The sequence below is a fragment of the Xiphophorus hellerii genome, chromosome 3 (assembly GCF_003331165.1).
Source record: "Xiphophorus hellerii strain 12219 chromosome 3, Xiphophorus_hellerii-4.1, whole genome shotgun sequence".
In the NCBI taxonomy this organism is placed as follows: domain Eukaryota; kingdom Metazoa; phylum Chordata; class Actinopteri; order Cyprinodontiformes; family Poeciliidae; genus Xiphophorus; species Xiphophorus hellerii.
The window spans coordinates 184,520-306,604 of record NC_045674.1 but is presented as its reverse complement, the minus strand read 5'-3'; the positions used below and the strand labels follow the sequence as shown (position 1 = coordinate 306,604).

Here is a 122,085-nt window from a genome sequence, read left to right as displayed (position 1 = left end):
GGTTCTGTGATCACACTCCAATATTTTAGCAGTTTCAACAGTGCTGCATCTCTCTGAAAAACCTTTTAGTTTTGGACTTGTCAGAGTCACTTCAATCTTTATTTTGGCCCATTTTGCCTGAGGAAAAGAAGCTGCCTAATAATTGACGCTCCGCCCCCATGCTGACGTAGAGCAATCCTCCCCCAATCATTCCAGGACATTTGTCAGCAACAGCGTTGCAAATACACGCCCCTGGTCCAGAGGAACTGACCTCCGACAACATTGACAGTATCTATCACAGAAAACACGCTTTTGAGGAAAATAATAGATAATCACGGTCCAAGTTGTCAGTGGGGATAATGCAATCCCAACAGCCGTTACCCAGAACGTGTAGAGGGAAGAAAGTAATTTATTACCTTTCCAAAACCAAAAAGGAGTCTGGAATGACTCAATCATGGATCAGCTGAGAGAAACTGATGGACGGGAACTACCTTGTTATTCAGCAGGAAGGTAACCGGTAGTAAACATCCAGTTTTTTATCCTAACCACACTGGTGGTCAAATCAAGCCCTGCAGCAATTCATTAGCCAAATAACTAAACACAATAAAGAAAACTTACTTAGGAATCCCCTTTGTCATGAATGCTGTTTTAACATAATATATTAGTATTACTAACTGATATATTATCTGGAAGTAATCTGGCTAACGACTCCATGCTAACGGCTGACGGCTAAGCGTCAAATAAACACAAGTCGGTTAAATTAAAATAATGCTAACCATCTAATCATTTCCAGATCAATAAGTGAAGGTAGTTATTCTGGATTTTATGTGTGTAGATTCCAACGGTAGCTCTATGGCAGCATGAAACTCAAACTGCAGTAACTGCTGTACGGACATTTAAACACCGTTTCATGCTACTGTTTATTTCCAAGCCTTTTCCTGAAGACAGATTTTCACAAGCCGGTTTGATTTTAGTCATTATTCACCACTTTATACCTGCAAAATGTTCACACTCACACCAACCAGACTTGGTCCCTCATCGTTTTTCCTCTTGGCCTTTGTCGTTTATTTCTCGTTATTTCCCGCTAATAACCTCACAGACCTGACCTGGGACTAGTTACAGAATTTTATTGCCTGCCGTCTTTGCCTCAGTGTTGGTTTCTAAGGAAAACATGTCTAAAAAAATGTCCTTGGTAACACCTGGAGGTCCGTTACGTCTGCCATGATAACAGTTTGTTTGTCGGAGGACAGCTCTACTTCTGCGAGGGGGCGGAGCCTTTATGAACATGTTGATACCAGGAGTTGGTCTCTTTAAGCTCCGCCTCCTCATTATACAAATACACATCAGATAAGTTTATATTCAATCAGTATTCAAGTTTATACGGCTAGGAGTTGGAATATATATGTAATAGAGGTGTGCTGATCGATCTCCACCGATCATAATCGGCCGATTTCCATTAAAAAGTGTTTGATCGGTGATCGGCCTCATGGATGATCGGTATCGGCAGCAATAAACCTGATCGGAGCGTCACTAATATATTGATAATTAGGAAGCCTACCTCCATTTTGAAGTTTTTCACAACTCGGCCAGGGTCAGAACCGGTACTGAGCGTCCTCACATGTAGGTTCTACTCAGGTCGGGTTGGGTCCGTGTTGCAGGGTAGATTCTGGTGAAGCGGCTCGCCATGATGTTGGTTCTGTTGCTGCCGGTTCTGCAGGAGAACTCGGCTTCAAAGGCAGATTCTGATGGAGCCGGCCCGGCCCGGCCCAGTGTACCTGAGGAGCACGACGACGGTTTCCCTGAATGAGCGGTGAGATCCAGAACCGACCCAGAACCGACCCAGAACCAGCTGTGCTCTGACGCTGCGTGTCCCTCAGCTTCTCTCAGCTACTGATGACCCGGCTGACCCGACCCGGCAGGCCCGGTTTCAGGAGCCGCAGGAGGAGAGCGGCGCTGGTTCAGGTGAGCCGAAGCTCCGCCCCTCAGACCTTTCAGTTGGACCGGATCCGGTCCGGTTCTGATCCTGGGGTCTCTGTCTCCGTGGTAACAGTGTGTCTGATTGGTCCTGTGTGCATCAGGCTCCGCCCACCTGCCAGAGGAGGCGGCTGCGTGTGAGGGGCAGCGTGTGGACCCGACTGGGGGGTCCGCTGCTGACCCGCGGGCCGACCCAACGGCGCTGGTTCTGGAGGCGCCCCGGGTTCTGGAGCTTCAGGAGGAAGTACACCTGGAGTGGCAGGTGCAGCGCCCCCTACAGGAGTGAGTAGCAGCTGAGCTGCAATCAAAGCTTCTCATGTGACGTCACTGACGGCCATCTTGGTAGGCACTGTAACCAACCGTCATGGCAGTTGCTATGGAGTTACTATGACAACAATAAACGAGCTCTCTCCTCATTCCCAACTTATGAACTAAAGGAGCTCCTTACAGATATCACTGAACTACAGTTTCTGATAAATATCAGCAATATTTACTGCTGAACTAGCACCATTAGCTTAGCTTAAAAGGCTCAACAGCCTGATAAAGTAGGCTGGTTCTGTTCTGATTCTGTTCTGGTTCATGTCTCAGGAAGGTGGAGTGTCTTCAGTCAGAAGCTTCTTCAGAGTCACTGTAACACAGACTGCTACAGGAGATCCTGCCACCAGCCTAACCTAACCCTTTGGGATTAATAAAGTATTTTTGAACTGAGCTGAATTGAATTAGCTGCTAGCTAAGTAGACGTGTAGCCGCTGTGTCGCTACGTGTGGCCGCTGTGTCTCTCCGTGTGGCCGCTGTGTCTCTCCGTGTGGCCGCTGTGTCGCTCCGTGTGGCCGCTGTGTCGCTACGTGTGGCTGCTGTGTCGCTCCGTGTGGCCGCTGTGTCGCTATGTGTGGCCGCTGTGTCGCTACGTGTGGCCGCGGTGTCGCTACGTGTGACCGCGGTGTCGCTACGTGTGACCGCTGTGTCGCTACGTGTGGCCGCTGTGTCGCAACGTGTGGCCGCTGTGTCGCTCCGTGTGGCCGCTGTGTCGCTACGTGTGGCCGCGGTGTCGCTACGTGTACCGTGGTGTCGCTACGTGTGGCCGCTGTGTCGCTACGTGTGGCCGCTGTGTCGCTACGTGTGGCCGCTGTGTCGCTACGTGTGGCCGCTGTGTCGCTACGTGTGGCCGCTGTGTCGCTACGTGTACCGTGGTGTCGCTACGTGTGGCCGCTGTGTCGCTACGTGTGGCCGCTGTGTCGCTACGTGTGGCCGCTGTGTCGCTACGTGTGGCCGCTGTGTCGCTACGTGTACCGTGGTGTCGCTACGTGTAGCCGCGATGTCGCTACGTGTACCGTACCGTGGTGTCGCTACGTGTAGCCGCGATGTCGCTACGTGTACAGTGGTGTCGCTACGTGTACAGTGGTGTCGCTACATGTGGCCGCTGTGTCGCTACATGTGGCCGCGGTGTCGCTACGTGTAGCCTCGGTGATGGTTCTAGTCAGCAGAACCTCGTTATTCAGTTTGTCCGTTTAACACTAGGACTACCAGGATTTTGAGAAATTTCTATCTCTACCAAGAGGGGCCAGATTGGGTATCTTCCTAGAGCTACCGAGAGAGGGCCAAACTGGGTTATTAGCATCCAAATGTGGCCAAACTGACGACTCTGAATGGTCTAATTAGCATCCCTGTAGATGAGCAGGGGGGAGGAGAGCCAAACTCACTACATCAACTTTCACGCTGATTGTCCTTGGAACAGGATAGTAATGGCCTTATTTACATAACAAAGGCGCCTCTTCACACCCTCTCTTGGAGGGCCAAACTGGCCCCTCTCTGGTACCTGGACGAAGATTCCCATTTTGGGAATCTTTGGTAGTTCTATTGTTAAACGTTGCTGGTCTGCAGCCGTGGGTTCAGGTGGAGGCCCTCTTCCTGCTCTCCAGGTGGTGAGCGATGGCCGGCAGTCAGAGCAGGCCGTTTCCTCTCTGCCTGATACGGTCGATTCCCACGGCAGCCATTTTGGCAGCAACAATATATTCTGTTTTTGTTCCTCTTGAATCCTTGGACCATCTGTGCTTTGCTCTGCAGTTCAGTGGCACAGATCACTTCCAGTTCAGACTCTTTATAGGAAGGAAAGCACCGTCAGAGGTCAGAGGTCAGATACAAGCCAGGCTGGCGGGTCGGGGCCTCAGACCAGCAGGGGGTCTCTTGGACCCAACCGGTCTTCTTCTCTGCTGCTTCTCCACAGGACGGGGGATCCCGCTGAGTCGGCTGGGACAGCGCCGCCTGGTGGAGACATCGGACCTCCAGAACCAGACTGAAGGTCGGTCCAACTGAACTGTTCAGATCTGAACTGAACTGTGATCCGTTCGGTCCATCATCTGCAGAACCTTGATGCATCTGACCACTCATCATCTCTGTTCTGTGATAGGAGGGCGGGGTCGCACGTTACGGAGGGGCGGGGCCACGGCCTCAAAGGGGCGGGACTTTGTCCCAAAGCAGCAGCTGGATGCTGAGCTGGATGAGTACATGTCTCTGTCCAGAAGCAGGCTGGACCGGCAGCTGGACGACTACATGTCCATGTCCCGCAGACGCCTGGACCAGGAGATGGACGAGTACATGCTGATGGCGGGCCAGTGTCTGGAGGACTGAGGGGCGGGGCCTGGTTTTATTTTCTATAAGCAGCAGAGATCTGGCTGCTGATTGGTTCCTGAGCTTCAGGTCTGTCTCTGGAGGCTTTTGTTTGTTCTCTGATTGGTTGCTGTATTTTTGTCTACTTCACTGACCTCTCTCTGCGTTGGAGATCTGAGTTCCTGAAGCTGCACTTTTGTTCTCAAAGTTTGAAAATAAATGTGAATAAATGATGTTTCCTTTAGTGAAGATGCTGGTTCCTCTGAGTGGGCGGGGCTAGTGCTCTGCTCCGCCTCCTGACTGTTGTGATTGGTTCATGAGTGTAGCTCAGTCTGCATCAGAAACTGTTAATGACTGGTGTTTTTGATATGTTATAGAAATGCAGCTCACATCAACATGTTATAATAAACATAAAACATCTCAGGCCAGATGACCCCGACCATCACATTCTCCTGACTGATCACAGCCGGTCGTCGTAATTCTGGGTCTGGCTGCAGTTCCTGCAGTTGCCCAGAAGGTGGAGGTGTTGGTGTTTTCTACAGGCCCCGCCCATCGGGCTGTCACGTGAGCGGACCAGGGTTGAAGGTTTGAAACCCAGCAGTTTCTCTGACGCTTCAGGCCTCAAACTTAGTTTAAACAAATGTGAATTGCTTCCCATATCGTCTCGTAGCAAATCCCATATTTACAACATTCCTGTTAAAACACAAGTTTCATATCTTGGTGTAATTATCACAAAGATGCCAAAGAAAGATGCAAGCTTAACTTTGACCCTACAATTAATAAAACCAAAAAGAAATTAAACCACTGGCTTCAAAGAGATTTATCTTTACGAGGAAGAATCCTGTTATCTAAAGCTGAAGGAATATCCAGGTTAACTTATGCTGCACTAGCATTAAATGTCGATACTGCTACCTGTAAAACTTGATGAAAAGCTCTACAATTTAATCTGGAGAATTTAAACCCATCCAAGACTCTGAGCTCCTGAACCCTGTAGACTCCGGTGGTCTAAACTTTTTAGATTTCTCATCTTTAAATCACACATTTAAAATCAATTGGATCAGAAATTTTTTATTGAACCCTGACTCTTTGTGGAATTTTATCCCTAATTATATTTTCTCCAAACTTGGTGGTCTTTCATTTTTACTGAAGTCTAACTGTAACATAGAAAAACTTCCCCTAGAATTAGACAATTCCTCCTTGCTTGGTCTCTAATTTATAAACATTATTTCTCATCTGGAATAACCAGAATATTCTTTACCAAAATCAATCTGTTTTTCCGTAACTGGTTTAATAAGAATATTATTTTTGTAAAACAATGAATGTGCTGCTGTTCTGGAAGAAGTTCTGCTCTTTAAGGGCCGTCATCATTCAGAGCTGCAGACATAAATAAGTTGTGTTTCTGAACCTGCTGTGGGTTTAGTTTGTTTCTCCACTAGAAACAGGAATATAGGATCCTCATTCAGAAGGACAGTGCTACCACACCTTCTGTGACCCACTGGAGACCGAAACGGTTTGGACTTTATCATCCAAATACTTCATTGCGAACCAGCCTGGTGATGTTAACCGGTGCTGCAGAACAGAACCTGCACCAGGATTCGGACCGCTCTGCTGTTTCTGTCATTTGACGGCAGTCGACTTAATCTGGAGATGCTCCTTCACTGTCTCTTTCTGGAAAAACTTTATTTATTATATTCAGTCTCATATCCTCAATAGTTTTTCACTTTTATACACAAATGTACATTTTGGTTTCTACAATGTCTGTCCTGTAATAACAAATTTTATGTAATTAATCTACTGTTAATTCTAAATTTCATATTCATAAATACACATTTTCTGCCAAGAAGCCTCTATTGAACCTGTTTTTATCTATGAACTATTCAGACCTCTTCAGTCCTGAAACGATCCGAGTTTCAGTTTTCAGTCCTTGTAACTTCCGGCAGTTTTTCGTTTTCCTCTATTCTATACATTGTATTGACATTTTTGATGCAATAAAAAAGAAATAAATAAACGGCAGGTTCACTCGTCGCCATGGAGACGGCCCGCAGGACCCAGTGGAACCAGTCCGAGGCCCGACTGGAGAGGTCAGCTGTGAGGAAGACTCCTCTTCCTCCGGCAGGTTTTCCAGGAACAAGTCTAAACATGGGGGAGTGGACCGGGTCAGAACCAACCCGCTGACCTCTGCTGCTCGCTGAGGTCAGTCTGTTCACATTCTGGTTCTGTTGGACCAAACAGACTCAGCTGGCCCGGTTCTGAAGAATGACCGGGTGGTTCAGTTTGGAGCCGGCTTCAGGTCCGAACCTGACCAGAACCAAACAGAACCCAGGTTCTGATTAAGCTTATTCTTCAATCGGACCTCAGGTTAGTTTGTGTGAAAATAAAGAACATGGACCGGCCCGGTTCAGCTCTGGTTCTGGAAGCTGATGTGTGTTCCTTTCACTTTGTGCTGGAATCCACAGACGGAGCAGCGGCTTCTGATTGGCTGCTGAGTCACGTGGTGCCGCCAGCAGCTCCTTATATGGACATGAGGGCTGCAGGGAGCAACGAGTTCAGACAGAGACTTTCTGAGAAACACTGAACACGCTGTCCTCACACACACACTGAGACACACACACACACTGAGACACACACACACACTGACACACACACTGAGACACACACACACTGAGACACACACACACTGAGACACACACACACTGAGACACACACTGACACACACACTGAGACACACACACTGAGACACACACACTGAGACACACACTGAGACACACACACTGAGACACACACTGAGACACACACACACTGAGACACACACACTGAGACACACACACACTGAGACACACACTGACACACACACACTGAGACACACACTGACACACACACTGACACACACACACTGAGACACACACTGACACACACACTGAGACACACACTGACACACACACTGAGACACATTGTTCTCTGCAGTTCGACGCACCTCCCCTCTCTCTCTCTCTCTCTCTCTCTCTCTCAGAACATCCCTCCGGTTCCGGTTCGGTACATCAGCTCATGTGTGCAGAACCAGGATCCGGTCCTGATCCACTTCACTAAGAGCTGGTTGGTTCTGATGGGGGATCAGGGTGTGTGTTTGGGCCGGAACCAAGGATGCTGTGTAGGTCATACCGGTTCTGATGAGGTTCGGTTTGTGTGTGAATGGTTCCGGCAGCGCCAGACTAAAGTTATGTAATGTTGGTTCGAATGGACCGGTCCATTTCGGGAGGGGGGGTCGGTGGGGGGCTGTCTCGATTCGGAGTGAGTGTTCTGGTTTGGACCAGTGGACCTGCTGAAGTGTCTGAAGCGGTTCTGTCGCCCCACCCGTACTCAGCGTGACGTCACGCCTCCGTTCCCCCCTCCCCTCGGCAGCAAATGGTTCGGTCCAGACGCGTCACCCATTGTTTACAAATCAAACGGCTTGTTTGTGTGTACTGAGCGGAGTGGAGCGGCCCGGTTCGGTTCGGTCCGCAGAGAGATGCCGAGTCTGAAGGAGAACCTGCTGGCGCTGCAGCAGGCCGTGGGCCCCGCGGACGTGGACGCGCTGGTCACGCAGATCGGAGAGGCGCTGCAGCTCCACGGGGCGCCGGGGGGGAACCCGCGGACCGGGCCCGGGTCCTGCGGGGCCGCGGCGGGCCCGAACCTCCAGCAGAACCCCCGCGGCTGCTGCCTGAAGATCCGGAACCAGCGCGGGACCCACCGGACCCGCAGCCCGTACCAGCTGCCGAGCCACGCGGAGCCGGACTGGGACCAGATCCGACCGTGGAACCGGAAGCGGGTCCCGGTTCGGGTCCAGGAGGAGGACCCGCACCGGCTGCTGCAGGAACTGATTCTGTCCGGGAACCTGATCAAGGAGGCGGTTCGGAGGCTCCAGTTCTCCCCGGACTGCAGGGAGCTGGGCCGGGCTCCGGACAGCCTGCCCTGCGCCTGATGGGACGAACTGGGAGGACTGGGAGGACTGGAACACTCTGAACCAGACTGGATCCGATGGGCGTTCTGGTTCCGTGTTTTTTAGAACATGTGTCTCATGGAGGGAACGTGTCGGATGGGGGGGGCTCTACGTGCACGCGCCTCGGTCACGTGCACGCAATGTTCTTGAACAATGATTACGTTTTGTGGGGGCGGGGCTTGATCAGACCGGATGTTTACATTGACCTTACCCCCCTACGCCTCTCCAAACTGATGTTGGCGTCACCTGCAGCAGGTGAGGCTGCTAACGTCAGAGACTGATCTTGTTTGTTTATTTCCTGTTTGTGTGTCCAGAAGAATCACGTGACTGCTCCGTAACGGAGCGCCTTCAGATTCCTGACTCATCAGGGCTTTTATTGTCTTAATAATAAACACTTCCTGTTTTCCACCTGTGAGGTTCAGCTTCCTCTCTCTCTCTCTCACACACACACACATTTGCGTGGCTATCTTTGTGGGGACTTTCCATTGACTTCCATTCATTTCTAAACTCTTTCTCTAATCGGAACCAAAACTCAATTCACACCTTAGTCCTAAATCTGACCCTTGACCCACAAACAGTGTTACAAACGCACACACACAGGCTGCAGCGCCCCCTACTGGGCGGACTTTGACTGGTCCGTTTATGAATGAAGCAGCCCAATCAGAACACACCAGAACCTGTGGACTCAAGTCAGAACTCTGAATGAAAGAAGAGCTGGATCCATTTCAGGTCAGAACCCGTGTCACTGCTGGACCGGGCCGGTTCCGCTCAGAACCAGGGCCCCCAGCATTCATGGAGGCGGCTGGTGGGGGTCCAGCAGACGGTTCTGATGATGGCGGCTCCAGTAAACATCAGAACCAAACCACCACAGAGCTTTCCAGAACAGAACCAGCTGATCAAAAAAAACAACAATCAGAATAAAGGTTTGGACCATCTGCTGCCTCCATGTTGGGTGTGACATCATCACAACCAACATGGAGGATAAAAATAGCAGCTCTGAAGCTACTTGTTTACTCTTTAAATTGATTTAAACTGCTGGCTCGTCCAATCACAGCAGCAGAAGCTGCTGGCTCGTCCAATCACAGCAACAGAAGCTGCTGGCTCGTCCAATCACAGCAGCAGAAGCTGCTGGCTCGTCCAATCACAGGAGCAGAAGCTGCTGGCTCGTCCAATCACAGCAACAGAAGCTGCTGGCTCGTCCAATCACAGCAGCAGAAGCTGCTGGCTCGTCCAATCACAGCAACAGAAGCTGCTGGCTCGTCCAATCACAGCAGCAGAAGCTGCTGGCTCGTCCAATCAGGAGCAGAAGCTTTCAGCACCTGTTCGTGACAGCAGGTGAAAACAGTCCTCTGATCAGAACCGACTTGGTTCTGTTGGGCTCGGCGCTGTGGTACTCTGTGTGGTTTTGTTCGGCTCTGGACTCGGGTTGTTCTGTCTCCGGTTCTCCTGCGGTCTAGCAGAACCTGCTCACCTGTCTACCAGGTGAGTCCTGGGGCCCAACAGATGCAGTGACAGCATCAGTCCAGCAGATGGCAGCAGGACTCTCCAGAACTTCCAGAAGGAGCAACAGAACCGGGTCAGAGTTCTGTTCACTCTGGGAGGCTTTTATTGTGAAAGGACAGGTTCATCTCTAATCAGATTCCAAGTTATTTCCAGGTTGGTTCCTGTTTTTTTTTTTTACATCTTTATTAACAATCTTGGAAACATTAACGTTGTACACAAACATAAGAAAATAAATGATAAGAAAAGAAATTTGCCAGTCAGGATTTTATACTGACAAGAAATTTATCTACAGAGAATTGTAAGATATTAAATTTGCGTAATAAATTTACAGTTTTCATGGCTTTTGGATTATTAGAACAATAATGTGATGATTGTATCAAATCAAGTCTTTAATGACGATAGAGAATAAAGGTTGTTTTTCGCTGAACTTGTTTATCTATAAAGAATTTAATAAGAAGTGAAATGAGGTTGATGACAAAAAGAATCAGTTTTCTTGTCAAAAGCAGTAAAGCCAGAATAACCATTTCATAACTGAGAGTTTGGGGGGAAAAGGTTCATGATTTCATCCCAGGGGTTTTGGTGTCACTCCAAAACAAATGATTCATGTGTTCATCCTGAGACAGAAAGAGCAAAATGCACCAATTTAACCCTAACCCACCATTTACTGTTTGGCTGGGCAGCATCTGTGCACAAGTTTATAAGAACATCTTTAACTTTGTTAGTTGGGACCAAACCGTCTCCTGGTGGGACCATCAGGAACCTGGTCCAGCAGCACAGGGAGAAATGATCAGCTGTTGGAAAAGAGAACATATTTTCTTGTTTTAGGATTTAGGATCCAGACAAACTTTAGCAACAGAAGTGTCCATTAAATTGTCTGAGGCGGTTCTGGTTTCTGATTGATGATGCCTTCAGAACCATAACCAGGCCAGAGGGAATGATTGGATCCAGCAGCTTCTGGAAACTTAAGATGAGACAGAAATCCACTGTAAGTGAACAATGACCCTTGGTTATTAAACAGCTGCCTTACATACATTAGATTATTTGTTTTCCAGTAGTCAACGTAGAGACGTTTAATCTTGTATAAAATATCCTTATTATGCCAAATTATACATTTGTGAGGAGAATATTTGTGCTTATAGATCCAAACATGGTTTGGACAGTTTGACTGGGATTTTCTCAGGATTAAAATTACAGAGCAGAAGAAAATCAACTGAGAGAGAATCTAGAATTAGGACTGAAATTAAAACATGAGGCAGAATGACAGGTTTAATCCATCAGACCTTTAGAGTTTTGTTTAAAGTAGAAAAGTCTGGGAAATTTAAATCCCATATCAACTGGGTTCATGATAACAGACTTTTTAATGTAGCAGATTTTGTGCTTCTAAAGATAATTGAATAATAATAATAACTGGTCAAAACTTTTACAGGTGTTGTCTACAAAGAGAGGAGAGGCCAAATAAACCAAACTAGAAGCCCTTCACATCTGTTCAACCCGGTTCTGGTTCTGGTATCAGCAGGAGATTCCAACACATCTGCTTTTATCATTTTTGTTGGTGGTGATTCCGAAGTATACAACATTCTGCTTTATGTTGCTTATAGGATAGAACAGAATCCTTTGTAGCAAAAAGTTCAAATTTATTGACATTTAGAAAGAAACTAGAATCTGAATAATATCAAAGGCTGGAGGAACTTGTTCAGAGTTCCGCAAAAAAGTGTAGTTTCGTCTGCTAGTGTTGTAGTGAGACCGGTCTTGGTCTCCAGACTTTTTGATGGTCTCGGGATTTTATTTCAAGACCACAACTGTGAAAATGTCACTAAATTGCCAGCATAGTATCAATTTATTTGTCAACATCCTTGTTTTTACTGGATGCAAAACATACCGATTAAAATCAAAGCAATAACGCGACTTAATAATGACGTGTTTCTGTTTCCGCCGTCAGCCATCGCCTCCCCTTTAACTCGCGCGCGGCGCTCTGACACATGCGCAGTGGTTTCTTCTGAGGGCAGAAGTCCGTCTAATAGTCATAAATTTACCTACATAAATCATAAGAAAGCTTATAATCACGTATAAATTCGGCTTTCACAGACGGCGGGACTACGACTAACTTTTATCGTCACTTAGAAAAGAAGCTCAAAGAAAGGTAAGCTCTGTGAGGTGATGCTAGCCAAGCTAGCTGTACAGCAGGGAAGGTTCTGAGTCCATCTCGGCAGCAGGCCGCCAGGACGCTGAGACCAGAACTTCCTCTGCTGAGGCTCTTATCAAGATACTCATTGATCTGGTTTTGCTCCAATGCGGTGTTTACGTAGCGCACTGAACGCTGCTCTGTAGAAACTTGTTTTGAAACATAATTTTCACATGTAACATTAAACATATTTGCTTCAAATGAGATTTATAGTAAAGTTTTGAAGACGGTTTTGTCACACAAGTAGCATTTTTCAACAGGCATCAACACAGCCACCTACAATTTAGAAACGTCTGCGGTGCTCATAGGTTTCAACCAGTTAGGTTAGCCACCGCAGTGAAGTTAGTTTCAAGTTGGATATTCGATATTCGAGCTCCGCGGAGTAAGCGGCGTTTAGCTCAAGGTTGATCCGATTTATGAACGCTACTGTCGGCCAGCGGTTCTCCACCGCTCCCGGCCCGAGCTCCGCGGAGTAACCGACGTTTAGCTGAAAGTTGATCCGATTTATGAACGCTACTCTCGGCCAGCGGTTCTCCACCGCTCCCGGCCGCAGCGCCCGAAGGTTCACTTAGGGACTATCAACAAATTACTGAACCTAACATTCCTGTCAAAGAAATATAATGTTTTCTTCAATAGCTTCCAGGTCATGTGACCTATTGACTCAAAATCACTTTGGAATAATTATACTAGTCTCTTTAGATGAGGCACAGTCATTTGTTTTCCATTTTAAATCATTTTCCATTTTTAATTAATTTTTTTCATCAAAATTGAGGGTTTTTCTTCAATAGCTTCCAGGTCATGTGACCTATTGAGTCAAAATCACTTTGAAATAATTCTAATAGTCTCTTTAGATGAGGCACAGACATTTGTTTGCGATCTAAATTAATTATAAATTTTAAAACACCTTCTCATTGAAAAGCAAAATTGTCAGTAAAAGTAAATACTGACATGTGGGAAAAGATTAATTGCGAGACATGTGCTTAAAGTTTGTCTTTATGTTAACATTTAATTTTTGAACATTTTTAATGCCATTTCAGGTAAACTTTGACAACTATGAAGCAGTTCTGTCATTTGTCCTTGTGAACAACAATCACTGGAAGTTGCTGGTTTGTGATTTTTTGTCTATAATCAATATTTTTTCATTTTATGGTTTGGATAGAGCATGACATATTCACATTAGTTTTAATGAAATTTTTCTTTGTTATGCCCCTTTACTTTGTTGATCTGTTTTAGTACATCAATGCAGAAGCCAGAACTGTATTCCTAATAGATCCTGCACAAGTATCATCTGAGCTTGTGGACTCCCAAAAGGCAGCTAAAAGAATACAGTAAATAAAGCTCTAATAAATTTTTAAAATGTATTAAAAATTAATAAATTTGCAAAGTGACCACATAGAGATTGAGTTAAAAATCTGAATGTATGTGACATTCAGATTTCTGAATATATTATTGAAATATATTATCCATAACATTTTTTCAAAATATATTATGTAAAAAATATTTCTATTAATTTAAATGTTTATGTAAATATTAATTTCAATAAACTTAACATTGTTGTTGTTAACAGAAACTGATAAGAGGAAAGCGTGAGTTGTCTTATGAGTGGAATTACAGAATACAATTGCTCTTACACAAATCATTTTGTTTGTTATCCAGAGAATACTTCAAAATGAGAAGGACATGCCATGGAAAAACAGACTGGGTTGGGATCCAATGGAAAGGGGGGACAATGCGCCACCCTATTCAACAAGACGGAAGCAGCTGTGGAGTTATTGTAGTCAAAGTAAATTAATGAGTTCATGTTTTTTGTTATACAAGTGTGGATACTGTGTAATTATTATAGAGAAAAGTTGTCTATCATCAAATACAGTCTCTCTGGTTAGTTAAAATGGGCTTTCGGAATTGTGGAAAGAGTGTGTATTCACTTGGAGGAATACAGACTCCCCCAACAGTAGCCCATAACTGGGGTCAGTGCAACATGCCACACAGTATTTGTAATTACAGTTCTTTCATCATCTTCTAAATGTTGAAACATTTAGATGTTTCACTACAGGTATCTGTACTAACAAACATACCTGTTTTAGTATATGTGGGTACACTATATATGTCCACATGAATGTTTTAAGTCTGATGCATTATAATGCCATAAAAAAGTCTTTAAAAACTTTTTTTTTCTTTAGATGGCAAAAGCACTGATGGAAGCCTTCCCTCTGATGCCAGATGTAGATTTTGACACAACAAAAAAGGCAATGAAAAGTGAAAGAAGAACTCTCGCTCTTCAAATCCTTGATGCATCAGGTATACCATGTGCATTTCGACTTACAATACATAAACATACACACATATATATTGCAGAATCTCCCCAGCTCTTACATTACTGAACCAGTCTTGACTGGTGAATTTAAGGTTTTTTATTTTATTTGATTAAGATCAACCACCATCATCAAAGTCACCACAATAACCTCAATAAATGTGAAAACTAAAACATATACAAACATTGTAATACAAAACATGAACTTAACCAATAAAGATAACAAAACTAAACAGACCTCGCTGCTTTCGCTGGGGAACACTAAGTTTTGATTTCTTTGTGACAAGCACATCTTGACAGTTCAATTAATTCACTGTTTCAATGACTCTTTCAACTTATATAGAGTCTGCCCTCATTAGCTCCTGCAGCCCGTGAGGTCAATAAAAAAAATAATAAATTACAAAATGCAAATTCCATTTCACAAAATATAAACCACCAACAGTGCCAATCCAAACAGACAAAGATATCTAAACGATATGCAACATTGATAATTTAGAAAATTTACTTTAGTTTACAAATGTATTTTATATAATCTCCAAGTATTAATAATTTTAAATTAATTTTCTGAAATAATTAGCTATTTTGTTATATATATATATATATCGATCTATCAATCTATCTTGTTTGAATATGCTGTATATTCTTCTTGATTACAGTATTTGATGACCACTGTTGGTGTGCGATGTGCGCTGCATACAAAGCCCCGGGGTCTGGCCCTGGAATGACAGACTGGGTGAGAAATCAAGAGTTGTCAATGTAAAATTCAGAATTAGACACAGGAAATGACTCTTGGGAGCCATGAAATGTTTTATATAATAAATGACAAGCAATTAAACACCAAACTGTGTGACAGGAGATGAGTAAGTTCAATACTGCTAAACATGTATATTTTCTTGTATTTGTGAACAGATCCAGTGTGACAACTGTGACCGATGGTACCATGCCCTGTGCATAAATATGAAGAGCACAGAATTTCAAAAGAAAAAAACAGGCAGTTGGAAATGTGTATTGTGTAGTTAATCTGAAAACTAGAAACTGTGTTCATTATTGTTCGAAATACGTTTTGAAAATATCTGTGGAAAATGAAAATGTAATATGTTTGTGTGGCATTGATGCTATGTGTGATGTATAAAGTGTACTGGAATCATTTCAAATTGATAAGTAATTTTATGACGTTATCTGAAAGCTATTGAGCAACAATCTTAAACTTTAAGGAAAAGATTCCTAAAAATTATAAAATAAAAACATAAAACATAAATAAATGTCTGTGCCTCATCTAAAGAGACTATTACAATTATTTCAAAGTGATTTTGAGTCAATAGGTCAAATGACCTGGAAGCTATTGAAGAAAACATTATATTATTTAATATTAAAATTATTGAAAATATTGTATATGACTTTAAAATTTTATAGATGCTATTTTGGCTCATGTAAAAGCATGAATTAGCACTGACAATTAGTTAGTTGGTTACAATTCAAGGCATTTATTAACATTTCTTTGACAGGAATGTTTGGTTCGGTAATTTGTTGATAGTCCCTAAGTGAACCTTCGGGCGCTGCGGCCGGGAGCGGTGGAGAACCGCTGGCCGACAGTAGCGTTCATAAATCGGATCAACCTTGAGCTAAACGCCGCTTACTCCGCGGAGCTCGAATATCGAATATCCAACTTGAAACTAACTTCACTGCGGTAATTTAGCCACCAGTTAATCTTAACACCGGTACCGGTCCGTGGACCATTTGGTACCAGCTCGCACAATAAATAATTAAATATTTCCGTTTTATGTAATATCTGAGTCTGGAGGATCTTCTATTTTGAAAATCCTTTAACCGGATTCTCTCGGTTACGTCATGCGCGCAAACATTGAGCCACAAGCGATGAAAACCCGGGGATTATCGTCAATCAATAAAATCCTCTCAGGCCGAACTTGAAAATTAGACGTTATGCTGCTAACACTTAGCTTTCGTCAACAACTCAGAGGCGGAAGTCAGAGCTTCGCGCAACGCAAGTAATGGCCCGGCCGGAACACGGTGCGCTAAATAATAAAACATAATTTAACGAAGCTAAGAGGCAGATACATTTTCCGCGAGGAATTTTAATAATCAAGGAACTCGAATCATTCCTAGTTATGAGCCTGTCATGTCACCGTTGCAGGCTGGGGGGTCAGAGGTCATTTCTTTCTAAAGGCACGGCCTCCCACCAAGTAGGCTTCCCCCCCATTCTTTCTAGCACAGTGGTTCTTAACCTGGGTTCGATCGAACCCCAGGGGTTCGATGAGTCGGTCTCAGGGGTTCGGCGGAGCCTCTGCCGCGGAGGTAAAGACACACCTGTGTAAAGTCATGATGACCCGCCCCGCTTGGCCATCACTGGCTGCAGAGGATCATGTTACATTGCTCGGCCAATCAGGGCTGCGGGGAATTTAGTGCGCGCAGCATCAGCGGCTGTCGTAGTTGTACGTCGCGTGGTTTCTTTCTTAATATTTTAATCCATACTAAATATGTCGAGCAAAAAAGAAAATGAACAGACTTTGCTCTGAAGATGCACCTGCCAAGGTGAAGCCACGCCTCTCTGAAGCCACGCCTCTCTGAACTGGTCTCCCAAAAACAGCAGCAGGAGTCTCACTGATATGCAGGTATGTAATTTGTGCAATACTTTATTCTGGCCCCAAAAAAGTATTTTGTGGATTCAAAATGACAAAAAACAAACTAAATTTAAAATAAAAAAAATTAAGTTATTAAAAAATTTGTCATTCTTTGAAAAAAAATCCAAATTTATTTTTAATTAGTAAAATAGTAAAAATATATCTTGGGGGCTGAAATTCTTTCATGGGGCCGAAATATTTTTGGGGGGCCAGAATAAAGTAACACTGTAACTTGCTGTGAGTTCATGGTTTTGTTCTTTGAGCAAAGTGACGTTCATGCGCGACTCATTTTGTGCACCAGCAAAAAAACATATACTGTACCTATGTCTTGAATTTGGAAAAAAAAAATTGATTTATCACTAAAGAAGGGTTCGGTGAATGCACATATGAAGCTGATGGGTTTGGTACCTCAAAAAAGGTTAAGAACCGCTGTTCTAGCATCAGCTACCAAAGGCCACAGAAATGGTCTTTTCTCGCGGTCGGACTTGCAGAGATCTTCGGTGAAGCGGAGCTTGTTGTGCAGAAATTGTGATTTTTTTTTTTTGTTGCCACTTTCCAGACAGCAACACGCAGCCAGCAGGACAGGAACCGGATGATGATGATCGGTCTAGAAGCGCTGCGCTCCTTCGTCTAGGGACCCAGGCGGTGGGCGACATCTATGAAGGACACCAGCGTTTTCTTTTCGTCGGGAATTGTAGCCTGGCAGATTTTAATATCAACAAGGCGAGTATGTTCATTATCCCTCTCGCTGTGTCCACAAAGCTTCAGGTTGCAGCGCCTGGAATAAGCCTCCATTTCAGCAACTCGGTTCATGAGATCACTGGTACTGAAACGTTCTTTCTGAATAGATCAATATTCTCTTTCAACTCTTTAACTTCAGCCATGCTGGTGGCGATTTTTTTCTCCAGTGTCTCGATCCGGTTCCCCAACTTTAATTCCAGACCATCAGCTTTCTCGTTGATAAGCTTGGAAAGCGTTTCTATGATGTCGCCATTTAGCTTCTCAGATTTTCTCTCTTTTTTTGGAGCAGGCGAGTCCCAAGGGGTGAGCGCTAGAGGAGGGAAAGTTTCATTTTCAAAGTTGCTCCAACGTCAATATACACTGCTCAAAAAAATAAAGGGAACACTCAAATAACACATCCTAGATCTGAATGAAAGAAATATTCTCATTGAATACTTTGTTCTGTACAAAGTTGAATGTGCTGACAACAAAATCACACAAAAATCATCAATGGAAATCAAATTTATTAACCAATGGAGGCCTGGATTTGGAGCCACACACAAAATTAAAGTGAAATAACACTACACGCTGATACAACTTTAATGTAATGTCCTTAAAACAAGTCAAAATGAGGCTCAGTATTGTGTGTGGCCTCCACGTGCCTGTATGACCTCCCTACAACGCCTGGGCATGCTCCTGATGAGGTGGCGGATGGTCTCCTGAGGGATCTCCTCCCAGACCTGGACTAAAGCATCCGCCAACTCCTGGACAGTCTGTGGTGCAACGTGACGTTGGTGGATGGAGCGAGACATGATGTCCCAGATGTGCTCAATCGGATTCAGGTCTGGGGAACGGGCTGGCCAGTCCATAGCTTCAATGCCTTCATCTTGCAGGAACTGCTGACACACTCCAGCCACATGAGGTCTAGCATTGTCCTGCATTAGGAGGAACCCAGGGCCAACCGCACCAGCAGATGGTCTCACAAGGGGTCTGAGGATCTCATCTCGGTACCTAATGGCAGTCAGGCTACCTCTGGTGAGCACATGGAGGGCTGTTCGGCCCTCCAAAGAAATGCCACCCCACACCATTACTGACCCACTGCCAAACCGGTCATGCTGAAGGATGTTGCAGGCAGCAGACCGCTCTCCACGGCGTCTCCAGACTCTGTCACGTCTGTCACATGTGCTCAGTGTGAACCTGCTTTCATCTGTGAAGAGCACAAGGCGCCAGTGGCGAATTTGCCAATCCTGGTGTTCTCTGGCAAATGCCAAGCGTCCTGCACGGTGTTGGGCTGTGAGCACAACCCCCATCTGTGGACGTCGGGCCCTCATACCATCCTCATGGAGTCGGTTTCTAACCGTTTGTGCAGACACATGCACATTTGTGGCCTGCTGGAGGTCATTTTGCAGGGCTCTGGCAGTGCTCCTCCTGTTCCTTCTTGCACAAAGGCGGAGGTAGCGGTCCTGCTGCTGGGTTGTTGCCCTCCTACGGCCTCCTCCACGTCTCCTGGTGTACTGGCCTGTCTCCTGGTAGCGCCTCCAGCCTCTGGACACTACGCTGACAGACACAGCAAACCTTCTTGCCACAGCTCGCATTGATGTGCCATCCTGGATGAGCTGCACTACCTGAGCCACTTGTGTGGGTTGTGGAGTCCGTCTCATGCTACCACGAGTGTGAAAGCACCACCAACATTCAAAGCTGACCAAAACATCAGCCAGACAGCAAAGGTACTGAGAAGTGGTCTGTGGTCCCAACTGCAGAACCACTCCTTTATTGAGTGTGTCTTGCTAATTGCCAATAATTTCCACCTGTTGTCTATTCCATTTGCACAACAGCAGGTGAAATTGATTGTCAATCAGTGTTGCTTCCTAAGTGGACAGTTTGATTTCACAGAAGTTTGATTTACTTGGAGTTATATTGTGTTGTTTAAGTGTTCCCTTTATTTTTTTGAGCAGTGTATATTCAGTATATTCGTGACACTCTTCCATTACAGCATTTATGTTCTCCGAAGCTAGCTCGTTCAGCTAACGGACAGACATTTTCCTTTGTAAGACGTTCAGGTACTCAGTCCAACACCTCCTGGATTACCGAATTCCACAGCAAGCGAAACGAAGACAAAAACGCAGTTTACAACAGTACTATTAGTTGGAGATAACGGCTAGGCACACGAAGCTGATTAGAGGAAGTGAACACGCTGCGCCATCTTCTTCAGACATCCAAACTCATCAGTTGGTTCCTGGTTGGTTTCAGGTTGGTTCCTTCTTGGTTCCTGGTTGGTCCTAGTTTTTTCTTGGTTGGTTTCAGGTTGGTTCCTGATAGGTTCCAGGTTGGTTCCTAGTTCTTTCCTGGTTGGTTCTTAGTTGGTTTCTGGTTCCTGTTTTTTTTTTCCTAGTTGGTTCCTAGTTTTTTCGTGGTTGGTTCCTAGTTTGTTCCAGGTTGGTTTCAAGTTGGTTCCAGGTTGGATCCTAGTTTTTTCCTGGTTGGTTTCAGGTTAATTCCTAGTTTGTTCCAGGTTGGTTCCTGGTTGGTTTCTGGTTGGTTTCAAGTTGGTTCCTAGTTTTTTCCTGGTTGGTTTCAGGTTGGTTCCTGGTTGGTTTCTGGTTCATGTTTTTTTTCCTAGTTGGTTCCTAGTTTTTTCCTGGTTGGTTTCAAGTTGGTTCCAGGTTGGATCCTAGTTTTTTCCTGGTTGGTTCAAGGTTGGTTCCTGATAGGTTCCAGGTTGGTTTCAAGTTGGTTCCTGGTTGGTTTCAAGTTGGTTCCTAGATCTTTCCTGGTTGGTTCTTAGTTGATTTCTGGTTCCTGTTTTTTTTCCTAGTTTTTTCCAGGTTGGTTCCTGGTTGGTTTCAAGTTTTTTCCTACTTTTTTCCTGTTTGGTTTCAGGTTGGGTCCTGGTTGGTTTCTAGTTCCTGTTTTTTTTTTCCTAGTTGGTTCCTAGTTTTTTTCCTGTTTTTTTTTTCCTGGTTGGTTCCTAGTTTGTTCCAGGTTGGTTCCTGATTGGTTCCTGGTTGGTTTCAAGTTTTTTCCTACTTTTTTCCTGTTTGGTTTCAGGTTGGGTCCTGGTTGGTTTCTGGTTCCTGTTTTTTTTCCTAGTTTTTTCCAGGTTGGTTCCTGATTAGTTCCTGGTTGGTTTCAAGTTGGTTCCCGGTTGGTTCCTGATAGGTTCCAGGTTGGTTTCAAGTTGGTTCCAGGTTGGTTTCTGATTGGTTTCAGGTTGGTTCCTAGTTCGTTCCGGGTTGGTTCTTAGTTGGTTTCTGGTTCCTGTTTTTTTTTCCTAGTTGGTTCCTAGTTTTTTCCAGGTTGGTTCCTGGTTGGTTTCAAGTTTTTTCCTACTTTTTTCCTGTTTGGTTTCAGGTTGGGTCCTGGTTGGTTTCTGGTTCCTGTTTTTTTTTCCTAGTTGGTTCCTAGTTTTTTTCCTGTTTTTTTTTTCCTGGTTGGTTCCTAGTTTGTTCCAGGTTGGTTCCTGATTGGTTCCTGGTTGGTTTCAAGTTTTTTCCTACTTTTTTCCTGTTTGGTTTCAGGTTGGGTCCTGGTTGGTTTCTGGTTCCTGTTTTTTTTTTCCTAGTTGGTTCCTAGTTTTTTTCCTGTTTTTTTTTTTCCTGGTTGGTTCCTAGTTTGTTCCAGGTTGGTTCCTGATTGGTTCCTGGTTGGCTTCAAGTTGGTTCCAGGTTGGATCCTAGATTTTTCCTGTTTGGTTTCAGGTTGGTTCCTAGTTGGTTCCAGGTTGGTTCCTGATTGGTTCCTGGTTGGTTTCAAGTTTTTTCCTACTTTTTTCCTGTTTGGTTTCAGGTTGGGTCCTGGTTGGTTTCTGGTTCCTGTTTTTTTTTTCCTAGTTGGTTCCTAGTTTTTTTCCTGTTTTTTTTTTTCCTGGTTGGTTCCTAGTTTGTTCCAGGTTGGTTCCTGATTGGTTCCTGGTTGGCTTCAAGTTGGTTCCAGGTTGGATCCTAGATTTTTCCTGGTTGGTTTCAGGTTGGTTCCTAGTTGGTTCCTGGTTGGTTCCTAGTTTTTTCCTGGTATGTTTTCCTGGTTGGTTCCTGGTTGGTATCAGGTTGGTTCATGGTTTTTTCCTAGTTGGTTCCTAGTTTGTTCCAGCTTGGTTTCAAGTTGGTTCCAGGTTGGTTCATAGTTGGTTCCTAGTTTTTTCCTGGTTGGTTTCAGGTTGGTTCCCGGTTGGTTTCAGGTTGGTTCCTGATAGGTTCCAGGTTGGTTTCAAGTTGGTTCCAGGTTGGTTTCTGATTGGTTTCAGGTTGGTTCCTAGTTCGTTCCGGGTTGGTTCTTAGTTGGTTTCTGGTTCCTGTTTTTTTTTCCTAGTTGGGTCCTAGTTTTTTCCAGGTTGGATCCTAGTTTGTTCCAGGTTGGTTCCTGATTGGTTCCTGGTTGGCTTCAAGTTGGTTCCAGGTTGGATCCTAGATTTTTCCTGTTTGGTTTCAGGTTGGGTCCTGGTTGGTTTCTGGTTCCTGTTTTTTTTTTCCTAGTTGGTTCCTAGTTTTTTTCCTGTTTTTTTTTCCTGGTTGGTTCCTAGTTTGTTCCAGGTTGGTTCCTGATTGGTTCCTGGTTGGTTTCAAGTTTTTTCCTACTTTTTTCCTGTTTGGTTTCAGGTTGGGTCCTGGTTGGTTTCTGGTTCCTGTTTTTTTTTCCTAGTTGGTTCCTAGTTTTTTTCCTGTTTTTTTTTTCCTGGTTGGTTCCTAGTTTGTTCCAGGTTGGTTCCTGATTGGTTCCTGGTTGGCTTCAAGTTGGTTCCAGGTTGGATCCTAGATTTTTCCTGTTTGGTTTCAGGTTGGGTCCTGGTTGGTTTCTGGTTCCTGTTTTTTTTTTCCTAGTTGGTTCCTAGTTTTTTTCCTGTTTTTTTTTCCTGGTTGGTTCCTAGTTTGTTCCAGGTTGGTTCCTGATTGGTTCCTGGTTGGTTTCAAGTTTTTTCCTACTTTTTTCCTGTTTGGTTTCAGGTTGGGTCCTGGTTGGTTTCTGGTTCCTGTTTTTTTTTTTCCTAGTTGGTTCCTAGTTTTTTTCCTGTTTTTTTTTTTCCTGGTTGGTTCCTAGTTTGTTCCAGGTTGGTTCCTGATTGGTTCCTGGTTGGCTTCAAGTTGGTTCCAGGTTGGATCCTAGATTTTTCCTGGTTGGTTTCAGGTTGGTTCCTAGTTGGTTCCTGGTTGGTTCCTAGTTTTTTCCTGGTATGTTTTCCTGGTTGGTTCCTGGTTGGTATCAGGTTGGTTCATGGTTTTTTCCTAGTTGGTTCCTAGTTTGTTCCAGCTTGGTTTCAAGTTGGTTCCAGGTTGGTTCATAGTTGGTTCCTAGTTTTTTCCTGGTTGGTTTCAGGTTGGTTCCCGGTTGGTTTCAGGTTGGTTCCTGATAGGTTCCAGGTTGGTTTCAAGTTGGTTCCAGGTTGGTTTCTGATTGGTTTCAGGTTGGTTCCTAGTTCGTTCCGGGTTGGTTCTTAGTTGGTTTCTGGTTCCTGTTTTTTTTTCCTAGTTGGTTCCTAGTTTTTTCCAGGTTGGTTCCTGGTTGGTTTCAAGTTTTTTCCTACTTTTTTCCTGTTTGGTTTCAGGTTGGGTCCTGGTTGGTTTCTAGTTCCTGTTTTTTTTTTCCTAGTTGGTTCCTAGTTTTTTTCCTGTTTTTTTTTCCTGGTTGGTTCCTAGTTTGTTCCAGGTTGGTTCCTGATTGGTTCCTGGTTGGTTTCAAGTTTTTTCCTACTGTTTTCTTGTTTGGTTTCAGGTTGGGTCCTGGTTGGTTTCTGGTTCCTGTTTTTTTTTCCTAGTTGGTTCCTAGTTTTTTTCCTGTTTTTTTTTTCCTGGTTGGTTCCTAGTTTGTTCCAGGTTGGTTCCTGATTGGTTCCTGGTTGGTTTCAAGTTTTTTCCTACTTTTTTCCTGTTTGGTTTCAGGTTGGGTCCTGGTTGGTTTCTGGTTCCTGTTTTTTTTTTCCTAGTTGGTTCCTAGTTTTTTTCCTGTTTTTTTTTTCCTGGTTGGTTCCTAGTTTGTTCCAGGTTGGTTCCTGATTGGTTCCTGGTTGGTTTCAAGTTTTTTCCTACTTTTTTCCTGTTTGGTTTCAGGTTGGGTCCTGGTTGGTTTCTGGTTCCTGTTTTTTTTTTCCTAGTTGGTTCCTAGTTTTTTTCCTGTTTTTTTTTTCCTGGTTGGTTCCTAGTTTGTTCCAGGTTGGTTCCTGATTGGTTCCTGGTTGGCTTCAAGTTGGTTCCAGGTTGGATCCTAGATTTTTCCTGGTTGGTTTCAGGTTGGTTCCTAGTTGGTTCCTGGTTGGTTCCTAGTTTTTTCCTGGTATGTTTTCCTGGTTGGTTCCTGGTTGGTATCAGGTTGGTTCATGGTTTTTTCCTAGTTGGTTCCTAGTTTGTTCCAGCTTGGTTTCAAGTTGGTTCCAGGTTGGTTCATAGTTGGTTCCTAGTTTTTTCCTGGTTGGTTTCAGGTTGGTTCCTGATTGGTTTCAGGTTGATTCCTAGTTTTTTCCTGGTTGGATTCAGGTTGGTTCCTAGTTGGTTCCTGGTTGGTTCCTAGTTTTTTCCTGGTATGTTTTCCTGGTTGGTTCCTGGTTGGTATCAGGTTGGTTTCTGATTAGTTTCAGGTTGGTTCCTAGTTGGTTCCTGGTTGGTTCCTAGTTTTTTCCTGGTATGTTTTCCTGGTTGGTTCCTGGTTGGTATCAGGTTGGTTCATGGTTTTTTTCCTAGTTGGTTCCTAGTTTGTTCCAGCTTGGTTTCAAGTTGGTTCCAGGTTGGTTCATAGTTGGTTCCTATTTTTTTCCTGGTTGGTTTCAGGTTGGTTTCAAGTTGGTTCAAGGTTGGTTCCTGATAGGTTCCAGGTTGGTTTCAAGTTGGTTCCAGGTTGGTTCCTGGTTGGTTCCAGGTTGGTTCTTAGTTGGTTTCTGGTTCCTGTTTTTTTTCCTAGTTTTTTCCTGGTTGGTTCCTAGTTTGTTCCAGGTTGGTTCCTGATTGGTTCCTGGTTGGTTTCAAGTTGGTTCTAGGTTGGATCCTATTTTTTTCCTGGTTGGTTTCAGGTTGGTTCCCGGTTGGTTTCAGGTTGGTTCCTGATAGGTTCCAGGTTGGTTTCAAGTTGGTTCCAGGTTGGTTCCTAGTTTTTTCCTGGTTGGTACCAGGTTGGTTCCTAGTTCGTTCCTGGTTGGTTCTTAGTTGGTTTCTGGTTCCTGGTTTTTTTTCCTAGTTGGTTCCTAGTTTTTTCCAGGTTGGTTCCTAGTTTGTTCCAGGTTGGTTCCTGATTGGTTCCTGGTTGGTTTCAAGTTGGTTCCAGGTTGGATCCTAGATTTTTCCTGGTTGGTTTCAGGTTGGTTCCTAGTTGGTTCCTGGTTGGTTCCTAGTTTTTTCCTGGTATGTTTTCCTGGTTGGCTCCTGGTTGTGTGTGTTTAGTTATATTTGTGTTCTCCTTATTATTCCTCTCCCAATCAGGTGCATCAGGGCGAAGAGACGCCGGAAGTCGGACCGGTGGAGCTCCTGAGTTTTGGCCGGAGAGACAGAACCTGGGTTGCTGGGGAAACTTGACCCAACGCTGGAGGGATTGAGATCACTTCTCTGTAAGGACGTCAAATCGGGCCGAGGTCCGGTGCCGTTACCTGGACAGACTGGGCGAAGTTCATTCCAGGCCTGGAGAAGGAGACCGCCCGGGATTATAAACCCGGTGAGACGTTTCCTTATTTTTCTTTATTTTTTGGACACAGATGGATGAATCATTTGGGCCCCATCGTTATTTTTGTGTGTGCATGGATAAACAATTTTTGAGCGCATAACTGCGGACTTTTCGTTGAACATTTATTATTATTGAAAGATCATTTTGTTTTATTTCAGAAACCGTTTCAGATTTGGTTTGGTGTTTATAATGAAGGACTGCAGGAGAAACTATTCAAAATGTCTTCTGGAGCAGCTGATTTATTAAACATGGCGTCTCCTCCCATCCACACTCTTAAGCTGACATGTCCGATTGTTTTTGTTTATTCATTTCATTCAAATTGGCCTTTCTAGTATTGATTAGTACAGGCTGTTAATATACTCATTTCTGAATAGTTATAAAATAATTCGACTCTTAAGCGTTTGCAATCTTCCATTTAGACGGGGAACTCTTACAACAGCTGACCCGTTCTACGTGTTCTGACCCGGTTCTTTCTGCTGCCGCTGCGCCCAGCATTAGCGCCAGCTGCTACATGTATAGCATTCAGATGCTATTTTAGGCTAGCATAGCTTCGCTGAGGCTAACTGCTTTTAGCATCCTGCTAGCATCTTTTCCAGCAGCAGATTGTTTAGAAATATAAATGAACAGAGAGCAGCAGCTTCATCACTGCTGCTAGCAGATGTAGCTGTGCGTCAGCTTTACGGTCGTACCAGAAACACATGAATATAAAGGTTCTGTATGTCAAAGAAAAAACCAGATTGATTTGGTTCCACGGTTTATTGGGTCAAAATGGTTCTGGTTCTCTTTACAATCAGGAGAAACACAATTTTATTTTTTTATTCTTTAATGCTTTGTTTGTTTCTGTAAGAATCTTTTATTATTTCTGCATCACACCGCTGCGTGGACTCCGGTGCCACCCAGTCAGGTTCTGTTCCTTGACCGAACCGAATACCACCGGATTGGACAGAACCGACGCCCGCAGTGTTCAGAGACCCGGTCCTACTGAGCAGAACCGCCTGCTGACCCGGTTCTCCAGCAGGTCCAGTTCCCTTCAGCAGGACTTGGATTTTTCCTTCCTGATTGGCTGGAAACTCTTTCTGGTTCTGAACCGGTTCTGTTTCAGAACCGCCCTTAACCCGGCCTGATTCTACTTCTCCTCCCGCCTCATCCGATCCACAGCGCCAGAGGGAACAGAACTGGGATCTGGACCCACTCTCCCGCTGACAACCTGTTTATCTCCAGCTTCTGTTTCTGCCAGCCGGACCAGAACCGCCTGTGGGAAACCGGGCCGGTCCAGAATCCCGGCGTCTCCTCCATAAATATCCTGCCATCGGGTCTGGAGCCGCCGGGTCGGCTGGAAGAACCGGGACGGAACCAGAAGGATGATGACTGCAGCGGGTGTCACCTCCTGTTTGACTAAATGAACTCTTAGTGGAACCAGGGCAACAAGGCTCGCTTATTTACCCCCCAGCAGCTTATTTGCACCACAGCTCGTCGCCCCCGCTGCTGCGTGTGCTTGCCCGCTCTCGGCGATGCAGTCGCAGCATTTCCAGGACGCTGCGGGCGTAGGCGTCCCTCAGGTTGGCTCCGCCCCCGGCGGGCTCGGCCCCGCCCCCCGGCGAGCCGTGGGTCAGCCTCCTGAGCGCGTCGGTGTGACGCAGCGCAGCCTCCCGTACCTTCAGGGTGAAGTAGCAGGCGGAGAAACGGTCGTTGATGATGGCGATGGGCAGCGCCAGGATCAGGATGCCGGACAGGATGCAGAGGAAGGCCAGCGTCTTCCCCGCCGCCGAGTCGGGCCGCACGTCGCCGTAGCCCACCGTGGTCATGGAGGTGGTAGCCCACCACCAGGCGGCCGGCACGCTGGTGAAGGTGGAGGCCGGGAGGTCGTGCTCCAGGGCGAACACCAGCGCGGCGAAGATGGAGATTCCCACACCGAGAAAGAGGAGCAGCAGGCCAACTTCCTCGTAACACTGAGCGATGGTCATTCCCAGAGACCGCAGGCCTGCAGGGGGAGAAGAACCGGTTCATTCAGGAACTGTTCAGAGAAAAGAACCTGTTCATTCTGGGACTGTTCAGAGAAAAGACCCTGTTCATTCAGGGACTCTTCATAGAAAAGAACCGGTTCATTCAGCGACTGTTCAGAGAAAAGAACCTGTTCATTCAGGGACTGTTCAGAGAAAAGACCCTGTTCATTCAGGGACTCTTCATAGAAAAGAACCGGTTCATTCAGCGACTGTTCAGAGAAAAGAACCTGTTCATTCAGGGACTGTTCAGAGAAAAGAACCGGTTCATTCAGCGACTGTTCAGAGAAAAGAACCGGTTCATTCAGGGACTGTTCAGAGAAAAGAACCGGTTCATTCAGGGACTGTTCAGAGAAAAGAACCTGTTCATTCAGGGACTGTTCATAGAAAAGAACCGGTTTATTCAGGGACTGTTCAGAGAAAAGAACCTGTTCATTCAGGGACTGTTCAGAGAAAAGAACCGGTTCATTCAGGGACTGTTCAGAGAAAAGAACCGGTTCATTCAGGGACTGTTCAGAGAAAAGAACCGGTTCATTCAGCGACTGTTCAGAGAAAAGAACCTGTTCATTCAGGGACTGTTCATAGAAAAGAACCGGTTTATTCAGGGACTGTTCAGAGAAAAGAACCTGTTCATTCAGGGACTGTTCAGAGTAAAGAACCGGTTCATTCAGGGACTGTTCAGAGAAAAGAACTGAGCGATAGTCTTTCTCAGAGACCACGGCTTGGAGAGAGAGAGGATAAAGAACTGGTTCAGAGTAAAGAACTGGTTCAGCCCTGAACCTGTTCCTGTTCAGAGTAGATAAAGACTCTGTTGCTCTGATCTTCCTCCAGGAGATTCATCTTGTTTCTTGCGTAAGCATGTTGTTGACGTCACTGTAGTTACCGCTGCTGGTTCTGGTTATTCTGGGTTCCTGCTCTAGTTTCCTCTGCTTCCTGCATTATTCATGAGCGATCGGAGCAGCTTCTTTAGCTCATGGGGTCTCTGCTGATATCAGACGTTGAATCCGTGTTTTCTCTGCCAGCTGCTTTCTCTCTTCACATCAAGAGTGTGAAATGTGGGGATCGGGGGAATCTCTGATTGGTCCTCACACCTCGCTGCATTACGCTGCTCTTTGTTGGCTGCAGATTAATTTTCCTTGAGGAAAAACAGGAAACAGCCAGTTTGTTCAGGAATATTTAGGACACAACAAGCAACCAGGCTGAGGGAAAGCTGCATGGAACTCATGCTTAGTAATGATGTAGCCGCTGCGGGCAACATGTTGACCTGATGGTTGCTCTTTGTGAATCTTGTGTTTGGATGAACAGACACAGAGCGCTGCCAGAACCAGCTCGAGTCTGAACGCACACACCACACATTATTCTTTGTTCATAAAAACGCATGCGCTTGCACCAGACTGACGGCGCGCCCAGCGCAAACCGTGACGATAACTGCCATTATAGTCACGCTTTTAGGTTGGCATTGAGCGATCAAGCAGTCAGGCTGTGATACTTGGTGCAGTATTCTCCAAAAAGACGCCTTCACAGAGGGACCGTTTAAACGTCGGTACAGGGGAACCTGCTCTGCACAACCTCCTTCCAACTAGGAAGGTATTATGTTTAGTTTATATTTCTCTGGTGTGACGATCCCCTCCTATCCAGTAGGTGTCTCTAGTCCATTATTTGTTTTCTTTGTTCTTTTCAGGAAGCAGGTAGATGGTCTGTTAATTGAACGCACCGGGTGGCTGATAAATACTGACGTCCTGTCAGTCACTGGGTCTGCTTGGTTGGCCTCCGGATCAGACCGGGACAAGCAGCATTGGTCCACGCCTCTCTCGGAATGGCTGAGCAGTTCTCCCAGCGCATATTTTGGATAAAATAAATTATTGTGTCTATGAATCCACTCGTCTGTCTCCCATTTTTGTCATCACCTATGAGTGGGGCGTGACACTGGGGAAACGCTGACAGAGTCCATGTTCTTCATCGCAAAGTCCCGACCGCAGCGCCACAGAACAACAGATCATGTCAGAGTGAAAAGGTGAAGCAGGAGACCTTAAAACTCGAGCCAGTAACACTGGGATGGGCTAACGTCCCAGTAAACCTTGTAGAAGGAAACCCAGAACATCTGACCCAAATCAGTTCTATGAAGTTTTAATGGTAGAGAGAAACAGCAGCACAGCAGGTGTACTTTCTACTGAAGCGTGTACCTGTGGAGTGTCGACCCAGCTTCAGCATGCGCAGGGTCCTGAGGAGGCGCAGCACCTGGACCACCCGGCCCACGTTCTCCAGCTCGGTGGAGCCGCCATGGAGGCTCTCCACTGCCAGCGTCACATAGAAGGGCAGGATGGCCAGCAGGTCGATCACGTTGGGGATGCTTCGACTGAACCGGCACTTGTCCCGGACGCAGGTGAACCGCAGCGCCAGCTCACCTGTGAACCACAGGACGCACACGTACTCCACGGCGTCAAGCAGCTGTGGCCCGCCGGCGCCAAGCCAACTCACGCCGAAGTCCTGGTCTAGGTCCAGAGAGATCAGCACCATGTTGACGACTGACAGCACCACAAAGAAGATGGAGAGGGAGCCGAAGGTTCGGGCGGTGCGAGACGATTCCGGTCTCTCCAGAATGTCCCAGAGACGCCGACGCAGGCCTGGACAGAGCACACCTACAAAGTCCTCCTCTTCTTCGTCGGTCTCAAACTCCTGACGGACATCCAGGGACTCTTTCTGTTCCTTGCGGCGGTGGTAGCGTTCCCGGCAGCAGGAGTCGATGCGGAGTTCGTCTATGCCCCAGTACTCAATCTCCTGGAGGAAGGAGATCTCACACAGCTCCTCCATGACATGAAGGTGACCCGTCTGGTAGAAGTTCATCACATACCTGAGGAGGACCAAGCAAAGAGATGAATGAAACAAAGTCTAAAGTTTCTGGAAACACGAGAAAGGTTGAGGGACCTGAAACCAGATCAGCCCTGACTAGATGGTTCCTCATCTCTACAGGGTGAAGACACCAGAGGTCTCGTGTATAAAACACTGCGCAGTTTTCACACTAAAACTTGGCGTAGGACAAATTGAAAAAGTGCGGCGCACAAAAAGCTCCAGATGTATGAAGCCGAGCTGCGATCAGACCTGCTCACCTTTAGAAATCCTGATTTGGGGGAAACGGAGCAGCTGCTGCTCCGCCTGTCGCCTCCATAAATACATATTAATGTAAATTGGTATAAATACCAGGAAATCTGCCGCCACGTTAAGCTGTAACCATGGCAACGGTTCTGGCTGGTAGCAGTACAAGTATTTATAATAATAATAGTAATATATTTTATTTAAAAGGTGCTTTCAGGGCACATTGGGCCCCAGTACCAGTACCGGTTTCAGTGTATTTAGGTGAGTTTTGACACGTTGTAGTTTGTTATTGTCAAACAGAAATCGTTTGATTGGCTGCTGCACATTTTCACGGCAGGTCAAAAGCTTTCAAAGCAGGTTAATTTTTATACATGTCGACGTGAGCGTAAAATATGGCGCCGCACATTTTTTGTGCGTACGCCGCTTTAGACATGAGGACCCCGGTTATCTATGCAGCGGATTCTCAGGTTGATCTGACGTTAGAACTACAGGAATAAAAGTCTAAGGCAGTGGTCCCCAACCACTGGGCCGCGGACCGGTACCGGGCCGTGGACCAATTGGTACCGGGCCGCGCAAGAAATAATGAACTACTTCCGGATGTTTTATTTTGAAAATCCTAAACCGGATTTTACTGGTTACGTCTTGCGCGTCAAAATTGAGACAACAACTTGCAGCAGAATGAGTAACAAAACAACATCGGAGTACTGCGCCCCCCCGAACAACGGCGTCGGACTCGATACTTACCCCCCACACCCCATCACCCCCCACCCCGTAGCAAAATTGCGAAGGGCTGACCGGTCCGCGCGACTAAAAAGGTTGGGAACCGCTGGTCTAAGGGAACCTTTAAACCTTGAAAGGGCGTCTAAGCATCCCTTAGACCAGGGTGGGCGGTCCTGTTCCTGGAGAGCCGCTGTCCTGCAACTCTTAGACGTCTCCCTGGTCCATCACACTTCAGTCAAACAGCTGAATCACCTCCTCAGTGCAGTCGGGTTCTCCAGAGTAACGACCTCATTATTTGACTCAGGTGTGTTGAAATAGAGACGTATCTAAGAGTTGCAGGACGCCAGCCCACCCTGACTTGGACTAAAGGTCTAAGGCAGGGGTCTGAAACTCCAGTCCTCGAGCCCCGCTGTCCTGCAACTTTTAGATGTGCCTCTGCTGCACCACACCTGAATAGAATAATTAGGTCATTAGCAAGGCTGGGAGAACTGATCTACACAAGGAGGAGGTAATTAAGCCATTTCATTCCAGTGTTTTGTACCTGTGGCTCATCTAAAAACTGTAGGTCTGCGGCCCTCGAGGACTGGAGTTTGAGACCCCTGGTCTAAGGAATGCTGTATGATGGTGCTTGTTTTGAATGTGGAGGAAGACCTACTGGAAGGGTTGGGAGCTTCTGTCGAAGAAGAACTCATTCTGGAGGAAGTCTGCGTCATCGCAGAGCTCCAGCGCAGAGTCTTGACCGCAGCAGACCAGCTTCCCCAGCCGGGTGTCCGGGTGGGACGCCAGCAGCTCCTGGGACAGGACGTAGCGACTCCCCCCGACGTTGACGACCACGGCGTTCAGCGAGTCCCTAGCGCACGGCGCCGGCGTCTCACTGAAGAAGACGCTGGAGTTCAAAGACATCAGGGAGGCGGTGTCAGCAAAGACCTCCAGGCCCGCCATGGAGGACGAGACGGCAGCTGGAGAACAAGAGACAGGAGACATCTGGGTCAGGCAGCAACACCGGGAGCGCTCTGAATAAGGTCACTGATGTCTGGGGAACATCTGGATCTGACAGGAACAGATGCTGGGGGGCGAGAGAGAGCGCGACCGCTGGGGTTTCTGATTTCAACAACATGGGCAGCTGCCCAGGGCGGCAGGAGGAGGGAGCGCCCTCACTGAGTCCATGTTGTTTCTTTGATGCTCTGTCAGTCAGGAGTTGCCCCCCCTTGTGTTGAGGAGGAGCAGGTCACATAACTGGACTTTGATTGGCTTAGGACTCACTGCAGACATGCCCTGAAGTCCTGCCCCTGGCCTTTCTGCAACCAATGAGGGGACAGAGTCAGGATGATGTCATTCTGTTGCTGTTCCGCCTCTCAGCCACTAGGGGAGGCTGTTCATGCTAACAGCGACTTCCTCATTTCAAGGGTTGGATCCTCAGCTCTGTGGAGAGAGGTTCTGGATCCGGGTTCGGCCCGGTCCGGTTTGGTAAGGTTCAGTTTGGTCCAGTCCGGACTTCTGGCTTCTGGCCACTACTGCTGAGAGGTCAGCTGCCCATCCCATCTGAACCACCAGAACCTCCAGGAGGATGAAGATGAGGATGGTTCAGTCTGAGGTCTTCCTCTGTCAGAACCAGAACTAGAACCAGCAGACTCTGACCTGGTTTCCGTGGAGTCGCTGCTGGATCGTCTGCTGAAAACTTTCCTCACTTGGAGACGAAGAACGCTGCAGCAGCCGGAGCTTCTGACGGTTCTGACGGGTCAGCGGGTCCGGCAGCTTCTGCTTTCCGCTCAGGTTGGCGCTGCAGTTTGAAGTGGAGGAGGAAGACGAGGAGGAGGAGGGAGAGGATGATGAAGAGGAGGAGGAGCGTCCTCCTCTTCCTCCTGGTCTTATTTCTGTTCCTTCGTTTTATTTTTAGATCCTTCTCTTCCTGAGCTGCTCATGATTTCCTCTGGGTCCACATTCTGCCTCTGAACCGGGTCGGCTCTGACCCAAACCGAGTTCCAGAAGAAGAATCCTGGAGAACCCGTCCCGGTTCACCTGGACCGAATCCATCATTCATCCCAACGTTTCTGATCCATCACTGGCTGAAGGATCAGAACCGTTTTAACCAAACTGAACTGAGACAGAACGCCAATCAGAACCACCGGTCCAAACCTGAACAGCAGGAAGTCCTGGAGTCACAACCAAGATTTTACTGAATAAAGTTAGAACTGAACCAGAACCGGAACCGGACAGCCTAATCGCCCGTCATACTGGAGCTGCTGTTATCTCCTGTTGCTAGGAAACAAACTGGTTTCCAGTCCAGCTCGATGGCGGCGCTGCTCCACATTCTGAGCTCTGGCTCTGCCTCCGCAGCGCCACCTTGTGTCAGGCTGAAGCGGTGAATGGATGAACGCAGCTTTTATTTCATTTATGCTTTCATTGGTTCAGCCATGATGTTCCTCTGGTTCTGACGGACTGGGTCAGAACCACAAGGTCTGCTGGTCACAGCGGTTAAGCACAGCCCAGATAAGGAGGCCTCGGTCCTCGGTGCAGCCGTCGCAGGTTCGATTCCCGGCCTGGTGACCTTTGCCGCATGTCTTCCCTCTCTCTCATTACTTTCCTGGCAAAAAACGTTCAAATAAAGACCAAAGAAACCAAACAAAACAAAATCTGTTAGATAATAATTGGCTCTGATTATCTAACAGATAATAGATGGTGCCATCTGGCGGAGAAACATGGAAATACAACCACACTATTATTTAGCCTTTATTTTAATTGTAAAAAAGTCAGACGTCACTTATACAAACGTTTCAAATTATTAATATATTAGAAGTTTGTAAAATAAATCAACACAAAAGGGAAATTAAAGCAGCAATTTATAGAATAGATCCAATAAATCAATTTCTCTGAGATCTATCAGATGTATTGATCTGATCTGAGTTCAGCCAGAAAACCGTTTGTTTGGGAGGAAATTACAAAAATATGGAAGCCCATTTGAGTTTTGCTTTTAAGATATTGGAGTAAGCCTCCTGACTGATTTCTATCTCAAAAGTATGACTTTAAAACTGGAAATTATGACTTCTTGTGGGGCATTAATTTTTTCTCTTCCATGGCGGAAATGGCTTCCAGGGAGTTTTGTGCGTGAAATCTACCCACTGTAGCTCTATCGATTAGTAGTTTTTTTCCCTAAATATATATCCTGAATGTATCTTCAGATGTGTTGGTCACAGTTTATTCTCCAAGGCAGAAATCTGGAAACAAAACAAACATTTCTGATCCAGTTTTCTAAAGAAAATATGGAGAAGATTAAAGTGAACATCACTGCTTTATAAGGAGAAATATTGTTGGGAATCTTGAAATTAACTCATTTGATTTGATAAATGAAACCGATAAATATTTAACAAAGCTTACTAATCATCAATAATGTAGGAGATGTTCCTCAACTAAACATGCAGGTATAATAAAATGAGAACTCCCTCTGTATTTACATCCCGCGGCTGAGCAGCAGGGGGCGGTGTTGTGACAATAACTGGAACACATGGGAACGTCATTACGTCTCAACCAATGAGCATAGCTACCATGACCGTGGTCCCGCCCAGAAGGCATCCCGCCTTGATGACTAACTGACAGCTGAGTGGCGCTCTGGTTCGGTTCGAATCTCCGGGACCAGGTAAACTTTTCTCTGCTGTGTTTGGACAGGGGGGGAGGCGCGGCGTTACGGCTGGTTCTGGTTCTTCCTGTGGTCAGAATTGGTACCGGTATGTTACTGAAGCTAACAGCGGAGCTAACAGCTAGCTGCTTCCTGCTGGTTGGAGTTAGGCTGGTTAAACTGTTTAAACTGGGGTTTAGGGTGATAACTAGCGGGTCGGAAATACAGGGACTCAGATGGACCAGTACCGTCAGAGTTTATCACTCACGCTAACTGCGGAGTTAACTGACAGCTAACTATTAGCTAACAGGCGACTAGCAGGTTTAAGTTTCCGCGCGCCAACTCGCGTGCACGTGATGCAAATAAAGAAGATCCGTCACAGTCTCTGCACGCGCCTGATCCCAGTGCACGCGCTTGACAGTATCCAGCGCTGACTGACATTAACAGCTTGTGTCAGAGGCGCCAGACTCCATTCAGATTTCGGCGGATTTAACCGAATAAACGCAGCAGTTCGGTTAAACTGGGTCATTTAGCACTAGTTATTACTAGAAATGAGTCTGCATAGGTTCGGCCACGGTTCGGAATCAGAACCCAGCAGTCTGGAACAGAACCACAAGGAAAAGCTATTAGGCACGGTCCACTTCAGGTCAGAACAATACAAGGTTCTGGTTTCACTTGGCAGAGATAGAAATCAGCTAGTCTGTTTCGATGGTAACTGTTGCTGGGAATACTTTGATTAGGCTATTGATAACAGTTTAATAAAAATACATAATTACATTTTAACTTTAACTACATCAGAAACTTTATTCATTTGGCATGAGAACTCCTTAAAAATGTTTTTTGTTCAGTTTTTCCCTCTTCTGATTGGATGTCCTGTAGTTTATGAATATTGACTCTTTCATATCAACGCCTGAGCTCTCATGTGTTAAACGTGTGTATACACAAAAACTGTGCGGCGCCATATTTTACGCACAAGTCGGCATGTATAAAAATGAAAGTTTGCGTAAATATACGCAAACATTTGACCTGCAGTGAAAATGTGCAGCAGCCACGCAAACTTTTTCTGTGGACAATAATAAACTAGAAAGAGTCAAAACTCACTAAATCCACTGAAATCTGATTCCGTTATTTAGACCAGGAAGCATCAAACCCCATGATTTTATGATTTTAATATTTTAGTGTTTAAACGATGAAACTGAACCACATTTATTCTCAGACAATAGAGGATGTGAAAACCTCAATGTAAATAATCATGTTGCTCAGTTTGTGTCTCATAAAGATGAAACTCATCGTCTGAATGCATCTATTTATTCTCACTAGAGAGAAACCAGGGCTGATCAAACAGTTTGATTATTGAAGGTGATCAGGTGTGGAGACAATCCCAGGTATATCAGTAGCTGCATCAAGGTGAGCCGCTACCTGAGGAGCTTTGGCTCTGATGGAGAACATGGAGCCATTGATCAGTTTTCTGCAGTCTTTACACATACAGTACAAACTGTAGCTCACAAAACTAAACAAAACATGTTATTGTTGTCTTACCTTTACTTATAAATGAAGTCCATGCGCTGCTCATTCTGCACAAAAATATCAGTTCATACAAAGCCAAGTCTGGTGAAAAATAAATATGCCAAGTTTGTTAAATCTTAGCACACTGGAAGCCAGACTAATCATCAGTAAGTGTTTTACTTTGGAACAACTAGTTTTGTACACCGTGTATTTTAATAGTAATTAAATTGTAGAAAATTATAATTTAAATTGTACTATAATGTACATTTTTGGAACAACTAAAGTTACACTTAGTATACTTTAACTATATGTAGGCCTGTCACGATAGCAAATTTTGCTGAACGATTAATTGTCTCAAAAAATTATTGCGATAAACGATAATATTGTTTGAAGACCTTTTAACACTGATTTAATGGAAATGACGTAATAATGCAGGTGATTTCCTGCCAAAGATAGATACACTTTATTTTCAAAAGAATATTTAACACTGGAGCTGATAAACAAAACAAACAAAAACAAAAATAAAATGGATTCTCAGTCTCCATTAACAAAAAACTCACTTGGAAAAAAAAACTAAACAACATAAAGCCAAAGTGGAAATAAATACTGCATTCAACCAAAAGATTATGAAGTCTGTATATTATGTTGCCCTTCAGTAATAATTAGATGTAAATAGAGAAGATGGGCACATCGACTACCTGATGCAATAGTTCACACTACATGATTTTTTGCTCCTATTTTTCCCCTTACAACAATCTTAGACCGTTGGTCTTTCTAAGATTGTGTGGTGTGTTACGGTAGATCGTCGTTGCCGCTCTGATCCAAATCAGGGTTTTTCCCCGACTGGGATCTTAACTCCACCTGTTGAATGTGACAGGCAGCCAATCAGAAAGCGAGGATTCTCCTCCGCGCTTTCTGAGGGGAAATTACGGAGGGGAATCCCAAACAGCTGACACGGCGCAACCCGAAGTCCAGCGGACATTGGAGATGATATGTAGAAACAACATTAATGTTTATTCAACATGCAAAGAATATAGAAATGACAAGGGGAGGAGTTGGAGCGAAATTGCTACTGCAGTTGATAAACCCGGTAACTTTTCAGCTGTTCTTCGTTAACGTGACGTAAATAGTTTATAATGATTTTCATTCAGTCAGGACTTTACGCTGACACTAGCCACATGCATTGCAGGTAGATTGTAGTAAAGCATTGATTAATGCCTGGGTTTAAAATTAGTTCACTGAACTTGTAGCCATTATTTTGTGCCCATTGTTGGACACCACACGGCCGGACCGAACCCGATCGAACCGTCATACCTAGGATTTCTGTCGGCTCATGTTTGGTCTGTCAGGTTTTGAAAATGGGCCGATAATCGGCCGACAGCTCTAAGATCCTGTAGTCTGCGCTGGGCTTTACACTGAGGAAATGAGGAAGGGAGGGTCAGTGGAGAGAACCGGAGTTGAGCCTTTTTTCATTTGGTGTCATCAACAGGCCGGAAGAGACGATAATGCCGATAATTAAAATGACGTCGATAGTTTTAATTTATCGTACAATTAATTGATTTATCGTTTATCGGGACAGGCCTAACTATATGGCTTTTTATGTAATATAAACATGCTCTTAGTTTATCTTAAGTGTACTATTTTTGTGATTGAATTACTTTTAAAATATATTTAGTGTATTTTCATAATATTGGGATTACATATTTTATATATTAGTAGTGTGATGACAGTATGCTACAATTACACTTTTGTATTATAATTGCTAATGAAGTAACTTTGTAGTTACTGAATGTAGGGCTGTTGTAAACAAATATTTTAGTAATCGAATAATCTATCGATTATTCTTATGTTTAATCGAGTAATCGGATTAAAAAATATATAAAATAAAATATTGGTAAATCTGGCATAACAGCAGTGTTACTATCAGATATCAATATCAGTAAAATTTTTCATATTTGAGCTTCCCTAACAGTTACTTTTCTGTCATTTAGAAAACTAACCTGCAACAATAACAGCTCACTTTCTAAGTTAACCTGAAGAAAAGTTATACAAAAACCTGAAATTATATTCAATTTAATAATAAAGAGGCTCACAGATACGCTTATAAAAAATGTCTATACTCCAGCTTTTAGTTTGTCTTCATCTTCAGTCAGTTTAATAGATGAACTGTCACCTTGCCCCATACCTGTCGAGCTTTGGGTTTGAGAAAACGGGAGTTGGGGACTTGGGGCGGTGGTGGTGGGGGGCAGGCGAGCGAACGAACGTAAGAGGGGAGGAAATAGACCAGGGGACGAATGTAAGAACTGGGGGAGCAATACACGATATTTCTGGCACCTTAGTTCGTCACACTCACAAACTCGTCTACCAGCCAGGAACCGCCACGACGCTCCGCCAGCCGTTTGTTCAGACCGGGATGATATGAAATTTATTGTGCGGTTCGTCCGTAAAGCTACACTTAAACTGTAACCATCAGCTACTCAGCCGCCCGCCGTGTTCAGTCTATCAGCTCACCTGTATTAATACCTGCAGCTCTTCCTGCCGTTCGCTCTGAACCAGCAGCTCCCGGAGGAGAAAGGCTGCCGTACTCCAGGCATGGCGCCAGTCATTTTAAAGATGCTTATTGGTCCCCTGAAAACAACGAAACCCCGGACGTTATCATGGATCAATAAAATCCCCACGAGCCGAACTTGAAAATTGGACGTTATGATGATAACACTTTGTTTTCGTCAACAACTCAGAGGCGGAAGTGAGAGCTCTGTGCAACGCAAGTAATGGGTGCGCTAAATAATAAAACATAAATTGACAAAGCTTCGAAGTAGATACATTTTCCTCGAGGAATTTTAATAATCGAGATACTCCATTATTAATTAAGTACAGCTAGCAAAACATTAGCAGCCTTCGTCCCGTCGGCTCTTTTCATGACCCACATTTCATTTCCATCGGTTCTTGTCCAGTTGTCTCTAACTCGGACTAGGACTTCACCAGCTGGAATTTATCGAAACTACTAACTATTATCAAAGACTTTTAATTCAATATTATGCGAGTAAAAATGCCGAATTTGAACAGCGTCTCTTATCTTCTCTGGCTTTATGGCTTTTCTTCTTTTTATGGCGCTTTTAAAAAAATACTGAAAGTGTGCAATACCGCCACCATCTGGTCTGGAGTGTGAACTGGAGCTAATGCCGTTCGTACATCTGAAAATGGATTGGGTGAAAACAGGTTCCGTGTTTTTGTTAAAAAACTGAAAACAACAGATCATATTTGGAGAGATGTAAAACTGAAGATACTTGCTACATTTATTGTTAAAAGGGTCCACAATTAGTTGAACATGTTAGCCTTAATATGTTGCAATTTTCCTATTACCTAAAAAATTGCTGTTTGTATTATGCCAAAACTTATAATTACTTAAAAAATGTACATCTTTTGTTATATCACCCATGGAGGTCGCCATTTTTTCACCAATGGGTTGATGACGTCATCAGGTCCGTTCTGTACCGGAGTCCAAAGAGGAAACACAGCAAGGCTAACTTTACCTGAGTTCTTGTTTATTATATTGCCTATTCATAAATGAAACATTCATTGTTTCATTTTGAACCTGAAGGCAGCAGCAGTTCCTACGGCCAACTCTTCCTCTTCCTCTGTTTGCTCTTCCTCATCATCACCTCTTGTTATTTCTAGTTCTGATTGGTTTCAATTCGCTCCAGTTCAAATTAAAAAGGCTTAATAAGGTTTCTCATCACTGTTTTGGCTGGAGGAGCCAGGCAGTTGGACCGTTACACGTCATTTACCCAAAATGCATTGCAGCGTGAACAAGATGGCAACATTCCCGTGACAATATTATTATATTATATTAAAATTTATAAAAACTAAATAACCTACAGTGTTATTACTGTATTGTTTTTACATCTAAGATAAATATTTCCCAAATAAGGTCTATTTTTATAACTAATCGTGGTTCCTTTCAGGGCAAGTATTGTTTTTGTTGTAGAAGCTCTGTCACTAAACAGGCAATGTTTGATGTTTTGAGGCATGAGAGATGTAATTTAAAATATACAGAAATTTCAGTATATTTAATAGTTTTCTTTTAAAGTTAGCTTTAAGTGAATTTTTAAAAATTTTATTTTAAAATATACACAAGATCTTTAAAAGTATATTGTTTCATTACTTGAACAAATACATATTTTGTTCACTTAAAGTATGCTTTTATTTAATATATTTCTTTAAAGTGTATTGAGGTAGAATTATATTTAAGTGTGTTTAAACTTTAAAGTCATAATGTCTGCTTCAATTGAAAATCCACTTTAGAAAACTGTTTAAGTGTAGAAATGTAGTCTTCTGACGTCGGAAGAGAGGAGAAAACATTAAATATATCGCTGCACTTTACTGTATGGCTAGCTCCATGACTAGATCCTGTTTCTGTCTCTTATGCAGTTGTGGAGTCACAATGTCTGGGTCATGAGCGCCCCCTGCCATGAGGCCAGAGAACTGCCTGCCTCACCCCGAATCTGTTCTCTGGTTTCTGATCACTGCTCAGAACACGAAACACGTTACACACAGAGTTGGTGACAACAAACACTGAACATTATGTATATAAGCTAAATTATGGAAAATCAGTTCATACATTAAATGTTTTTAACCATTTTATTGGCGACATACAGACAGGAGGAACAGGCTCCCATAGAATAGCAGCCAGTGCAGTTAGTGAGAGGTTGATCAATCCCAGGTGAGGCTCAACTCGCTGCTGCTTCACCTGCTGCGTTTTTGAGCATTTGAATGGGAAATTGCAAAAATTCAGCAAAAAATAATCAGAATTGGTTAAGCCAAATGAAAAATAAATACTTTATAGTACAAACCACAGGGTGAAAATAGCAATATACATGATTTTATTACATAGAATTTTTCCATGATGCCTCCCCTGACTGCACGTCACTGGTGCGCAGGTATGAGCAGGTACGTACGGCTTTATACATCAGATTTTCTAAATTTGTATGCCAAGGTGTAGTGTGAAAACTGCACACTTGGTTATACCTGAGGCCTCTGGAGTTTTCATGATGATTTTTTCAGGGTCAGAGAAAAGGCTTTTATTGAAACATGGTGGAATTAATCTCTGGCGCCCCCTGTGATGCAGGAGGTCATTAGACATAAAAACTTTTTCAATCTGAAGGCAGAAGCTTAAATTTTTCAGGTGTTGATAAATGTGTGGATTACAGATGAGAAAAAATGTGTAATATTTCTGCTCCTGTGAGATTGGAGAGCTGAGTCTGCCCTCTGCTGATTGGCCGTCCAGACATCTGCCCTCTGCTGATTGGCCGTCCAGACGTCAGACAAGAGCGAAGCGATGGACGGCTCTGCTGTCTCTGAGGAGGACGATCTGCAGAGAGACGAGGCGGCTCCTCCCAGAAGCTCCTCCAAGATCTCAGGTATCCGGATTCTCCGTCGGCCCGCCGGGTCTCTGTGGCCAGAACCAGAACTCTAAAGGTTCTGAAAGTTCTAATTCTGCTGCAGATGGTGGAGAAATCGTTGAAGGGAAGCGGACCAAAAAGACTGTGGACCGGCTGGATTTTCAGGCTCCGAAGGCTAGGGAGAAGCTGAAAGTGGCAGACGGTAAGACCCGAACAGGACCTGTCCTGGATCGGTTCTGGACCAGTACTGTTCAGGTCTGACAGGTGACCGGTTCTGATGTGTTCAGGTGGTGGAGACAAGCTGGGAGACATTCCTCGGACCAACTACGAGATCACCAGGAGGAAGGCGGAGGAGCTGAAGCTGCTGCACGCCATCCTGTTCGACCGACCCGGGAAGGTAAAGAGCCAGGAAGAGGGACTAGGACCCGGTGAAACCCGGTGAGATCTGATCCAGACGAGTTCAGCAGAACCAGAACTCTTCAGTGGTTCTACTGGGTCTGAGGAAACTCTTTGACCTGGTTCTGCTCAGCTACTCTGGGTTGAAATAATGATCGCAATAATGATCACAGTTAGTGTGCCAGTTAGCGTCCCAGCTAGAGTCACAGTTAGCGTCCCAGCTAGAGTCACAGTTAGCGTCCCAGCTAGCGTCTCTGTTGGCGTCCCAGCTAGCGTCACTGTTGGCGTCCCAGCTAGCATCACTGTTGGCGTCCCAGCTAGCGTCTCTGTTGGCGTCCCTTTTAGCATCCCTGTTGGCGTCCCAGCTAGCGTCACTGTTGGCGTCTCAGCTAGCGTCTCTGTTGGCGTCCCTTTTAGCGTCACTGTTTGCGTCCCAGCTAGCGTCACTGTTGGCGTCCCAGCTAGCGTCACTGTTAGCGTCCCTTTTAGCGTCTCTGTTAGCGTCCCAGCTAACAGGCCAGAAGGTCTCCAGCTTGTGCCTGAGCAACAGAACCGGGTCAGCAGCTGATAGTTCCTGATCTGGTTCCGCTGAACAGAAACATCTCCATGGCCTCCTTTCTCCACCAGCTGAACCGGGTCCTGGTTCACAAAGCATTCCATCTTTCAGTTTGTAAACTGCTCCATTCTACCAGAACCCTGTCAGTAACAGTTCTGTGTCTTCTCAGTCGGCCTCGGTCAAGAAGAACCTGCGGCTGTTCAACGGCTTCCCGTTCGCCGCAGACAGCCAGGAGTTCACCAGGAAGAGAGACAAGATGCTCAGGTGGGTTCCTCAGCTGGTTCTGGATCCCTGGAGCGGTTCTGATGGAGGTTCTGATGGACCCGTCTCCCCCAGGAACTCGAACCTGACCAACACCAAGCTGAAGCTGGTTTGCTCCATTCTGGACCTGGAGAAGAAAGGAACCCACCAGGATCTGATCGATCGGATCCTCATCTTCCTGATCGCCCCAAAGAACAGCGGAAAGGTGATCAGAAGCCCCGCCCCTCTCTACTGAGGCTCCGCCCCCCTGCTAACGGCTGCTGTCGTTCCTCCGCAGCGCGCACCAGTGAAGAAGAAGCGAAGGACCAAGAAGAAGCTGGTCGGCGGCGACTCGCTGGCCAAGAAGAAGAAGAGCATATCCAGAGCCAGCGGCACCAAGAAGTCCAAACCCGGCAGCAAATCCAAAGCCATCGTCATGGACTCCAGCAGCGACGAAGACGACGACGAGAAGGTGGAGGCGGAGGCCGGAGGTTCTGATGGAGAGGAGAAACGGTCAGAACAGGAGGAGGAGGAAGAGCAGACTGACCAGTCAGAGTCTGATGAGGTGAGATCATCTTGGTTCTGACCCAAACCTGCTGCAGAACCCTGAACAGGTTCTGGTTGTTTCAGTCCTCCAAGCCCAAGTTCAGCAGAGGGAAGAAGCAGCAGCAGATACCATCGAAGAAGAGACCCAGGAGCCAGAGCTCTGACGGAACCAGCGAGGCAGAGGAGAAGGTACCAGCCCCCGGTCTGAATCTGGAACCGGAACCGGGTTCTAACGGAGAGCTCTGCTGTCTGTTTCAGCCAAAGAAGAAGAAAGTAGCCGGCGCCAAAACCAAGAAGGCCGACAGCAGCAGCAGCAGCAAGAACACCAACCCAGGTGAGCTGCAGGTCCAGAACCTGAACCGTGTCCGACCCGGGTCTGGTTCTGACCCCTGGGTATGTTGACCTCTGACCCCCACGGTCCAGCCGAGGACAGCTCCGACGAAGACGAGCCGCTCATCAGGATGGTGAAGAAGGCTCCGACAGACGAACAGCTGAGGAAGACGGTGGAGAGTCTGCTGAAGGAGGCCGACCTGGAGGAGATGACCATGAAGCAGATCTGCCTGAAGGTCGGAGCGCTGACCCCGCATGACCTCTGACCCCGCCGGGCCCCGCATGACCTCTGCTTTCTGCTGCAGGTGTTTGACACGTATCCAGAACACGACCTGAGCGGCAGGAAGGACTTCATCAAGCAGACGGTCAAGACCGTAAGTCTGACCTTCGCATCATCATCCAACTGACGTGAAAGCATTAAATCACAATACGTTTTCAGCCGTATTGCCTAGCCCTCACCAGAACTGGACTGGGTCCAGAACCGGACTGGGACCTGTCTGAGTCCTCCAGCAGGGGGCGCCGTATCCTGACAGGAAGTGAGCGTCATGCTGTCCTCTTTGTCTCCTCACAGCTCATCACATGAAGATGCCCAGGTGTCCATGGCAACAGGCTCCACCCTTGTTTTCTGTTATTATGGGATGTGGTCAACAGGTTTTTACGTTGGTTCTGTTTGTAATGAAGTCGATCCGTTGCAGAGGCGCGGCGCCCCCTGCAGGATGGCTCCACATCAACATGTTCAATAAATTTGTACATTTTTCAACAAAGTCGGTTTGGACTCTGATTCAACATGCTCCCTGCAGGACCGGTTCTGGTTCTGGTCCAGGACAACAGCTGACCTGCATGCAGAACAGAACCACCACTGATCTAAATCCTCCTTCAATCAGAAGCAGCTTCTCCTCACTGACCTGGTTCTACTGGTTCTGTTGGGAACCAGGTTCTCTGACTCAGTTCCAGTCTCTTGGATTGTGGAAACACCAGAAAAGGTACTGAGATGAAAATTGGGTCGTGGAAAGTCCAGCTTCCTGTGACCCGGTTAGACTCTGAGTGGTGGTTCTGATGGTTCTGATGGACCGGATGACTCGGCTATGGAGGTCCAAACAGGACCGGATCGATGCAGTCCAACGCAAAAATTTATTTGATCTATTTTAATATTTTCTTCATGTTTTTATTCTTTTTTTCACAATTTATTCTAAACTTCCTGAAACAGGTGGAACCGCAGCAGGAACCTTTCGGACCTGCTGGGTCAGAACCCGTCTGAAACGCATCCAGTATTTGGAGAATAACTGCCACGCAGGTTTTGGTCTGGTTCTGTAGCTGGTTCTACATGGAGACACAGATGGGTTCTAAAAGCCTGAACAGAACCGGTCCATCCCAGCTCTCTGCTGCCCCCAGTGGCCACCTGTCCCCAAGTCATTTCTATCGGGAGGCGGCAGAGAGCTCTACCGTCATGAAACACTGGGTCATCAGAACCAGCAGAGTCTCCGTTCTGATGGAGAGCAGGAAGATCATCTGCTGCTGGAACGAGAAACCGGGTCATGAGACGGAACCGGGCCAGGGAAGTGTGGATTCCTGATCAGGCTCTGCAGAAAGGTCCCGATTCGGTCTGTTTTCCTCCTTCGGGTGATGTTTCTCCTAAAGTTCTGGATCTGACCAGAACCAGTACCAGAACGATCCTCCATCGGCAGGAAACAACCATCCTGCGCCCCCTTCGTCACCGCTGCGTCCTCATTGGCTGCCGCTCTCCCCCAGCAGCCAATAGGTGGTCATGGTTCCCTTCCCCTTGACGTCGACGGACCCTCGGCGCTCCAGCTGGAAGCAGTTGAACTCCATCAGGACGTCGCGGGTCGCTGCAGACACGTGAATCTTCAGCGCTGCAGATACAAACACAGATGGCTGTAAACACCTGCTACCGGTTTCGGTCCACCCTGGAGGACCTTCTGTTGGGCCAGCAGGAGACGGTACCACCCCAGTCCAATCTCAGGTGTGTCGAAGACATGGCTCACCTTCCCCAGTGGACTCCATCCGTGAAGATGTGTTGACGGTGTCCCCGAACAGGCAGTACCGTGGCATCTTCAGACCCACCACTCCGGCACATACCGGACCTGCAGACAGAGGCAGATCAGAGCCGGTTTGGCCCGTGAACAGAAGCATCTTCTGGTCTCTAAAGGAATCTCCAGTGGTCCGCCCAGGATCAGGTTCACCGTCCCCAACACCGGTCCAAATCCTCACCGCTGTGAATCCCGATCCTCAGCTCCAGCTGCCGCTCCGGCCGGTGGCGGATCCTGAAGGTTCGGACGGCAGCCAGCAGGGCGAGCGCCATGCGGGCGATCTCCCTGCCGTGCCGCTTCCCGTTTCTCACCGGCAGGCCGGAGACCACCATGTAGGCGTCACCGATGGTCTCCACCTGGGGGCGCCGCAGGACAACAGCACTGTTAGTGGGACAGGAAGTCTGCTGCTTCAGTTTTTTTTTTTATTGTGGCAGAAAATTATTTGACATGATTAAATCTGACAGAATGACTTCCTTCCTCTTCAACCTGATCAAAAGGTGAATCTATCAGATCCACCGATTCTGATCCCAGCTACCTTCAGCCTGTTCTGACCCAAACACCAACCGTTTTCACCTTATAAACATCAAAGTTGTCAATGATGGCATCAAAGCAGGTGTACAGGTCATTGAGGAGAGTCACGACCTGCAGAAACACAGACCTCAGGGTTTAGATTCAGACTAAACATGGAAGAAACATGAGAGGCATAGTTCAGCCGCAGACAGGGGGAGCTGTTTACAGCTGTAAGGCTTCCCTCTGCTTCCTGTGTTCAAGCTAAGCTAGCAACTTCCCTCTGCTTCCTGTGTTTAAGCTAAGCTAACAGCTTCCCTCTGCTTCCTGTGTTCAAGCTAAGCTAACAACTTCCCTCTGTTTCCTGTGTTTAAACTAATAGTTTTCTTTTTCTAACAATGTTTATGTTTGGCTAGGCTAAATGTTTCCTCTTCTTCCATCATTTTTCCTTAGCTAATGTAAGCTAGGCTAACAGTTCCCCAGAGTTTGCAGCCTTTGCTCTCAGGTAGCATAAGGTCCAGGTGCTGTGGACCTCCATGGGGGAGCTTTCTGCAGACAGGGCGGTGAAACCAACGATGTCACTGAAGTAGATTGTGACTGAGTCGAAGGCTTCAGCTTGAACCGTCTCTCCGCGCTTCAGTTGCTCTGCCACCGAGCTGCAGACAACAACAACCGGGTCTGTACTGACTGTGGTAGTAGTACAGTGCTGACTGTAGTAGTACTATAGTACTCACTGTGGCAGTATCTGGTAGAGCAGGGCCTCGGCCTTGCGTTTCTCCTCATGGTAGGCCTGGGTGCGCTCCTCCACCAGCTCCTCCAGGTTGTTGGCGTATTGCTCCATGCGGGACAGCAGGTTGTCCAGGATGTTGTTCCTGGACTCTCTGGAAACAGAAAAATGTAGGTGTTTACCAAAAGTTTACCTGTAACTCTGCTCTGTCCGACCACTTTAATAAACTGTTGTTTAATTTAACAGGAAATTTCTCGATAGTAGATGTTTATAAGTTGACTTTGAAAGAATGTGATCATTTTTTAATTTCCTTAGAACCACCAGCAGAGGGCAGCAGTTTATTTCTACTGTTATTGATGTAAACAGGGTTCCAGTGAGAAGGTATCAGAAGGTTCTGATCCAGAGCAGCTCGGCTCTCTGACGTCAGAGCTCACTGCTGGCAAACAAGGAGACTCCACCCCTCTGACCCGGCCCGTGCCTTTGCCCTTACGTGCCGTGCTTGCGCAGCAGCAGGCGGATGTGGTTGAAGTCTGGTCTCTCAGTCGACTCCTCGGCCCAGCAGCGCTGCATCAGCTGGCCCACCTCGGGTTTGGACTCGTTGGGACTTGGACTCTCTCGGTGGTCCTCCGTGTCCACGGTGGGCCGCAGGCAGGGCCACTCGCCCAAAATCACCCGGTCCACGATCTCTGCTGGGACACCGGGGTGCTCAGGAGATGCCTGGATCCGGAATGAAGTGGGACACTGTGGACCCGCTGTGGTTTACCTTTGGGACTCAGCAGCGCCCCCTCAAGGTAGAAGGCTCCTCGGCGCAGCGCCACCTCCTGCAGGATGATCCCAAAGCTGTACACGTCTCCTTTCTGCGTCCCCTGAGGAGGCGGAGATTCCATCCGCAGCAGCTCTGGAGCCACCCACAGCTTCTCTGCACAAAACCCAGAGAAAGGTCGGCTCGGTTTGCCCCATGCCCTTTCTATAGCCATTGGTAGCAATGGAGAAGACAGAGGACTCACGGGCGTAGTAGGCGTGAGCGTCGCTGCCGCAGTCCAGGTCAGATCGGAAGCTGGTCAGGCCATAATCGGTGATCTTGAGGACAAAGCGCTTGTCCACCACGCAGTTAGACGATTTGAGTTTACCGTGAGAGACGATGACGCTGTTGTGAAGGAAAACCATTCCCTGAGGACAAAGACGGGGACTGAGTGTCTGTCCCACCTGGAGACCGGGCGGTGCACTGGAAGAGGCTCACCTTCACAATGTCGTTGATGAGCGAATACTTGAACATCCAGTCCAGGGTGATGCTGTCGTTCTCCAGGATGTCCTGAGGACATGTGGGGACAAGTGAGGACATGTGGGGACAGGGGGACGGCCAAGTGCGCATACCTGCAGGCTGCCTCGGGGACAGTACTCGGTGACGATGCAGATGTTCGGCGGGTCGATGCACGCCCCGATGAACCGGGTCAGGTGTTCATTCTGGACGTCTCTCATCTGAACAGAAACACATCTGGGTCAGTTCGGTTCTGGAGGTCCAACAGAACCAGAACTGCCATTAGGGAACATCTTCAGATGATCTGGACAGACTCACGTGTTTGAGTTCAAACAGAACCTTCCTGTTCAGCTCAATCCGCTTCCTGTTGGAGTATTTGATGGCCACGATGTTCCCCTGCAAGGGAGAACAGACGAGAACACTGAGGGAACGCCAAAGGAGCGCTGAGGGAACAGTGAGGATGATGAAGGCCACCTTCCTCTCACCTGGCCAGACTCACCTTGCAGTAGCCAGTCTTGGCGAACACCTGCAGGTTTCCGTCTCCGGTCATCAAGGATCCGTAGTTGGAGCCTCTCTGCGGAGCAAAGAGCTTCTCGTTAGGAGGAAGTGGAACGACGGGGAACTTCCTGTTCTGCTGACCGGCGGCGGTTCCGGAGCTCACCAGCGACAGGGTGACCCGGCTGCCGCTCCGCAGAACCTTCTCCATGCTGCTCATGTGCAAATCTTCCCACGAGATTCGCCATAGCTGAGCCACCAGCTCCCGCTCCAGCCTCAGCCTCCTGCAGAACCAGAACCGGGCCAGAACCACAGAGGGTTCTGGAGTTAACCCTGGTTGAAACCAGTTTGAATCAGCTAACCCAGGTAGAGCCGGGGTTCTGCCGGGTCGGATCAGTTCAGTGAGAACCAAACCTGAACCAGACCGAAATAGAACCAAACATGGAACCGATCCAAATCAAGAACCAATCCTGACCCGACTGGACTCAAACTGAGTCATGTATGATTCAAAACCTGGAAAGCAGTTAAACCTGGACCAGAACCAGAGTCCAACTGGTCCAGAACCGTACAGGTCCAAATAAATCTGTGACCCGTCATCAACCAGAACCTGGACAATGTCCTTAAACCCACCATCAGAACCAGTTTGAAACTAGTTTAAGCGGAGCTAGTTTTGAACGATGAAACAATCCGGTTCCGGTTCTGGTTCTGGTCCTGATCAGTGAAGGTGACCTCTGACCTGTAGATGAAGATGGCGACGGTGGTCGTCATGGTGATGAGGAAGCAGACCAGGATGGACGCCATCTGGTGGACGGTGATGGTTCCTGCGGGATGAAACACATTCCCAGTTCAGGTTCTGATCCAGACCTTCCCAAACGGACCAGAACCAGGTCCCAGGTCAGAACTCAGGTCTGCAGAACCTCTGGTTCTGTCAGAGCCGGACGTTGGACCGGTGGTATCCAGGTCAGTGAGTTCTGTTCTGGTTCTGTTCTGGTTGCGTTTGGCCCCAGTTTGGACACGGTTTTGCCCCAGGTTCAGACCCGGGTTTGGCCCTGTCCACTGACTTGTGAGGCACTTTGGGTTGTCGTTCTTCAGGCCGCAGAAGGGAACGTCCAGAGGTCTGGTTCCACCCAGCCAGAACCGGGCCGACCCGGGTACCTTGGTCAAGTTCTGCTCTGAGCTGCGGTAGGTCAGAACCACCTTCAGGGGAACAGAACCGGGTCAGAGCTGGAAAGAGTGCAGTTCTGCTGAAGGGTTCTGGTTCTGGTTCTGTACCCGGTAGGCGCTGCGGTTGGAGTCCCAGTCCCACAGAGCGTAGTCCATCTCCCGGTCCCCATTCACGTCCAACTGGACCGGACCTGCCACACCTGGGAATGGACAGAACCGCAGGTCAGGTTCTGGAACCGGCAGGTCCAACTCAACCAGACCACTATGGTCGCTTGGTTCTGCTCTGCATCCAGAACCAGAACCAAACATAGAGAAGCAGCAGTCAGCTTCTAAGCACCACAGATCTGGAACAAACTTCCAGAAAACTGAAAAAGCCAAAACCCTGAGATCCTTTAAATCCAGAGTTGATTATCAATGCCTGGATCATCGATTATCAATGCCTGGATCATCGATTATCAATGCCTGGATCATCGATTATCAATGCCTGGATCATCGATTAATCTGGTCTGGATTCAAACGGGTGATTACTGCTCTGCTCTGCCACAAAAATGCTGAAATGTTCCGGGCCGGTAAACTGGACCCGGCCACAATAATCAGAATAATAACTGTCTTTACAGAGCTGATAATAGGTTCTGGTTCTGGTTCTGAAGGAAGAACCTCCAGATTATTTCTGGTAAATTCTGCTGCAGCTTGGCTCAGAAAGGAGTCGTCTCAGGTTAATTACAGCTGATTTTTGGGTCCATCAGAACCAGGACTGCAGGTCGCCATGGCAACAAGAGGACCGGTTGAGTCCTGTGGTTCAGCAGGATTTATTAATGTAGCCTTTATTTTACCAGGAGATAAAACACATTGAGACTAAAAACATCCTGGATCGGTTCCTGGATCACTGTTCATGCTGAACTGGTCTCCCTCCTACTGCAGAGGCCAAACGGTCAGAACCATCCGGAACCGTTTGTTCTCTGCTTCCAGGCAGCCGGGAATTTTTCTTAACACTCAATTTATTCCGGGCCGAGCCAGAACCAGAACACCTGACTTTCCTACAGGGAGAAACTGTGGATCAGTACACAAGGCCCAGAACCGTCCAGAACCATCAGGTGGATTTGGTGTTCCTCAGTGATCAGACCGATGCAGCTCACCTGAGAGCCTGCAGGGGGCAGCAGAGGACAAGCTGCAGTGATCCAAACAGCAGAACCGGCCCGAGGTTTTCTCAGAGTTCTAGAGCTGTTGAACCGAACCACGCTGACAAAACCCAAGACTGGACCCAGTAGAGTCATCAGGACGGGTTCGTACTGCCGTTGGTAAAGTTACACAGTCAAAACTTCGGTAATTTGGTCATTTAGCCCGACATAAGAGTGAAAATGGAGGTTCGTTTTTCAGTCATATTTTCTCCATTTTGTTCAGTCATTACTAAATGTACCGACTAAATATTAAGGTTCAAAGTAAATATTTACCTTGCTAATTAAATATGTAGTGTGAAACTTATTTTAGCTATTTAGTTGGAGCTAAATATTAAGTTCCGCACTATCTCAATATTTAGCTATCCCCAAGGGTATCTAGCTACGAGCTAAACAGTTAGCTCCCAGCTAGTTAAAGAGATTGGACGTTTTACTTCAGTTGCTTAAATAAACTGAAATTTATGTGATGAAAGTATGTTTGTGAAAAACAAGTAACTGAAAAGTGGATTAACTTTGGATGGAACGGCTTCAAAGACGATAAAGTATTTTAAATTGAGTGGAGAATGAAGATGGTGATAAATGTCCAAGCAGAAACTAAAACAACCTCTTTTGGACCGAACCAGAACTGTTCTGTTCAGTCATGCCATCAAAAAGAACGTTCTGCAGGACAGAAAAGATTGCACAAGTAAATAGAAGGATTTATTCCAATGACTAATAAATAGTTAGTCATTTATTAGTCTAACTGTTTAGACTAATAAATATTGGCAAGAGAATATTGCCAATTAGTCCATAATTGACAATTCCCAATTCTGTTGTTTCTAGTGACAGAAACGACAGAAGACTTTCAAAAGTAAAACTGCGTACTAATTTAAAACAAACAAGCTTTTTGGTGCTTGGAGTAAAATTATGGAATAATTTGGATTAAGATTTGAAAAATATTCAACTATAATATCAGTTAAACACTTAATAAGAAGAAAATCTAAGTCATGTGGACCCGTTGCAGCATGACGCCGCTGGAGAGCAGCAAAATCTTAAATAATTAAAAACAATAGCAAGGGAGAGGAAAGTGGTTCAGTTTAACATGGAGATGTGATGTGAAATTTGTTTAGGCGATCTAAACACCAACCTAAACAGGTGTTAAAATCAGCTAATCTACCACCGCTCTGTTAGCTTAGCTAATAGCAGCAGTAGCTAATCTACCACAGCGATCACTTATTAATAATTGCAAAATAAACATGAAGTCTGAGAACATTAAACGGACTGAATATTCTGGGAAACGTTTAAGCGTTTTTGGATGTTGAATCCTGAAACATGAAGTATCGTTGCTGCCGACCGAGAAAACGAATCCGTCATTTGGCTAGCGGTTCACCACGGCAGGAAAAGAATCGTCTTCTCGCCCTCCAGACGTAAACAATAACATGCATTCTGAGTTAATAATGATGATTACATATTTACTTAATTAAAATTGAAATTAATTAACTGAATAAACTGACTGTAACTTTATTAACCTCCATGTTTTCTCATAGATAAATAACCAAATAACCAAACCATTGATTTCAGTTTATTTCCCATAATGCTTGGCGTTTCTCTGAGCTGCTCGACCAAAGTCCATGTTGAGTCTGGAGTCACCTGGTCTCAGGTAAACGGCCCCATGAGGTCCAGGTGTTCCTGGAAGTGATGCGCTGCTTTCCAGGAATGAAGAGAAAAAAACAAGGTCAGCCGGGGGCGGAGCTCACCTGGGGACCAGTCTCCTCACCGGTTCTGATCCATTCACAGGTTCTGAGTCAGAACCAGAACCACAGAGGAAGAAGGAGGAAGACTGAAGCTTGACTTCCCACCAACAGAACCCAGAAACGGGTTGGGTTCTGACGGCTCATCGTCTCCAGCTCTTTCTGACCTCTGATGCTCCCAGTCCATTTGGATCCGATCGTCCGGGACCAGGATCCGGTTCTGGAGCAGCTCATCATGGAGAACCTGGGAAGCTGCGGTTGGACTGTGTAGTCATGATGCTACAGGAGGTCAAACTGGTTATCCAGTTATCTGCTCTTTGTTTCTTCAACTGTTTTTGTTTCTCAGTTACTTTTCTCTCCTCAGATGCTCCACCTGGTCTGGCCTTCTGATTGGCTGACCTTCCTGGAGGTGGGGCATCAGCTGACATGATGCTGCCATCACCTGATGGTGTTTTCTCTCCTGCTGTTTGTTTTTTAGCTTAATGAACATAGAAAATAATCCCACATCAGTTCTTCTGCTCTACCTTCTCAAACCTCCAGACAGCTGCTGGTGCTGAGCCCGGTTCTGGTTCTGCTGCAGGTTTCTTCCTGTTAAATTGTTTTTTTCCTCTCCATGGTCGCCTCATACATGCTTGGTTTGAAGGAGTCAATGACTCGATGCTGCTGGTTTCCTCAGACAGAAACCATTAAAGGGCCAGTATCATGGTTTCCAGTCGCTTGGTTCCATTTTCCTACTCAGTAACTTTGTAAAGAACTTTGACTTCCTGTTTTAACTCCTTCAAATTCTGAAGCTCCGCCTCCAGGAAATCAGTATGGCTGCTCTATTAACCCTTTAGTGTTTTTACCAGCGTTGCTCTGATCAGCTGTTTCGGATCAGAACCAACAGTTCGGGTCGCTCAGTGCCAGGTGCAGGCGCCCAGGCAACAGCAGAACCAGGTCGATTCTGGCGGGAAGGTTTTAGTGGACGGACCGCTGCGCGGAATGAATCAGGCAGAACGTTATGACCAGAGACAGGTGGAGCACCAGGGGGCGGAGCTTGCCACACCTGCAGATCCAGGATCTGCAGATGGGACCAGCAACTTCAGCAACTGCAGCTTGAACCAAGCCAGCAGCGTGATGAAGACGGCGATGATCCCAAACAGGAAGCAAACAACATGCACAGGAAATGCATAATCTGAGCAATCTTTTCACAATAAGAGACAGCTGCGGTGTACTTTGATTGTCCAACAGGAGAACCTGGACGGTTTGTTCTGAAACCCAGAGCTAAATAAGCTGTTTGGATCTGAGAACAACCTGAAGATTCCCAAACAACAACTTCCATAGAATCCCAGCGTGCCGAGGACAGAGCCCTGAGGAACACCAGACCGCTTTGGCTGGAACGACGCATCCAGAGGGTAGACGTCAGATCCAGCAGTTTTCTACCTGCACCACAGAGTGGTGACCTTTCTGACCTCTGACACTGAAAGAAGATCAGGCAGGGAATCAAAGATGAATCGATCAGGAATCAATCGGGAATCTCTGGTCACGCACCAGTAAAGGTCCGGTTCCACATCTTGGCGGTGATGTTTCTCCCCGGCGGTCTGGCACCTGAAGCCGCCATAGTTTCATTCAGAGCGCGGGCGTAAATCATGAGGCCGTCATAAAACCCTGCGGCGATGATGTTCATCTGAAAAACAGGAACAGGAAGTCAGTCCTGACCCGGTTCCGGACACCCAAAACCAGGAATGTTATTCCTGCAGGAGCCATGTTGGACTTTTCATTCAGGAAGAGGAAACTGGGAGGCGGGGCCCATCTGGGTTCTGGTTCCTGATGAGTCATGGTGGCTGCAGCCAGGTTCATCTAGGATCCAGAACCACCAACCGACCCAAACACGGTTCTGTTTGTGGGTTTTATAGAGATCCAGATCGGAGCCGTCTGGACTTCAGGGATTGTTCCTAAAATCCGGTTCCACAGCGACCCAGCCAATCAGACGGGAGCAGAAAGTGTTGCTATGACCACCAGTAGGAAAGCGGTTCCGCCTCCAGAACCATCAGAACCTCGGTCTGCTTCAGCAGCTTTCAGCTTCCTGAAGGCCGTTAGCTGCTGCTGCCCTGAAGGATCACGTTTCTCTGCAGCTAACCGCATTAGCTTCCCTCTGCTGCTGATTAACGACCTCTGCAACCACAGCTGCTGTTAGAGCCAGCAGTAAGGAAACATGGCAGGACACCTGGAGGACGCCTGGAGGACGCCTGGATCAGGAGCAGGATGCCGCGTTCCTCATGGATCGTCTCCACACCTGCTGATGACATCATCGGCGGTGGGTGCCATGTCCATCACCGTGTGATCGATGACATCATCGACTCGGACACATTAAGTTGGAGCAGCTGTTGAAGCCGCCAGCCTAATTACATCACTTCCTCCATATCTGTCTAATCAGAGCAACAGGAGGTCATGCTGACTGATGACACCTCTGAACTGTCTCCATGGCGACCAGGACCGCTGAGCAGAAAGCCTCTGCCGGTTCTGATCGGATCCAACAGAACCGGAGTCAGAGTAAGGATCAGATGCTTCATCCATGAGCGTCCAACGAATCCATCCATCATCCAACCATCATCAATCCATCATCCAATCATACATCCAACGAATTCATCCATCATCCTTCCATCATCCATCCATCATCTAACCATACATCCAATGAATCCATCCATCATCCAACCATCATCCATCCATCATCCATCCATCATCCATCCATCATCCAACCATCATCCATCCATCATCCAACCATCATCTAACCATACATCCAACCATCATCCAATCATACATCCAACGAATCCATCCATCATCCATCCATCCATCATCCATCCATCATCCAGCCATACATCCAATGAATCCATCCATCATCCATCCATCATCCAACCATCATCTAACCATACATCCAACCATCATCCAATCATACATCCAATGAATCCATCCATCATCCAACCATCATCCATCCATCCATCATCCATCCATCATCCAACCATCATCAATCCATCATCCAACCATACATCATCATCCAACCATACATCCATCCATCGTCTAACCAGACATCCATCATCCAACCATCCATCCATCCGTCATCCAACCATCCATCCATCCGTCATCCATCCATCATCCAACCATCACCCAACCATCATCAATCCATCATCCAAACATCATCCATTCATCATCCATCCATCATCCAATCATACATCCAACAAATCCATCCATCATCAACCATACATCCATCATCCAACCATCCATCCATCCATCCATCCATCATCCAACCATCATCCAACCATCATCTAACCATCATCCAACCATCATCCATTCATCATACATCCATCATCCAACCATACATCCAACCATACATCCATCATCCATCCATCCGTCATCCAACCATCCATCATCCATCCACTCAGTACCAGAGAGTCGTCCATGCTGTAGTTAAACCAGTTCCTGGCGTCCATCTTGAGGTTGGAGACAAACTGTTGGTAGGCGTAGCTCTGAGGCTCCTGATAGGTCAGAAACTTCACAACCTGAGGAGAGGAAGAGACGGTTAGGATGGATGATGGATGTATGATGGTTGGATGATGGATGGATGACGGATGGATGGATCCATCAGAACCGTGGTTGCTGATGGAACCGCACCAACTAGACCAGAACAGTCCATGTTTTCTTGGTTCCAGGTTCAGCTGGTTCCAACCGGCCCGGTTCTGACCGGCAGCCAGCAGGAATCTCCTGCTTCCTCTGGTTAGGTGAAGGTCCGGCCTGCTGCTGATTGGTGGAGAGCGGCTCTTACCTGGAAGGCCTCCTTGGCTGCGGCATCGTCTTCGTCGCCTCGTTCCCACGGCGACCGGCCTCCGGAGCTCAGGCTGTCGGCGAACAGGTCGATGAAGAGGAAGACGTACTCATGATGAGGAAGGTCGGCCCGCCAGAAGTGGACCAGCAGCTTCCTGAAGACATCAGCGGAGCAGCAGACGAACATCACTGCAGGAGGAAGAGGAGGAGGAAGCTGCTGACATGGAGCCTTAACGGACCAGAACCAGAACCATCTGGTTCAGGAAACATCGATCCAACCAAGATCAACATCTGCTGCTCTGATTATTGATTATTAAGAACATACATCTGGGAATCAACAGGATCGTCTATAAGTACATCTATAGATGTTTAGATCTAGATGTGTTCAAGGCCTCATGGGATCCGAGATCAGATCGTTGATATTCCAGAACCGATCAAGTTCTGGGATACCTGCAGCTGAGCAGGTTCTGCTGTCAGCCGCAGCTACACACACACACACACACAGGACAAACACACACACACACACGCCCCCAGCAGCAGCAGGTAACCAGGAAATGGAGGAAGAGCCGACCGGCTCCCGGGTTTCTCCTCAGGGTCAGAACCTATCAGAACCCTTCTCGGCCCGGTCAGCCATGTTTGGGAGCGGAACGGAGGGATGAGATAAAATTAGGCCGTGCGTGTTTAACAGGAAATTCCTGCTGATCTGATATGGCGGTGGAGCGGCGGGTCGCTGACCTGGGTTAATAAATGTCCAGCCGTTTGTCGCTGCCAGATTCCAGGTTTCTCCAGATAAACATGATGGAAAACATAAAACCAGGACAGATGTCAGGATTTTACTCCAAACTAAAGCCAGGAGAGAACAATTCTGTGTTGAATCCAGCAGGTCCAGACCCGGGTTCGCCACAGTTCCCAGAGTTCTCGCTGCTCTCCAGTTTCTGCCAGACTCCGGATCGTCCGAACCGGAGCCGTTATCAGGAGCGGCTGAGAGTGACGACAATCAATCCAGATTTCATTTGTTGCTTTTTGCTTTAACTTGAAAACCTCCATCCTGCCCAAACCAAGGAAGAGGAGAGTTGGAGCGAAAGGGAATCGACTCGTCCTGATGGTCCTGGTGTTCTGCAGAATTTGTTTCTAATCCTGAAATGTTTCTGTCAGCCAGCGGGAGGAGCTTCATGAGCCTCACCGAGGATTCAGATCTGTATTGATTATTGATTATTGGAGCGTCTGGACTCTGCTGGGAAAATGATTCTTTTGCTTCTTGGTTTACAGAGATAAAATTGTTCCTGATCAGCTGTAACCCGGTACGACCCGGACTGCGGTGTTCTGGTTGGTTCCTGAAGCGGACCCGGAGAACTTTCCAGAGGAACGGCTCAGGTTCTCTAGGAACCGGGCCGACCCAGCCGCTTCCTGCTGGTTCTGCTTCTCTGCAGCTGTAATGTTTCCACTCAGCAGACGCATTGATCCGGATCACATTTCCTGCCGCAGCAGCAGGGGGGGGATGGGCTAACGGAGCCAACGGCAGGTCGGATCAGGATGCAGAACCGGCTCACGCCTCAGACCCGGGCCTCCCCTTTCTCCCTGGGATCCTTCAGAGGAAGTCACGGCGGTTCTGCGGTTCACCTATGGTCAGGATGATGATCCAACAGAACCCGGACCAGAACCGACTCTGCTCAGATTCAGAGCAGAACGTCATGAGGCTCCATCATGAGGGTGGGGTCAGAGGTCAAAATGATGCTGATGGTTGTCAGCAGTGATGGTTCAGGTGATTCCAAACAACTTCCTGTAAACCTTCACAATAAAAGCCACTAATTAGAGTGTTGCTCCTGAAGGCCAGCTGGATCTGTTCTGGTTCTGGTCCAAACTGCAGGATCTTGTCTCATGCCACTCCTACTGTGGTTCTGTTGGACCAGATCGAGCTCAGGCTTCCCGTTGGACCCGGTTCTGATGGTGTGTTTAGGATCATCAGAGGTCTGTAGCCAAAACATTCCCAAAAAAAACGGTTCTGCCGCAGCGCAGAAACTGTTTGCTGGCCCACAAGGAACCGACCAATGAGACAACAGCGGGCCAGTAAGCGGGTCCAAACAGAACCTGAGCAGGTTCTGTTGGCCTGCCACTCTCTCATCACAGCGTTCAGTGTGAAACAGGAACCGTAGGACAAGAAAAGCTGAGCTAAGTGACGACCTTTGACCTCTGAGTCTCTGAGTTCTGAAAAGCAGCTGCGACTGACCCGACCCGGCTCGTTCCTGGGAGAATCAGAGACCAGAGCAGAGATCCGTCGGCTCTGCTTCCAGAACCGGATGAATGAAGGAAAACCAGAAAAGGTTCTGTTGGTTTTCGAATCAGACCTGGAAAACACAGAACCGTTTTCTGGAAGCAGCAGAACCGGGCCAGGATCACAGCAGAACCGGGTCAGCCTCCTTCTATGGAACCACCTGACTGGCTGTGGCTCAGGTCATGTGACCTGTGGTGGGAACAGGAAGTGGGACTCACCGCGTCCGCTGTTCTGGATGTCGGCGAGGATCTGCGCGAAGTCGATCTCCTTCTCCTCGAACACGCTGTGATGGGTGCTGATGTTGAACGCCTTCAGCTCCTCGTACAGACCCTCGATGGCGAAGTAGCACGGCCGGTCGTCATACTTGTGGTCGCTGAACACCAGCGCCACGTGTTCCCTCCACTCGGACTCCAGGCAGACCCGCAGGCCGAACCGGCCCAGCTTCTTGTGGGTGGGGCCCGTGTTGGTGATGGAGGGGTAGACGCCGTTGTAGAACGCCACGGCCGTGGCTCCCGCCGTGATCATGGGCACGTCCCAGTGGGCGGTGAACAGGCCGACCGGCGCGGCGGCGTAGGAGCAGCCGGGGCCGATGAACGCCCACGGGTCGCGGGCCAGCTTCAGGTCCACCGCCGCCAGTGAAGCCACCGACTCGGAGCAGATCCCGTTCCTGTCCTCGCTGCTGTTGAACACGTAGCTGAGGCGGTGGTCGGGCAGCAGGGTCGGGTCAGAGTTGACGGTTCTGACGGCCCGCTCCACGGCGGGTCCAACCCGAGGCCAGGCCCAGGGGTACCTGGCGTTCTGAGGGAGGATCACCGCCAGCGTGATGTTCTTCCACGGGCGCCGTCTCTCCTGGTCCATGGCGTGGCGCCGCCTCAACCCAGGCCGCCGAGGCTCACGCCCGGCGGACGGGTCCAACAGAACCAGCAGAACCATCAGAAGAGTCCAGGCCTCCCTCCTCCAGAACATTTCTGCGTAGTGGGTTGTCTTGGTTCAGATCGGGTCAATCAGAACCTGCAGAGAACAAAACACTGTGACCAACGATGTTGGGTCAACCCAGAGTTGACCCACCAGAACCACCGACCCAATGAAATCAAAGACCCAATGGAGCCAACGACCCAACAGAACATCCATTGTTGTTGGTGAACTGTGAACATGAATGGGTTCAATTTGAACCCGTCTGAACTCATGAACATTCCCGGGCTGAGCCAGGAAATCCTCCCTGCCTCGGTCCAGGCGGGTGTCGTTTGGCTCCGTACCGCCCGGTTCCACAACGCCTTGAACACCTGCTCCTACCTGAGCTGCTCTCGGCTCTTTTCATCGTGATCAACAGAAAAACTGACAGAGTATCCAGAGAAGATCCTGCAGAAAACTTCCGTCTTTCTCAGGTGAGTTCACCTGTCAGACACCGGGGCTCCACAGCAGTACGGTCCGCACACGGCCACAGAACAGGGAGCAGATGGAGGAGCTGCTGCTGGAGGAGGAAAAGCTGCTGGACTGACCGAAGGGAGGAGGCGAGAGACAGAGGGAGAGAGAGAGAGCAAGAGAGGGAGGGAGGGAGGGAGGGAGGGAGGGAGGGAGGGAGGGAGGGAGGGAGGGAGGGAGGGAGGGAGGGAGGGAGGGAGGGAGGGAGGGCAGTGACTCCGGAAGGGCGGATCAGCAGCAGCTGCCCTGACCTCCATGGGGGGAAGAGCTCCACCTGCTGGGCAGAACCAGGAACACAGCAGCAGGACCAGAGGATGGATGGATCCAGCAGTCAGAACTTTTCAGAACTTTTGAACAATGAAGACCTCAGGAATCAGGATTTTTCTGACCCAGTTCGGTTGTCATGGTTCTGACCCGGATTGTTCCTCCTGCTCCATGTGCCGGTTCGGTCGGACCTCGGGGTTCTGAAGTGACTCCCTGGTCAGGCTGGTTCCGAACGCAGAACCGGGCCTCGGCCAGCAGAACTTTGACCGGATCAGAACCTCAGCCCCAGGAAGTAGACCTGGACAGACCAGCTGATTTGCATGATGTCACTTCCTGTCTGTGTGCCGATGAAGATCAGCTGATTGGCTTGCACAGGCAGGAAGTCACCACCGCATCACTTCCTCCTCCCAGAAAGTTGAAACCAGTTGGAACCAGAACCTGGTCCTGGTTCTGGTCCAGCTGCAGGCGGACAGAAGAAGCTTCATCCTTCCTCAGATGAGGAAGAGGAGTGCTGAAGTTTATTTCCTGACCACAGGAAGGAAGTGGTTTCAAAATAAAAGTCAATTTTCTGAACTTCCAGAACCTGTTTGGATTCTCAACAGCAGAAGGTTCTGTTGAATCGGGCCTGAGGTGGTTCTGGTGCAGCAGCTGCAGGGAGGCAAACTACTGAGTATCCACTGTGTGTTTCTGTGTGTGCGTCTAACGGCGGTGCTCCTCTGTGGGCGATCTGCTTAAAGATAGCTGCTGGTGGCGCTTCCTGTAGAGGCGGAGCTTCTTCAGAAAAACCAGCATGGCGCCTATAATCTGATATTAACCCCTGCTGATCCAGGAGAGGATTAAGGCCTGGTCCCAGTGCTCAGCGCCCTGCGCCACCTATGAAGTGTGGACTCAAAGTCACACCAGGAGTCAGGGGTCAGGGTTGGGACGGAATGGCCCTTGGTCGTAACTTCACATCCAAAATGGCGGACTGGTCAAAACAGATGATTTGAAATGTACAGTAAAGGTATTTTTGTTGGAGATATTTGTTCTGTTACTTGTTGAATACAGAAAATTCAATATAATCACTCATGTTCAGCAAAATAAAAATTATTTCAATACTTTACTTTTGAAAACTGATTTTACTCTTTTTTTTCGACAGACAGCTCGCTCTGTGAACTTTGCCATATTTCCAAGATATTACACATTAAAATATATTAATATTTAATTATGAGTCTGCCATTTGACTAATAGAGACAGTATTTTTACCCATAAAACCATCTGTTTTATGCAGCTAACAGTTTGGTATAAAGTGGAAATAATAAAGATCAAGTTAAGGACAAACATACGGCATGTATAAAAAATAATTAAATGCCTGATGCTACATTTGAAAAATAAAAAGACTAATGGAACTAAAATGTCCTTTTTAAAAGAAATTATGAATGTTGTGACTTTATGAACCAAAAATGTACCAATAAATTAATCAGGAGCTCCGACATCAGTTTCCTCCTCTAGTCTGAGAAGAAAACATTTGTTTAAAAATCAGGATAAATTGCGACTTCATTGAAGTTTTTAGAAAGTTTTCAAAAGTGGATGTTGTACAATAAATCTATTCCGTCTTTAGTTTTAATATAATAAACTTTGGTCTTCTAACAGGGATGAAGAGTTAAATTATGATATATTTAATCCTAAGTTTTATTCTCAAATACTGCTTTCTAAAAATCACCTCCACTTTTAAAGTGAAATGATTTTATTATTTACAATCTTTATTTCAATATGTTAATATCTTAATTTAAGATTTGAAATTTGACATTTGTTTTACTTTCCTCAGTTTGTGATTTTTTAAAAATTTCTTCTTTTTCTGCTCAGTTTATCATATCAAACTAATTACTAATGTGCCTTGTCATGATATTTTCTTTTGTCTATAAAAAACAACAAAACGTTACCATAAATCCGCCTTTTAACACAAGTCACATGCAGCAATGAATTGTGGGTAATACACTTCGCCAAAGTCCGTAAAATGCGGACTTTGCGTAAGGGCGGAAATGGAACCTAAAATGATAGAAATATACAAGTAATAGAAATATATTTAGGATGACTTATTCTTCTAGATATGATACATTAGCATAAACAAGGTGATAAAAATTCAGTTATTTCTGATTTTGGGTACATTGTGCATATTAATTACACTGCAGGATGAAAAATGTTGAAATTTAATTTTTAGTCAAGATTTCATGTAGCTGATGAGACTGAGCAGATGGACGCGTTGAAACCGGAAATAACAGGAATCTTTTCTGCTAAGGTATTATTGTTACTATGGTTGCGTCAAAGGAGCAGAATCAGAACCTGTTTGCAGCATCACATGATTTACTGAACAACCAGAACCCACAAACCGACCCAGAAACATCCCAGGACAGAACATCAGTGTTTCTCCACAAGATGAACATAAAACTGGTCGGTTCCGGTCCCAGGTCTGGTCCAACAGAGAGAGAGAGAAACAGTCTCGGTGAAGTCCTGTCCGGTTGCTGGATCCACTTTAAAACCTGATTCCGGTCAGGGTAGCACTCCAGAACCTCAGTGTTCTGGTTCTGATCCAACAGAACCAGTCCTCCAGCTGCTCAGCGTCAGTCTGGCGGCCCCTGCTGGAGGTTCTGGTTACATCTCATCAGCGTGTTCGGGTTTCCCAGGCTCACGGCCAGTCTGCCCGGCAACAGCAGCCGTCCCGTTCTGTGATTGGCTGCTGTCAGCGCTAGCTAAGCTCTCCAGGGTTCCTATTGGCTCCAGCAGTGCCCCTGCAGGGCCTGATTGGCTGAGCTCAGGAGGCACAGATGAGTCCGAACGTGCAGCGGAACCGGCACCGTCGTCTGCCGGGTTGGAGAAGTTTGGATCCGTCAGGATGTTTCTGGATACAACTGCAGAAAATAAAAATGATTAGTTCCTGAGGTTCCGACCCGGCAGGCCGACCTGTCCCTTGGCTTTGTCTCGTTCCAAAGAACCGGGTCTCAGTGGAACCGCTAGCAGGCAAGAGGTCCGAACCGACCTGCGGCGGTTCTGTAGTCGTCGTCGGCTGACTGGCGGCGGCTGAACGGGCTGAAGCTGGGCAGGACGATCAGGCTGAGGGACACTAGTAGGATCTGAGGACAAACAGAAAGAGGTTCTGACTCCCCAGGCGTCCCAGACCCAGCCGGTGGACCAGACACCATTAGAACCACAGAATCTCCCAGAGCTCCTCACCAGTAAGCAGGTGCTGGTTTGCGCTCCTTTACTGGCCGTCTGCTTGATGAGGGAGCGGAGCTGCTGCAGCTGAGCCAGGAGGGACCTGAGAGGAGACAGAATCACGGCACGGCTCAGAACCAGAACCAGAACCTGATCCATATCATCAGCCACAATTACTGATGATATGGATCAGTAATTGTGGCGAGGACGAGACAACTAGAAGAACCGGAACATCTGCCTTCAGGAAGTCCAGCTCCTGGAGGCTACCGCCAACTAAAACGCTAATGTGCTCAGCAGGAACATTAGCTCGCTAACGCTAAACCGCCATGCTGACATGGTATTTAGTGGAAGCTAATGCTAATGCGCTCAGGTTAGTGTAAGTCTGCTCCTGGATCTACAGCAGGAAAACATTGGATCAGAACCAGAACCAGAGGAATCATCTTACACGTTGTGTTTCTCCAGCTGCTCCACGGTTCGCTGCAGCTCCTGGTTCTGAGCTGAGCACGCCGCTGCCCTGAAGACAGAACCAGAACCAGACCGGATCAGAACCATTAAGATGGTAGCGAGGTCAGGCCGCTAGGCGGCACTGTCGCTATGCCATTGAGCATTCTGAACTAAAACTGCTCACGAGTTACCATGGCAACACAAGGCTTGTACCTCGTGTCCCTGTGGCGCCCCCTGCTGGCCCCCGGCGGTACCTGCTCTCCAGGCCGTGGATGTACTCCTTCCTCCTCTTGCGGCTGTCCTGAGCCGACTGCTTGTTCCGGATCTTTCTGCGGACTTTCTTCAGGATCCGCTCTTCGGCCTGCGGGGAGAGAAACGCGTCAGAGACGAATTCAAACTGCAAAACAAGATGGCCGACATCACTCTCAACTAGAGCTGTTGTAAACGAATATTTTAGTAATCGAGTAATCTATCGATTATTCTTACAATTAATCCAGTAATTGCATAAAAAAAAGATAAAATAAAATATTAGTAAATCTAACATAACAGCAGTTTTACTGTCGGATGTCAATATCAGTCCAATTTTTCATATTTGAGCTTCTCTAACAGTTACTTTTCTGTAGTATAGAAAATGTATTTGTAACAATAATATCTCACTTTCTAAGTTAACCTGAAGAAAAGTTATACAAGAATCTGAAGTTATATTCAATTTAATAATAAAGAGGAAGGCTCACAGGTACGCTTATAAAAATGTCTATACTCCAGCTTTTAGTTTCTGTATTCATCTTCAGTCAGTTTAATAGATGAACTTTGACCTTGCCTAAACATTTATAGCTTTGTGTTCATGTTAGCGACGGGATTTGACTCCTTAGTTTGTCACAGAAACTCATCTACTCTCTGCTCTGCCACCATTTGTTGAGACCAGGATGATATGAAATTAATTTCAGACATACTCTGAACTGAGGAAGTCCAGTTAGTGCAGTGGTGAAAATAACCCTGGTTTTCCAAAAATGTAATCTTTATATGCGTCCGCAGCAGTCAGAACCGGTTCTGTTGGACCTTAGTGAGTGGAAGGTTGCTGGGCAGGGACACGCCCTCCTCTGTCAGCAGCTTCTGCTCCTCCTCCGTCAGCCGCAGGTCAGGGAACAGCAGCGCCTGAAGAAGAAGAAGAGTGAGTCCTCCAGTGTCAAACGTCCTCTGATGACGCTCACTGACAGGAAGTCTTACCTGGTCTCTACCTGAGAGAGGGGCGGAGCTCCGGCCGCCATCAGATGGAGAGGATGATGATGAAGACGAAGCCGCGTGCAAGTCGCTGATGATGCAGGAGTCCGAAAACAGCAGCTGGGAACTCCACTCATCTGGAGGAGGGGGCGGGGCGTCGGGGAGGGGGCGGGGCAGAGGAAAAGGAAACAAGGTGAGTTGATGACTTCGTCAAATGACATCATCATATGGACCGAGTGAGAACCGGATCAGAACCGGACCTACCGAGCTCGATGGAGATGATGTTCTCCTGACCGGCCTCAGGTTTGGCTCCGCCCACAGAGCTGATGTCATAGACCACTTGGTAGACTGCTGCCGGGGCTGGCTGGCTGGTCGCCGTGGTTACTGCTGTCACCATGGCAACAGGGGTCTCCTCCGAGATGCCGCTGTCGCTCTCCGACGACGTGTCGGCGGGCCCGGTACCGGTTCCGAACACTTCGTTGGGGTCGACGGCCTGTAGGATGTCCTCCGATTCGCTGTCGTCCAAGGTCACCTGACAGTAAGTAAGGACGGATGAGCCGAGGGCGCCGGACCCCGAACCACCTGGTCCAGAAGCATCAGCAGGATTCTGGTTCCGGCCCAGAAGGAGTAAGGATGTGAATGTAACAGAGTTACCAATGAGCTTTTTTTAAATTATTGTTTCTAATTCATTTTATATTGAGAATTTGTGAATTTTATCTTATTCAGTTATTTTTATTTGTTGTTTTTGCCTTTCTGCACTCTGCCTCGTTTGTGTCTCCTGGGCTTCCGTAGTTCGTTCCAGCCCTCGTAGCTCCTCCGCTTCGCCCTTTTCCCTCACAGCATTGTTCCGCGGGGTTGGAGTGCAGGAGAGGGAGTTGAACAGGAGGTTGATTTGTTTTTACTCTTCTCCCCCAGAATAAAAGATCTGACCTGGCTGGATGACCTCTAGAAATTCATTGATGCCACCCGTTACATGAAGACCAACTGAGCGCGCTCAGATCGCATTTCAGGTAAAATACTCTCTGCTAACACCAAGGAGTCCTGCCTCCATTAACAACTCAACGCTCACGCTGAAACTCACTTCCTGTTCTCCTCCTATTGACGCCATTTCTCATCCTCCGGGATAAGGATGCTAATAGTAAAAAGCTGGCTAATATTTTAGAGACTTTTGGTCTAACACAACATGTCAAACAAGCAACACACACTCAAGGACACACACTGGACCTGGTTATCAGTAAGGGTGTGAATATTTCCAATGTCTCTGTAAATGATGTCGCCTGTCGCATCACTTCCTGTTATCTTTGAAAATTTTTTATCTTTTAACCCACTTGGACAAACAGCAACCATCACAAAACGTTCTCTCACTGAAAACACAGCAGAAACTTTTAATCAAATCTACTCTTCTTCCTCACCCTTAAGCTGTAATGATGTAGATAAGTTGGTAAAAGATTTTCAGTCTAAAGTTTCAGATATTATTGATTCCATTAAAATGAAGGTTGTGTCTGGTAAAAAGAAATCTCCATGGAGAAATGCACAAACAGTTAGATCTGCAAGACAACTCTGCCGTAGGGCAGAACGAAAATGGCGTAAAACTCAACTCCACGTTCATTGTGACATCTATAAAGAAAGACTACGTAACTATCATTTAACACTAAAACATGCAAGAGAGGCTTTCTTTGCAGATGTCATAAACAAAAACATTAACAATGCTCGAGCTTTATTTGCAACAGTTGACAGAATCACAAACCCTCCTGTGACGTTACGCCTGAATTCCAATGTATTGCCGCCTGCAACCAGTTTTCCAGCTTCTTTTCAGAGAAAATTCAAAAAATCAGAGGATTAATCTGAACATCCACTATAAAGTCAGTACCAATGCTGAGCCCAAACAAAACAAATACAGGAAACATGACCCAATTTCAACTACTTGATTATAAAACCCTACAGGAAATTATAAGTCAATAAGCTCCAGTTCCTGCTGTCTGGATGTCCTAGATCTATAACTCTAGAACATTTCTTTAAGAAAGTCCTGCCTGTTATTGCTGCTGATCTGATCCAAATAGTAACTCATTGCTCTCGTCAGGCGTTTTCCCCCAGGCTTTGAAAACAGCAGTAATCAAACCACTTATAAAAAAGAACAATCTGGACAAATCACTAATGCAGAATTACAGGCCGACCTCTGACCTCTGACCTCCCATTCATCAGCAAAGTTATTGAAAAAGCTGTGTGTAAACAATTAACTAGCTTCCTAACTATAACCAACCGCTTTGACTCCTTCCAGTCTGGTTTCCAGTCTCACCACAGCACAGAGACTGGCCTAGTCAAAGTGTTCAATGACATCCGTATAAATACGGACTGTGGCAGAACCACAGTGCTGGTTCTGTTGGACCTCAGTGTTGACCATGACATATTACTGAATCAACTGGAGAGTTGGGTCAGACTCTCCGGTCCAGAGCTAAACTGGTTTAAATCCTACATAAAGAACAGGGATTTCTTTGTTTCAATTGAAAACTTTTCATCAAAGAGGTCAAAGGTCACATGTGGGGTACCCCAAGGTTCCATCCTAGGACCCTTTTATTCAATATTTATATGCTCCCACTAGCTCAGGTTATAACAGGAAATAATATTAGCTACCATAACTATGCAGACGACACACAGCTCTACATTACGATGTCACCAGGTGACCTTTGACCTCATCCAATCACTGAACAGATGCTTAGAACAGATAAATGTGTGGATGTGCCAAAACCTTCTCCAGCTGAACAGAAACAAAACTGAAGTTATTATTTTTGGACCTAAAGAGGAACTATCTAGAGTTATAGATCTAGAGTTATAGATCTAGAGTTATAGATCTAGAGTCAATGCACAGCTTCAGTTATTACAACTAAAACCAGCGATCAGCCCGAAACCTGGGAGTAGTGATGGACTCTGACCTGAACCTCCAGAGCCACATAAAGACAGTTACAAAGTCGGCCTTCTATCACCTGAAGAACATTTCCAGGATTAAAGGACTAATGTCTCAGCCAGATCTAGAGAAACTCATCCATGCCTTCATCTTCAGTCGTATTGATTATTGCAACAGCGTCTTCACAGGTCTGTCCAACAAATCAATCAAACAGCTGCAGCTGATCCAGAATGCTGCTGCTGGCGTTCTGACTAAAACCAGGAAGATAGAGCACATAACACCAGTTCTAAAGTCCCTCCACTGGCTCCCTGTAGCTCAAAGAATAGACTTTAAAATCCTGTTGTTAGTTTATAAATCACTGAACGGCTTAGCACCACAATACATTAAAGATCTGCTGTTGTTGTATCAACCTTCCAGACCTCTCAGGTTCTGGTTCTGGTTCTGCTCTGCATCCCCAGAACCAGAACCAAACGAGGAGAAGCAGCTTTCAGCATCTATGCACCACAAATTTGGAACAAACTTCCAGAAAACTGTAAAACAGCTGAAACACTGACTTCTTTTAAATCTCAACTAAAACCCACCTGTTTAGGATTGTATTTGAAACGTAATCAATTACAAATTTATTGATGGAACTTGACTTAATGATTGATTCTATGTTGCTTTGTGTTTCTGTGTTTGTAATGATGTAAAGCACTTTGAAATGCCTGCTGCTGAAATGTGCTATACAAATAAAATTTGATTGATTGATTGATTGATTGATAGTCCATTAGCATCCTTCTTCCTCGTACCTGCAGTGTGTCCTGTATAATCCAGTCTAAGTTTCTGCAGGTGTTCCCCAGGGCTCAGATCAACATTATATATTCAGCAGATATAATATTAATATCTGTCATTGCGCTGACGATGGTCAGCTCTGCCTTTTCTCCCAGCCCACTTCCTGTCAGACTGGCACAGCTTCCACCTTAAAGGGGCAGTATCGGGTATTTTTCAGGCACATAGTGCAGTTTTATAGCACAATCAAGTAACTAAGTTACCTTCAGGATTAATAAAAATGCTTTATATAAATTAAATATGACTTTGACTTCCTAATTTAACTACTTGAAATTGGGTCTCTGTTTCTTTAAGAAGCACCTGCTCTTCCTGAAGCTCCGCCTCCAGCAAGTCGTCCTAACATGGCTCCTCTATTAACCCTTTAATGTTTTTACCAGCGTTGCTCTGAGCAGCAGCTCCTATCATAAGCTCAGCAGCTGTTTGCTGATTGCTCCTGGCTAGTCTGAAGGAGCTACGCCTCAGAGGCGGGGCTAGGTCCATCCAGGCGCTTACAACTGAATGGTTGCCATGGAGATTAGAGGATTTGTCAAACATGAAGGAATCAAAGCAACATGTCAGGGAAAACCAGAGATCAAAGCAGTCGATTTGACAGGATACCGGCCCTTTAAGGTCAGACTTCACTGCCATCCATAAGACAACAGCCATCTTCATCCTTCTGCTCAGGTAAAGAGGATGGGAGTATCTGTACCTTCACTGTAACACTAGCTGGCTCCGCCCCTTCCCCCCGGTCTGCAGCGGGATCGGTATCGTCTCTCTCCATCACCTCCAAATAAAGTCCAACTCCTCTACAGCTCACCTGAGAACTCACCTGTTCACCAATAACATCTATCATTATTAGCCACTCACACAGCCGGGGTCCACCACCCAGTCCTCCAGGGGCTCTCTGGGGCCGCTGAAGCCGATCGAACGGGGCCAGTGGGTCGCCGGCCCGGATCCAGGCAGAACCGCTCCGCTCTCAGTGTCCATCAGCTGAAACAAAACACAGCAACATCAGAACCAGAACCACCTAAAACCCAAACAGGTCCACTCCCAATCAGAACCAGAACCATCTGCTGTAGCTTTGGATCAGAACCTGTGAGAGGAAATACAAAACACATCCAGGTTCTGGTTCTGGTTTCACCCAGAGAACCCAGAACAGGGACCAGAACCGGGTTTGTTTTCCCTGCCTGGTTCTGTTCTGTTGGTCCTCCAGGGGGAAGCCGGCGGTTTGGAGCCTAGGTTCTGGTTTGGCCCGGTTGGTTCTGGTTTGGCCCGGTTGCTCCAGCAGGCTCAGCGGTCCAGGACATCCTGCTGGACCCGCCCTCCAACTCAAACATTCCCGTCCCGCCTCTGGAACCGGACGGACCGGTTCTGACCCGAGTCGCTGCTGCCTGCACAGCAACACAATGCAACCAGAACCAGCAGAACCTGGATCCAAACATTCTCAGTCTGAGAATGCTCAAATGGAGGAACCAGAACCATCTTAAAGTACTGTTTAGATGAGCAGGAACTCAGCAGGAACCCTGACTGGTTCTGGACCGGAACCCTCCAGAACCTCTGATCTCCCAGCAGACCGGGCCGAGGTTCTGAATCCAGAATCTTCCTGACGCAGTTTAGCAGATTAAATCCGGATTGAAATCAACTTTCAGAACATCTCCCACCAGAACCAGAACCAGGCTGACCCGGATCAGGAGCTGCACATACTCACAGAGTGGTTCTGTTGGGAGCTGGTTCCGGATCACCACGTTCGGTTCGTCATCAAAACAGAACCAGAACAGCTCGCTGCAGAGAATCCGCTCAGACTTCAGGAAAACAGCAGCTGGCAGGCTGGGAGCCTCAGCGCTTCCTGCTCTCTGGCTCCTCCTGCTGGCCGCACGCAGCACCCACACTTCCGGTCTGACACCCGGACATCAACCACGTCACGGAAAACACTAAAAAAGTTGAGTTATATAATCTAAAATAACATGAGAAACACTTTACTGTGGTAATATTACAAATAAAATCTATTGCTTTAAAAGAAATTATGAAAGTATTGAATTATAAAAAGAAATCTAAATAACAATGTAGTCGAATATCTTAAAACAAAAAGCTTAAAAAAATAAAATTAAATAATCAGATTAAAAGGTAAAAAACAAAATGCTCAAAAACATGTAAGACAAGAGAAAAAAATAAGCTTCTTAAATTTAATTGAATTTAGCCCCGATTATATGGTGACAGAAAACAGGCTGGATTAGAACCGAGTACAAAAACAGCCGAAGTCCAAATATTTGATGAAGTCCTGCTGATCCAGACAGTTTTAACTGATCACACAAAATAAAACGAGACTGAATTGGGAGTTTGAAAAGATTAATTAGTTTGTAAATAAAAAGTCTATATCTGAGAGACTCAACCGATGACAAAAAGCCATTGACTGAAATGTTCGTAGAATACAATCTGTTTAATTTGTTGTGTTCTTTATTCATTTGTGTACTTTAGTATTTTATGTCCGCTCAGTCTGTTGTTACTTGAACTACTTTAACAAGTATGGTTTAATTTTTCCCTTACTAAACAGTCTGTATATATTCTAGTGGCAGGTTCAGCCCGCCTCTGGTTCACCCGGATTTCCACAATAAAAAAACCTAAATAATAATAATCATAATAAAAAGCCTGACTCCGTCCAGTCGGTGGCAGTGCAGCACCGGAAACATTCGTACATAAAGAGAGAAGCGAAGAGAGAAGAGGAGCCGCTGCGCCTCCTGCTGGCTGGCAGCGGAGATGACGCTCAAACGGAATAAATGGAGTCAACAAACTGCACGTGAGGCGTTATTTCGGCGCAACTGAGTTGTCAACAGGTAATAGCGATACACCTGTACCCTTCCGACACGTCACATCATCTGCACAACTCACCTGGGCGCGCGCTGGAACTTAAGTTGGGAGTTAGCAACAGTTGGCTCAGGCTAGCATTATCTGCTAGCACTGAGCTAGTTAGCTCTGAGCTAAAAGCTGCGTTCAAACATTGGAGAACCGTTAGCTGGTTGGGTTAGCATCCCGTTCATTTTCAATGGTTAGTCGCTAATCCTGAGCTAGCAGCAGTTCTACGTTACGTATGAAGGTCCACAGAGCGGGTGGACCGAGAGCGGGTCACAGAGTTCGGTTCGGTCCGCTGCAGCTGCTCCAGGTTCTGCCTGCAGCTGGCAGAAACTGTCCGTCTGTTAGCAGATGAGTCCAAACACCAGTTCTGTCAGGCTGGACTGTCGGCTCCGAACAATAACAAACCGACCGGTTCGACTCGAGGGTTCGTTCCTACCCGTTTTCAGACTCCAGTTACCCTGGGCTTCCTCAGCTATGTCCAGAAGAACTCGGAGTGGTTCCTTCGGTCTGGCGACCGGGTACTGGCTTACCCAGAACCGGTTTGTAAAGTTCTGCTCACACCATTTAAACGGAAATAGTTCATGTTCAGAGTTCAGCAGCTATACATTCACAGTCCCAATATAAATCGGTTCTTGTTCATTTATATATAAGATCTTTAATGATCGTGATTGGTGTCTAGTGTTGAGGGTCTCATTCCTGACCTTTGACCTGTCTGTGTTCCAGTGGCGGTGGGTGGAGCCTCTTGGCAGCCATGATGGCGGACCCTCAGGACGAAACTTCCCCCGCCAGCTCTGAGCCGAACAGCCCCTCCCTCTCTATTTGCTCCTCCCCCTCCCAGTCCCTGCCCTCCACCCCCTCGTCATGCGGCCCCCCCCGCCCCGCCTCGCCACCTTTGGGCGTCATCAGCGAGGGAGGCGGCGAGCTGAGCCTGGTCATAGACGCTGAGGTGGCGCAGCGGGCGTGTCAGGAGGTCCTGCAGAAGGTGAAGCTGCGTCAGGTGGACGCCGCCGCCGGTCCCGCCCCAGGCTCGCAGCACAACGGACCGTCCCCGGACCGCGGCGTCCCCGCCATCAAACCGCCGCAGATCCGTGAAGAGGACGACCCGGAGGGACCGGCGACCGGGTCAGTGAAGAGCGCCCGGCGGCGCCAGAGACACAACCCATCCAAGCAGTCGTGGCTGCTGCGGCTGTTCGAGTCAAAGCTGTTTGACGTCTCCATGGCAATCTCCTACCTGCACAGCTCCAAGGAGCCGGGTGTGCAGGCGTACATCGGGAACCGGCTGTTCAGCTTCCCGCACGACGACGTGGATTTCTATCTGCCGCAGCTGCTCAACATGTACATCCACATGGACGAGGACGTCGGCGACGCCATCAAGCCTTACCTGGTGGGTGTGGCCTGCGGTCAGCTGACCTGCTCGGGGCCAGGCTGCTTACTGAGGTGGTTGCCATGGCGAAGGTCAGAGTTCAGCCTCCGTCCAGGAGGAACTGATGGTTGTCATGGAAACAGCTTGAGCTGCACAAACCGGACACAGGAAGTTTACCTTTTGTGGATAAAATCAGTTTACTTTTGTTATGGTTGCCATGGATACAGCTGGACAATATTTAGCAAATAAATCTTGGTTGTAATCTCAGCTTAGACAGTTTTCCTGTTTGTTGTTTGTTATATTCCACATCAAGGTGGCGCAAAGTTACTCTATCGAATCAAAGTCTGTTCAGAACATGAAAGCAAACCCAGCAGCGATCGGTTCAGAGGCCTAGAATGGACCCAGCCAGGTTCTGATGAGCGTTGACAAGCTGCTGCCCAACTAGCGGTATGCTAATGGGCTAGCTACAGGACCAGCAACATGCTAATGGGCTAGCTATAGGACCAGCAGCATGCTAATGGGCTAGCTACAGGACCAGCAACATGCTAATGGGCTAGCTACAGGATCCGCAACATGCTAATGGGCTAGCTACAGGACCAGCAGCATGCTAATGGGCTAGTTACAGGATCAGCAACATGCTAATGGGCTAGCTACAGGACCAGCAGCATGCTAATGGGCTAGTTACAGGACCAGCAGCATGCTAATGGGCTAGCTACAGGACCAGCAACATGCTAATGGGCTAGCCACAGGACCAGCAACATGCTAATGGGCTAGCCACAGGACCAGCAACATGCTAATGGGCTAGCCACAGGACCAGCAGCATGCTAATGGGCTAGTTACAGGACCAGCAACATGCTAATGGGCTAGTTACAGGACCAGCAACATGCTAATGGGCTAGCCACAGGACCAGCAACATGCTAATGGGCTAGTTACAGGACCAGCAACATGCTAATGGGCTAGCCACAGGACCAGCAACATGCTAATGGGCTAGTTACAGGACCAGCAACATGCTAATGGTCGTCCTGTTACAGGATGAAGATCAGCAGGAAAATACATCCTGTAAGCCTCTGACAGGAACAAACCAGTTTTAAACACAGCAGCAGATTCTGAGTCGATGTTTAAATTAATCCGTTTCCTGATCTGCTCTCATCAGATTATAATTACTGAAATTTTCTGGTAATTTCAATAATCTGGTGATGTTTCGTATTCTGATGTTATTCTCACAATTAAAACAGAAAATCTCAGTCTGGCCCTGATTCTCCATCGTACTCGCTTTGCTGCCGCCATTTTTCTTTTTACAAACTCTTCTGTCAGTTCTGTTCACTGCAGAGTGTGCGTTTGTTTCTAATACCTTGTGGGGACCATTTTCCTGACGCATACTATGTCGTGGGGACCCACTGCTACTTATGGGGCCCGAAGCCTGGTCCCCATAAGGGGAAATGCAGTTTTTGGGTTGGGGGTCAGATTAAGGACAAAGGTGTGAATTGAGTTTTGGTCGGTTAGGGTTAGGATAAATGTTAGGCTGTAGAAATGAATGGAAGTCAATGGAAAGTCCCCACAAAGATAGCCACGCAAACGTGTGTGTGTGTGTTTGTGCGTGTGTGTGCGGCCCTCTAGTAGAGAAGTCTTCAGGTGAGTGAGGTGCTGAGCAGCAGCAGGCGCATCACCTGGCCAGGTGATGCAGCGACTCCACCAGGTGGTCGGGGTTGGTACTGTGCCCTGTGTGTGGTCTTGCAGGCTCCCTGCGGCCATGTTAGTGATCTGTTTCTGTGGGTTAATGTGCCCTGTGTGTGACCTTGCAGGTGCACCGCTGCAGACAGAGCATCTCCTTCAGCCTGCAGTGCGCCTGGCTGCTGGGCGCCTACTCCTCCGATATGCACATCTCCACGCAGCGCCACTCCCGGGGCTCCAAGCTCAGGAAGCTCATCCTGTCCGACGAGCTGAAGCCGTCGGGGCCGCGGGCACGCAGGGAGCTGACGCTGACGCCGTTCTGCCTGGCGGCAGCCCCCGGGGGCCCAGCGGCGGACCACGGCCTGTCTCCGTCCAAACGGACCCATCAGCGCTCCAAATCGGACGCCACGGTCAGCATCAGCCTGAGCAGCAACCTGAAGAGAACAGCCAGCAACCCCAAGGTGGAGAGCAGCCAGGACGAGGTGAGGTCACTGTGGGGTCACTGTGGGGTCACTCCATCTCAGGGAGCTTTGAGAAAACGTTCTCATGTATCCTAGAGAGTCTGGTTCACTGGGACTAGAACCAGTTTGTGTTCTTATGATGAACAACAGACAGGAAGTGATTTTCCTTTGTTGTGATTTAAACTCGACAGACCAAAAGCGTGTCAGCACACGAACAGGAAATCAGCCACACAGAATAATCAGAGTTTACTGTTTTTATTCTTTTTTAGCGCTAGAAAAGAGAGACGCTTACCCTCACAGGCTAATTTGTTGTGAAGTGAATATGACCGAAATTATACAGCATCTGATCAAAAATGGAAGAATCATTGCTTATATCTAAGACACGCCCAGTGATCACCCCATGTGTTACATCAGCTAAAGTTTCTATTTCTACAAAGGCCTCTGTGTGAAAGTGAAGAATTCCATGTGTGTAACAAACTTTGTGTTCGTGTCCTTGATAAGCGTCTCAACACCTTCCAGACAGGAAGTGGTTTTTCCTCCTTCGTTCAGAGATTTGGAGTCAGAAAGGAAAACCTTTAAGAGTGGAACCGGTATCTGGGTTTGAACATTGTGGCTCCTTCCTCACAATCTCAGATGTTGATCTGGTCATTTGAGATGCTGGAAAAGCAGCTCAGGTTTCCCAAGAAGGCATCATGAGGTGTTCAATGAATCCAGAACTTGCAGGAACTTTCTGAATGAAACCAACCAGAAGTTCTGCTCTGACCCCCAGGACAGCGGCTCCAGCTCCGACAGTCTGGAGTTGGATTCTGGTCCCGTAAGTTCAGCCCAAAACTCTTTCAGCCTGCGGGCGACTCTGGGAAAGGGATTCTGCCAGGGAGTCTCTAGTTTCTGGTTCTGGTTCTGGTTCTGGTTCGGTCCACACGTCACTCTGGCCTGTAGACTCGGACTATGTGATTGTGTCTCTGTGTTCTGTTGATGCTTCTGGGTTAACCAATCAGAATCTGACCTATCCTAATGTCTCCTTGTGCTGATCCCTCTGATTGGTCGGCTGGTTCTGTGCATCAGGTTTTCCTCAGTGGAACCATGAATAGTTCTGGTTCTGATCCAGATGTTTAAACCTGACCCACAGACAGACTGTGCTGGCTCACCTGAGCCCAGGCTCCGCCCTTTGTCACCTGTCCTGTGTGCCTGCAGCCGGTGCGCCTGGCTCCGCAGCGGGAGTTCATGAAGTCCCTGATGGGCATCGGGAAGCGTCTGGCCACGCTGCCCACCAAGGAGCAGAAGACGCAGCGGCTGATCTCAGAGCTGTCGCTGCTCAACCACAAGCTGCCGGCGCGCGTCTGGCTGCCCACCGCCGCCTTCGACCATCACGTGGTCCGCGTTCCGCACACGCAGGCCGTGGTGCTCAACTCCAAGGACAAGGTGAGGTCCCGCACCCCCCAGGGCTACATGGGGATGCAGAGGTCCTGACTTCCCCATACCGCCCCCCAGGCTCCCTACCTGATCTACGTGGAGGTTCTGGAGTGCGAGAACTTTGAGACGTCCAGCGTTCCGATGCGGATCCCAGAGAACCGGATCAGGAGCACCCGGTCGGTGGAGAACCTGCCGGACTGTGGCATGATGGCGGAGCAGCGAGCCGGGAGCTTCTCCGTCGTCCCGAACTACGACAATGACGACGAAGCCTGGTCTGTGGATGACATTGGAGAGCTGCAGGTGGAGGTGAGGCCACGCCCACAGGAAGTGATGTGACATTGGAAATGTTTGATCCAGTCAGAATGAGAACCAATCAGGAGAGTCAGGTAGCTGGTAACAGGAGCTGGAGCTAATATCCTCCATATCCAGAGGTAATGTCATAGCAGGAGCTAACATAATTTACCTAGAGCTAACTTCATCAACTGGAGCTAACATACGTTAGCTAGAGCAGGGGTACCCAAAGTGGGTCCAATGACGGCTTGTTAGAGGCCTCAGGAGAACATTGACCTGCTGAAAAGGTTGTTGGTACCAGGGACAGAACTAAAACGTGCAGGATGCCGGCCCTCCAGGACCCACTTTGGGCACCGCTGAGCTAGAGCTAACATCATTTCAAGACGATGTTCCTGATGAAGCTAGCGCTGTAGCATCTAGCTACTATTATTAAGCTACTGATATTTAAGCTGGCGTTGTTGACCGAACCCCCCCAGCTCCCAGAAGGCCACACCAACAGCTGCGATAACATCAGCCAGTTCTCGGTGGACAGCATCACCAGCCTGGACAGCAAGGAGCCCGTCTTCATCGCCGCCGGGGACATCAGGTCAGGACACATTCCGACACGCTCTGACCGTCCAAACGACCTCTGACCCCGTCCCCTCTGATTCCAGGCGGCGCCTATCGGAGCAGCTAGCGCAGGCCCCCACCACCTTCAGGCGGGACCCGGAGGACCCGTCTGCCGTGGCCCTCAAGGAGCCCTGGGAGGAGAAAGTCCGGTAGGCCAATCCCCGAGTCCAGACCGACGGGCCATCCCGCCCGGCGCTGAGCCGTCTCTGTCTCCGTCCCCCAGGAGGATCAGGGAGGGCTCGCCCTACGGACACCTCCCCACCTGGAGGCTGCTGTCCGTCATTGTCAAGTGTGGAGACGACCTGCGGCAGGAGCTGCTGGCCTTCCAGGTGCTGCAGCAGCTCAAGGTAACGCCGTGATGTCACTGGCTGGCCGTCCTCCCCGCAGGCATGCTAGCCAGCGTGCTAGCCAGCGTGTTAGCCAACATGCTAGCCAGCGTGTTAGCCAACGTGCTAGCCAGCGTGCTAGTCAGCATGCTAGCCAACGTGCTAGTCAGCATGCTAGCCAGCGTGTCAGCCAGTATGCTAGCCAGCGTATTAGCCAGCGTGTTAGTCAGCATGCTAGCCAGCGTGTTAGCCAGCATGTTAGCCATTATGCTAGCCAACGTGTTAGTCAGTATGCTAGCCAGCGTGTTAGCTAGCATGCTAGCCAGCATGTTATGATGGGAATTCAAAGGCAATTTGCTCCTTAAATGCTTGCTAATTGATGACTGGTCTTGACCTTTGACCTGTTGCTGCCAGAGCCAGCGCCGTTCTAAAGGAACTGTGAGGACTGATGTGAATTTAACTAGACCTTCACATCAGCCTTGATTGTTAGTGAATATTAACAATCTGGAAGCTGATTAGGTGAAGCTGGGACTTTGTTCCCCACCAGCGGCGCTCACACCGGTTTCCTTCCCATCATGCATCTCTCTGTCCCCCAGTCCATCTGGGAGCAGGAGCGCGTGCCGCTGTGGATCCGGCCCTACAAGATCGTGGTTCTGTCGGCGGACAGCGGGATGATCGAGCCGGTGGTCAACGCCGTGTCCATCCACCAGGTGAAGAAGCAGAGCCAGCTGTCGCTGCTGGACTACTTCCTGCAGGAGCACGGCGCCCCCACCACCGAGAACTTCCTGTCCGCCCAGAGGAACTTCGTCCGCAGCTGCGCCGGCTACAGCCTCATCTGCTACCTGCTGCAGGTCAAGGACAGGTGAGGCCCCGCCCCCAGACGCTTCATGCGCTCGCCCTGCCCTCCTGACTCTTCTCCCCCCCCCCAGGCACAACGGGAACATCCTGCTGGACGCCGACGGACACATCATCCACATCGACTTCGGCTTCATCCTGTCCAGCTCGCCCAGGAACCTCGGCTTCGAGACGTCCGCCTTCAAGCTCACCGCAGAGTTTGTGGAGGTGGGTTGGTTCTGGTTCTGGTTCTGGGTGGAGTTCAGTTAAGACCTATTTCTTGTCTAAAAGATCTTAGGTCTTCATTCAGGAAACCGAGATGAAGTTTGTTAAAGCTGAGGGTTAAATTCACCCTGTGTCTTACCTGAAAGGAGGAGATCGTTTTAGCTCCTTGGCAGGGTGTTTAGTTAAACCCTGTGCGCTGTCTGGCAGGGTGTTTAGTTAAACCCTGTGCGCTGTCTGGCAGGTGATGGGCGGTCCAGATGGAGACATGTTTAACTACTACAGGATGCTGATGCTCCAGGGTCTGATTGCAGCCAGGAAGCACATGGACCGGGTTCTGCAGATAGTGGAGATCATGCAGCAAGGTGAGTGAGAATCCTGCCCACTGCGCCCCTGTCTGGCCGCTGACTGACCGCCCGTGTCCCCGTCCGGCCCCCCCAGGCTCCCAGCTGCCCTGCTTCCACGGCTCCAGCACCATGCGGGGCCTGAAGGAGCGTTTCCACATGAGCCTGACGGAGGAGCAGCTGCAGCTGCTGGTGGACCAGCTGGTGGACGGCTCCATGCGCTCGCTCACCACCAAGCTGTACGACGGCTTCCAGTACCTCACCAACGGCATCATGTGACCCCGTGTGACCCCGGCATCATGTGACCCCGGCCACGCTTCTTCGTCTTCTGTTATTCCAGATTTTTGTTCGTGTTTCCTTTAGAAGTTTTCTTTCCTCTTCATCATCTGTGTGTCTTCCTCTTCCTCCTTGTTTCCATATTTGGACAGAGGCTGCTCATTGGCTGTTCAGCAGGACTTTTAGCCAATCACAGAGCAGCCCAGTTTTAGTTGAACTGTGAAATGTGAGCAGGTGGTTTCCAGGTATGAACATCAATAAAAGTAGCCGGTGTCCACCTGCAGCGCTGCTGCGTCCTGATTCACCTGAAGGCACCTGGACCAGGTGACCTCTGACCTCCAGAGTAACTGGATTAGTTCGTGAATGAATCATCTGAACTGCAGAAGAGGATCAAAGCACTGAATCAGTTCACTGAGCGAACAGTTCTGGTGTCGGTTCTGTTAGCCGGGTTAGCAGAATAAAGGTTTCCATAGCAACGCACCGTTAGTGAAGTGGCTCCGCCCCCCTCCTCATTTTAACGCCTATATAAGGTCATTTCCTCCTCAGCCTTACCTGTTCAGGTATGCAGTTCAGACTGACCCGCAGCATGATACCATCACTACCGAACCATCTGCAGCTGATGGACCCAAAAGGACTGGTTCTGGTTCCACGAGCCACGATCCATTGGATCGCTGGGCTTCATTCTGGTTCTGAGTATAAATCACTTCCTGCTCTAATCAAGCCGCAACCCGGTTCTGATGTGACCCGGTTGTTAATGGATCAAGCAGAACCAGCACCGTTTGGGTCCAGGCTCCAGGTTTTGGTGGTTCTGACTCCAGCTAGTGATTCTCCATCCAGAGCCGAACTGCTGCTGCTCTTCCGGTTCAGACCACCGGGTGGCAGCAGAGCGCCGCCACGCTTCGCTGAGACTCAGTTACCCAGAGTTCCCCGGGGATGGGAGGGGCGGGGCCTACCTGTCCACACCTGCAGAGAATCTGAAGACTGAAGGAAGAAACGGCGAACCGCGGGAGGAGGCGGCATGCTGAAAGGGAACTGAACCGAACCGAACCGAACCGGAGGGCTCCGACCCGCAGCGAGCCGGTCCAAGTCCTGCCTGGTTCCATCTGGACCCGCCAAGATCCAGCCGGATCCTTCTGGACCCAGATTTCTCAACTCTGATTTGAAGCAGGAAGTGGAGAAGCAGAAACATGGTGAGTTCACGGACCGCAGGCAGATCCAGGAAAACAGAACTACACTGAGGTTCTGGTTCTGAACCCAGTTTGCTTGGATGAACTGATCCCTGATCAGAACCAAACAAACTTCCAGAAAACAGATTATTCTGCTGGTTCTGGAAAACTGAACTGGATTCTGGGAATAAAAAATGTAATGAAGATTAAAATAAAGTTGAAATGATTTACATCAGAAACTCTGGGCTGAATAAAATCTGTTTGTTTACAGTTTGAGTTGTAAACTAGTTTTACATTCAAACCGACCAATCAGAGAGCAGCTGGCAGGCGGTGGGCGTCGGCTTACCGGCCCGGTTCATTTGGGAAGATTGGAGGAAAATATCTGCTGCTGATTGGCTGATTGTTCCTGTAAACATGATAGTTTACCTAGAGAGTAAACATGTAAACAATCAGGCCTCACACTTCCTGCTTAATCTCAGCTGATCCTGTGTTATTTCACACACACACACACACACACACACACACACACACGCGCAGCAGCTCTGCATGTCCTCGCAGGACTCTGGAATGCGGCCGCAGCCCGCGGGGCCCCGGGGACGCCTGAGGCCCCGCGGTGGGCGGGGCCGGTGACGTCACACTTTGATTGCATATAAAGCAGCCAATCAGAGAGTGATGGTTCTGCACAACCTGCTCGTCTCCATGGAAACGGGTCACAGCGACGCTGCAGAGGAATAGAAACTAAAACCCGAACCTGGCCATGTGACTCTCAGCCAATCAGAGTCCAGATCTTCTGGAAGCTCCTGGTTTCTTATTGGTGGTCAGTCAGCCTCATGTGGACGGCAAAGTGTCGATGCCGCTGAACCTGTTGCTTGGACCGCTCAGCACCAGAACCTTTAGCCGAGATTCTGGACATTTCTGTCCTCCAGACAACAAGTCAAACAAAGACGCACAAATATGAAATACTGAGAGTCTGGGCAACATGGCTCATCTAAGTGCATTAGCGTTAGCTTCTGCTAAATACCAGGTATATATAGCGTATTAGTGTTAGCTTCTGCTAAATACCAGGTTTATATAGCTTATTAGCGTTAGCTTCTGCTAAATACCAGGTTTATATAGCGCATTAGTGTTAGCTTCTGCTAAATACCAGGTATAGCGTATTAGCGTTAGCTTCTGCTAAATACCAGGTATATATAGCGTATTAGTGTTAGCTTCTGCTAAATACCAGGTTTATATAGCGTATTAGTGTTAGCTTCTGCTAAATACCAGGTTTATATAGCTTATTAGCGTTAGCTTCTGCTAAATACCAGGTTTATATAGCGCATTAGTGTTAGCTTCTGCTAAATACCAGGTATAGCGTATTAGCGTTAGCTTCTGCTAAATACCAGGTATATATAGCGTATTAGTGTTAGCTTCTGCTAAATACCAGGTTTATATAGCGTATTAGTGTTAGCTTCTGCTAAATACCAGGTTTATATAGCGCATTAGTGTTAGCTTCTGCTAAATACCAGGTATATATAGCTTATTAGCGTTAGCTTCTGCTAAATACCAGGTATATATAGCGTATTAGTGTTAGCTTCTGCTAAATACCAGGTATATATAGCGTATTAGTGTTAGCTTCTGCTAAATACCAGGTTTATATAGCGCATTAGTGTTAGCTTCTGCTAAATACCAGGTTTATATAGCGCATTAGTGTTAGCTTCTGCTAAATACCAGGTTTATATAGCGTATTAGCGTTAGCTTCTGCTAAATACCAGGTTTATATAGCGCATCAGCGTTAGGTTCTGCTAAATACCAGGTTTATATAGCATATTAGCGATAGCTTCTGCTAAATACCAGGTTTATATAGCGCATTAGTGTTAGCTTCTGCTAAATACCAGGTTTATATAGCGCATTAGTGTTAGCTTCTGCTAAATACCAGGTTTATATAGCGCATTAGTGTTAGCTTCTGCTAAATACCAGGTTTATATAGCGTATTAGCGTTAGCTTCTGCTAAATACCAGGTTTATATAGCGCATCAGCGTTAGGTTCTGCTAAATACCAGGTTTATATAGCATATTAGCGATAGCTTCTGCTAAATACCAGGTTTATATAGCGCATTAGTGTTAGCTTCTGCTAAATACCAGGTTTATATAGGGTATTAGCGTTAGCTTCTGCTAAATACCAGGTTTATATAGCGCATCAGCGTTAGGTTCTGCTAAATACCAGGTTTATATAGCGCATCAGCGTTAGGTTCTGCTAAATACCAGGTTTATATAGCATATTAGCGATAGCTTCTGCTAAATACCAGGTTTATATAGCGCATTAGTGTTAGCTTCTGCTAAATACCAGGTTTATATAGCGTATTAGCGTTAGCTTCTGCTAAATACCAGGTTTATATAGCGTATTAGCGTTAGCTTCTGCTAAATACCAGGTTTATATAGCGTATTAGCATTAACTTCTGCTAAATACTGCCTTGCTGTAGTGCTTTAGTTTTAGCACTGCTAAAGTTTATGTTTAGCACCTCCAGGTTGGTAAAGCTAATGGCGCCCTCCTCTGCATTCCTGGTAAAGTTTTGCTGACCTTTGACCCCACCAGGGCAGCAAGGAGCGGTACCACTGGCAGGCCCAGAACGTGAAGGTGAGCGGAGTGGACGACATGGTTCTGCTGTCCAAGATCAACGAGGACGCCATCACCGACAACCTGAAGAAGAGATACATGGACGACTACATCTTCGTATCCTCCGTCCACACACACTCACACACACACCCACACTAACACACACACTAACACTCACACACCTTCACACACTAACAGGTTCTGGTTTAGCTCCTTCACCCAGCTGTGTCAGACTTACATCGGGCCGGTTCTGATCTCAGTGAACCCGTTCAAACAGCTGCCGTACTTCACAGAGAGAGAGGTGGAGATGTACCAGGGAGCGGTGAGACACGGAGAGACTTGGAGACACTGGGAGACTTGGAGACAGAGAGAAACTTAGAGACACAGAGAGCGAGGTGGAGATGTACCAGGGAGCGGTGAGACACGGAGAGACTTGGAGACACGGGGAGACTTGGAGACAGAGAGAGCGAGGTGGAGATATACCAGGGAGCGGTGAGACACGGAGAGACTTGGAGACACGGGGAGACTTGGAGACACTGGGAGACTTGGAGACAAAGAGAGACTTAGAGAGAGAGACTTGGAGACAAAGAGAGACTTGGAGACACAGAGAGAGACTTGGAGACACTGAGAGACTTGGAGACACAGAGAGAGACTTGGAGACAAAGAGACTTGGAGACACGGAGGCAGACAGCAAGTCTCTAACCTCCACCTGTCTGCAGGCGCAGTACGAGAACCCGCCCCACATCTACGCTCTGGCCGACTCCATGTACCGGAACATGATGATCGACAGCGAGAACCAGTGCGTCATCATCAGGTGGGCGGAGCCTCTCAATCGGCTCCAACCAGAGAGACGGCTGAATGTGAAACTACTTCCTGTCTCCTCAGCGGCGAGAGCGGAGCTGGGAAAACCGTCGCCGCCAAGTACATCATGAGCTACGTGTCCAAAGTGTCCGGAGGAGGAGAGAAAGTGCAGGTGTGTCCTGATGTTGCCATGGTTACAGTCACTAGAGGCAGGTATGGAGTCCAGACCGAAACCAAAACCGAATGTTTAGAAGTTTACGTTGGTGCAGCACAAAATGCTTCATAACTCAACCAAAGCTCCTCAGATGGTTTATTCTGATCGGTTTTAATTTACTGACTCAGATGATGCGACTCGGCGCCGACGGTCTCAGCGCCGACTCGGCGCCGTCGGCTGATTGCTGCGTTGCTTTGGCTCGGCTCGCTCTGCGTCTGAGAGTGACGATAAAACCGATTTAGGTTTTTATCAGTTTCTCAAAATCTTTTGAGTCTGGAATCGATCTGGATGGTCAGTCAGAGACCTGGAGGAAACAGGTGGAGACAGGTGCGGTCTGGGTCTCCATTGCTGCTGTGGAGGCAGGCCGTTACCATGGTAACCAAGTTCGCTTGTCACTACACAGCGGGTCAAAGACATCATCCTGCAGTCCAACCCCCTGCTGGAGGCTTTTGGTAACGCAAAGACGGTCCGCAACAACAACTCCAGCCGATTTGTGAGTACTATACTACTACACAGCAGTACTACACAGGAGTACTACACTTTAGCAGTACTACCAGCAGGCCTTTTGTCTGTCCAGGGAAAGTACTTTGAGATCCAGTTCAGCCGGGGTGGAGCTCCTGACGGAGGGAAAATCTCCAACTTCCTGCTGGAGAAAAGCCGAGTCGTCTCCCAGAACCCCGGAGAGAGGAACTTTCACATCTACTACCAGGTACTTACTGGTGCGGTACTTCAGTGTACTGGGACGTGGGGGGTTTATCTGTCTCTCTGTGATGATGTCAGCTTCTGGGCGGAGCCAGCGGGGAGCAGAGGGAGAACCTGGGGGTCACGACCCCGGACTACTACTTCTACCTGAACCAGTCAGGAACGTACACGGTGGAGGATGTGGACGACAGGAAGGACTTCTCCGATACCATGGTGACCACATGGCCCCCTCCGTCCCCAAGTCTGTCCCCCGTCTCCAGGGTAACGTCCCTCTGTCCGCAGGCCGCCATGTCCGTCGTGGGTCTGTCTCTGGACGATCAGGACTCGGTTCTGCAGCTGGTCGCAGGAATCCTTCACCTGGGGAACATCGGCTTCCGGGAGGAGAACAACTACGCCGTGGTGGAAAGCCAGGACTGTAGGTGGCCCAACACAACCAAACAGAACCAAGTAGAACTCATCAGAACCAATTTGAACCAATCAGAACCCGGATTCTCCTGTCCTCAGTTTGTTTTCATATTGCCGTGTCTCTTCCCCCTTTGTCCCCTCCAGTCCTGGCGTTCCCGTCCTTCCTGCTGGGAATCTCTCAGGACGGACTCTGCAACAAGCTCACCAGCCGGGTCATGGACAGCAAGTGGGGCGGCAAGACCGAGTCCATCTCCGTCACCCTGAACACGGAGCAGGCCTGCTTCTCCAGGGACGCCCTGTCCAAAGCGCTCTACGCCCGCCTCTTCGACTACCTGGTGGACGTGAGTCCCAGCGTCCGTCCCCGTCTCCGGTTGTCCCTGTCCGTCTCAGCTGGTGTCTCCTGTGTCTCAGTGCGTCAACAAGGCCATGCAGAAGGAGACGGAGGAGCTGAACATCGGAGTCCTGGACATCTACGGCTTCGAGATCTTCCAGGTAAACCAGCGTTTCTCAACCTGTTTTGGGACAGCGCCCCCTATCCATCATCCAGGTTCTCACCGCCCCAATCAAAGAAATTGTAGGCTACTTTGCACTGAATATTATTTTATTTTTTTTTGTTATTAAATTTTTATTATTTTAGAACACACATGTATACAACCCCTCCCAACCCTCCCCACCCCCAAAAAATAAAAAACACAAATAGAACAGAGCAAAACAAAACAACCACCAGGTCAGCGCATATCTAATCAATAAAAGTTTCACTAAAAAATAAAAATGGGCATATACAAATATCCTCGATGTTAGCAGAAACAGCCACAGTAAACAGAAGTAATCACTTGTCAGTACTTAGCAGTTCATCACAGGAATTTACTCGTCCCAATATTGCAGGAGAGAAAACCGTTCCAGGATTTCATGACGTTTTCTATGTCATTATTTAGCTTAGCCAGCATTTGTTCATATGACACTATTTCCAACATGAACTCCAACCAGTTTCTAATATTCGGAACAGTTACAGATTTCCATAGTCTGAGGATTGTTCTGGCAGCGGTGACCGGCCCCACCTGCACCACGGTGCTTTGGTGTTTTGACATATTAGGCGTCACTATTTGATCCCCCAATAAGCAAAGTCTTGGTGACATGGGATCCCCACACCTATCCACTTTCCAATGTGTTGTACTACTTCTTTCCAGAATGGGGAGATGCATTTACATTCCTACATCGCATGTATAAAAGTTCCTGGTTCTGTTTTGCATTTCCAGCATAGGTTATTGGCGAGCAGGCCCATTCTATGGAGCCTGGATGGGGTGAAATAAAATCTATGTACCATCTTATAGTCCGTAAATTTCCCTCTCGATTCTTTAATATATTTCCCGTTATTTGAAAGTACTTTCAAACATTCTTCATCTCCAAAAATGCAGCCAAGGTCCCTCTGCCAGACAATCCCCAGACTTTTACATATATCCTTTTGGATGCCGTTAAATAATTTATAAAATGTGGATGCCTTATATTTGATTTTACTTGAGCCCATAAGTTCCTGTATTGGATTATCCATATGTGTGAAATTGTCTTTAATAATACAGTCTCTAATTTGTAAATATCTCCAGAAACTTTCTTTTTTTAAGTTATATTTCAGCATGAGATCTGAAAAAGACATAAAAACCCCATCAGTATACAAATCATCCACAGCGTGTATTCCCTTCACAAGCCATTGTTCCCAGTAAACAGTTTTCCTTCCAATACAGATGGATGGATTAAACCACAATGAAGAATACAACTGTTTAAAATGCGACATCCTACATATTTTATGCATCTCCTTCCATACTAATTTAGAATGTGCCAATACTGGATTTGTGGGGAGAGGTTGTCTATTATACGTTTTACCGTGAGAAAGAACATCTATTGGCCTGAAAGGATTCACTAATTCTTCTTCAATATTCATCCAACTCAGCTTTGTTTCTCCCTTTACAAAATATTTGAACAACTTAGACATTTCAAAGGCGAGATTATATAGCCTTACATTAGGGAGAGCCACGCCCCCCATGTCCCCTACACACCACATTTTCCTAACGCTAATTCTGGGTTTCTTCTTGTCCCAAAGAAAGTCCTTAACATAAGTCTCGTATTGTTTGTATACCTGTGATGGGATGTCAACAGGCACCATCATGGACACATAATTAAACAATGGGGCTATCACCATTTTTATTACATTCACCTTTCCCCATAAAGAGAGCTTCAATTTTGCCCATTTATTAAGATTAGTTTTTATTTTCTGAAGAAGCGGTTCCATATTCAGTAGCATTATTTCCTCTAGATTCGGATGGAGTCGTATACCCAGGTATTTCATACCCGAGGGAACCCATTTAAAGTTAAATTGTGTAATTTCATTTGAGTGACATGCTTGTGATATGGGCATACACTCGGATTTGTTCCAGTTGATCTTGTATCCTGAAAATTTTGAACATGATTCAACACACTGTAGTAGAGCTGGAACAGAGACGGTTGGATCTGCTATAACAGCTAAGATGTCATCCGCATACATAAGCAACTTGTGCTCTTTTCCTCCTGCATGAGTTCCTTTGATTCTTGGATTGACTCTTATTGCTACTGCCAACGGTTCTACAACCAGCGTGAAAAGCAATGGGGATAAGGCACAACCTGGCCTTGTCCCTCTGGAAAGATGAAAAAAATTGGACAATTGACCATTCGTCATAACTGCTGCTTTTGGTTTAGAATATAACATTTCCACCCATTTGCAGAACGTAGATCCAAATCCAAATTTCAAAAGTGTTGTTTTAAGAAAGCCCCATTCCACGCGGTCGAAGGCTTTTTCAGCATCTACAGAGAATGATGCAACAGAGATTGTGTTAGGGTGATTCAAATGTATTAGATGAGCAAGTCTTCTCATATTATCGACTGCAGACCTGTTCTTAATAAAGCCTACCTGATCTTCATTTATAATATCTGGAAGTACTTTTTCTAGTGTTTTTGTTAATATTTTGCAATCTACTCCTATGAGGCTAATGGGTCTGAAGTTAGATGGATCTGAAACATCTCTGTCCTTTTTAGGAATAAGTGATATGAGAGCCATTGAGAGTGCCAGGTAGAGAGCCTGACTCAAAGGCTTCTCTATATACATCATGCAGTAATGGGGCAATGGTGTCAATATATTTCTTATAATATTCAACTGGAAAGCCATCCAGGCCCGGCGATTTCCCAGGTTTCATAGACAAGATCGTAGCTTTGATTTCTTCTAAAGTGATAGGAGAATCCAATTGTTCTCTTTTCTCATTGGAGATGGTGGGCAACTTCAATGATGAGAAAAAAACATTCATTTCTTCTGTGTCAGGTTGTTAGTGGATGTGTAAAAGTTTTTATAAAACTCTTCAAAGATCCCATTTATTTCTTTGGCTGCGGTGAATGTTTTACCATCTTTTTTAATTAGAGGAATGTTATTAGAGTTATCTTGCTGTTTAAGTTGTCTCGCTAGTAATTTGCCACTTTTTTCTCCACCTTTATAATATTTAATTTTAAGTCTAAATAAGGCATATTCAGCTTTTTTATTATATAAATCATGTAACTGATATTTAAGATTACAAAGTGTTTGATATAAATGATTTGAGTAATTCTGTGCTATTTTTTTCTCTAACAAACAAATTTCTTTTTCCAACGTTTTTTTCCCCCATTATTTTCTTTTTAAATTTTTGATGCATATGCAATGAATTTTCCCCGTATCGATGCTTTTGACGCTTCCCACACAGAGGCTATATTATCCGTGGAACCAATATTTACCTGGAGAAAAAAATGAAGATCCTCCAGAATAGAATTACTAAATGCCTCATTGTGAAGTAACATAGTATTAAGTCTCCAACATCCTCTCCTTTCTTTTTCCACATTGAAGTCTATATGTAACTCCACCATACCATGGTCACTTATAATAATTGTTCCTATTTCACAGCCCATTACGGACTCCACTAGCTTATTAGATGTTAAGAAAAAGTCAGTTCTAGAATATATTTTATGACTGTGAGAGTAAAAAGTATATTCTCTCTCTCGTGGGTTTACCAGTCTCCATATATCAACCAGATTCCAGTCCTGTGCCAGCATTTGGATTGCGGCCCAGTCCTTAGGTGCTGGTTTCCCCCTTGGCGTGCTTTTATCAATAAATCCATCCATCACCTGGTTGAAATCGCCCCCCAGAATAATCTGGCCCTCGGTGTTTATGCTATTAACGTCATGAAAGAAGTCGGGTTCTTCCTGATTAGGAGCATAAATGTTGCAGAGGACAATCCTAGTTCCGTTCAGCAAGGCTTCAGCACATATGAAGCCCTTCCTTATCATTATGTTGTTTAAGCATAACAAAACTTATGTTTTTATTAACAAGGATCATTACACGGTTTCGTTTGCTTGAAAATGAGCTGTGGTACACTTTACCCACCCAGCCTCTTTTGAACTTAGCAGCTTCTTCATCCAGAATTATATGTGATTCTTGGATGAATGCAATATCAGCACCCTTGGATTTTAGGTAAGTCAAAACTTTTTGTCTCTTAATTGGGTGCCCACATCCATTAATATTCCATGAAATTATGTTAATATATCCCTTAGACATCTTTTGCTATTTGGTACACTTTGCGTGATTTGATCTGCCACTTAACGAGGTACATACACAACAGCTTAATAACTAATACTAACAACATGCGCAAACTGAAGTACACTGACCTGGTGCAGAAAAAAGAAAAGAAAAGCAACACAGAACATGCTGCCGCTTTCAGTCCTTTTCTTAGCCCCTCTATTTAAACTTGGTCCGTGAGATGCGTTGAAATTTGTCCTTGGGCAACAAAGCCATCCGAACTCCGAAACACACAACCAACTTAAATTTTACAAACTATTTTTGATAAATATACACCTCAAATAGTAACACTTGCCTTTCACTTAGCTTGTTGCAGGAACCTTCCAGCCTCTGAATTGTCCCGGAAAGTCTTCCTTTCTCCCTTCCAGGTGAAGATGAGCGTTGCTGGGAACAGCAGCCGGTGTTTCACCTCCATTTCCCGGAGGCATTTCTTTACAGTGTTGAAAGCTCTCCTTTTCTCCACCAGCTCCTTGACAGGACCTCAAAGAAAGATCATTTGCAGCCTTCCCACTCCAGCCCACGTTTTTCTTTGGCCATCTGTAGCACCTTGTCCCGGGCCGATGAGCGTCAGAACCGTATCAGGATGGTTCGGGGTGATTTATTGACGTCTGGTTTGGGCGCCAGTGAACGGTGGGCCCGCTCCACTTCGAACTCGCTGCCCGTGAGGCAGAACCCTTGAGCAATGATCCTTTCCACATATTGACGCATGTTTCCTCTTTCTTCTTTCTCTTCTTTCAGTCCCACCATTCTTACATTATTCCTCCGACTGCGGTCCGTAGAGAAGGAACCGACTTGGTGCTAGCAGAGGCTGTTGCAACGCTCGTCCTTTAACAGAACTTTCCTCACTGATGTGAAAAATCAGCAGCTCAACCAGGCGCTGCTTCTTCTTCTTCTGCTTTCAGAAAAACGGTTTTGAACAATTCTGCATCAACTTTGTGAACGAGAAGCTGCAGCAGATCTTCATTGAGCTGACGCTGAAGGCCGAGCAGGTGAGCTGGAGAGCCGAGCACACCCGGGCCCGGTTCTGGTTCTGATCCCGGTTCTGGTTCTGCAGGAGGAGTACGTCCAGGAGGGGATCCGTTGGACCCCCATTGAGTATTTCAACAATAAGGTGGTCTGTGACCTCATTGAGTCCAAACTGGTGAGTGGACCGACCCGCGGGCCGGCTGGGGGCGGAGCTTCCCACGCGTCACTCCCTCCGTCTGTCTGGTCATTTCCCAGAATCCTCCTGGGGTGATGAGCGTCCTGGACGACGTCTGCGCCACGATGCACGCCAAGGGGGAGGGGGCGGACCAGACGCTGCTGCAGAAGCTGCAGGGACAAATCGGGACCCACGAGCATTTCAGCAGCTGGAACCGCGGCTTCATCATCCACCACTACGCTGGCAAGGTCTGACCTCACCTGACCTCACCTGACCTGACCTGACCTCACCTGACCTGACCTGACCTGACCTGACCTCACCTGACCTCACCTGACCTCACCTCACCTCACCTCACCTGACCTGACCTGACCTGACCTGACCTGACCTCACCTGACCTGACCTGACCTGACCTGACCTGACCTGACCTGACCTGACCTCACCTGACCTGACCTGACCTGACCTGACCTGACCTGACCTGACCTGACCTGACCTCACCTGACCTGACCTCACCTGACCTGACCTCACCTGACCTGACCTGACCTGACCTCACCTGACCTGACCTGACCTCACCTGATCTGACCTGACCTCACCTGACCTCACCTGACCTCACCTGTTGCTCGCCCGTCCCTCTCTCTCTTGCAGGTGTCGTATGATGTCGGCGGGTTCTGTGAGCGGAACCGGGATGTCCTCTTCAATGACATCATCGAGTTGATGCAGAGCAGCGAGTAGTGAGTGTTCAGCTCCGTCTTTCTGAGGACTTTCCAGGTTTACGCCACGGCGCCTCCAGATGGACAGCTGCTGTAACTGCAGGTCCAAGTGGTTTGGTTACAGGTCCTGGTTCTGTCCTGCTTGGTATGAATAGATCTGACCCTCTGTCAGCTGTTAACCCTTTAATGTTTAATCAACTTCCTGTCCTCTAACTTGGTCAGTGTCACTTTAACCTGTGGTGCAGGAAGCTGTGACCCTTCAGAATAAGAGGTAGTTTAATCTGTGATGTGTTCGTGGTCAGTCTGTTCATCAGAGCGCTGTTCCCGGAGAACCTGGAGGTGGAAAAACGAGGCCGGCCGACCACGGCCAGCAGCAAGATCAAGGTGAGTCGGGTCCTTAGCAGGTTGTGGTGACCAGATACCAGACCGGTCCTTGACCTTTGACCTCCACTCCTCCAGAAACAGGCCAACAGTCTGGTCCAGACCCTGATGAAGTGCACGCCCCATTACATCCGGTGCATCAAACCCAACGAGACCAAGCGGCCTCGAGACTGGGAGGAGACCCGGGTCCGGCACCAGGTGGAGTACCTGGGCCTGCGGGAGAACATCCGGGTCCGCCGGGCCGGATACGCTTACCGCCGTGTCTTCAACAAGTTCCTGCACAGGTTCTGCATCAAGCCCCACACAACCAGAACCGGCTGCTGGCTCGGTCGCTCTAACGGGTCTGGCGGTCTGCAGGTACGCCATCCTGACCAGAGAGACCTGGCCCGAGTGGCGGGGCGAGCAGCGCCAGGGCGTCCTGCACCTGCTGCGCTCCGTCAACATGGATCAGGACCAGTTCCAGCTGGGGACAGCCAAGGTCTTCATCAAAGCTCCGGAGTCGGTAAGAGACGTTCTGGTTCTGGAGGTTCTGGTTCTGCAGCAGTACTTCCTCCTCCAACACCAGCTGAAAGGTTCTGCTCTCTGTCTGTGCAGCTCTTCCTGCTGGAGGAGATGCGCGAGAGGAAATTCAACGGCTACGCCCGCGTCATCCAGAAGGCGTGGCGCAAACACATCGCCGTCCGCAAATACGTCAGGATGAGGGAGGAAGGTCCGAAGTTCTACCTCAAACAGAGGAGTCCTGGTCTGGTTTGAGTCCTCACACATCCTTCTTTTTCCAGCCTCAGACATTCTGCTGAACAAGAAGGAACGCCGCAAGAACAGCATCAACAGGAACTTTGTGGGCGACTACATTGGAACCGACAACCACCCTGAGATCCGGCAGTTTGTGGGTCGCCGAGAGAGAATCGATTTTTCTGACGTGGTCGTCAAGTTCGACCGACGCTTCAAGGTACCAACTGCACAAACTGAAGGCTCTTCATCTCCTAAGGGGTGTCATGTCCTGTGGGACGTCACCTGCTAGGAATAATCTTCCCTCTGGAGAGTGATGGACTTCCGGCAGTTTGGAGATGACCTTTGACCTGATTATTGCTGTCGGGTCCGTCCCACCTGGATGCTCATCCGAGTGACGGAGGTTCTCTCAGGACTTGTGTGGTCCAGATGTGCTGGTTCTGTCCCGGTTCTGCTGTTGTAAACCAGATGTTCTCGGAAACGTTTTTTGTTGCTGCTGTTTTGCAGACGACGAAGTGTGACCTCATCCTGACCCCAAAGTTCCTGTATCTGATTGGCCGAGAGAAGGTGAAGCAAGGTCCGGATAAGGGTCAGATCCGTGAGGTTCTTAAGAGGAAGATCCAGCTCAACCGGATCCAGTCAGTTTCTCTCAGGTAAGTGACCAGAACCAGAGGGGGAACCACCCGGGCCCAGCGTCGGTTCTGATGGCTCTGGCCCGCCCATCTGTCCGGCAGCACGCTGCAGGACGACTTCTTCGTCGTCCATGAGGAAGAGTACGACAGCGTCCTGCAGAGCGTCTTCAAGACCGAGTTCCTCAGTCTGCTGGTGAAACGGTACCAGGAGAACACGGACCGCAAGCTGGCGCTGAAGTTCAACAACCTGTGAGTACCAGAACCCCACCTGAACCTGAGCAGAACCCAAACGGAACCTGATCAGAACCCAAACGGAACCTCTCCTCCATCCAGCCTGGAGTTCAAGGTGAAGAAGGGCCGCCATCTCTTCAGCTCGTCCGGTTCCAGGCAGATCCAGTTCCAGGCGGGCCAGGGAGATGAGGTGGTTCTGAAGCCCAGTGGTAAGGTTCTGCACGTCTCCATCGGGCCGGGCCTCCCAAAGAACTCCAGTAAGTTCTGACCCAGTTCATCCCCCATGACAGAACCTTCATGTCTCCTCCTGATCACTTCCTGTGTCTGACCTGCAGGACCGACCCGGAAGGATAACCGCAAGAGCCGCTACATGGGCGGCCAGGCTCCGCCCACCTACCAGAACCACTCAGGTACCAGCTGCTCTCTCTCTGGACCAGAAGCTCTCCGAAATCGGTTCTGGAATCTCTCTGAAGGATTTTGGTTTATCACTTCTTCTATTTTCTGCCGCAGCGCCTCGCAGCAGAGGGGGTGGGGCTTCCAGAGGAGGCCCCGCCCCCTCCAGAGGGTCCACTCTAAGGCAGCAGTCCAGCATGGACCAACCCACCCTGCCCCGCCTCCAGAACCAGCACCGGCCCAGCAACCAGCTGATCCAGAACCAGGACATGGGCTTCATGAACGTCCCTGACCAGGGAGCGGCGGGGTGAGGTCCAGAACCCTCAGCGGTCAAAGGTCACCTCCAGGTAGCTGCTCTGTTGCCCCCAGCAGTGACATGTGTCGGTACTCCTGGCCCGCAGGTTCCACAGGCGTCTCTCCAAGGAGGTGAAGCCGGTTCCGGGAGCGGGTCGGCCTAAACCCAAACCTCGGTCCCCCCAGTGCAAAGCTCTGTACGCCTACGATGCCCAGGACACCGACGAGCTGAGCTTCAACGCCGACGACGTCATCGAGATCCTCACTGAAGGTACGTCTGCCACCGGGCTGGGTCCAGTGGAACCGCTGGTACCGGGTCCAGGTCAGGTTTACATGGTTACCCATGGTCCTGTTGTTTCCAGCCACCCATAATTCATGCTGTGCGTGAATTATGGGTGTGACTTCAGCTGCAAACCATTTGTTTACATGCTAGCAACGCGCTAACAGCTAGCATCTTTCATCTGAGGCTTTGTAGTATGCCGGAACATCAGCTGCTAACTACAGGGAGGATGACTTGAAGAAGTGGCTCCTACGCTAGCATCTTTAGCCTAATTTCTTCAGATGGCGAAGCGTCGAGTCATCAGAAAAGCCATGAAGCTCTTCAGTATCTTCATAGTACTGAGGTTGGCTGCGTTTTATTCAGAGAGGTGGGACACAAGTTTGTTGAGCTTAAGGCAGAGCCTAGTCAAAGCCTTAGAACTCCACCTAACTGAGTCTGGGTTTGGGTTTCAGTGCAGGAGAAGTGAAAAGCAGGAGGCTAAAGCTAAAGCTGAGGGTTAAAACCGGAGCCACTAACAGCTGCTTGGTTTCTCTTTTCAAGTCTTTTTGTTGCCCCATCTGTCGGGAGGCGATGGAAACGTGGAAACGTGAAAAAGTGAAAAAGTGGAAACGTGAAAAAGTGGAAACGTAGAAACGTGAAAAAGTGGAAACGTGAAAAAGTGGAAACGTAGAAACGTGAAAAAGTGAAAACGTGAAAAAGTGGAAACGTGAAAAAGTGGAAACGTGAAAAAGTGGAAACGTAGAAACGTGAAAAAGTGGAAACGTGAAAAAGTGAAAAAGTGGAAACGTAGAAACGTGAAAAAGTGGAAACGTGAAAAAGTGGAAACGTAGAAACGTGAAAAAGTGGAAACGTAGAAACGTGAAAAAGTGAAAACGTAGAAACGTGAAAAAGTGAAAACGTGAAAAAGTGAAAACGTGAAAAAGTGGAAACGTAGAAACGTGAAAAAGTGGAAACGTAGAAACGTGAAAAAGTGAAAACGTAGAAACGTGAAAAAGTGAAAACGTGAAAAAGTGAAAACGTGAAAAAGTGGAAACGTAGAAACGTGAAAAAGTGGAAACGTAGAAACGTGAAAAAGTGAAAACGTAGAAACGTGAAAAAGTGAAAACGTGAAAAAGTGAAAACGTGAAAAAGTGGAAACGTAGAAACGTGAAAAAGTGGAAACGTAGAAACGTGAAAAAGTGAAAACGTGAAAAAGTGGAAACGTGAAAAAGTGGAAACGTGGAAAGTTAGAAACGTGAAAAAGTGGAAACGTGGAAACGTGGAAACGTGAAAAAGTGGAAACGTAGAAACGTGAAAAAGTGAAAACGTGAAAAAGTGGAAACGTAGAAACGTGAAAAAGTGGAAACGTGAAAAAGTGAAAAAGTGGAAACGTAGAAACGTAGAAACGTGAAAAGTGGAAACGTGAAAAAGTGGAAACGTAGAAACGTGAAAAAGTGGAAACGTAGAAACGTGAAAAAGTGAAAACGTGAAAAAGTGAAAACGTGAAAAAGTGGAAACGTGAAAAAGTGGAAACGTGGAAAGTTAGAAACGTGAAAAAGTGGAAACGTGGAAACGTGGAAACGTGAAAAAGTGGAAACGTGAAAAAGTGAAAACGTGAAAAAGTGGAAACGTAGAAACGTGAAAAAGTGGAAACGTGAAAAAGTGGAAACGTAGAAACGTGAAAAAGTGGAAACGTGGAAACGTGAAAAAGTGAAAACGTGAAAAAGTGGAAACGTAGAAACGTGAAAAAGTGGAAACGTGAAAAAGTGGAAACGTAGAAACGTGAAAAAGTGGAAACGTGGAAACGTGAAAAAGTGAAAACGTAGAAACGTGAAAAAGTGAAAACGTGAAAAAGTGGAAACGTGAAAAAGTGGAAACGTGGAAAGTTAGAAACGTGAAAAAGTGGAAACGTGGAAACGTGAAAAAGTGGAAACGTAGAAACGTGAAAAAGTGGAAACGTAGAAACGTGAAAAAGTGGAAACGTGGAAAGTTAGAAACGTGAAAAAGTGGAAACGTGGAAACGTGAAAAAGTGGAAACGTGGAAAGTTAGAAACGTGAAAAAGTGGAAACGTGGAAACGTGAAAAAGTGGAAACGTAGAAACGTGAAAAAGTGGAAACGTGGAAACGTGAAAAAGTGGAAACGTGGAAACGTGAAAACGTGAAAAAGTGGAAACGTGAAAAAGTGGAAACGTGGAAACGTGAAAAAGTGAAAACGTGAAAAAGTGGAAACGTGAAAAAGTGGAAATGTGGAAAGTTAGAAACGTGAAAAAGTGGAAACGTGGAAACGTGAAAACGTGAAAAAGTGGAAACGTGAAAAAGTGGAAACGTGGAAAAGTGGAAACGTGAAAAAGTGGAAACGTGAAAAAGTGGAAACGTGAAAAAGTGGAAACGTGGAAAGTTAGAAACGTGAAAAAGTGGAAACGTGGAAACGTGGAAACGTGGAAAAGTGGAAACGTGGAAATGTGAAAAAGTGGAAACGTGGAAATGTGAAAAAGTGGAAACGTGAAAAAGTGGAAACGTGAAAAAGTGGAAACGTGGAAAGTTAGAAACGTGAAAAAGTGGAAACGTGGAAACGTGAAAAAGTGGAAACGTAGAAACGTGAAAAAGTGAAAACGTGAAAAAGTGGAAACGTAGAAACGTGAAAAAGTGGAAACGTGAAAAAGTGAAAAAGTGGAAACGTAGAAACGTAGAAACGTGAAAAGTGGAAACGTGAAAAAGTGGAAACGTAGAAACGTGAAAAAGTGGAAACGTAGAAACGTGAAAAAGTGAAAACGTGAAAAAGTGAAAACGTGAAAAAGTGGAAACGTAGAAACGTGAAAAAGTGAAAACGTAGAAACGTGAAAAAGTGAAAACGTGAAAAAGTGAAAACGTGAAAAAGTGGAAACGTGAAAAAGTGGAAACGTGGAAAGTTAGAAACGTGAAAAAGTGGAAACGTGGAAACGTGGAAACGTGAAAAAGTGGAAACGTGGAAACGTGGAAACGTGAAAAAGTGGAAACGTGAAAAAGTGAAAACGTGAAAAAGTGGAAACGTAGAAACGTGAAAAAGTGAAAACGTGAAAAAGTGGAAACGTGAAAAAGTGGAAACGTGGAAAGTTAGAAACGTGAAAAAGTGGAAACGTGGAAACGTGAAAAAGTGGAAACGTAGAAACGTGAAAAAGTGGAAACGTAGAAACGTGAAAAAGTGGAAACGTGGAAAGTTAGAAACGTGAAAAAGTGGAAACGTGGAAACGTGAAAAAGTGGAAACGTGGAAACGTGAAAACGTGAAAAAGTGGAAACGTGAAAAAGTGGAAACGTGGAAACGTGAAAAAGTGAAAACGTGAAAAAGTGGAAACGTGAAAAAGTGGAAATGTGGAAAGTTAGAAACGTGAAAAAGTGGAAACGTGGAAACGTGAAAACGTGAAAAAGTGGAAACGTGAAAAAGTGGAAACGTGGAAAAGTGGAAACGTGAAAAAGTGGAAACGTGAAAAAGTGGAAACGTGAAAAAGTGGAAACGTGGAAAGTTAGAAACGTGAAAAAGTGGAAACGTGGAAACGTGGAAACGTGGAAAAGTGGAAACGTAGAAACGTGGAAACGTGAAAACGTGGAAACGTGAAAAAGTGGAAACGTGGAAATGTGAAAAAGTGGAAACGTGGAAATGTGAAAAAGTGGAAACGTGAAAAAGTGGAAATGTGGAAAGTTAGAAACGTGAAAAAGTGGAAACGTGAAAACGTGAAAAAGTGGAAACGTGAAAAAGTGGAAACGTGGAAAAGTGGAAACGTGAAAACGTGAAAAAGTGGAAACGTGGAAACGTGAAAACGTAGAAACGTGGAAACGTGAAAACGTGAAAAAGTGGAAACGTGAAAAAGTGGAAACGTGGAAAAGTGGAAACGTAGAAACGTGGAAACGTGAAAACGTGGAAACGTGAAAAAGTGGAAACGTGGAAATGTGAAAAAGTGGAAACGTGGAAATGTGAAAAAGTGGAAACGTGAACATGTGGAAACGTGAACATGTGGAAACGTGAAAAAGTGGAAACGTGGAAACGTGGAAACGTGAAAAAGTGGAAACGTGAAAACGTGAACATGTGGAAACGTGAAGAAGTGGAAACGTGGAAAAGTGGAAACGTGAAAACGTGAAAAAGTGGAAACGTGGAAAGTTAGAAACGTGAAAAAGTGGAAACGTGAAAAAGTGGAAACGTGAAAAAGTGAAAAAGTGGAAACGTGGAAAGTTAGAAACGTGAAAAAGTGGAAAAGTGGAAACGTGAAAAAGTGGAAACGTGAAAAGTGGAAACGTGGAAAAGTGGAAAAGTGGAAACGTGAAAACGTAGAAACGTGGAAACGTGAAAAAGTGGAAACGTGAACATGTGGAAACGTGAAAAAGTGGAAACGTGAACATGTGGAAATGGCTTCGCTCATCACAGGAACTCTCCTTTTGGTTTTGGGACTCAACTTTTACTTGATGTTGCACAATAACTGAAAACAGAGATTAACGTCTACAATGAATTAAAACCGCAGATTATCCAGAGTAGTTTCCACAGTATTCGTTTCCACGGTAACCTCCCAGGAATAAGGTGGGCAGTAACTCGCAGCTATTCATGGACCCGATGGTACCGACTCTGTGGTTCTGAGCTGCCAGGTAGCTGCTCCCCTCTGCACCTTTCTTCTCTGGTTCAGCGGTGAGGAATCAATCTGCTCGGTCAGATTGTCAAACTCATTTTTGTTTGGGGCCAAATCAAAACCCTGGAGGCTCTTAAAGGGCCGGTTGTGCCAGAATGTATTGATAAAACCTGTCACAAACTGCTAACATATCAATTCTTAAATTTAAATAATATTATTGAACATCTTTTCAGTCCTTCCAGGATTTTGTGATACTTTAATGTTTTTACAATAAAAATCAAAGTGTTTGTGATACTAATTTGTAAATATTTGAAGTATTTGAATTTATTATGACGACTTTTTATTACTCGCCTCATGGATCAGGGACTACAATCTGCTGTTTAGTACAAGTAAGAAAGTTTTTGACAATTTTTGAGAAAAATCTGCAATGAATTCCTAATTGTGTAAAGTGTGGCGTTTTGGTGATTTTACATCAATTTCCACGGTAATTCTCAAGAAACTGGAGGGACTGATTGATATAAATTGGCAGTAAACAGATAAAACCTGCATTGACTTGATTGATAACATAATATTTCAGCACACTTGGAGTTTAGTCCCAGAAAAAGCTTCAGCAGGCCGGATTTGGCCCGCGGGCCTTTAGATGTGTTGAACCAGAGTCTGATGTAAAATCCGACAGGTGACAGGTGACAGGTGACAGGTGTCAGGTGACGGTCGGCGGGACCCCCCTGCCCCCCGGGTCAAACTCATCAGTTTCATGTTGTTACTGACATCAAGCGATTCGGGTAAAAAAAATCCACTTGGTGTTTATTGTTGTAAAATAAATATGTAAAAAGTGAGATAAAAATGAAAAACAGAGAAACAAACGTTGGACAGAATGTTTTGACTACAAAAATAAAGTTTTGATAAACATGCCAATTTATTTTGTTGAATTTTGCTATGAAAATATTTGCTATGTATTTCTAATATTTTTGGAGCATAACTGGTTTATCGGGGTGAAATCTGTCTGATTATTTCACTGTTAGTTTAAGATGTGATGTTCCTGTTTCTTTCCCACCCAAATGACTGCAGGGACCATTAGGGCTGAAAGCCTCCAATGATTCGAGTTCCTCGTGTAACAGTGTTTAGGTTTAAGTTGTAGAATCCCACTTGCCCTATATGGATCAGTGCAATGGGGAAACAGCGCCCCCTCTCTGTGTGGCTGGTTAAATGTTGCTGGCTCCTGCACTCAGTGCCAGTCTGTGAAAGCTGCAGGAGGTGAGTTGCGTTTTTCAGCACACAGTAGAAACGTGTTAGCAACATCATTTTTATTAACTCGGACAAATAGTGTGAAATTTATTAATTACTAGATGTGTGCCTAGCACCAATTTTTGTACTTTAAGTTTAGTTAATATCAAACACTTCATGTGCTAAGCTAAAGGCTAACTTAACGCTCTGCTGTAGTGTGCTGAATGAAGCGGAGCCGTTGCACTGATTTGAACTCCCCATATGTTCCCATTCAGGAAATAAACTGCTTGATAAACCAGAAACTTCTCATCTTCATTAAAAATCTACACAACGCAGAGTCGAGGGGTTACTGGGGCCGGCCTGGTACCGTGGAGTGAAGCAGAACCCGGTTACACTCGATTCCTAAAATATTGTTTTACATCCCTGGTGGTGGATAAATGCAGACGATCGACTCAAATTAAGGCTCATCAGTGAATCCAGTTGGTAACTTCACTGCACAAGAAAACAAAACCTAACAAACTTGACAGCCGTGGTTCTGATTTTGTTCTGCAGTAAATATGAAACTGTGGTTCCGACCCGTTCCTCTGGTTCCTGTCTCGTAGATCCGTCGGGTTGGTGGTTCGGCCGGCTGCGGGGCAAAGAGGGGATGTTCCCTGGAAACTACGTGGAGAAGATCTAGACCTGGGGTCAGAGGTCAACCATCAGGAGACACTTGGAGTCAAACACACGATGTTCTGGTCTGTTTCATCAGCCTGGGTCGGTTCTGAAGGGTTCCTGGTCTTGATGAGCGGTTCTGTGAAGGAGTCGTTCCATCAATGTTGACATCAGTATTAGTAGCTAGCGCCTCCTTCAGGCCCCAAAGGGTTTTATTCTCATCACAGTTTGATTCACTGTCTGATTAAATCATGAATTTAACTGAACCAAGTTCTGGTTCCGCTCCGGCTGATCCAGCATCAATTTAGAAACATGTTTAACGATCAGATTTATAGTCTCCTCTGTTTCATCCTTCAGTTTCGGTCTGATTTCAGCCATTAATGCAGGCGGAGGTGGCACTACATTACCCAGAGTTCCTGTTGGAAGGAGCGCTGCCTTCAAGTGCTGCTGGAAATTAGACCTCTGATCAGTCCGTGATTTTTATACACTGTCTGAATATTTCATATTAGCTCATATGTTGTAAATCCTTTAAAGCTCAGAACAGATTTTAGATTAGAATGTGTTTTTCTGACCAACAAATTAAATAAAATCTGATAGAAATCTATCGACTCTTTTTATTTGTTTCTCTGAAACTAAGGAAAAATATAGTCCCTGGTGCTGCCTGCAGGGGGCGCTGTGGGTCTGCAGCAGCAGGTTTGATGGTAGTCGCAGCTTTAGCCTCACATGGAGCCTTTTTATTGCTTAGAGTCATGAATCGGTTCAAAATGAAAACTTTCGTCTTCCTGACACTCTGCTGCTCAGACCAGCAGCGACACCACAGGAAAACCAAAAGGTTTTCTGTTCTGTGGGAAGTAGAGAAAGTTTCTTTTGTCGTTTTCAGGTGTTGGTATATTTGCACTGTTTCCGGGAGATTCTATATATTTTTTTTGTTTAAAATATTCAATCTTTGTAAATTCTCTATGGACTGAGATTCATATTTGAAAAGTTATGGTTCGTCTGTGTTGTTTGCTCTTGTGTCGGAGGGAAAACTCTTCAGTGGTGAATTTTGTGGTATTCGCCCTGGTCTCTGGAGAAATCTAATGTTTATATATTTGACCTCTGACCTTTTGTGTTCTGGTTCTGACCACTTTGTATTTTGAACATGTTTTATCTGACAAATATTAATTTGTGTACAATTATTAATGCGAGGTGACTTCCTGTTCTGAGCAGCTGGGGGTTCTGGGTCGGTCCAGAAGTTCTCCAGAATGTTCTGGTTCCTCAGAATCAAACTGAGTGTATCTGTTTTCCGAGCCTGGAGCGAGCCAGTGAAGCCGCCCTGACCTTTCACCCTGTTCTGTGCTAACGGTCGCCTCCTGCAGTGGTCTGTTTACCCGCTCACGTTCCGGTTCGGACCCGCCGCCAGGTGAGCCCGCGGTGCCCATTAACGGCTCGGTTCGGTCGCTTCAGCAGAACCGGGGCGGTACCGTCTGGAAGCTAACGGCTAACTGCCGCAGATGGAGGAGTTTCTGCGGAGCTGCCGGCGGACCCTACAGGTACCGGTACCGTCCTCCGACCCAGTCCCGCTCAGGTTCGGCTGAAGCTGTCCAGCAGCGGTACCGGGTCGCAGCGGCCGCTTTTGTTTGATTTATTGAAATAAATCGATAAGCTGGAGTCACTTTCAAAATAAAAGTCCCGGTCATGGTTTAAAAATGAACAGCGGGGATCCAGAACCGGAAACTTCGTGAATCCTTGAAAAATAATTGGGTAACGTTTTCCTGGAGCTGTAATAAGATTCAGAGTGATGCATAAAAATAACATTAATACAAAAGTTTATTAGAATACTTAAAATACTGCAACTGTGATGCAGTATTTTGAATAAAAATATTGAATACAGTTGAATTAATTGAATATGAATAAAAATATTCATCTTTTTATTCATAAGCTTGTATTCATCTTGATAGATTTGTTTTATAACATTTCATTCTGTTTGGTTTTTATTTATGTTGCTGTAAGTTCAGTGTTTCATTCTTCTTCTGTGGTTTGCTCTAATAACGATAACTGTCCCTTTGATAAATCACCAATAAATGCGACCAATCACCTGATCGGTCCAGCTCAGCTTCAACCGAAACTTTAGACTGCATGAAGTAGGCCAGAAGATTCTAAAACCCAGAGATCACATCCTTCCAGAACCAGAACCAGATCCCGGCCTGGTTCTGACTGCTGCATCTCGGTTCTGCAGGAGAACCTGGACCAGGCCGGTCCAGATGTCCACGTGGTTCTGGGGAATGAAGCCTGTGATGTGGACTCCATGGTGTCTGCCATGGCCTTCGCCTACTTCCTGTTCAAGGTGAGGAGTCGCCCAATCAGCTGCCAGGCCTCAGTGAGCCGAGGTCACGCTGTGTGTGTGTGTGTGTGTGGGTGTGTGTGTGTCAGACTGCAGGCGACGACTTGCTGGTTCTGCCCCTGATGAACATCCGGCAGTCAGACCTGGCGCTGCGGTCCGACAGCGTGTTCCTGCTGCGCCGCGCCGCTCTGCCGCAACACCTGCTGCTGTTCCGGGACCAGCTGGACCTGCAGGCGCTGCGGCGCGCCGGCCGCCTGCGGCTCAGCCTGGTGGACCACAACGTCCTGCCCAGGTGAGCTGCAGAAGGGTCGTTTGATTCTGCCTGGAGACCACGAACTCATCATGACCCCGGCAGGTGCTGCAGCCACAGGGCCCTGAACGCCTCGCCTCCACAGCTGTGTTCTGATCCTCTCTCTCCTCTCCTGCAGTTCAGATGCTGACCTGGAGGGGGCAGTAGTGGAGGTGCTTGACCACCATCAGGCTGAGAGGACACCCTCCCCTACCTGCCCTGTTACCGTGGAGATGGTGGGATCCTGCGCTACCTTGGTAACTGAACGCATCATCAAGGTAGCTCCACAGATCCTGGACCAGCAGCTCGCCTTCCTACTCTATGGTACACACCTGGATACACACACACCTGTGTACAGCTGCCTGACCAGATTCTGAGGATATATCTGATTAGCACCTGTTCTGAACTGTGTGTGTGTGTGAGCAGCCACAGTGGTGCTGGACTGCGTCAACATGGCTGCCGCTGCAGGTAAAGTGACTCCTAAAGACAGCTGCTACGTTGCTGAGCTGGAGGCGCGATTCCCCTCTCTGCCACCAAGGGGCGCTCTGTTCCAGGAGCTGCAGAAGGCCAAGTTGGACGTCTCAGGTGAGCCTCAGTGTTCGCTAGCGCTCGCAGTGTTTGCTATTACTTAGAGCAGCGTTCTGTCGGCAGGTCTGAACATGGAGCAGATGTTGATAAAAGACATGAAAGCTGTTTCAGGAAGTCTCAACGTCGCCGTTCCTGTTATCTACCTCAGTCTGGAGGTAACACCTGAACTGTACACACAGTACATCCATACACAGCGGCAGTACCGTGTGAGTGCCAGCAGGGGGCCCTGTTGTGTTGTGTTCCAGGAGCTGCTGCAGAGGGCGGAGTTGGAGGCGGAGCTTTCGGCTTTCTGTCACAAGTCTGGATTTGATTTGCTGCTGATGATGACGATCTCCTTCACTGAGAGAGAGGAGCCAATCAGAGAGCTCGCTGTGTTCAGCCACAGCAGCACCTGCAGGGAGCAGGTACCTCCCGTATTACACACTGGAAGTATCATAGTACTATTGTAGTAGTGACATGTAGTATCACTATGGGAACCTGGTAGTTGTAGTTCTCCCTCAGTACTGTTGTAGTCTCTGCTATTTGTGGTTGCCATGCCAACCATGACGCTCTCCTCCAGGTGAGCAGCTACCTGCAGCGGGCCCAGAGCCCTGCCCTCGGCCTCAGCCCCGCCCCCTGCCTCCACCCTCTGATCTCAGCGTTCCATCAAGGTGAGGCCTTCACCTGGCTCCCCAGGCGGAGGCGGAGCTTGAGGTGCGTAACATCTGTGTGTGGTTGCCAGGTAACGCCCTGGCGTCCAGGAAGAAGCTCCTCCCCCTGGTCCAGGACTTCCTGAGGGAGTGTGATGGCGCCGGTTGCCTAGGAGACGCAGAGGAGGAGCCTGCGGTGCCGCCCACGCCCACGAACAGCCTGGTGGACGGCTGCCCTCTGGACGGCGGCCTGCCGCGCATCACCGCCGAGGAGCTGCGGGGCAAGTTCGATGACCTCTGACCTCACCTCTGTTACCACGGCAACATCTCTGGGAAATGGAGATGCAGCATCAGAACACAAATTACGGTCAAGAACCTTTTTAATCTCACATCAATCTGGTGGGTCCAACAGAACCTACTGGATCTTTCTGTCCCAAACCTCCAGAATAAAAGCCATTATTTCATAAATTAAAGAGACTTTTCAAAATAAAAGCCTTTATTTCTTGTTTTTATAATGTTTATCTTTCAGAAAGTTCCATTCAAATACGACAGGAAGTTGGAGTTCAGCTCAGAACTCTGTTCACAACAATAAAAGCATGTCAGGTTGGGTCTTAATAAAACCTGCCACAATAAAAGTCTGAGATCGGTTCCTTCACAATAAATGTGAGATCAGTTCCTTCACAATAAAAGCCTGCCACGTTTGAAATTCTAAAGCAGTATGTGGGTGGTTCTGTTTGACCTCTGACCTGAGGAGAACCTTGGTTCCAGGTTTGGCCCGTCTCAGAGAAACGTCTTCCTATTGGATCATAGTTTCTCTGCAGCTCCAGATCCGCACTGTGATTGGCCAGTTTGACTTCAATAGATGACCAGGTTCACCTCCAGAACCGGGTCTTTCTGGGTTCTGTGGAGGAACGTTGTGTCTCAGTGAGAACTACTTCCTGTCCAGAACTGCAGCACGTTTCACAATGAGGCAGGGAGGAGGCTTTTATTGTGAAACACAAAGCGGAAGTGGCAGTTTGAGGTTTCCATCTGCAACAGATGCTCGACCTGCTGACCTCTGACCCAATTAGAACCAATCAGGTGAAAGCTCTGCTTCACCTGCAGACCCAGAACCAGGTCCAAACCCCCAGCTGAGTCAACAGACGACCCCAGTCCTCCTGATCTGGCTGCAGAACCTCACCAGACCCAATCTTAGTGGCTCAGAACCAGCCAGGACCGCAGCAGAATGTTCTGACCCGGATCCGGTTGAGCTGCAGCAGAAACCAGAACCTTCGGACCAGAACATGTGCTGGTTCTGTCTGGTCATTGCTCTTGATGTTCTGGGTCTGGAATCCAGCCAGAACCAGAACATTTGAACAGGAAGTTTCCAGACCCAGCTGGAGAACGGAACCGGCGCTGGCGGGCTTTAGGACCCTGCAGCTCCTCCTGCAGCGCCTCCTGCTGATTGGTTAATGAAGCTGCAGCTGACGCCCCGCCTCACCTGTCTGCAGCGACCAGGTGAGCCTGGACCAATCAGAGAGCGGCTCTGCCCTGCGATGCAGTCGGACCTGCTGGGCGAGTCAGACAGGAGAGAGAGGAGGAACACACACACACACACACACACCGGCAGCCGGCCATACATGCAGAGCAGAACACACCGTGACATCACTGTGACATCATGAGCTCCCCCACTGGGCAGATGGACGGGACCACCGAGGACAGGTGAGCCCGGTTCTGACCGGACCGCAGCAGAACTTCAGAGTGTGTGTGTGTGTGTGTGCTTGCTTCCTGTTCCTGCTCACAGAGGAAGTCGTGTTTCTGTCCGGCACCGGTTCTTCCCGTCTGTCAGCGAAGGCTTCACTGCCTCAGTTCTGATCATGTTCTGGGTCAGAGACTGGACCAGGCTGAGGAGAGAACCGGTTCTGGTCCTCAGCAGAAGAACCGGGTTGGTGTAGATGATGTCACTGTTTGGAAAGTCAGCTCCTGATTGGTTCAGGTCCAGTTTACACTGCGAGCAGAACTGTGGTTTTTGACTCCAGAACCTCCAGAACCTTTCCAGTCCAGTGACATCCTCCAGAAATCCTGACAGACCACAACCGTTTTCCCTCACACCTGAGGGACGACTCGTCCCCTGGGACACCTGTCCTCTGGTCCAGGTCCACCTGTCCTCTGACTGACTCTAGTTTCCATTGTTTTGACTGTCTCAGGTGTTAAGCGTTAAGCCCCGCCCCCTTAACGCATGTGGGTTTTTCCCAGCCGGACCCTGAAAGCAGCGCGACGGAAACATGAAGCAGGCTCTCACCTGGCTGGGCCTCGCAGGAACAATAGGCCCCGCCCTCCTCACCTGCTCAGGTGTGTCAGTGTGAGCGGTCGGGCCGGTTCCTGCTGAGCAAGAGAAGCTTCTCACCTGGAGAACCGGACCGGGTCGGTTCCACAGAACCATCAGGTCAGAAGTGAGTCCTGGTACCGGTGGTGCTGTAGACCGCATGTGGGTCACCTGTTCCTCTGGGGACAAATGTCCTTGATGGAAGCTGGATCGTGTCGGGTCGGTCAGTGAGCTGAGTTACCGGGTCCGGTCCAGTCCAGTCCGGTCGGCTAAAGTCCAGTTACTCAGATGTTTCCTTGTTGGTTTCATGTCTTTGGTTTTCCGTGATTCTGGTTCTGGGTGTACTGGACCAGCAGAACCTGCCTGGTTCTGAACATGTTGACAGAGTTATCCAATCAGAGTAGGGACTCGGTGACTGGACTGTTTCCTAGGAAATGGACCAATCAGAGAGCGTTCTCTGTGACATCATCAGCTGCGCGCTAACTGCGTGTTCGGTCCCTGCAGGGCGGCTGAGGAAACCCCGCGGCCCAGCAGCATCCAGGACATGGAGCTGAGGGAGGAGTGGCTGGACGACGGCTTCCCCAGGTAAGCCCGCCTCCAGCAGAACCAGAACCGGCCCGCTTACTCAGCTTCATGCCAGATGACGGCCTCAAGCCGAGCAAGCATGTGGTGACAGTGGGCAGGAAGAACCTTCCAGCAGAACCAGAATTAAGGACGGTTCTGAAGGTTCTGATCAGCATTATTACATCAAATCCTCTAGAACCTTCACTGGTTTTACTGGACCGGGTTCTGCTGCTGATCTGTTATGACCCGGTGGTTCTGTTCTGACCCGGTCCTCAGGCCGCTCCCAGAGGATACCGAGGGTCCAGCAGGAGGCGCCGCAGACTCAGGTGAGTCTCTGGTTCCGGTCCAAACGGATGCCATCGATCCATTGAACCGAACCTAATCAAACCCGATCCCGACCTCTCGTTAGCCCCGCCCACCAGCCTGGTCCCGTCGGGCGGGGGTGGGGCCAGGAAGCGGCTGACGGCGCCGGCCCTCAGCGACCCGAACAGCGACAGCTTCTCGGCGGCGGCGCTGTCCGGGACGCCGGACGACTCGCTGTCGCTGGACATCAAGGTGGAGGACCTGGAGACGCCGTCCGGCAGCGAGTCGGGGACGCTGCCGGACGGCGTGCACGACCTGGAGTGGGAAGGTGAAGCGGCGGGGAGGCGGAGCTAAAGGAGCCGCTGCTCGGATGCTGACTTCTGACCTCTTCCTGACAGACGACCTGCCCGAGATGGGGAGGGGTCGGTCCGTGGGCGCGGCGGAGCCCAGTGAGGGTCTGATGGAGCTGGACCAGGTGGACCAACATGGCCGCCGGTGGAGGCGGTTCTCCATATCCGGACAGGAATACCAGGTCAACATGAGCGTCCTGGAGCCATACCTGCAGGTCCTGTCACATGGAGGTCAGTGGTCACACAAGCACCTGCAACTCACCTGTAACACACCTCAAACACAGTAACTCACCTGCAGCGTCTGAAACCCAGGAAACACGCAGTCACATGAACACCTGCAACACACCTGGAACAACCATGGAACACACCTGTAGCAAGCCTTAACCTTAATCAGATCGATTTCTGTGTTCACCGTAACAACCGAGTGAAATTACCTGTCATTGGCAGGTTACTACGGAGACGGGATGAACGCCATAATTCTGTTTACTTCCTGTTACCTGCCAGAGAACACAGTGGAGGACTATGAGTACGTCATGGAGAACCTGTTCAGGTGTGTTTGGGTGTGGACTCACGGAGTAGAAGCCCACCTGGACGGTCAGGTGACCCAGCTCTCGTTCTCCTGCAGGTACATCGTGGGAACGCTGGACCTGATGGTTTCAGAGAACTACCTGCTGGTCTACCTGTGCGCCATGGCTCCCAGGAACAAGCTGCCAGCCATCAAGTGGCTCCACCAGTGCTACACCTCCATCGACAGGAGGTAGGATGGATTCCTCCAGCGGGGCAGGGCGGGCGGGTGGAGCTAGCTGCTCAGCAGGTGTTTCTGTGCAGGTTGAAGAAGGACCTGAAGGGCCTGCTGGTGGTGCATCCGGCCTGGTACATCAAGGCTCTGATCACACTGGTCAAACCCTTCATCAGGTCTGCAGCGCACACACTGGTCCCACACACACTGGTCCCATACACACACTGGTCCCATACACACTGGTCCCATACACACTGGTCCCACAATCACACTGGTCCCACAATCACAATGGTCCCATACACACTGGTCCCATACACACTGGTCCCACAATCACACTGGTCCCACAATCACAATGGTCCCATACACACTGGTCCCACAATCACACTGGTCCCATACGCACACTGGTCCCACACACACTTGCCCCACACACACACTGGTCCCATACACACTGGTCCCATACACACCCTGGTCCCACACAGACTCGCAGGAAATCAGGCCAAACACTGAGAATCTTTTCATTACTTTTCATTAACTTGTCTATTAGCATCTTGGGACCATGATCAGAGAACTTATTGTGACCTTTGACCTCACCTGTTTTCCATAGTGACAAATTTAGCAGGAAGATTCGCTTCGTTCAGAACCTGGAGCAGCTATCGCAGTTCGTCCCCACAGACAGGCTGCAGATCCCAGAGGCAATCCGACAGTAAGAGCTGAAACATTCCTGAGCTAACGCTGAGCTAACGCTGAGCTATCGTTGAGCTAACGCTGAGCTATCGTTGAGCTAACGCTGAGCTATCGTTGAGCTAACGCTGAGCTATTGTTGAGCTAACACTGAGCTATCGTTGAGCTATCGTTGAGCTAACGCTGAGCTATCGTTGAGCTAACACTGAGCTATCGTTGAGCTATCGTTGAGCTAACGCTGAGCTAACGCTGAGCTATTGTTGAGCTAACACTGAGCTATCATTGAGCTATCTTTGAGCTAACGCTGAGCTATCGTTGAGCTAACGCTGAGCTATCGTTGAGCTAACGCTGCTGCTACTCTGTTATTCTACTGTTATTCGCTCTGCTCTTGCTCTATTTTACTCTCATTCTGCAGATCCTGAACTGTTTTTTGTTATTCTGTTCGTGTCCCATGAACAGAATAACTACATGCTACTGTTTAGCATGTAGGTCGATTTGTCTCTTCTGTATCCGTACTGTCCCTGTCTCTGTTCATGTGTTCACCTGTTCCTTCAGTGGCTGAAGTTTTTCCAGATCTTTGTTTTAGACGTTTTATTATTTGACCTTTCTCTCTTGGTCTGATTTTTCTCCTGATGCTTAAATCACCGATGAATCAATTTAAACTCCATGAATCGTCTGTCTCCATCTGTCTCATGTCTCCGTCCTTCACAGGTACGATGAGAAGCTGAGAAGATGACGACCTCAGATGACCTCTGACGGATCAGACCGGGTGAATGTGGAGGCTGAAGCCTGACCCTGCTGACCTTTGACCTGCTGGTTGTACAGACCTTCAGACTGTGGTTTATTTATGCTGCTTTTTTTATGTTGGGAGTTTTTAAGGAACTCTTCCTGGGTCGGTTTTCCGGCTAATCTCCATGGAATTGCGTCCAGGGCTGATCTTCATCAGCAGCTCCTCCTCCTCCTCCTTCACTGCCTTCTCTCTACCTGACACCAACTTACTGTTTCCATGGCAACGTTTGGTCTCAGCACCACCCATAAACCGTAGCAGCGCCAACATGTGTAATTTGGTTGATGTGGTTGGTTCTGGTCTGGGTGTAGATCGGGTTTCATGCTGCAGGGGGCGGGGCATCTGTGTAGGAGGTCCCTGATTGGTTGTTCACCTGCTGCAGTAATAAAATATTTTCAAGATGCCTTCGAGTTCTGTCATGTTTTACAGTGTGAACGGTGGCTCAGGGGCTTGGCAAAGTCTGGAGTGGTCTGTGTTGGACCAGTCTGTGGGAACGGTGCTCTGTCCCACAAGGGGCGTGGTTCTGTCCTGCATGGGGCGTGGCTCATTCCATGTGACGAGATAGCGTTAGGGTTACAGAGGCTTATGGAGAAGAGGAGTTATAAGCCGTTTCTCCCCTCTGTTACCATGGCAACGTTAGATCGATGTCTAACAAGATGGATGACTTAACATCGCTGTCCAGGAGCCAGAAGGAATACCAGGAATGTAGTTTAATATGTTTTACGGAGACATGGCTGCACCCAGACATTCCTGATGCCAATGTTACCATCGAGGGCTACCGGACCGTTTGGGCTGATGGGGGGCTGCACCCGGAGCGGTACGAGGAAAGGAGGCGGGCTCGCCGTTCTAGTAAACAACCGTTGGTGCAATCCTGCTCATATAATGGCGAAGGACAGATTCTGCTGCCTGGATGTTGAACTGTTGGTGGTTGGTCTTTGTCCGTTTTACCTGTCCCGTGAATATTCCCATGTTGTCGTGGTGACTGTTTACTTTCCTCCCCCTGCTAACCCCATGGTGGCCTGTGACATCATCCACTCCTCTAGCTTGCTTGCTGACTGAAGCGAGCTACAGCGCTTCATGAACATCCAACTGCATTCATGGTTGTCTCGGGTGATTTTAATCATGTCACCATGGACAAAACCCTGCCCAGCTTCACCCAGTATGTGAGCTGTTCCACCAGAGAGGACAGAACTCTGGACCTGCTGTACGCTAACGTAAAGGATGCATACAGTTCCTCTCCCCTCCCTCCACTCAGACGGTCCAATCATAACCTGGTGCACCTCAGCCCATGATATATACCTCTGGTGAAGAGACAGGCTGCAACCATGAGGACAGTGAGGAGGTGGTCACTGACTGGCATGCACTCTGTGAGCCAAATATGGAGGACATTGATGAGCTCACTGAGAGCATAACACATTATATCAACTTCTGTGTTGACGCCATCATCCCTACTGAGACAGTTTATTGCCCTGGTCAGATCAAAACTATCCTGAATGAGAAGAGGAAGGCTTTCAGAGATGGCAACAGGGATGATGTGAGAGTAAATCAGAGGTGCTTGAAGGTGAAGATTAGAAGAGTTAAGGAAGATTATAAGAGGAAGCTGGAGAGGAAACTCCAGCAGGAAAACACCAGAGGACTATCTACTATCTGCTACAGACATCATCATCCAAAAAAACTCTGAAGAATCTGAATTAATGAGCCCTCAGTGAAAGATCCTTTTGGGGCCCTCTATTCCTGCTACCAATGTGGGTTTCTGCAGTCCGATGATCAGGTCCTTCATTCACCTGCTATGAACTTATTGCTTCTCTGGCAGCGTTGCTTACATCATATCCTGAATGCCTGCATCGTATCGGACACATTTATCGGCGCTGATTTCCTGAGCTTTGGGGGATCGGAGATCTGTCGATGCTTCCATGTGAAGCCGATCTCATCCACTGATCTCATCTTCCTCTGCAAAGGGTTAAAGGTCAGCTGCTGTCCTAAGACGTTGGACCGACCCACCGGGTCAGGTCTGAAAGTTTTCAGGTAACATTATTCTGTTACCAACTCAGCAACTTTCTTGCTACATTTAAAAAATCTGCCAATCAGAATCGGCAGGTCAGGCTTTTCACAGATCGGCCAGAAAACTGCGATCGGTGCAGCCATACTGCAGATGGAAAACATGCACACATATTCATGACATCCTATTAAATTCATTTCTCTCAGGTGTAATTACAAGAGCTAAAAATTTTATTTATACCAGGTGAGTCTTTCTCACCTGAGAATGTGGACCGGTACCGGTACCAGGCTGATTCTGAGCCTTCAGATAATTTTAAAAGAAGTTTCACATAACTTAGATGTTGATGTAAAAATAATGTTTGTTTTAGACACAAATTATCTGCAGCTTAGAGCCGCTCATGATGTGTTAATGCAGCCTGATGGAAAACATCTTACAATGTCAAACATTGAGAAGTTTTAATTATTGTCAAACGTCATGAAGCCAAAAAACCTCAGAAACATTTCGGGCCGACCGGGAGAATCAACACAAAGAACCGGACCGGTCATGTCGCTGCCAAGCTAAGTTTCTGTTAGCAGCTCCACGATAATCTTTCTGATGAACATTAGCAAGAGAAAACAAACCTTTATCTTGACTTTTAAAGTCTTACTCCTCCCTTTCTCTCTCTCTGAAGAATAAGTTCTTTGTGTGACATCGTTTTGCTAACTTTTCTTCCACCGGAGCTTTGGAGGTTTGAAGGTTTGGAGGTTTGGATGCAGCTCATGTGAACAGGGAAGCCTGACCTACCACGGCCACCAGGGGGAACCCAAGAACAATTAATTTTTTATTTCTGAAGAATGATTTATACATGATCAAATACATGTTAACCAAACCTCCAAACATCCAAACACAGCGATGTTGGAGATTCATAGGCTTCATTTTGAGCTAAGTATAAACATCCGATCAGTGCTTGACCGAAGGTTTCCATATGAGTGAGAGGCATCTGAAGAGCCATCGGTGTTCGGTGTTAACCCTAACCGGTGTTCTGAATATCTACCCAACAATTCTCCTGGTGGCAGAGAGCAAAGGATAATCTGACGATGGTACAGATCGTCAGATTTTCCTACTATAGCAGCGCATCTAGACATTCATGTTGGTGTTACCTTTCAAAAATCGCCACCGTTATGTTTACATAGCAGTTGGTAAAAATAATCGGAAATCATTCTTTAAGTGACGAGATTTAAGTGGCACTTAGCAGATACGTATAAAAGATATTGATGAATGACGAAAACGTTTGTAAAACCACCAGATTCCTTCATTTGAATATCTTGGTAAACTACAGACCGGTTCCCTAATCTCCATGTGAAGTGATGCACTAATTATTTCATCAGAATGTCTACCTGTTAAATATGTGTTGTTACATCGGTGCATTAAAACCCTGCATCAGAATAGCACAGTTAGTGTCATAACGTTACAATATATGAATTTCTAACGATGCTTGTAAAAATGAAAGAGTTTCAGACATGCACACAAGTTTCTATTGAAATTGAACACAGACATCTGATCCCTGCAAAAAAAATGTTTGCACGTAAATAATTTGACTGGCAGTCTTCATAGAGCACCGTCTAAATGTGGACAGCACCTGAAATGACAGGGTAAAGTTTATTAATATTAATATATATATATATATCAGTGACGTGCGGTGAGGTGCAATGCTGGTGAGGCACTGACTTAATCATAATCATACAAATATAGACCCCTTGCATGTTTACATAATTAAATTTTGCACATGCAGAAAATGCTGGAGGGCAAAAAGACAATTTCTTTACATGTCATCCATAGCCGCGCTGCATTGAGTTAACAATACAACTTGGACTTTTAAGTATTATTAATTTCGTGCTGTGCTCCACAGCAAAGAGAAAACCCATTAAAGTACAACTCAAAACCACGTCTTTCACAGACTCGTTGCCACAGCAACCGACAACAACGGCCCTAAAAAACCACTCAGATATTTTCCACACAGAGCAGAACATTCAGTCTGTCACATTCATTCAGTCATTCAGTCTGAGCAGAACATTCAGTCAGTCAATTTTATTTATATATATTTTTAAAAGAGGCCACAAAGCAAATTTTCCCCATAAAAGAAGTCCTTCTTTAAAGCAAATCAGCCTTTCCTCTGAGCTGCAATGTGGCCAAGTCTTGGTTTGGTTTTAGGCTTAATGTTTATTTCGCCATTATTAATAAGTGATTGTTGTGGTAAGAGGAGAAAACTATAAATACATTGCTGCACTTTACTGTATGGCTAGCTCCATGGCTAGCTCCACGGCTAGCTCCATGGCTAGCTCCACGGCTAGCGTCTCTTACTCTGCAGTTGTGGAGTCACAATGTCTGGGATCATGAGCGCCCCCTGCCATGAGGCCATGGCAGGGAACCATCTGTTTGGTTCTTATGCTTCCTATGGTTCTGTTGGTTCTGTTGGTTCTGTTGGTTCTGTTGATTCCAATGGTTCTGTTTGGTTCCTATGCTTCCTATGGTTCTGTTTGGTTCCGTTGGGTCTGTTTGGTTCCTATGCTTCCTATGGTTCTGTTTGGTTCTGATGCAGGGCAGCAGCTGTTGTTGTTGACTCTAGTTCTGTTTCTATTCTCACTCCAATGATTCTCCTGCCAGCTTCTGTCCATGCGGCGTCTCTGAGCTCTGATTGGCTGAAGGTCAGGGCTGACCAATCACAGCTCTCTGTTTGTGAAGGGTCGGTCTGAACACACACTGGGCACGTGGCCCCCCCACACACCCCTCATCCCCAAATACCCCACCCCTCCTCTAACTGCCCCCACACCGGGTATAAAGCTGAGCTGCCCCAGAGTCCTGCAGAAACAAACAGACCCGTCTGGTTCTGATAGTTCTGATTGTTCTTCCTCCATCTTCCTTTTCCTCACCTCGGTCAGGTCGGCCATGGTTCTGTCCTCAGCCAACAAGCCCCGGGAGTTCCGGGTCGTCTTCTCTGACCCGACCAGAACCTTCTACAGCAGTGGGGACAAAGTGTCCGGCTCAGTCCGGCTGGAGGCCAGCGCCCCCTGCAGGTTGACGCGCCTGAGGGTCACAGCGGCCGGCTGCGCCCGCGTAGAGAGCCGGCGCCACAGCCAGGAGGTGGAGTACCTGAAGTATGAGGACGAGGTTCGACTGGACCCGGTTCTGAACACAGGTGAGGAAGCTGCTGGACGGCTGCGTCTCCGAGTGTCTCCGTCCCCTAATGTCCCTCCGTGTCCCCAGATTCTGATGGCTACTTCCTGCTTCCTGCGGGGAAATCCTTCTGCTTCCAGTTCGGCTTCGAGCTTCCTCCTCCCGGGTGAGTCTCTGACCCGGTCCACTTCTCTGGTTCTGTTTGGTTCTGTTTGGTTCCGATGGTTCCGATGGTTCTGTTGCAGGCGGCTGGTCTCGTCCTTTAAAGGGAAGTTTGGGTCGGTGCGGTACTACGTGAGAGCAGAGCTGCAGCGGCCTTCCCAGCATGCATTGCAGTGCGAGCGAGAGTTTGAAGTGGAGGAACCGCTTGACGTGAACCGACCCGACCTGCTGGTACGACCCACACAGACAGAACCAGAACCAACAGAATCTGATCCAAATGATTAGATAGAAAACTAAAGCTGTGGTTCATGCCACCCATCCTGACCCAGAACCTGACTTTAATCCCGATCTTTCTCCTAACCCACTGACCTCTGACCCCTGCTCCAGGCTCCAGCGGCGGCCTCCCGGCAGAAGAAGCTCACCTGTCTGTTCATCCCTGACGGCCAGGTGTCGGTCTCGGCTCAGATCGACAGGAAGGGCTTCTGCGAGGGCGAGGACATCAACATCAACGCCAAGTTCGAGAACACCTGCTCTCGGATCGTGGTGCCGAAGGCCGCCATCGTCGCCAGACACTCCTACAACGTCAACGGGACCGCTAAGGTGAGCGAGGCCAGGTCAGAACTGCCACAGAACCTCTGGGGTTCTGATGCCAGGCTCAACTCTGGGTTCCTTCACAGATTCTGCGCCAAAAACTGACAGCGGTCCGGGGGAATGCCATCATGTCCGGCATGTGCGACATGTGGCAGGGGCGGAGCCTCCGGGTCCCAAAGCTGAAGCCCACTCTGCTCGGCTGTGACATCATCAAGGTGGACTACGCCCTCATGGTGAGTCGTCTGTGATGTCATCAGAACAGAGGGAGGGGTTCAGCCACACGTGGACAGAAACCAGAGAAGCCTCAGGTGTTCCTCAGGGCTCCACGTTTGGCCCCTGCCGGTACCTGTTTCTGTGACGACGCAGAAGAAGAAGAAGCGTGGCTGAACTCGGCCGTTATGCAGATGACATCACCGTTTACTCACACCTGTCCGCCCCCCAGGTCTACCTGCACATCCCCGGCAGTGAGAAGCTGGTGCTGGAGCTGCCTCTGGTCATCGGCACCATCCCGTTCAGCGGCGTCGGCAGCAGAACCAGCAGCATGAGCAGCCGGGACTCCGCCCCCTCTGGCCCCCCCAGCTACAGCAACATCCACCAGGACCTGAGGGCGGACGGACCCCGCATGCCGCTGCTGTACGACTACGACGGCGTGGGGCTCTTCATCAGGGTTCCTGAGGGGTGCTACCCCGCTCCGCCCGCCTACAGCGAGGTGAGGAACCCGAACCCAACGCCATCCATCCACTGCTTAGTCTGGTGGTGAGCAGTCAGAGGTTTTTGATGGATGCCTGACCTTTAACCTTTTGTGGTCTTCAGGTTGATGAAGATGCCGTTCACTCTCAACAGGTCTTCTGAAGACAGACAGGAGGACACTGTCCCTTTAAGTCTGAGGACAAAGACACCAAACAGATTGGAAAGACCAAAACTGATCCATCGACTCAGACAGCTGCTCTGTTTTATACTGACATATTTACATGACTCAGCAGTTTAAAGATGACCTGGGTGTTCCTAATGTCAAGGCAGTGTCGATCTTTATGAAATCATGTTTATTGTTTGTAAATATTTTGGGGGGGTTTTCTACAGTAACAGGAAGTTACAATCATGTATATTTTGTAAATAATCAGATTTTTTAAAAAATTCTATACATTTTATAAACAATATTGACATATGAATATATTTGAATCTCAGAGTCGTTAATATCTCTCTCACTCACCTCTGGTCGGACTGCGTGATCCGGTAAGAACTATAGCCCGGTCCGGTTCGGCAACAGCTGTTACTGGTGGTGGTTTCACATTTAGTACCGGTGATCTAGCTCCGTTAGCATTTCCGGTAGCAATAGCTTCGTTAGCACTGCTTGTTTTTGATGTTTTTCTCAGCCTCTGTAGCGCTGTGTCCAGTTCGGCATCAACTGTGGTGTATAGGGTCCAGTGTCGGTCCGGTAACAGCTGTTTAGGGTGGCCTTGGTCCTGTTGGATTGGTGGATTTAGTACAGCAGGCAGTATAGCTCCTGTTAGCATCTCAAAAAGCATCCAGCTCTGCCCGTCTCAGCACGGCATTTATTTTTAGCTCATAAAGGTAACATCACCTGTTAGAGCAGGGGGGGGCAACTCCAGGCCTGGAGGGCCTAAAAGTCTCCTGCAACTTTTAGATGCATCTCTACTTCAACACACCTGAATCAAATAATGAGGTCATTAGCAGGACTCTGGAGAACCTGACTGCACTTAGGAGGAGATTCAGCTGTTGGATTCAAGTGTGTTGGACCAGGGAGACGTCTAGGAGTTGCAGGACACCGGCCCTCCAGGACCAGGACTGCCCACCCCTGTGTTAAGAGTGTTTGTCAGTTTTGCTGGTATAAATGATTCAAAGTGTTGTGGAGAAATGTCCAGGGCACAGATTAGGTTGTTTTCCGCACCGGCTCTGGCACTGCACTCTCCTTGCTTTCATGTGGGAAATTATCCAGATTCTCCTCACTTTTTTTAAATTACAGCCAACAGTGACAGTGTAGCATTATCTAAAATTACACCAGTCAAACGCAATATGATAAACAAACTCGGGTAAAGTTAGCCTTCCTGTGTTTAATGGCGACTTCCATGGGTGAAAAATATAACAAAAGATGTACATTTTTTAAGTAATTATGAGTTTTGAAGCAAAGAAGCAATTTCTTAGTTAACAGGAAAATTACAACATATTTGGGCCAACATGTTGAACTAATCGCGGATCCCTTTAAAGCTGCTTTACATTCAGAATTATTCACCATGTTATTGAGACATTTGAATGAACCAAAATCTTCCCATTTGAACGTTCTCTTTCAGATAGGAACATATAAACTTCTGGGACTGCTGCAGTTCTAGTAGCGCCTTAGCCCCGCCCACACGCATAGCTCCGCCCATAGACGTAGACGCCTACACGCAGTGGCGCAAGAAAGTGGGTATGCACTGAATGCAACGCATAGTGGCGCTGTACTAGAGGGGCCACAAAACTGATGTGGGGATTTTCTTTCAGCTGTTTGTGCGTGTAAAAGAGGAACCGCACTGATTAGGGGCCCCTCTGCTCCTTCACCTGCCTTCCTGTTGCTCTCTCCTACCACACAGGTCACTCGGCAGGCGGCCCCTTCACAACACGCCGAGTTAAATTTGAAGGGTAGTAGTGGACTCGTCAACAGTGAGTGGCATGAGATGGAGTGGCAGAAAAAAAACTCTGCGGGGCACAAAACAGAAAACGGAAGAGGGGGGAGGGGTAAAGATGTTGGAGGGACGAAGAAAAGCTTTTCAAAGTGTTGAAAGAGTAAGGAATGAACAGGAGGGTTGTAAATATTCAGGTTAGCTTAAGCTAGTCTGTAATGACAGGTTTCTGTTGTCTTGTAATTAGGGTTGCCACCCCTCCCATAAAATACACAATCATCCCGTATTTAACTTGGGTTGTGTTTAAGGGAGGAGAGGAGGCGGCAGACTCGTCAAAAACTCCCAACCACACCGGTACTGGGAATTCCAGTGTTGTCCTTTAATAAACACGGTTTAATAAACGGTGTTTAATAAACACGCTCTTCACCAACCTTACAAAGCCAAACATGAAAATGAGTCCAAATAACCCGTAACGTTACTAAAAGTTAGGGAGCTAACATGTCCGTCTAGCACGTTTCTCCCACGCTCTCTAGAGAGAGAAGCAGTGGCGCATACTTGTGACATCATTAGCGATACTAGAGTATCTTAAAGAGACACTACACAATTACGGCTGTTACAAACTGTTAATACGGACGCGATTTGTTCCGTATTTCTATAAATAGACACGCCTATCACACACATATCAACACTAAGTGTAACAATAATGACCTAAATAAAACACAGGATATGTTAAGGTCAGCTAAATTGTCGTGGCGGGAGCTAAAGGACCCCAGAACGGTTGCCTAGAGACGTTTGCCTAGAAACAGCAGCCGCGGTGAGCCGCGATCAACCCGCGTCTTTCTAAAATAATATCCCATGAGTGGGAAGACGCGCATCCCAGGCTGAACAATTTCAGTGAAGTTGAATACGGGCAAGTAAAAAAAAAAAATCAATATATTGTATCTTTGGCTCACTTGTATTTTAAATGATGAAATAAGGCCCAGTTTTTTGTTTCGTTCTTTTAGGCAGCAATTTATTCACATATTTATATATTTATTATTATTATTATTGATATTTTAATTAAAGATGAGTTGCACAAGTTTATTAGTCCTCAGTGTCACTAAAAAGGTTGGTGATTCTGGCAGGGAAACATTTGAGTTTAAATGTCTTTACTAAATATCACTACAGTGGTGATCAGAACAGATGCAGTGTCCAGTCAGTAACTGTTGTCCAACAAGGACATTAAATTAAAGATTCATTTTGTATGTGGTTTGATTTTTAAACCATCTTAACACAAAATTCATGTCATTCAGCTGTGAGGATGGAGAGAAAGAAGAGAAGATGACAGGAGGAGGCAGCGGGTCGGTCTAATGCAGGTACTCAGGTCCAGTTCTGTTAGATGCATCCCAACAGACCAGGACCGGCTCTGACGGGCCTGGTACCGAGCCGATCAGCTGATCCAGGTGTTGGAGCAGTGATTTGCTTTTGGCCTTGGAGAACCTGAAGCTTAAAGCTTCCTGGTGTTTTTCTTCTCTTGTGACTGAAATTTGACCTAAATTGTAAAATAAATCATCTTTTGCTACTGACATCAACTGCTTAGTGATTATTAGTGTCTTTGTGTTGCATCAGTGCCAGAATTTACCCTCAGTTGTCTTGTAAGATAAGTAGCAGCAGATAGTTCATTCATTCATTGGTTCACTCATTCATTAAACTTGATCAGTTTTCTTCCAGAGAACGTTCCAGAACTCTGAGGTTCTGTTCTGATTCATTCGAGCCAAAACAGGAACCTCAGGCCTTCACAATAAAACCCTTCCCGTCTCCTTCACAGTAAGAGCTGAGCGTCTCAGCGGACGGTTGGACATGAGGACAGCGGGACATTTTTAGCAGAGACGTCCCAGCTGTCCCGGTCTCAGGTTCAGCTTCTCGGAACCAGAAAAGGACGACAGGACCGTCAGAGGGTCGGTTCTGGTTCTACAGCAGGTCGGGTCCAGGCTGATCAACCTGCAATTAAACTGTTCTGACCCGGTTCAGCTGGAACTGGATCTCCTGTTTACAGCTGTTTCCATCAGAACCTGTAACCCAATAAAACCACAGACAGAACCAGAACCACTGAGGGTGAACTGGAAGTGGGGCAGAAGCCGCTGAGCTAAACCGGGTTGACCGGGTTCTTCAGAACCGACACGTGCTGCACATCCACCCTCTCCCCTTTCTGCTGACCCGGCACCCAGAACCAGAACCGTCCCAGTTGGCGTCTGATTGACCG

General features: G+C 47.4%; 11 protein-coding genes and 1 long non-coding RNA gene across 29 annotated transcripts; 8 read left to right on the top strand and 4 right to left on the bottom strand.

Moving 5' to 3' along the window:
- Positions 1-7,501: 7,501 nt before the first annotated feature.
- On the top strand, positions 7,502-8,946 carry gbp (glycogen synthase kinase binding protein). The gene has a single exon (XM_032559367.1). The coding sequence runs from the start codon at positions 8,066-8,068 to the stop codon at positions 8,516-8,518; it is 453 nt and encodes a 150-aa protein (XP_032415258.1). The 5' UTR covers positions 7,502-8,065; the 3' UTR covers positions 8,519-8,946.
- Positions 8,947-9,014: 68 nt separating this feature from the next.
- Positions 9,015-15,813, top strand: LOC116717769 (uncharacterized). Of its 3 annotated transcripts, XR_004338804.1 has the most exons (8): positions 9,015-11,024; positions 11,466-12,179; positions 13,259-13,327; positions 13,455-13,549; positions 13,878-14,004; positions 14,402-14,519; positions 15,189-15,265; positions 15,442-15,686. XR_004338804.1 is itself a non-coding variant. In XM_032559366.1 (6 exons), the coding sequence occupies exons 1-6, from the start codon at positions 13,247-13,249 to the stop codon at positions 15,550-15,552; spliced, it is 609 nt and encodes a 202-aa protein (XP_032415257.1). In that variant the 5' UTR covers positions 13,066-13,246; the 3' UTR covers positions 15,553-15,813. The 3 variants fall into 3 exon arrangements, 1 of the variants encoding a protein (XP_032415257.1); XR_004338803.1 differs by lacking the exon at positions 9,015-11,024 and having other exon boundaries at positions 11,182-12,179; XM_032559366.1 differs by lacking the exons at positions 9,015-11,024; positions 11,466-12,179 and having other exon boundaries at positions 13,066-13,327; positions 15,442-15,813.
- A 10,457-nt stretch (positions 15,814-26,270) lies between these two features.
- kcnv1 (potassium voltage-gated channel modifier subfamily V member 1) lies at positions 26,271-34,186 on the bottom strand. 2 transcript variants are annotated; one of them, XM_032558283.1, is made up of 4 exons: positions 32,981-34,186; positions 31,998-32,301; positions 29,713-30,380; positions 26,271-27,510 (listed from the first exon to the last, which is right to left on the bottom strand). In XM_032558283.1, exons 2-4 carry the CDS (start codon positions 32,282-32,284, stop codon positions 26,984-26,986), a joined length of 1,482 nt encoding a protein of 493 aa, XP_032414174.1. In that variant the 5' UTR covers positions 32,285-32,301; positions 32,981-34,186; the 3' UTR covers positions 26,271-26,983. The 2 variants fall into 2 exon arrangements, with proteins under 2 accessions (XP_032414174.1, XP_032414173.1); XM_032558282.1 differs by lacking the exon at positions 32,981-34,186 and having other exon boundaries at positions 31,998-32,973.
- Positions 34,187-34,862: 676 nt separating this feature from the next.
- Positions 34,863-44,695, top strand: dek (DEK proto-oncogene). Of its 2 annotated transcripts, none has more exons than XM_032558284.1 (12): positions 34,863-34,976; positions 41,749-41,881; positions 41,967-42,065; positions 42,151-42,260; positions 42,985-43,079; positions 43,152-43,281; positions 43,354-43,620; positions 43,686-43,790; positions 43,860-43,935; positions 44,025-44,167; positions 44,237-44,305; positions 44,503-44,695. In XM_032558284.1, exons 2-12 carry the CDS (start codon positions 41,800-41,802, stop codon positions 44,512-44,514), a joined length of 1,188 nt encoding a protein of 395 aa, XP_032414175.1. In that variant the 5' UTR covers positions 34,863-34,976; positions 41,749-41,799; the 3' UTR covers positions 44,515-44,695. The 2 variants fall into 2 exon arrangements, with proteins under 2 accessions (XP_032414175.1, XP_032414176.1); XM_032558285.1 differs by having other exon boundaries at positions 34,882-34,976; positions 41,708-41,881.
- Positions 44,696-45,656: 961 nt separating this feature from the next.
- Positions 45,657-60,660, bottom strand: LOC116717142 (atrial natriuretic peptide receptor 1-like). Of its 2 annotated transcripts, none has more exons than XM_032558280.1 (22): positions 60,399-60,660; positions 59,324-60,116; positions 56,835-57,022; positions 56,458-56,571; positions 54,566-54,701; positions 50,239-50,330; positions 50,028-50,163; positions 49,703-49,787; positions 49,133-49,250; positions 48,971-49,045; positions 48,790-48,867; positions 48,588-48,692; positions 48,454-48,525; positions 48,221-48,383; positions 47,977-48,132; positions 47,704-47,899; positions 47,221-47,367; positions 47,019-47,142; positions 46,553-46,621; positions 46,161-46,335; positions 45,935-46,033; positions 45,657-45,802 (listed from the first exon to the last, which is right to left on the bottom strand). In XM_032558280.1, the coding sequence occupies exons 2-22, from the start codon at positions 60,069-60,071 to the stop codon at positions 45,657-45,659; spliced, it is 3,222 nt and encodes a 1,073-aa protein (XP_032414171.1). In that variant the 5' UTR covers positions 60,072-60,116; positions 60,399-60,660. The 2 variants fall into 2 exon arrangements, with proteins under 2 accessions (XP_032414171.1, XP_032414172.1); XM_032558281.1 differs by having other exon boundaries at positions 60,501-60,660.
- A 1,269-nt stretch (positions 60,661-61,929) lies between these two features.
- Positions 61,930-71,226, bottom strand: creb3l4 (cAMP responsive element binding protein 3-like 4). Of its 4 annotated transcripts, none has more exons than XM_032559571.1 (10): positions 71,062-71,226; positions 70,225-70,347; positions 65,913-66,255; positions 65,655-65,785; positions 65,487-65,582; positions 64,682-64,788; positions 64,429-64,497; positions 64,002-64,086; positions 63,808-63,901; positions 61,930-63,679 (listed from the first exon to the last, which is right to left on the bottom strand). In XM_032559571.1, the coding sequence occupies exons 2-10, from the start codon at positions 70,342-70,344 to the stop codon at positions 63,423-63,425; spliced, it is 1,302 nt and encodes a 433-aa protein (XP_032415462.1). In that variant the 5' UTR covers positions 70,345-70,347; positions 71,062-71,226; the 3' UTR covers positions 61,930-63,422. The 4 variants fall into 4 exon arrangements, with proteins under 4 accessions (XP_032415462.1, XP_032415461.1, XP_032415465.1 ...); XM_032559570.1 differs by having other exon boundaries at positions 71,066-71,225; XM_032559574.1 differs by having other exon boundaries at positions 65,913-66,180; positions 71,066-71,222.
- Positions 71,227-72,056: 830 nt separating this feature from the next.
- On the top strand, positions 72,057-80,294 carry pi4kb (phosphatidylinositol 4-kinase, catalytic, beta). Of its 2 annotated transcripts, XM_032559568.1 has the most exons (13): positions 72,057-72,188; positions 72,931-73,591; positions 75,373-75,723; positions 76,472-76,516; positions 76,897-77,124; positions 77,194-77,421; positions 77,883-77,992; positions 78,060-78,164; positions 78,239-78,362; positions 78,938-79,203; positions 79,271-79,403; positions 79,642-79,762; positions 79,839-80,294. In XM_032559568.1, the coding sequence occupies exons 2-13, from the start codon at positions 72,959-72,961 to the stop codon at positions 80,018-80,020; spliced, it is 2,526 nt and encodes an 841-aa protein (XP_032415459.1). In that variant the 5' UTR covers positions 72,057-72,188; positions 72,931-72,958; the 3' UTR covers positions 80,021-80,294. The 2 variants fall into 2 exon arrangements, with proteins under 2 accessions (XP_032415459.1, XP_032415460.1); XM_032559569.1 differs by lacking the exon at positions 76,472-76,516 and having other exon boundaries at positions 79,839-80,020.
- A 129-nt stretch (positions 80,295-80,423) lies between these two features.
- Positions 80,424-102,366, top strand: myo1eb (myosin IEb). 6 transcript variants are annotated; one of them, XR_004338832.1, is made up of 28 exons: positions 80,424-81,207; positions 83,758-83,895; positions 84,011-84,100; positions 84,498-84,592; positions 84,664-84,751; positions 85,197-85,286; positions 85,371-85,502; positions 85,574-85,708; positions 85,778-85,910; positions 86,045-86,241; positions 86,312-86,392; positions 91,427-91,513; positions 91,579-91,665; positions 91,746-91,913; positions 92,308-92,393; positions 92,675-92,756; positions 92,832-93,037; positions 93,111-93,255; positions 93,348-93,462; positions 93,533-93,702; positions 93,990-94,135; positions 94,217-94,363; positions 94,448-94,602; positions 94,681-94,755; positions 94,856-95,045; positions 95,140-95,395; positions 95,427-95,655; positions 95,853-95,893. XR_004338832.1 is itself a non-coding variant. In XM_032559566.1 (27 exons), the coding sequence occupies exons 1-27, from the start codon at positions 81,205-81,207 to the stop codon at positions 101,785-101,787; spliced, it is 3,246 nt and encodes a 1,081-aa protein (XP_032415457.1). In that variant the 5' UTR covers positions 80,424-81,204; the 3' UTR covers positions 101,788-102,366. The 6 variants fall into 6 exon arrangements, 5 of the variants coding, with proteins under 5 accessions (XP_032415457.1, XP_032415456.1, XP_032415455.1 ...); XM_032559566.1 differs by lacking the exons at positions 95,427-95,655; positions 95,853-95,893 and adding an exon at positions 101,711-102,366 and having other exon boundaries at positions 94,892-95,045; positions 95,140-95,303; XM_032559565.1 differs by lacking the exons at positions 95,427-95,655; positions 95,853-95,893 and adding an exon at positions 101,711-102,366 and having other exon boundaries at positions 95,140-95,303.
- A 655-nt stretch (positions 102,367-103,021) lies between these two features.
- Positions 103,022-106,083, top strand: prune (prune exopolyphosphatase). Its single transcript, XM_032559575.1, has 9 exons — positions 103,022-103,294; positions 103,981-104,088; positions 104,175-104,377; positions 104,514-104,698; positions 104,801-104,959; positions 105,026-105,117; positions 105,208-105,366; positions 105,522-105,612; positions 105,684-106,083. The coding sequence occupies exons 1-9, from the start codon at positions 103,256-103,258 to the stop codon at positions 105,890-105,892; spliced, it is 1,245 nt and encodes a 414-aa protein (XP_032415466.1). The 5' UTR covers positions 103,022-103,255; the 3' UTR covers positions 105,893-106,083.
- A 655-nt stretch (positions 106,084-106,738) lies between these two features.
- Positions 106,739-111,724, top strand: bnipl (BCL2 interacting protein like). Of its 4 annotated transcripts, none has more exons than XM_032559577.1 (10): positions 106,740-107,292; positions 108,401-108,481; positions 108,737-108,786; positions 108,870-109,091; positions 109,162-109,344; positions 109,561-109,663; positions 109,739-109,870; positions 109,942-110,028; positions 110,457-110,555; positions 111,245-111,724. In XM_032559577.1, the coding sequence occupies exons 1-10, from the start codon at positions 107,249-107,251 to the stop codon at positions 111,267-111,269; spliced, it is 1,026 nt and encodes a 341-aa protein (XP_032415468.1). In that variant the 5' UTR covers positions 106,740-107,248; the 3' UTR covers positions 111,270-111,724. The 4 variants fall into 4 exon arrangements, with proteins under 4 accessions (XP_032415469.1, XP_032415468.1, XP_032415470.1 ...); XM_032559579.1 differs by lacking the exon at positions 106,740-107,292 and adding an exon at positions 108,027-108,160; XM_032559578.1 differs by lacking the exons at positions 110,457-110,555; positions 111,245-111,724 and adding an exon at positions 110,311-110,450 and having other exon boundaries at positions 106,739-107,292; positions 109,942-110,067.
- Positions 109,405-109,817, bottom strand: LOC116717903 (uncharacterized). The gene is made up of 3 exons (XR_004338833.1): positions 109,701-109,817; positions 109,548-109,610; positions 109,405-109,459 (listed from the first exon to the last, which is right to left on the bottom strand). It is a non-coding gene; the product is annotated as an uncharacterized LOC116717903 (long non-coding RNA).
- Positions 111,725-115,874: 4,150 nt separating the features above from the next.
- Positions 115,875-118,398, top strand: LOC116717901 (thioredoxin-interacting protein-like). The gene is made up of 7 exons (XM_032559576.1): positions 115,875-116,494; positions 116,563-116,638; positions 116,718-116,865; positions 117,022-117,234; positions 117,312-117,458; positions 117,668-117,934; positions 118,039-118,398. Exons 1-7 carry the CDS (start codon positions 116,245-116,247, stop codon positions 118,075-118,077), a joined length of 1,140 nt encoding a protein of 379 aa, XP_032415467.1. The 5' UTR covers positions 115,875-116,244; the 3' UTR covers positions 118,078-118,398.
- The last annotated feature ends 3,687 nt before the right edge of the window (positions 118,399-122,085 follow it).

Bases quoted from the DNA above. Each gene is read 5' to 3' on its own strand.
- gbp (XM_032559367.1), top strand. From the start codon at position 8,066: ATGCCGAGTCTGAAGGAGAACCTGCTGGCGCTGCAGCAGGCCGTGGGC.
- LOC116717769 (XM_032559366.1), top strand. From the start codon at position 13,247: ATGCCATTTCAGGTAAACTTTGACAACTATGAAGCAGTTCTGTCATTT. The intron at 13,550-13,877 runs GTAAATAAAGCT...TTTGTTATCCAG, and splicing joins AAGGCAGCTAAAAGAATACA to AGAATACTTCAAAATGAGAA. The intron at 14,520-15,188 runs GTATACCATGTG...TCTTGATTACAG, and splicing joins TCAAATCCTTGATGCATCAG to TATTTGATGACCACTGTTGG.
- kcnv1 (XM_032558282.1), bottom strand. From the start codon at position 32,326: ATGTCTCCTGTCTCTTGTTCTCCAGCTGCCGTCTCGTCCTCCATGGCG. The intron at 30,381-31,997 runs GTAGGTCTTCCT...GGTCCTCCTCAG, and splicing joins AGAAGCTCCCAACCCTTCCA to GTATGTGATGAACTTCTACC. The intron at 27,511-29,712 runs GTACACGCTTCA...CTCCCCCTGCAG, and splicing joins GCTGGGTCGACACTCCACAG to GCCTGCGGTCTCTGGGAATG.
- dek (XM_032558284.1), top strand. From the start codon at position 41,800: ATGGACGGCTCTGCTGTCTCTGAGGAGGACGATCTGCAGAGAGACGAG. The intron at 43,080-43,151 runs GTGGGTTCCTCA...CGTCTCCCCCAG, and splicing joins AAGAGAGACAAGATGCTCAG to GAACTCGAACCTGACCAACA. The intron at 43,282-43,353 runs GTGATCAGAAGC...GTTCCTCCGCAG, and splicing joins CCCCAAAGAACAGCGGAAAG to CGCGCACCAGTGAAGAAGAA.
- LOC116717142 (XM_032558280.1), bottom strand. From the start codon at position 60,071: ATGTTCTGGAGGAGGGAGGCCTGGACTCTTCTGATGGTTCTGCTGGTT. The intron at 54,702-56,457 runs GTACTGAGTGGA...CCTGTTTTTCAG, and splicing joins ACAGCATGGACGACTCTCTG to ATGAACATCATCGCCGCAGG. The intron at 48,868-48,970 runs GTGAGTCTGGCC...TCTCCCTTGCAG, and splicing joins CCAAGACTGGCTACTGCAAG to GGGAACATCGTGGCCATCAA.
- creb3l4 (XM_032559571.1), bottom strand. From the start codon at position 70,344: ATGGACACTGAGAGCGGAGCGGTTCTGCCTGGATCCGGGCCGGCGACC. The intron at 64,087-64,428 runs GTAAGATGATTC...GTCTCCTCTCAG, and splicing joins CAGCTGGAGAAACACAACGT to GTCCCTCCTGGCTCAGCTGC. The intron at 63,680-63,807 runs GTCGGTTCGGAC...TATTTTCTGCAG, and splicing joins CGACTACAGAACCGCCGCAG to TTGTATCCAGAAACATCCTG.
- pi4kb (XM_032559568.1), top strand. From the start codon at position 72,959: ATGATGGCGGACCCTCAGGACGAAACTTCCCCCGCCAGCTCTGAGCCG. The intron at 77,125-77,193 runs GTGAGGTCCCGC...ACCGCCCCCCAG, and splicing joins TGCTCAACTCCAAGGACAAG to GCTCCCTACCTGATCTACGT. The intron at 79,404-79,641 runs GTGGGTTGGTTC...GCTGTCTGGCAG, and splicing joins TCACCGCAGAGTTTGTGGAG to GTGATGGGCGGTCCAGATGG.
- myo1eb (XM_032559562.1), top strand. The intron at 94,364-94,447 runs GTGAGTACCAGA...TCCTCCATCCAG, and splicing joins GCGCTGAAGTTCAACAACCT to CCTGGAGTTCAAGGTGAAGA. The intron at 94,756-94,855 runs GTACCAGCTGCT...TTTCTGCCGCAG, and splicing joins CACCTACCAGAACCACTCAG to CGCCTCGCAGCAGAGGGGGT.
- prune (XM_032559575.1), top strand. From the start codon at position 103,256: ATGGAGGAGTTTCTGCGGAGCTGCCGGCGGACCCTACAG. The intron at 104,089-104,174 runs GTGAGGAGTCGC...TGTGTGTGTCAG, and splicing joins TCGCCTACTTCCTGTTCAAG to ACTGCAGGCGACGACTTGCT. The intron at 104,699-104,800 runs GTACACACCTGG...GTGTGTGAGCAG, and splicing joins GCTCGCCTTCCTACTCTATG to CCACAGTGGTGCTGGACTGC.
- bnipl (XM_032559577.1), top strand. From the start codon at position 107,249: ATGAGCTCCCCCACTGGGCAGATGGACGGGACCACCGAGGACAG. The intron at 108,787-108,869 runs GTGAGTCTCTGG...ACCTCTCGTTAG, and splicing joins AGGAGGCGCCGCAGACTCAG to CCCCGCCCACCAGCCTGGTC. The intron at 110,556-111,244 runs GTAAGAGCTGAA...CGTCCTTCACAG, and splicing joins ATCCCAGAGGCAATCCGACA to GTACGATGAGAAGCTGAGAA.
- LOC116717901 (XM_032559576.1), top strand. From the start codon at position 116,245: ATGGTTCTGTCCTCAGCCAACAAGCCCCGGGAGTTCCGGGTCGTCTTC. The intron at 117,459-117,667 runs GTGAGTCGTCTG...TCCGCCCCCCAG, and splicing joins AGGTGGACTACGCCCTCATG to GTCTACCTGCACATCCCCGG. The intron at 117,935-118,038 runs GTGAGGAACCCG...TGTGGTCTTCAG, and splicing joins CTCCGCCCGCCTACAGCGAG to GTTGATGAAGATGCCGTTCA.